Raw genomic sequence first — 144,179 nt, 5'->3', positions numbered from 1 at the left:
ACAGTCATGGAGCCTGCTGTGGGTGGAGTGGCAACAGTCATTGAGCCTGCAGTGGGTGGAGTGGCAACAGTCATGGAGCTTGCTGTGGGTAGAGTGGCAACATTCAGGAAGCCTACTGTGGGTGGAGTGGCAACAGTCATGGAGCCTGCTTGGACAGGAGTGGCAACAGTCATGGGGTGGAGTGGCAACAGTCATGGAGCCTGCTGGGACAGGAGTGGGAACAGTCATGGAGGCTGCTATGGGTGGAGTGGCAACAGTCATGGAGGCTGCTGTGGGTGGAGTGGCAACAGTCATGAAGCCGCTGTGGGTGGAATAGCAACAGTCATGTAGCTTGCTGTGGGTGGAGTGGCAACATTCAGGAAGCCTGCTGTGAGTGGAGTGGCAACATCATGAAGCCTGCTGTGAGTGGAGTGGCAACATCATGGAGCCTGCTGTGGGTGGAGTGGCAACAGTCATGGACCCTGCTGTGGGTGGAGTAACAACACTCTTAGAGCTTGCTGTGGGTAGAGTGGCAACATTCAGGAAGCCTACTGTGGGTGGAGTGGCAACAGTCACGGAGCCTGCTAGGATAGGAGTGGCAACAGTCATGGGGTGGAGTGGCAACTGTCATGGAGCCTGCTGGGACAGGAGTGGCAACAGTCATGGAGGCTGCTATGGGAGGAGTGGCAACAGTCATGGAGGCTGCTGTGGGTGGAGTGGCAACAGTCATGAAGCTGCTGTGGGTGGATTAGCAACAGTCATGGACCCTGCTGTGGGTGGAGTGGCAACATTCAGGAAGCCTGCTGTGGGTGGAGTGGCAACAGTCCTGGAGCCTGCTGTCGGTGGAGTGGCAACAGTCCTGGAGCCTGCTGTGGGTGGAGTGGCAACATTCAGGAAGCCTGCTGTGGGAGGAGTGGCAACAGTCATGGAGCCTGCTGTGGGTGGAGTGGCAACAGTCATGAAACCTGCAGTGGGTGGAGTAACAACACTCTTAGAGCTTGCTGTGGGTAGAGTGGCAACATTCAGGAAGCCTACTGTGGGTGGAGTGGCAACAGTCACGGAGCCTGCTAGGACAGGACTGGCAACAGTCATGGGGTGGAGTGGCAACTGTCATGGAGCCTGCTGGGATAGGAGTGGCAACAGTCATGGAGGCTGCTATGGGTGGAGTGGCAACAGTCATGAAGCTGCTGTGGGTGGAGTAGAAACAGTCATGGACCCTTCTGTGGGTGGAGTGGCAACATTCAGGAAGCTTGTTGTAGGTGGAGTGGCAACAGTCATGGAGCCTGCTGTGGGTGGAGTGGCAACAGTCATGAAACCTGCTGTGGGTGGAGTAACAACAGTCATAGAGCTTGCTGTGGGTAGAGTGGCAACATTCAGGAAGCCTACTGTGGGTGGAGTGGCAACAGTCATGGAGCCTACTAGGACAGGAGTGGCAACAGTCATGGGGTGGAGTGGCAACTGTCATGGAGCCTGCTGTGACTGGAGTGGCAACAGTCATGGAGGCTGCTATGGGTGGATTGGCAACAGTCATGGAGGCTGCTGTGGGTGGAGTGGCAACAGTCATGAAGCTGCTGTGGGTGGAGTAGCAACAGTCATGGAGCCTGCTGTGGGTGGAGTGGAAACAGTCATGAAACCTGCAGTGGGTGGAGTAACAACACTCTTAGAGCTTGCTGTGGGTAGAGTGGCAACATTCAGGAAGCCTACAGTGGGTGGAGTGGCAACAGTCATGGACCCTGCTGTGAGTGGAGAGGCAACATCATGGAGCCTGCTGTGGGTAGAGTGGCAACAGTCATGGAGCCTGCTGTGAGTGGAGTGGCAACATCATGGAGCCTGCTGTGGGTTGAGTGGCAACAGTTAGGGACCCTGCTGTGAGTGGAGTGGCAACAGTCATGGAGCCTGCTAGAGTGGCAACAGTCATTGAGCCTGTGGGTGGAGTGGCAACAGTCATGGAGCCTGCTGTGGGTGGAGTGGCAACAGTCATGGAGCCTGCTGTGGGTGGAGTGGCAACAGTCATGGACCCTGCTGTAGGTGGAGTGGCAACATCATGAAGCCTGCTGTGGGTGGAGTGGCAACAGTCATGGAGCCTGCTGTGGGTGGAGTGGCAACAGTCATGGAGCCTGCTGTGGGTGGAGTGGCAACATCATGGAGCCTGCTGTGGGTGGAGTGGCAACAGTCATGGACCCTGCTGTGAGTGGAATGGCAACAGTCATGGACCCTGCTGTGGGTGGAGTGGCAACAGTCATGGACCCTGCTGTGGGTGGAGTGGCAACATCATGGAGCCTGCTGTTGGTGGAGTGGCAACAGTCATGGAGCCTGCTGTGGGTGGAGTGGCAACAGTCATGGACCCTGCTGTGGGTGGAGTGGCAACAGTCATGGACCCTGCTGTGGGTGGAGTGGCAACATCATGGAGCCTGCTGTGGGTGGAGTGGCAACATCATGAAGCCTGCTGTGGGTGGAGTGGCAACAGTCATGGACCCTGCTGTGAGTGGAGTGGCAACAGTCATGGACCCTGCTGTGGGTGGAGTGGCAACAGTCACAGAGCCTGCTGTGGGTGGAGTGGCAACAGTCACAGAGCCTGCTGTGGGTGGTAAAGCTGGTAAACTAGGAAAAGTTCTGGAACCTGCTGTTAGTGGATCAGCAGCAACAGTTTTGAAATCTTCTTTGGATGAAGCAGCAGCTAAAAATATAAATTTAGAAAACACAATACATATCAGTAAGAAAAACTGTAATGAGGGTTCCATAATACAAAGAGTTGATTCTTGTAGCTGAACACAAGACAACTTTAAATTTTTTTAAGCTAGTTCTAGGTTTTTAATCATTTACTTAAACAAGAGGCCCATGGGCCACACCGCTCACCTGAGTAACTTTAGCCATGCTGTTCATTACCAGACTTCCCCCCTTGTAATACCTATTGTGGCCCCGCCCTACCCCCGGGGGCCATGATTTGAACAATTTAGAATCTACACTACCCCAGGATGCTTCCACATAAGTTTCAGTTTTTCTGGTCCAGTGGTTCTTGAGAAGATTTTTAAAGATTTTTCCTATATATTTCAATGTTTCCCTATTGTGGCCCCGCCCTACCCCCCGGGTCATGATTTGAACAATTTAGAATCTACACTACCCCAGGATGCTTCCACATAAGTTTCAGCTTTTCTGGCCCAGTGGTTCTTGAGAAGAAGATTTTTAAAGATTATTCCTATATATTTCAATGTAAAACTTGTATTCCCTATTGTGGCCCCGCCCTACCCCCGGGGGTCAGGATTTGAACAATTTAGAATCTACCCTACCCCAGGATGCTTCCACATAAGTTTCAGCTTTTCTGGCTCAGTGGTTCTTGAGAAGAAGATTTTTAAAGATTGTTCCTATATATTTCAATGTAAAACTTGGATTCCCTATTGTGGCCCCGCCCTACCCCCGGGGGTCATGATTTCAACAATTTAAAATCTACACTATCCCAGGATGCTTCTACATAAGTTTCAGCTATTCTGGTCCAGTGGTTCTTGAGAAGAAAATTTTTAAAGATTATTCCTATATATTTCAATGTAAAACTTGTATTTCCTATTGTGGCCCCGCCCTACCCCCGGGGGTCAGGATTTGAACAATTTAGAATCTACCCTACCCCAGGATGCTTCCACATAAGTTTCAGCTTTTCTGGCTCAGTGGTTCTTGAGAAGAAGATTTTTAAAGATTGTTCCTATATATTTCAATGTAAAACTTGGATTCCCTATTGTGGCCCCGCCCTACCCCCGGGGGTCATGATTTCAACAATTTAAAATCTACACTATCCCAGGATGCTTCTACATAAGTTTCAGCTATTCTGGTCCAGTGGTTCTTGAGAAGGAGATTTTTAAAGATTTTTCTTATATATTTCGATGTAAAACTTGGATTCCTTATTGTGGCCCCGCCCTACCCCTGGGGGTCATGATTTGAATAATTTAGAATCTACACTTCCCCAGGATGCTTCCACTTAAGTTTCAGCTTTTCTGGCCCAGTGGTTCCTTAGAAGAAGATTTTTAATGACCCTACCCTATTTTTGTCTTTTCTTGATTATCTTCCCTTGTAAGGGGACTTGGCCCTTTATTTTAACAATTTAAACTCCCCTTTACCAAAGGATACTTTGTACCAAGTTTGGTTAAAATTGCCCAGTGGTTCTTGAGAAGAAATTGAAAATGTGAAAAGTTTACAGACGGACGGACAGCTAGACGGACGACGGACAACAGGTGATCAGAAAAGCTCACTTGAGCTTTCAGCTCAGGCGAGCTAAAAATAGAGAAACCTAAGGTTTGAATGCATATTATAGGTATCTTAATTGCTAGAATTTTTATGTGTGCATTTGGAGGGAATTGGTGGCCTTGTATATTTTATTGATATATATGACACTTAAGTGTCACTACTACTGTTTATGGGATATGGACTAGAAATATGAAACTTAAGTCAAAAGGATTTCCTCAGAAAAGCTGGGTGGTTTCATAGGATGAATTGTAGCTTGAAAACGAGGTGGTTGAGCCATTATCTCTTGCTGTTCAGTGGTATGTACAGGTGTTAATCTGCATTTTGTGTGGTGGCTTAGGGCATTAGCACGGGTCTGGAAGCAGTTGCGGATCTGGCGAAATAGTGAAAATAGGCTAAATTTTCATGAAATTTTGAGATTGTCCCTGTGCCATCATATGGGCTTATTGTGTAAGTTGTACATGTTTTATTCTTAAAAGCTTCAAATTCCTCAAGGGACTAGACCATACTATTGTTACATGTAGAGAGAATTTAAAATTTTCCAATGCACATTTTACAAGCAGCTCGATATTAAGGAAAACGTCAGCCAAACATTTTGATTGTCAAAAAAACTGTCCTCTGCCACCTAAATTAAACAAATCTCTGGATGAAGACTTCTTGATTCATACACCATCCATATGCCAGATGTGCGGGATCAGTATTGGACACAAGAGATATATTGCATGTGAATTTAAATATATTTTCCAGAATATGTACATGCATGAGGTTAAAGCAAATAAGCAATTAAATTGATAAATATACTCTATAGAGCAAAATAAATTTCAGCTATGCATGCATGTCCAATCACATCCACTAGGATTAGATTTGTGCACACTTACCAATAAATATCTTACAGCACCTAATTAAGAATTCAATTTAGTTATATATATTGCTTTATTTTCAAAATTCACGGTTCAAAGTATATACAGGGTGTTTCAGGTGATTCAGAAAACTTACCGGTATAATAAACAATCTATTGCATGATCGTGAGGGAAACATGAAGATTTATTCAGCCAAGAAACATCATATTCCCCTCGGGCGAAACCCTCGGGTAACATGATTTTTCGAACTAGTATTTTATTTTTGTTACTTTGGTAGGAAATTCCCAAAATGATGATGAGAAATTGTACATTTTCTTCAAAATAAGGTTGTTTTCCCCAACTTGCTTTAAAAAGATAGCTAGGATTTTGATTTTAGGGTGCAAGGATGCTAAACATAGAAAAAAAAACTTGGATCCAATGGCCTAATATGCAAGTGTCTTACTTTTTATGATTAACAAAAAAGTTTTAAAAGCCTGCTATTTATCTGTTATAAGATTGAGTGTGCAAGAGTTTCGAGTGATTACTATGAAACAGCAGTATAGTACACTTATAAGGTGCTATTAATTAAAACTCAAAATTAAAACAAGAGGCCCAAGGGCCACTTCGCTCACCTGAGCACTGTGGCTAGGAAAAAAGGAAAAATCAGTTTAGTATTGAAAAGCTTAAATGCATAAGTGGTCCCAACCTACCCCTAAAAAGGGAGTGGGGAGGGGGGGGTCATGATTTGAATAAACTTGAATCTTCACTATCTGAGGATGCTTCCGTATAAATATGACAAACCGTGGCTTTGCTGTTCTTGAGATTTTTAAAGATTTTTCCTATATATTCTTATGTAAAACTTTGATCGTTCATTGTGGCCCCACCCTATCCCTGGGGGTCATGATTTGAACAAATTTGAATCTACACCACCTGAGGATGCTTCCACATAAATATGACCAATCATAGCTTTGTTGTTCTTGAGAAGAAGATTTTTGATGATTTTTCCTATGTACACCTACGTTAAACATTGATCGTCCATTTTGGCCCCACCCTACCCCTGGGGGTCATGATTTGAACAAACTTGAATCTACACCACCTGAGGATGCTTCCACATAAATATGACCAATCATAGCTTTGTTGTTCTTGAGAAGAAGATTTTTGATGATTTTTCCTATGTACACCTACATTAAACATTGATCGTCCATTTTGGCCCCACCCTACCCCTGGGGGTCATAATTTGAATAAACTTGAATCTTCACTATCTGAGGATGCTTCCGTATAAATATGACAAACCGTGGCTTTGCTGTTCTTGAGATTTTTAAAGATTTTTCCTATATATTCCTATGTAAAACTTTGATCATCCAATGTGGCCCCACCCTAACCCCTGGGGTCATGATTTGTACAAACTTGAATCTACACCACCTGAGGATGCTTCCAAATAAATATGACCAATCATAGCTTTGCTGTTCTTGAGAAGATGATTTTTGAAGATTTTTCCTATGTACACCTACGTTAAACATTGATTGTCCATTTGGCCCCACCCTACCCCTGAGGGTCCTGATTTGAACAAACTTGAATCTACACCACCTGAGGATGCTTCCATATAAATATGACCAATCATAGCTTTGCTGTTCTTGAGAAGATGATTTTTGAAGATTTTTCCTATGTACACCTACGTTAAACTTTGATTGTCCATTGTGGCCCCACCCTACCCCCGGGGGTCATGATTTGTACAAACTTGAATCTACACCACCTGAGGATGCTTCCATATAAATGTGACCAATCATAGCTTTGCTGTTCTTGAGAAGATGATTTTTGAAGATTTTTCCTATGTACACCTACGTTAAACTTTGATCGTCCATTGTGGCTCCACCCTATCCCCGGGGGTCATAATTTGAACAAGAGGCCCAAGGGCCTTAACGGTCACCTGAGTATAATACAACAATTTAGAAGTTAAATACACTGATAGATGAAGCATTGTTGCCCTAGCCCCCCCCCCCCCCCCCCCCCTCAAGAACCCCAAAAACTGAGGCCATATATTTAAAAATTTTGGAAGAGGCATCCTTGTCTATCATAATCATGCACTTAGTTTGTTTAAATAATCTCCAGTAGCAGAGAAGTTTTTCAAAGAATCAATGCATTTTCACTATATAATCAATAGAGCCCCGCCCTAACACCAGAACCCCTGACCCTGGGGCCATGAAATTCACAATTTTTGAAAAGGCATCCTTATGCGTTTAAATAGTCTCCAGTAGCAGAGAAGAAGATTTTCAAAGAATCAATGCATTTTCACTATATAATCAATACAGCCCCACCCTAACACCAGAACCCCTGACCCTGGGGCCATGAAATTCACAATTTTTGAAAAGGCATCCTTATGCATCATAACCATGCACTTAGTTTGTTTAAATAATACCCAGGAGCAGAGAAGAAGATTTTAAAAAAATTAAAGCATTTTTACTATATAATCAATAGAGCCCCGCCCTAACACCAGAACCCCTGACCCAGGGGCCATGGCTTTCACAATTCTGGAAGAGGCCCACCTCCTCATCATAACTACGTACTTAGTTACTTTATTAAATACCCAGGAGCAAAGAAGAAGATTTTCGAAGAATTAATGCATTTTCACTATATAATTTATAGAGCCCTGCCCTAACACCAGAACCCCTGACCCTGGGGCCATGAATTTCACAATTTTGGAAGAGGCACTCTTGCTCATCATAACTATGTACTTAGTTCCTTTATTTAATACCCAGGAGCAGAGAAGAAGATTTTCAAAGTATTAATGCATTTTCACTATATAATCAAAACAGCCCCGCCCTAACACCAGAACCCCTGACCCTGGGGCCATGAATTTCACAATTTTGGAAGAGACAGTCTTGCTCATCATAACTATGTACTTAGTTCCTTTATTTAATACCCAGGAGCAGAGAAGAAGATTTTCAAAGAATTAATGCACTTTCACTATATGATCTATATAGCCCCACCCTGGGGCCAGAACCCCTGACCCTGGGGCCATGAATTTCACAATTTTGGAAGAGGCACTCTTGCTCATCATAACTATGTACTTAGTTCCTTTATTTAATACCCAGGAGCAGAGAAGAAGATTTTCAAAGAATTAATGCATTTTCACTATATAATCAATACAGCCCCGCCCTAACACCAGAACCCCTGACCCTGGGGCCATGAATTTCACAATTTTGGAAGAGACAGTCTTGCTCATCATAACTATGTACTTAGTAACTTTATTTAATACCCAGGAGCAGAGAAGAAGATTTTCAAAGAATTTATGCACTTTCACTATATGATCTATATAGCTCCACCCTGGGGCCAGAACCCCTAACCCTGGGGCCATGAATTTCACAATTTTGGTAGAGGGACCAATGCTTATTACAATGATGCCAACAGTTTGACTGCTTCATGTCCGGGAGTAAAGAAGAAGATTTTTAAAGATTGCATTATTTTTGGTGGTTTTAGCCCCACCCCTCAGGCCCCGGGGGGGCAGGGACCATGAAATTCACAATTTTTGTTCCCCTTCACCCATAGATGCTATATACCAAATTTGGTTGAAATTGGTTGAGCGGTTCTAGAGAAGAAGTTAAAAATGTTCAAAAGTTAATGCACGACGGACGACGCACGACGACGGACAAAAACAGATAGCAATAGGTCACCTGAGTGACTCAGGTGACCTAACAAATTTGAATCTACACTACCTGACAATAATTCCACATGAGTTTCATCTTTCCTGGCCCACTGGTTCTTGAGAAGAAGATTTTTCAATAATGCCATTAATTTTTTGCTATTTCATAATTATCTCCCCTTGGAGGAGGGCTTGGCCCTTCATTTGAACAAACTTGAAACCCCTTCACCCAAGGATGCTTTGTGCCAAGTTTGATTGAAATTGGCCCAGTAGTTCTGGAGAAGAAGATGAAAATGTGAAAAGTTTACGACAACAACGACGCCGACGACGACAGACAATGGACAAATTTTGATCAGAAAAGCTCACTTGAGCCTTCGGCTCAGGTGAGCTAAAAAGGTACATTTTATGTTTTGAAAAATGTACAAGTTTATCATTTTTAAATGTTATGATTTGAAAAGTAGATTCAGAATGTGCTTAATGATTAAAATAATGCCAAATAATTTAATAATTTATTTCTAGGGATATATATCAAAATATAAATGTAACCTAGATTTTTATAAAATGCTGTGAAAAGGGGAATAACTCTTGCATATCTTGCATTGCAAGAATAACGATTTCATAATTATATCTTTAAATTAAATTGTACTTAAGTTTTTTATGCATATCATTTAAGAGTGATTTCCATTTTTTTCTTTTTTTTTCATTTTCTTTAAATATTTAGTTCTCTTTGTTTTATTATTCATTCAAGTTCTAAAGCATTAGGCCAAAAAAATATATACTCTTGTTTCCGGTCGCCCGACCGACCCTACATTTTACCCTCCGACCCTGAAAGTTTTTTTTCCGTTTTTTGTGTTATTTTCCGGAAATATCAAAGTCGACCGACAAAATTTTATGTTTTAGCAAATGAGTATCGTAAACGTTTGAATATAACACTCGTCAGACCTGTTAAATAAGTGCATGATAAACGTTGACCATGTAACATGGCGAGATCTGCAAGCGTGCTGACCATGATGATGATGTAGTGTTTATTCTAAAGCAAACTAGCATGGCACAGCGCCATGCCCTTTTTTTCTCGGGGCCATGCCTTTTTTCCAGCGCCGTGCCCTTTTTCCTCACCAAAATTACATAAATATGCCCAACATTGACGAGATTCTTGTCAACTCAGATTGACAAGCTGCTCTGTTTATTCAGTGCATGCTGATATTTAATGCATACAAAGGTGTGAACCCTGGACAGGAAGTCGCTTCTCACTTGAATGCACAAAGCCACCTGGCCAAGTAACATGCCTCAGGCTGTTAGGGTGTAGGAGAAAACGTGAGAAAACATCATTTGAATGCATTGATTATGCAAGAATTGGCCCAATGTAAAAGATTAACTTGTAAATTATTAAATAATTTATATCAGTATCGTATTTTTAGAACTGAAAGTAGAAAAAAAATGTAGTTGATGAATAAAATAAATAAAACAAGACAGTTGATTTTATCTGAATAAAGTGAACAGTCAATTTGCATTGTCCAAAAAAAAAAAAAAGAGAATTATTTGGCTAAGAAACAAATAAGTATAAAAATTAGTTTCAGGCCCTCTACAATTATTTTCCAAGTGACCCCCCCTTAGAAAAGTATTTTAATTTGTTATTTACCTAATAATTAAACACAAATATTAACACAATCCAAGTAGAAAAAATCCATACCTCCAAACTATAATAAATTCTTGGGCATGTGATAGTTAGATTCATACCTATTACATTTTTTAACATATCCTTACTAAGGTCTTGATTTAAAAAAAATGAATGTAAATGCATATTTTTATTTTTTGTTTCAATAATTGTCCTGTCATTTGGCTGGTAGTTTTGTTATTCTTTTGAACTTGAAATGAAATAAACACAAGATTTATGAATTTATCTTTTAATTACATGTACTTGTAGTATATAAAATAAATATTACAGTATTAATTGAATAATAACTAAAATATATAAAGTAAATGTTTATAATTTCAAAGACTGGTGACAACTGATTACACTGAACAGTGACCAAGTCAGCGGCTTATATATAGCCAGTAAATAATCGAATATGGCGAACAAATTCCTTTTTCAAATCGTGTTCAGCTTTAACAAACTTGCTTTGTACATCGGGAATATATGGCTTTCTTTTTATAACGTGTGTATTCATCAATTTCAAAATAAAATTTTTTTGTAAAATAAAATTTTTTTTTTCCTACCTACCTACCCTATTTTTTTGGTCAGGGGACAGGAAACAGGGATATATATTTTTTTGGCCTTACTCAGTAACTCACATTGTTGTAGTTCACTGATCAATACTAAAACTGGCTGCTCATGTGATGACCAAAAAAGAGTGTTTTGATGGTACTCCATAAGCAATCTTGATAATAAAATGTGTGACAATCAAAGACATTTACCTGTTGAGGATCTCTCTAGCTCCAGCACATGCTGCAAAAGAGCCTAATCACTCATTTGGGTTGGTATTGCTAAAACAATGTTTTCACATAATCAGTATCTATTATGGTACAACAATTACTAGAATAAAATACAATTATGAGCTGTTTGTAGGGATATATAAAAAATTATCAGATCTGATTGGGGTACATTGCAAAAATTTTAAACTCATTTCGCTACTTCTCTTCAGAATTTCAGGTGATTATTACCGCTACATTTTATCAACACTAAATGGTCCTTAATAATTTTATTATACCAAAGATTATCTAAATTTAATAACTTAAGGTATTAAACATTAGTCCACCACCTTTATGTTCTACTACCCATTGCTTTATTTCATACTAAAGAGTAATGTCCACAAATTTGTTTACTGATCCAGCATATGTAATTATTAATTATACCAAAATTATTTCAAATATGAAATTTAATTGTAGTCCAAAAGAAGATGACACAGTTGCATCCGAGGAGGGTATCACAAATTGTCTCCATGCAAATGACATGCTTTAAACCAACAGGAATGACTGTATCATTCTGATGAATAATAATAAATGTGAAAAATACTATAATGCTTCTGAAATCTTTTTTATGAATACAAGGAATTAAACAAATTAATACACATTTACTAATCGTAATATACTTACAAGGTTTTACACGTGTTGGAGACGTTATCCTCCAACCCCCAAAACCCTTGGTGGTGTATGCCGGCTTAGGGCAAGAGATTTCATTGCTGAAACTGTTGCACTTGAAGATCTTGTGGAAGGTGTAAGAGTGGACAGCAGAGGCTGGGAAGCTGGTTGGGTAGATTGTTTCATTTGCACAGCTTCTCTTCCCTCAGCAAACTGCAAAACATACTTCCTGAACTTTTCTTTATTTATGGATTGCGCATCTTTGGGTGGAGCTTTAGATTCCTTGGATGCTGCAGCCTCACTATCCATTTTCATTAAAAGCCAACCAGCATATCCAAGGGCATTCTCTAATACCCACTTAAAAGTATGTCCTCGGAATTTACCAAACTGAAGTTCATGTTCCCCTAGCACATCAACTTCAATGTTTACATCTCCTTTCTGCTGACGGACAGTGCAGATGGCCATGGCTCTCACCTGGTGAACCCCAATATCCCCTCCTCCGATTACTGCGTTCAACATTCAGAGCATTTCAGGAATCCGTCATATCTAATTTTCCCACTAGCTCCTTTCCTGAATTTTGGTGGCTCCATTCTAAAATAATCAAATTTGTTTTTTAAATGAACTTCATGTATCTATAATTATAAATTAATAAATTTTGCAAATAAACTCCGAAACGGGTGCACCAGAGTTCTTACTTACTCCTCTAAGGATACACACGATACAAGATGATGTCTGTAAACTATATTTAGATTTCACTTGCATTGTAAGTATCGTACATTAAATTAAAAGACTACTTTTATTTTCTATAAGCAGCCATGAAATAGCAAAAACGTGAGTACGGTGGCGTTTCCGGTTGGCGGATCTAAGTTACTGGCAATTTTTAATGAAACTGACAACAAGCAATCGTCTATTTATTTCATTAAACGTCATTACTGAATTATTCAATCAAAACTTGATTTAAATGATATAAAAGAAATAAGTTGTGATAACCGATTAAAAAGGAAAATGTGCAAATTATTTTCGTCTTTCACTGATCGTAATATTGACGGAAGCTTCTAGAACATCATATAGCATCGAGCCCGATGTTAAAAAGAAAAACAAGGCAATTATAGCTGCTTTAACATAAAAAAGCTTTTGTGTGAATGGTCTTTGAAATAATAGTAAATCATTGATAACACTGCAAGTTGTGAATATATTTACATATTACTATTACATATATGTAGTAGGTTTTCCTAATAAATTTATCGGTAAAATTTGTATATATATTCCTCATTGAGAGCATCGTGGCAATGAACCCGAAGTACAATTTGTACTTCGTAATAAACTTGCTTACATGAAAAGAGAATATTAATGAACAAGGCATTATTCAAATACAATTATGCTGTAAAATTTTGTGCTTTAATCAATACATTTTAGTTTTTTCTGAATACAGTCTTTTGTATCAAATACTCAGCCTATTCCAGTGGCGGATCCAGGAATCTTGAAAGGGGGGGGGGGAGCCAGTTTGGGGTTGGGGTAGGGGCCCACAAACACACCAAAATATTGATTTATTAAATTTTATGTATATTTTGGACACAAAACAGGAGGGGGTGGGCTGGGCCCTCTCTAAATTCGCCATAATTGTATTCATAAGGCATTATATAAAAGCTAATTTTTACACAGGTACTTGGGCCTTGGATTATAAATATGTATGTACCTTATTGATATGTAAAAAAAACAAGAGGCCTATGGGCCACAACGCTCACCTGAGTCAATATGGCCCTGCTGTTCTTTGTCAGCAGATTTCTTCTTCTATATATTCATACGTAAAGCTTTGATCAATTGTTCTAGGCATAACCTATCACCAGTTGCTTTTTTTTTGAATGAAATTGTATCTATATTTTATGAGGATGCTTCTATATTCATATAACTAATCATGGTTTTGCTGTTCTTGAAACGGAATTTTAAAAGTGTCTGCCATCCTACCCTGGGGGGTAGGAAGGGAGGGGGGGTTCAAGATTTGAACAAACTTGAATCTACACTACCTAAGGATGCTTCCATATCAATATGACTAATCAGGGCTTTGTTGTTCTTGAGAAGAAGATTTTTTAAGATATTTCTTATATATATTCTTTTGTTAAACTTTGATCCCCGATTATGGCCCCACCCTACTACTGGAGGATGCCTTGAACAAACTTGAATCTACAATACTTGGGGATGCTTCAATATCAAAATGACTAATCACGGCTTTCCTGTTCTTGAAAAGATTTTAAAAGATTTTTCCTATTTATTCCTATGTAAAACTTTGATCCCCCATTGTGGCTCCAGTCTACCCCCAGGGGTCTTGATTTCGACAAATTTGAATCTATATTACCTAAGGATGATTCCATATCAATATGACTAATTGTGGCTTTGTTGTTCTTGAGAAGAAAATTTTTACAGAAATTTTCCTATATATTCCTATGTAAAACTTTGATCCCCCATTGTGGCCCCACCCTACCCCCGGGGGTCATGATTTGAACTTGAATCTACATTACCTGAGGATGATTCCATATTAAAATGACTAATTGTGGCTTTGTTGTTCTTGAGAAGAAGATTTTTAAAGAATTTTCCTATATATTCCTATGTAAAACTTTGATCCCCCATTGTGGCCTCACCCTACCCCCGGGGGTCATGATTTGAACAAATTTAAATCTACACTACCTGAGGATGATTTCATATCAATATGATTAATTGTGGCTTTGTTGTTCTTGAGAAGAAGATTTTTAGAGAATTTTCCTATATATTCCTATGTAAAACTTTGATCCCCCATTGTGGCCTCACCCTACCCCCGGGGGTCATGATTTGAACAAACTTAAATCTACACTACCTGAGGATGATTTCATATCAATATGACTAATTGTGGCTTTGTTGTTCTTGAGAAGAAGATTTTTAAAGAATTTTCCTATATATTCCTATGTAAAACTTTGATCCCCCATTGTGGCCCCACCCTACCCCCGGGGGTCATGATTTGGACAAACTTGAATCTACACTACCTGAGGATGATTTCATATCAATATGACTAATTGTGGCTTTGTTGTTCTTGAGAAGAAGATTTTTAAAGAATTTTCCTATATATTCCTAAGTAAAACTTTGATCCCCCATTGTGGCCCCACCCTACCCCCGGGGGTCATGATTTGAACAAACTTGAATCTACACTACCTGAGGATGATTTCATATCAATATGACTAATTGTGGCTTTGTTGTTCTTGAGAAGAAGATTTTTAAAGAATTTTCCTATATATTCCTATGTAAAACTTTGATCCCCCATTGTGGCCCCACCCGACCCCCGGGGGTCATGATTTGAACAAACTTAAATCTACACTACCTGAGGATGATTTCATATCAATATGACTAATTGTGGCTTTGTTGTTCTTGAGAAGAAGATTTTTAAAGATTTTTCCTATGTATTCCTATGTAAAACTTTGATCCCCCATAGTGGCCCCACCCTACCCCTGGGGGTCATGATTTGAACAAACTTGAATCTACACTATGTAATGAAGGTTTCCATAAGTTTCAACTTTTCTGGCCCAATGGTTCTTGAGAAGAAGATTTTTAAAAGAAGACACCAAATTTTCACTTATTCTTAATTATCTCCCCTTGGAAGAGGGCATGGCCCTTCATTTGAACAAACTTGAACCCCCTTCACCCAAGGATGCTTTGTGGCAAGTTTGGTTGAAAATGGCCCAGTGGTTCTGGAGAATAAGTCGAAAATGTGAAAAGTTTACAGACGGATGGACAGACGGACAGACGGACTACGGACAAAATGTGATCAGAAAAGCTCACTTGAGCTTTCAGCTCAGGTGAGCTAAAAAAAAGAGGTATTAGGTACAGTTTTTACATATCAATAAGGTACATACATGTTTATAAACTAAGACCCAAGCACCTGTGAATTTTTACCAAAAAAATCTATTTCTCAGTAAAATGTGCATATTCACTGCTTTTATTCTTGACGGAAATGAATAAGAGAATCTGAAGTACAATATCCGTAACATAGTATATACAATATCCATAACATAGTATATAACAGGTTTCACAATAAACGTCAATTAATGATATTGTTATTTAAGTTTTACAAGGGGGGGTTGGGGGGGGGGGGGGGTTTAGAGACATACTTCTACTTCATGCGGGATTTTGAACAAAGTATTTCTTCCTGCTATAAGCCTGTAAGAAACTACAATATATATATATATATTATTAGATTTTTTCTGTCGGTAGTGGTATAAATTCAATTCCCCGCGCTTGCACGGAATTTCATCTAGTGTTATTTATAAGATTTAAAATATAAACCAGAACTGTCCAAAAGGGACAAATACCCTCTGCTAAGTTTTTTAGAAAAGGTGCAAAATAATAATATTTTATGGATCTAAGAGGGGTTCACAATTTCCTGAATCATTTAAGTGAAAATTGCTCATTATATTTTTTAATGAATGAAACTATGATGAGGTCAATAAAACCTTAATACAAAAGATATGGACTGGACAAAAATTATGAACTCTTTCTGTCAGTGACCTTGAACTTGCACAATTGACTTTATGTCAAGGTCATGACACACACTCAGGTCATAAGTAATCTTTGTGTAAAATGGGACCTCACCAAGTTTATCCATAAGAAAGATTTGGACCGGACACAAATTATGAACCTTTTCTTTCAGTGATCTTAAACTTGCCCAAATGACCTTGGATCAAAGTCATGTCACACCCTCAGGTCATGAACAATCTTTTGTGTGAAAAAGTAGATTCTAATGTTCCTCTGTAATAAAGATATGGACCGGACGTGTTTGCACAGACAGACGGACAAGGTGATTCCTATCCATTCCCAAAAGTTTGTTTGCGGGGGGGGGGGGGGGGGGGTAGTAGTAAATACACCGATTCTGCACTGTGCGATACGGGTGACGTCACAATACTCTTTAAAGATGGTAAATGTTAAAAAGAACAGAAAGCATGAGAAGCATTTGTTCTTTTATATATATATATATATATATATATATATATATATATATATATATCTTCAATTATATATTTTTCTCATAGAAATATCTATTCTTTAGCAAAATCAAGGTATTAAATGCTTAAAATATATCTAATATGACATATCGAAGATAGATCACTAGAGAAAATGACAGAATTCAAAGATTTCGACCAGAATAATCACTTTCAGGACTCCTGATTCTGGGTTTTTTTTTCCGATACTGGGTGTCAAAACCAAGGTGCACGCGGACGCTAAACATAGAAAAAACTTGGAATGGCCTAATTGACCATGCAAAGTAATTTGAAACTTTTTTTTGTTGTCACAAATTTTAATGTGTCTATCAAGATGAAATATGACTGTGCTTTTTCCTATAATTTATTTGAATAAAAAAATATTGGAGGCAAAACTTTGAAAAATTGATTTTTGTGTTAGACGTAATTACAGTTCAAAAAGGTTATACATGTACTAAATGCTCCATAGCGCCAAAAGAAGCGCACACCCTCATTATTGTTTTGATTTTTAATCGAGCTATTTGTGTAGATTCTAAAAATATACATGATAAAAAATTCTAATTACTTTTGATTGCAGGATCCAACCTCCTTAAGCATTGCATGCAAATGCAGGTGCATGCACGTGCATGATGACCATATCATCTTGTCTACACTTTTAATATGTTTCTATATTCTGAGTTTGAAAGCATTTCATCAGAAAGTATAAAAGTTGCAGGTATATCAGGTACAGGTAATTTCAGTATCTCGAACACTGATATGTCAAATACCACAGATATCTCGAAGTGAATCAATGGTCCCGGCTGTTTTTACTATATTTATGATTTTAAAAAACCCCGGTATCTTGAACACGGAAATCTGGAATACCTCATTTATCTCGAAGTAGATTTACGGTCTCATAAGCTATAAATACATGCGTTATCTTGAAGTCCAATTAATTTCTCGCTCCGCTGAATTCACACCTTAGGCCAACATTTTTTAATACAAGAGGCCCATGGGCCACATCGCTCACCTGAGCACATTGGCTAGGCAAAAGCACAAATCAGTTCAGTATTGAAAAGATTATGGGGGAGGGGAGGGGGGGGGGGCTTGGGCTTGAATTTTAAACTACCTGATGATGCTTCCATGTCAGTATAAGAAATGGCTTTGTAATGGCTTTGTTGTACTTGAGAAGAACTTGAAAGTTTTCCCATATATTCCTTTGTAAAAATTTGATCCCCCTCCTGTGGCTCCTCCCTATCCCAGAGGTCATCATTTTAACAAACTTGAATCTACACTACCTGATGATGCTTCCATATCAATATGACTAAACATAGCTTTGCAGTTCTTCAGAAGAAATATTTTTCCTATATGTTCTAATGTAAAATTTTTTAATCCCCCATTGGGCCCCACCCTACCCCCCGGGGTCATCATTTGAACAAAATTGAATTTACACTATCTGAGGATGCTTCCATATCAAAATGACTAAACATAATTTTCAGTTCTTGAGAAGAAGATATTTTCATATATGTTTTTATGTAAAATTTTCGATCCCCCATTGTGGCCCATCCCTATCCCCAGGGGTATTCATTTAAAAAACTTGAATCTACACTACCTGAGGATGCTTCCATATCAGAATGACTAATCATGGCTTTGCTGTTCTTCATCAGAATATATTTTCCTATATATTTCTATTTAAGAATTTGATCCTCCATTGTGGCCCCACCCTACCCCAGGGGGTTATGATTTGAACAAACTTGAATTTACACTACCTGAGGATACTTCCACATAAATATGATCAATCAGGGCTTTGCCATTCTTGAGAAGAAGATTTTTAAAATATTTCCTATATATTTCGATGTAAAACTTTGATCCTCCATTGTGGCCCCGCCCTACCCCTGGGGGTCATGATTTGAATAAATTTGAATCTACACTACCTGAGGATGCTTCTATATAAATATGACCAATCAGGGCTTTGCTGTTCTTGAGAAGAAGATTTTTAAAGATTTTTCCTATATATTCCTATGTAAAACTTTGATCCTCCATTGTGGCCCTGCCCTTCCCCCAAGGGTCATGATTTGAAAAAAACTTAAATCTACACTACCTGAGGATGCATTCATATAAATATGACCAATCAGGGCTTTGCTGTTCTTGAGAAGAAGATTTTTAAAGATTTTTCCTATATATTCCTATGTAAAACTTTGATCCTCCATTGTGGCCCTGCCCTTCCCCCAGGGGTCATGATTTGAAAAAACTTAAATCTACACTACCTGAGGATGCATTCATATAAATATGACCAATCAGGGCTTTGCTGTTCTTGAGAAGAAGATTTTTAAAGAATTTTCCTATATATTCCTATGTAAAACTTTGATCCTCCATTGTGGCCCTGCCCTACCCCCAGGGGTCATGATTTGAACAAACTTGAATCTACACTACCTGAGGATGCTTCCACATAAATATGACTAATCAGGGCTTTGCTGTTCTTGAGTAGAAGATTTTTAAAGATTTTTCCTATATATTTCTTTGTAAAATAAAACTTTGATCCTCCATTGTGGCCCCACCCTACCCCCGGGGGTCATGATTTGAACAAAATTGAATCTACACTACCTGAGGATGTTTCCACATAAGTTTCATCTTTCCTGGCCCAGTGGTTCTTGAGAAGAAGATTTTTAAATGATGCCATTATTTTTTCACTAATTCCTAATTATCTCCCCTTGAAAGAGGGTGTGGCCCCTCATTTGAACAAACTTGAATTTCTCTTTACCCAAGGATGCTTCATGGCAAGATTGGTTGAATTTGGCCCAGTGGTTCTGGAGAAGAAGCCAAAAATGTGAAAAGTTTACAGACGGACGGACAGACAGACGGACGACGGACAAAATGTGATCAAAAACGCTCACTTTAGCTTTCAGCTCAGGTGAGCTAAAAACTTTAGGGTCGGGTGCAAAAAAATAGGGTCGGTCGGGTAGCAGGAAACAAGACTATTATTTTTTTTGGCCTTAATTATCACTACAGGGATTCATCAGCCTATTTTGGGAAATGCCATTTTTGGGGAATTGGGAAAAAATTATCGGCTATTTGATGAAATTGGGAAAAATGAAAAATCTTGCTTACATCATGTATTCAAATGTAATTCAATGTAATTCATTTAACATTTCAGCATGAATTCTAATTTGGGCAATCAAACAGACAAATTAATGATCCAACTTCATCATACAAGATCAATTATCAGAATAATACTCTTAAATAACACTAAATATGACTTCAATGAGTATAAAGTATTTATACAACTTAGGTAGTACATGTGTGTATGAGATTCCAATTTAGGTCATTAGAATTTATCTGTTACTGGAGATTTATAAACCTCCTGCAAAAAAAATTATACTTAGTTCCATTTTAATATGTAAAAATGCATTGAAAATATATTTTTCTATCTAAAATAATGCCTAAAGTTCTTACCATTCCCTCATAGATCAATTGAGTAGGTGGAAATAACTTAATACATCTACATAATAACACAATATCACCATTTTCAGAAAAACGGAGGAAATTCGGATTAAAAGTCGGCGATGTTTTACAGTGTTTTTTTTAAACGTGTTATGGCTGTAGCTTTGCTAAATGAGTTAATTAGAGGAAAATTACAGTCAATCTGACAAATTTACTTAGTGTTTATTAAATATAAAAGCATTGTTTAGCAATTGGGAAAAAATACTGCCAAATTGGGAAAAATTTAATGTATTTTCAATTGGGAATGGGGCCGAATTTTGGCCCCTGAGAGGGTACTGATAAATCCCTGCACTATCTCCCCTTGAATCAGGGGGTGGCCCTTCATTTGAACAAACTTGAATGCTTTGTGGTAAGTTTGTTTGAAATTGGCCCAGAGGTTCTGGAGAAGAAGTTGAAAATGTGAAAAGTTTACAGACGGATCGACACACGGACAGCTAGACAGACAGACAGACTACAGACAAAATGTGATCAGAAAAGCTAACTTGAGCTTTCAGCTCAGGTGAGCTAAAAATGCCATAATTTTTCATTTCTGATCTTTTCTGCACAGCAGTTTTTTTTTTTTTTTACAGGATTACATTTTAATAAAACAAAAAGATTGTGATTCACTTTAACACAAGGTACACCATATGTATTACATATTTGTTTTTTAACCTGTATAGATTGACTTCACAGCCTTTAGTTAGTAAATTTTACATACTGACCTCTATAAAAATTGACAATTTAAAATATATTACAATTTATCATATATAAATTTAAATTGAAAAATGTTTAATTTTTATATGACAAAAACATCGTTCATTTACATCTATCTGCTATGTATATCTTAATTATAATCTATGTGTTGGAAAAATGACGATGTAACAATATTGCAGATAAGGCCATCTATAAAAAAAAAAAAAATGTGTGGTTGCCCTCTCCCGACGGACTGGCCAAAAATGAAGAAACTCAAAACTTTTTAAAACATCCATTAAGCAATATCTATAACCCAGCAGACCCATATTTTACCCATAGACCCAACTACTTTTTATACCAAATTCAGAACCGCACTTTGGTTCACTTTTGCAAATTTCTCATAATGCAGTATAATAAGGCTTATAAAGTTTATTTTAAAATATTAAACATCATTATTGAATATTCCCAACTCGTCCCAGGTCGTCATTTGGGCGAGCCAGACTGAAAATCAGGTTGTCCAAAATCATTCTGGGATGGAAATAACGAGGTGACGAGCGTGAATGTCGAACCCTGCAATGCTCACTAGTTATAACCCCACTAATATGAATATATATGTGAATAAATCGGTAGGGACAGATGCATGGATAAACAGGAAGTTGACATCCGATTCATATAAAAATGATTTCCACCATATGGCATGCCAAAACAAAGACTGTTTTAAAATTCAAGCATCTGCAATGAGTAGTTGCTGAGAAAACTGCAAAAAAAAATTTGTTATGGACAGACACAGAGACCGACACACAAGGATAAAACAGTAAACCCAATCTCCTTGGGAACAGGGGTATAAAATACAGTGGTAAACATTGAAAGTGATGTATAACACATGATTAAAACAATCTCCCATGATTTGTAGTTGGATATTATCCAACTCGTGTGTTTTTCTCCCCTTGCCAAGGCTCAGGGGTAAAAAACACACAACTCATTGGATAAAAAATCATATCCAACCACAAATCATGGGAGATCCTATAAATATGTATTGCTACTTAATTGTCATATAGAATACAGTTATAGCTGCATGTTGAAGTAGTCTTCATTATTTACCATACATGTATTGAAAAATAATACATTATGAAATTCATTATTCCTTCATAAGGTCTTTCTTTTATTTTTCAGTAATAATCTTATTAATAAGGGATGGTGTTAACCCATATTAAAATTAAATCAATTTCACTGTCAATTAGTAGTCTGAGTGCAAGGTTTAGAGCAATACTGTTTGTTAGATAAGCCTTATTACTGTAACATTGACCACTAGAAATAATGAGAAATTTTATGTTTATGGTTATTGAGTAAAGAGGTGCGGATACAGGAATTTTTTGCAAGGGGGTCCATCCCAGTCAAAAAAAAACAACCTGGAAATTTCTTGACACACAAAAAAAAGTTTTTTTAAAAAATCCTTTCCAAAACGTGATAAACCTATTTCTGGGGAGGGGGGATCGCTCACTTCTAAAGCTTCATATCTATGACTTTTCATACCAACTTAACACGGGTCACAGTTTTTTAGGGGGAGGGGGTCTGTGTTTTCTGGGAAGGGGGTCCAAGGTAACTTTTAGTTGGTTTAGTATATATACATTTAATAGCTGCAAATTCCAGGGGGGAGGGGGGGTCCAGACCCCCTCCCCTTCTAGATCTGTGCATGAATGGTTTCATTCATGTTGTCTTACATTGTTTTAAGAGAATGAAAGTGAAATTAACAAAGGATGGACAGAATATATGCCTTATTTAGCAAAGAAACAAAAGTTTTTTCATATACGTTTCCCTATCAAGTTTATCTACACCACGCAGTATATTCACTTAGACTGGCTTGCCTGTCTGACTTTCGAACGATAGCTAGACACGCAATACCAGTCTATATATTCACTAGGCTAGGGGCCCCGGGGAGTTGGGACATGGGGATCTAGAAACTTGGGCGGTCTGTGCATTAAATTAGGATCGTTCAGTCACTTCTTGAAGTTTTAGTTAAGAGAATATGATCCTAAATTCGCTGTCAAGGAATTTTCGTTACGTCTATCTAAATTGCCATTTATTTCTTTTTGTTTCACAACTTTGATGAAGAAACTTATTTACTAATTTTCTGATGATCATATTTAATAACTAATGATGTTTTAATGATTGTCAAGCGAATAATCAAACTTGTAATGATTGTTTTTGATGCAATTCTGTGGACAATCTCTGTGACATTTTTTCATATGGTCCGAAGAAATGAAGGAATAGCAGCAGTAAATAAAATCATTCCACCTAATTTTCTTGATTCGTTTATTGTACACAAATTTTTTTATTAAATTTACTGGGTTTGTTTAAAAGAATATTGAATACTTTTAAAATTAAACAATGGTTAAATTTTATGCTTGGGGATGTAACATGTCGTGTCAATTTTGTTACGTCTCGCGCACAGCCGCTTTCAGATACAACAGAAGGAAACTTCGATCGATATGTTCTATTTATAGCAATTAGAGTGTCGTAAAAGATTTACGAACTATGGCTGTGTTCAAATTTTGAAAGTATTATTTCAAAAATAATCATCATAATTTTATATGTATTTTCGTGTCAAAATGTTACGTCTGTATACACATGTCATACATCAAATACTCGGGTGACCAGAGGACGACATCCTGTTTGTATGACATTTTCTGGTCTCTACTTTCATTTTTGGTGAGACCCGTGCACGTGTTGGATCAGTTCCAAGAAAACGATGACAGGAGACACGAGTAGTAGGTAGGTCATTTACATGTTACGTCTCTCATTTTTTGGGACCTCATCTTTTTCAGCGATTTAAGGATGTATTTTGAAAAATATAAATGCCAGATTTGCGTGTTTGCAAAGAAATAAGAATTAATTTTGTAATAAACTGTAAATATTGAACTGTGCTACACTAATCTAAGAATTATGCTTATATATTTTCACACTATGCTTGGACTGATTGTGTCAACAGTTACATCACGCCCCCCATTTAAGTATTACCTAAATCTTTTAATTTAAAAATGTTCATTTACATGTGATTAAATTTCAACTGATTGAGCTTAATTTAATTGTATCAAGTTATAACCATTGTAAACTCTATTTTAGAAAATTTTAGAAAATATCTGAAAATTTATAAAAGATGTAACTTTGACGAGATTATTAAGCCACAACACAATGTTTCATCGTTACATCACTATTTATGAATGTGCAAATTTTTTTTTGTTGATTTGCTTCTGACAAAAATACCTAATTGTTGTTTTAAGAAGTGCAAAACACACAATAAACTTGAGTGAAATAGTGTGTTTTATACATTGTTCTGCCATGTTTAAACTTCATTACAAGATGTAACATAGGACACCAGTTCTTGTGTCCAAGTTAAATTTGTGAAAATATCATGAGATCAATGTTACATCACTATCAAAGTATGAGTATAGATCTTAATATCCTTTTCAAACTACCTTTTCACCATTTTTTCTTTTCTTTTCAGGTCATAGAATGGCCACAGATCTCTTCTGTGACTCTTAACTCGGATAAGATCAAGATTGATCTCTTGACAGAAGATAAAATGACGTTTGTGTAGAAAGGGGCATATACAATACAATGTATATTATTTAAATAAAACTGAAAATTTGTTCAATTGTTTACTTATTTATTAAGTTAAAATTTTCTTAAAGTTTCCTGTGATCTGATTCAAAGTAAAAACTTAACAGTGAAGTATATTAAAAAAAAAAAAAGTTTGCCAGAAGGCTTCAGTGTCCAGTGTTACATCTCTATATGTTGAAATGAGATATATAATTTTCTTCCTTTGCCATATGATTATGCAAACTTGACCAAAAAATGCCAGAATGTAAGTGCAAATCCTTTAATAAAAAATTTGTTCAATTAATTTTAATTCTGGAGGAAATTTTCATTTCTGTGTGCTGAAGTTTGTGTCCTGTTACGTCTGAAACAGAAGGTGATCTTTTTATGCATTAGTCTTTAGATTTGAGTGTAAATGAGAACAATGGACAGAAATTTTGTATACAAAGGAACAAAAATGAGTGTCACAAGTAAGATATAATGCAGTTGTAATTAATTAATTTGAATTAAATTTGAAGTGTCTCCGTTACATCACTCAATACTAATGAATTAAATTTTAATTGTATTTTAATTGTTTCAAGTGCAACTATCTCGGCCTTCCTAGGTGACTTGGTCCTGATACTAATCTTCAATTTGAAACAATTTTTAGAGTGATATCTTTAGTCTGAAATATTGGACACAAAGCTTTGTGTGATGTAACAAAAATTCCTTGACAGTGAATTTAAGATCATATCTCATACAAAACCTTTTGGGGGTACTATGTCTAACAGTGCTGAACGGAAATTTCTTTAGTATTCTATAATATTTTGCTATAAAAAGACCGTGGGAATAAATTCACTGATGGGCGCTAGGCCTAGTTTTCATACACACTTGTAAAAGTTAACATAATTTTAATTACTTTCAAGCGGATTGCATTGGATACTACTAATAAATTAAACAGTAAGCCATATTTGTTTAAATAAACCTAGATATTATCTACTTCGATACAAAAATTGATAGTTTTAACGAACAATAAATCGTGGGAATTTTCCCGATTTCCTTCTTGTGGCAATATGCACACAAACTCGAAGGTCACTTTTTGCACGTATAAAATAAGTAGGCCTAATGCATTCTCGTGGCTCTTACCTATTTAACTCTCTTTCTTTCCGCTATGTAATAAACTTTTTACCATGTTTACTGGCAATAATAAGTTGTGTCTGGTGAAATGCGACATGCAGCCGACAGCTCGCTTGCTGAAAATGAGGTCACTGACGTCAGAGAGTTTATGCTAATCAAGGAAGAATCTTGGAAGAAGGCTACACTCTGATTGGTTGATTCTTGGAAGGACTTTAGCAGCTGGTCGAGGAAACTATTTTCTGTGACGTCAAAATAAATTTACATGCTAAATGAGGCACCAACGTGACTGAAAAATCGACCAATCGGGTAAATGAGTTGCATTATGGGTTACTACAAAAAATACTACGTGTACGTTTCAAAAAGGCCAGTTTTCCAAATCGCTCTCGGAAAGACATGATGCATTTATCCAAGCATTTTACACACTTAATACAATATGTACATCATTATCTACGAATTCCATGCTCACATTTACATACAAATGTTTTACAACGGTAAAATCTGGGTTTTCTACACTCCGTTGTAGACAATTGCCTGACAGTTTCCCCGTGCTGTATGTACTATCAGTGAATATATATGAATTTCACGTGACTATTTCCTGGTCTAAAACAATTTTTTGATATTCATGAAAGAAATATTGAAAATGATGTACATTTCTATGCTCATAATTTACAAAATTTGCTTTGTGAAGCCTTATATCAACTTGAAATACATCGGAGTAAACCATTGTTCAAAGAGACGTAGACTATTGTGTATATATACAGATAAAGCATTGAGTGTGTTTTTTCACGTGATATATATGAACTGCAACATAGTTTTAGACAGCAGTATAAACTGATAAAGTGCGCAATTATTATTTTACTACTCAATATCATCAAAATATTTTTATGTACACGCAAACGTCAAAGCGTTTGTACGGTATTTGAGGCAACTATTAATCATCGAAAACAACTCAAATATCAAATGTGAGCATGGAACAGTGTCTTTGGAATATAATCTTTCAATTTCAGCCTTATAAAGTAAAAAAGAAGCAGTACGGTTTTTCCAGTGACCAAGTAAATATGATGCTGTAAACCGACGAAAACCACATGTCGCTATTGAATCGTAAACACGTAGTAGACCGTCATGCTTTGCGACTCATTCAATTGATTGGAGAATGGGTTTGACGAAAACATCGTCACGTGTGGAAAAGTGCCTTCCATAAACTGATAAAAGGCAGTGTACCCGACCTATTAAACATTGCTTGGAATGTAGCGCTACCGTGAACGGCAAGATTGCATTGAAGTCAATGGAAAGAAGTAAAATTTTTGAAAATAAAAAAATAAATACTAAGAATATCAATGATGAAGTGGAAAGATGTATTTGATCATTAGGAATAGAAAAACAATTGAAAACTATATTTTCACCAGATAGATTTTTTAGAATTGATTTTTATTGAGTAAAATTAAAGGGGATACATGTATCTCTTCAAGGACAAGGTCAAAAATTAGGACACGTTTCTTTCTTGAATACTGATACTAAGACATGAAAATTATCAATCTCCTATGCAGAGTTGTCGTTCGTTCCTCTCTCAGACGTGAATGTACATGTATGAGCCGATGGTAGAGCGTGGAAAATTATGTCTAAATATACTGAGTATTCAGCCCATACACATTTCTGTTATGCATTCAATTCCATTGAATCTGAGGCTTATATGGGTCGGATACTTTAACCGTCTGCAAAGATGGACAAAAAGATACATGTACCACATTAAACCATTTTTGAACGATAAACTTGGGGGAGGGGGGGGGATTGAGAATTATCAATTTAGCTCTCAGTACTAGTATTAAGTGAAATACCAGGGGCGAAGTAGACAAAGTGTCTGGCTGTCAACCGCTCTAAGCACTGGGCTGGTCCTGATCTTTGACTGTCAGCTCTGTATTCCCCAACGAGTTCCTGGCACACTCGAGTCGACTCATTTTCCTCTGCAAACCTCGATGTTGATGGTATATGATGTAGCTATTCACTGCATAAGTTTTGATGAAAGTGTTGAAAATTGTCGTTACGTATTTACAAATATGCTCTAAATTAAAAAGAAAAAACCCTCTTAAATGCATTAATATGTATACATTTAAATTTTTCATTAGAATAGTTGATGTGACGCGGTTGTAGAAAGAACTGGCCATTACAACTCTTGCATGCACGGATTTAGAGGGGGGTCGGACCCCCTTTCCCGAGTTTCAAGAATCATTAGATTTAAATGAAATATATGGAGATAACGTACAGTATTCAAGCTCAAAAGTCCATTATACAATACAAAATAGGAGCAGAGCAAACACGGACCTCCAAACATCAGAGGTGGGATCAGGTGCCATAGAGGAGTAAGCATCCCCTGCCGACCGGTCACACCCGCCGTGTGCTCCTTGTCATGATCGGGAAATAACGGAAAAATCCGTCGACAATTCAGTGTGTAAATAATGGCCTAACAATTAGTATGAAAAACGTCAGTCAGCATTTGACTCAATGAAAAATTGTATTTGCTGACAAGGTCATTGTATCGACCATAGAACTTACGAAATGATGACTTTAAATGAGACAGCTGATATTCTTGTTTCATCAACTTATTTGTCAATAATTTACCTCGTTTTAGAAATTGTACATACGTAGAGCATGCTCTTGCGTATCGAATCAACTGAGAGATATATACTCCGTATGCAGGTGATGAAGGTATATTGCTGCATAAGTAAGGGAAGTTGACGATTGAAAAGTTAAAGTCATCACGTTTATCATAAAGCTTGGTTGTTAGATTACCATTAACGTCTTTTTCAAGTAAAATATCCAAATATGAAACAGATGTTTCAGACTCTGTGGTATCTTTTATCTCAAGTTCACCAGGATATATCGTATCGACATAAGAATGAAAATAGCCATTGTTAATTGACAATACGTCGTCGATATATCTAAATGTCGAGTTGAACGCCACAGCAAGTGTTTTCTTCTTTTCACGTACAAGATTTTGGACAAATTCTGCTTCATATGAATACAAAAAAAGGTCTGCTAATAACGGGGCGCAATTGGTACCCATAGAAATTCCAATAGATTGTTGGAAGGCCTGGTCTCCAAATGTAGAGTAATTAAAAAATAGCCTTGGACCCCTCCACCTTTTGCAGGAAACACAAACCCCGCGTAAAATAGTATGGAGAGTCATGTTTAAGAAGAAAACTGACTTAGGAAAATGATTTGTTTTGCTCTTACCCCCACATCATGAAATAAGTTTTCGAGGTTTGAGCAAGATCTTTTGTGAGGGGCGGGGGCTTGTCAAACATTTTTCTGAAAATGCATGCAAATTTAGTGATTAATTAACTGTTTGAAATGCTTAAATTGATTACAAATTGAGTAATACTTTACATGATTTGTATCTTAATTTAGATGTAATCGTAAATATCCTTATAACTGAATAAAAGTAATAATTATACCAAAAAAATGGAACTCTTCAGTATGCAGTGTTTAGAAGGTCATTAATTATAAGTAAAAGAGATAGCTAAATTTTAAAGAAGGCTGGATTTCTTTTACAAATAAAATACTTTACTAATAATCATTAACAATATTTATTCGTTACTTCTACCTAGAAATATGGTAACCCTGGAAGTTCCAGAAGGGGGAGGGGAGGGGGGGGGTTGGAGTCGGTGCTCACACTATAATTAATCTAGGCCCGAAGGAGCCAAGAACCATAGGGCTGTTCTCTCCCATAATTTTGCCACATTAAAAAATATATATATTATAATTTAAACAGGCTAATTTCAGTTGTGCTCTCTCAATGATCTTGTCAGTGCATGTTATATACGTTAAAAACCAAAGCAAATATATGGCTGTACCCCCTAGCCTCAAGAAAAAAAGTTAATGCGTTGTCTAGAATTTCTGCAAAGCTTTTCCAACCCCATCCCCTGCTTTATATACTTGCTTCCTTTGGGCCTAAATCTTATAGAATAAATTGCAGTTTCTGTACCGACCCTAAAATTATTAAGATGAAAATGTATTCGACATCATTTTAGAAATTACCTCTCATGCAGATATTATCTTTTAATTCCAATTAAAAGACAGAAAATCATATTTCTTTACTTTTTTTAGCTTCGGTAATTTTCGTAAATTTTCGACTTCCGAGTCTACCGGTAACTGTTCATGTTTTTCACGCACGAGCGCCTTTGCAAGCAGACCTGTAAAAATAGCTTCAACTCTACAGGGAATGTTCGATTCTAAACGCTTGAGATTAAGTGTTAGGGTTTTTTTTTTCATGTCCACGAAAGTTGTAAGTTTTAATTCAAATGGAGATGCTCATTGACTGGTCAACATAAAATCAGCTATAAAGGTGAGTATTTTACAATGTAGATTCAGTTTATTAAACTTTGTAATTCAATGAAAACATTATATCAGGTGTGTGCATGCTTTTCTTGTCTTGACTTGGCGTTACCATTATGAATGCAATAACATATTATATCTGTATACGTACTTATTTATGTTACATTGTTTATATATACGTATCGATATATATACTTTTTGTATCTATGGATTCAAAATTTGATTAAAAAAAAAAATACTCACGTCTTTCTACCTATGTAGCTATTAATAGCTACCTAGGTATTTAAACCTACCCAAAGTAGCTATTTTTACCTACGTTTTGCATTACTTGCATTTTGTGGCCAAACGGCCGAACGGCGCAACATGGTGAGTACAGTCACACTGATAATGAATACGACAAAATTTTGGCCAAAGAATGATTACTTTGTAAATCAACAATTTTGCATTAATTACTATGCGAAATTGTTAATTTATGAAGTAATCTTTTTTGGCCAAAATTGTGTGGTATTCATCATCAGTGTGACTGTATCAAGAAAGGTGGCACTCACCATGCATGCTGCGCCGTTCGGCCGTTTGGCCACAAAATGCAAGTAATGCAAAAAGTAGGTAAAAATAGCTACTTTGGGTGGGTTTAAATACCTACGTAGCTATTAATAGCTACGAAGGTAGAAATTGTCTTTGGACTGGACCTGTTACTTTTTGCCTTGCAATCATGCTTTATATGTTAACAAAGGTAAGAGGAGATAGAATTTGCTATAGATACCGAAAGGTATAGGTAAATTAAGAAAAACCCACCGCGACAGAGCACTCTTCTAGTTAAAAAAAAGAAAAAGAAAAAAGGAATATATAAGCCCCCCCCCCCCCCCATTATGCTAACCCACCGACAGTTTCTGTGTCAATGAAGGAAAATTGACGATTGATTCATGTTTTTATGAACATTGATTAAGTGTACATTAATTAATACTTCTGAAGGCAAATGGTTATTGACAAAACTTGCACCCCTATTGTAAAGGTCTCTTTATTTTGAAGTCAAAAAATTGAATTACAGTGTGACTGAATCTAAGAATTATTTTTAGAGCTTTGTGTGTGTATGTGGGGGGGGGGGGGGGTTGTCCACCTAATTCCTAGGTGGAGATTGGTTGGGGGCGCATTGATGATATATAACAAAGATAGGAAATAGGGTATACTAAAATGTTTTCTGACATAGAAATAACATGATTAATTAAACAGTGATTACATTAATATTTTTTCAAAGTAACTCACTTTTAGGAATCTTTTTTTTACCTACGAAAATGCGCTCGATTGGCTTTCGTACAATACATATAACTATAACTGTATAAGTTAAATTTGCAAATTAGTCAATAATTGGAGGGGAAAAAAGTGTACACCTAGACGTCCCCACCCTTTAAACGTTTTCATTCATCAACTATAAGCAGTAAAATACAGTTTCAAATGTACATGTAGATAATCGTAGGAGATGTTGAATTAATTTGATATTGGAAAACAGTGGAGCTGCATATATATGTAAAAGTAAGGTTAACTATAGGTATATTTACACGAGAATTCGATAGAAAAACTGATATATTTCTCTTAAGTTTATAATGGTTCAGTTTTTAATTGAAAAAACTTTGTGAAGTAACGAAAAAAATTACCTTTGACCCTCTTCAGGAAAACGCATCCCCCTATTTTGTGCATGTTTGTTTTTAATTTTGTTTTATTTGCTTGTGTTTTTTTTTTTCTTTGCTTGTCACATGTGTCAATAAATTCAAGAAATCCGATTCCTATTCCTTTAATTAGTGTACGTGGACCGACCCCTCTCCCCTTTGAATAATTCTTGGATCCTCTTGGATGTAGACATTCTTGTCTACTGTCTGTCTTTACATCTGATATCAAGTAATAAGAGAATATAAAAATATAAAATATAATAAATTCCTGTTTTGAAATTATGCTAACATATCAATGAAGGAAAATTTTTTGGACAAACAAAAAAAATTACATATGTGGAGAAAAAAAGAAATATGCAAAATGTATCTTGGCAAAGATAATTCGCAAGAAATACCTGGGGGATGACTTGTTTGTTTACTTTGTATCCAAATTATTGGTTGATCATGGGGCTAAAAGTAATTTGAGATGTCAAATTGCATCGGGATCGTCATACTGAAACTCCTTTTATTTGGATTTGGCTATGGCGGGAAATGGGGATGAGCAGAAGATCACAGGATGATACATGTGTTTACAGGTGAATCTGTTTTGTACTTTAAGAAGCTCAAGCAAAATGAATTTTTAGCGTTACTACCAGAAGCGCATTTGCGATAGTAAGGTGACGTGCCCAAGGTCCATCACTGTGTGTATCATGTTTGTCTATCTGTAAACAATTTCACAAAATGCCTTTGTCTACTTATTCTTACATTATTCATATTTCATGTGTCCAAAGTCTGTTGGAATGTCTGTTCATCTGTTTGCCTGTAGACAATTTATAAAATGCTCTCTTTATTTATTCTTACATTTTCATTATTTTCATTTTTCTCATTCAAAACTAATCAAAAGTTTGAAAATACAATGTACATAAATCTTTATAGCTGTTAACCCGCCGTTTTCACTTTAACAATAAAAGGTCACAGTTCTTAAGCACTCAATTTCTATGAAATATTGCTATTGAATTTGTGTAATGTATTCGAAAATGAGAAATCCATAAAAAAAAATCTCCAGTTGCGGAGGGCCTTTGCGACTCTCTGTTAAAGATGTTTATCATTTTTAGCTCACCTGAGCTGAAAGATCAAGTGACCTTTTCTGATCACATTTTGTCTGGCATCCATCTGTCCATCTATCTGTCTGTCCGTCTGTTAACTTTTCACATTTTCGACTTCTTCTCAAGAACCACTGGGCCAGTTTTTACCAAACTTGCCACAAAGCATTCTTGGGTGAAGGAGATTCAAGTTTGTTCAAATGAAGGGCCACACCCAGGGTTCAACATTAACGTTAGTCTCAGACTAATACATTTTCATTCTGACTGATAAAATCTGAGGCTAATTAGTCCGAACGGACTAATAAAATTTCTGGAAAAAAATCAATAAATTGCCAATGTTCAATTCTCGACAACTTTCACTAGAAAATGCTGCATGCATTTTTAGCTTTCTAGCTTCTTGACAGGGAGTTAGGTAATTCCAAGTCAATTAAGACTGATTGGTATGAAGTTAAACATTTTAGCGATCATGATTTATTTTTACACAAAGACATTTGGATGTAATGTATAGAGAAAAAAATGAGATCGGGAATACAGTTGTAGTTCCTGATCTCGAGAATTCAATGAATCCTGTTATGAAACTTTCACGTAATTGCTTTGTTTATTTCAAAAAAGTACATTGCAATGTTTTATTTTTAAATTAACTGTTATAAAACATTGATTTTTTTTTTTGGACGGACTCATAAAATCGCGTGCGGACTAGTAAAAGTAAAGAAGCATTAGTCCGGTCGGACTAAAGTCTAAAAATGTTAATGTTGAACCCTGCACACCCTCTTTCAAGGGGTGATAATTAAAGTTGCATAATGAGTCAAAACCATGTGTTTCTTTTAGGATTGAAACGGTTCACCTTGGTATCGATTCACCGCGGTATATTTTCTCGGTTTGATACACGGTGCAAAATCTCTAATTTTCGGTTCAGTTCATTTTTCAGTCGGGATCATTATTCAGTCGGGTTTGGCATAAGGTAAAACACATTACTCAGTATAAATAAGTATAGAAAACGTAAATTTTTGATGATTGATAGTTTGTAAAATAATTTTTGACAGTCAAATAATTCTAATCAATTTCTTCTCATCAATTTGCATATAAAAATTCGTAAATTAAGTGACTAGATTTAGTAAAAGAAAGCATAAAACAAGGGTGAATTTGTTTCCTTCTATCAAAATGTATCGTATCGAAAATAACCGTACCGAGACAAAATTATACAATATGTATCGAACCGTGAAGGAGGTGTATCGTTTCACCCCTAGTTTCTTTTAAAAAAATTGTATCACAAAACAAAAGAATTCTGTGAAATATGAATATAGCGAAGTTTTGACAACTCAACTGCACTGTAAAGCAAGAAAAAAACTGCAAAATATAAGTGCCGGAAAAACAAATGTATCTATCGCTTTGTTTTTATCGTCAATGTGAACAATGTCAAGGTCACGCGTCCTTTATTTTTAGCGTGAAACTAGTAAACAACATTGAATTGGGGCAAGCAGAAATAAGGGTTAAGTTATGATAATCTTTTTAGCTCACCTGAGCCAAAGGCTCAAGTGAGCTTTTCTGATCAAAATTTGTCCGTTGTCTGTCGTCGTCACATTTTCGTCGTCAACTTTTCACATTTTCATCTTCTTTTCAAGAACCACTGGGCCAAATTCAACCGAACTTGCCACAAAGCATTCTTGGGTAAAGGGGATTCAAGTTTGTTCAAATGAAGGGCCACACCCTCTTTCAAGGGGAGATAATTAGGAATTAGTGAAAAAATAATGGCATCATTTAAAAATCTTCTTCTCAAGAACCACTGGGCCAGGAAAGATGAAACTTATGTGGAAACATCCTCAGGTAGTGTAGATTCAATTTTGTTCAAATCATGACCCCCGGGGGTAGGGTTGGGCCACAATGGGGGATCCAAGTTTTACATAGAAATATATAGGAAAATATCTTTAAAAATCTTCTTCTAAGAACAGCAAAGCCATGATTGGTCATATTTTTATGGAAGCATCCTCAGGTAGTGTAGATTCAAGTTTGTTCAAATCATGACCCCGGGGGTAGGGTGGGGCCACAATGGGGGATCCAAGTTTTACATAGAAAGATATAGGAAAATATCTTTAAAAATCTTCTTCTTAAGAACAGCAAAGCCATGATTGGTCATATTTTGTATGGAAGGATCCTCAGGTAGTGTAGATTCAAGTTTGTTCAAATCATGACCCCCGGGGGTAGGGTGGGGCAACAATGGGGGATCCAAGTTTTACATAGAAAGATATAGGAAAATATCTTTAAAGAACAGCAAAGCCATGATTGGTCATATTTTGTATGGAAGCATCCTCAGGTAGTGTAGATTCAAGTTTGTTCAAATCATGACCCCTGGGGGTAGGGTGGGGCCACAATGGGGGATCCAAGTTTTACATAGAAATATATAGGAAAATATCTTTAAAAATCTTCTTAAGAACAGCAAAGCCATGATTGGTCATATTTTTATGGAAGCATCCTCAGGTAGTGTAGATTCAAGTTTGTTCAAATCATGACCCCGGGGGTAGGGTGGGGCCACAATGGGGGATCCAAGTTTTACATAGAAATATATAGGAAAATATCTTTAAAAATCTTCTTCTTAAGAACAGCAAAGCCATGATTGGTCATATTTTTATGGAAGCATCCTCAGGTAGTGTAGATTCAAGTTTGTTCAAATCATGACCCCCGGGGGTAGGGTGGGGCCACAATGGGGGATCCAAGTTTTACATATAAATATATAGGAAAATATCTTTAAAAATCTTCTTCTTAAGAACAGCAAAGCCATGATTGGTCATATTTTTATGGAAGCATCCTCAGGTAGTGCAGATTCAAGTTTGTTCAAATCATGACCCCCGGGGGTAGGGTGGGGCAACAATGGGGGATCCAAGTTTTACATAGAAATATATATATAGGAAAATATCTTTAAAAATCTTCTTCTTAAGAACAGCAAAGCCATGATTGGTCATATTTTTATGGAAGCATCCTCAGGTAGTGTAGATTCAAGTTTGTTCAAATCATGACCCCTGGGGGTAGGGTGGGGCCACAATGGGTGATCAAAGTTTACAGAGGAATATATAGGAAAAAGTCTTTTTCTCAAGAACAGAAAAGCCATGTTTAGTCAAATTGATATGGAGGCATCTTTAGGTAGTGTAGAATGAAATTTGTTCAAATGAGGGCCCCCGGGGGTAGGGTGGGGCCACAATGGGGGATCAAATTTTTACAAATGAATATATGGGGAAAAAATCTGCTGCTCAAGAACAACAAACCATTTTTTATATTGATATGAAAGCATCATCAGGTAGTTTAAAATTCAACACCCCCCTCCTTGTAAACTTTTCAATACTGTACTGATTTTTGCTTTTTTTCCTAGCCAATGTGCTCAGGTGAACGATGTGGCCCATGGGCCTCTTGTTTGAAGATTGTATCAAAGTTCTCAGTCATCCGACATTTATATCTGTGGAATTGAAACCATTGTAAATTCTTCAACTTTTCAGCGCATGCGTACAATAAAAAGGAACAAGTGAAGCAATATTTTTGTGATGGGTTATACAAAGACTTTTTTTACTTTTATTTTTCTCCATTAAATTAGATTTTTTAGGTTCAAGAAACCTGTAATTTTCTGAAACCCAATATCTTCAAGAACTGAACAAAATTTTCATGTGTCCAAAAATTCTACTGTTGTCAATTTTCTCGTTTGTCCGTCACAGTGTCACTTTAAGAAATGGTGAAAATTTGGTGTCATCTTTTGAATATCTTCTTTTCAAGAAAAATTGGGCCAGAAAAGTTGAAACTTACGTGAAACCTCCATTACATAGTGTTAATTTAAATGTTTTCAAATCATGACCCCCCAAAATTTTACATATAGGTAGATATAGGAAAATATATTTAAAAATCTTCTCAAGAACAAAGCCATAATTAGTCATAAAATGAAATGGAGGCATATCCTCAGGTAGTGTAGATTCATGTTTGTTCAAATCATGACCCCCGGAAGTGGGGTGGGGCCATAATGGGGGATCAAAGTTTTACATAGGAATAAACAGGAAAATCTTTAAAAATCTTCTTCTCAAGAACAACAAAGCTACGATAAGACAAACTGATATGAAAGCATCCTAAGGAATTGTAGAATCAAAGTTGATCATATCAAGACCTAGGGGGTAGAATTGGGCACAATTGGGGGCCAATTTTTTACATAGGAATATATAGGAAAATTCCTCTCAAGAACAACAAGGCCATGATAAGTCATATTGATAAGGAAGCTTCCACAAGTATTGTTACGAGATTCAAGTTTGTTCAAATCATGACCATTGGATTGAGATCAGCATGTTTTGTATTCTCCGCTACGTTATGTTGACCCAGTCAGACAACCAAAATGTGCCTCTAATTTGAAGAGTTCCAGTAATGGAATTGAATGTATTATTTGGCTGTGTTAGTAGAATGCAGGTCACATTAGCCCGATCTGACTACATTAAAACTCGTTTATAACAAACACAGATATAGCAAATTTATGGATATTGCGAAGTTTTTTGGAATCCCTGGCAAAATTCTTAACAATTTCATGTAAATTTTTACAGATATAATGTCAGAGCGCTGATATAGCAAACTGGTTTGTATCCCCTAGAGGTTAAAGGTAACAAAATTTTTATCTCAGGGTTCGAAATTCACTATATACAACTCGCAAAATGCGAGTTAGAATTCCCCAATTGCGAGTTAAAAATTAGGTAACTCGCAAAAACTTGCGAGTTGATTTTTTTTTGCATTGAAACTGTAGCAAAATTATATAATATGACAGAACACAATGCCTTTGATTTAAATAAGTAATTTAAATAAAAGTCACACTGTAGTTGTATTTTGTGTATTGTACTGTAGTTACTTTTTCCTTAAGTTACATGTATTTAATTTATATAAATTTAACTTTATATGAAAATTGCGAGTAGTCTTGGTACTCACGATTATTTGCGAGTTGTAATTTTAGGGAGTTTCTAACCCTGTATCTTTTATAGTGAATTTTCAAAGACCTCAATTTTTAAGTCACCTGAGCTGAAAGCTCAAGTGAGCTTTTCTGATCACCCGTTGTCCGTTGTCCATCCGTCCGTCTGTCTGTCTGTAAACTTTTCACATTTTCAACTTCTTCTCAAGAACCACTGGGCCAATTTTAACCAAACTTGGTACAAAGTATCCTTGGGTGAAGGGGAGTTTAAATTGTTTAAATAAAGCACCCAGGAGTAGGGCGGGGCCACAATAGGTATTACAAGGGGGAAATCTTGTAAAGAACAGCATGGCCAAAGTTATTCAGGTGAGCGATGCAGCCCGTGGGCCTCTTGTTAAAATATTGAACTGACACTACTTATGTGAGTATTTGAAATTTGAAATTCAATTCATTCAGTAATATATGAACTCCAAGGTTACTTCTGTATTAAATACTTCCCAAAATACAGTTGGTAGTCATACTTGAGGAAAAAAAATCTATATTTCGAATTCGCAATATATACTGAAGCAAATTCAATATACGAATATAATGAAATATGGATATAGGGAAGTAATTTTGCAGATCCCCAAGACTTTGCTGTAACAGAGTTTTACTGTAGTAGAATTTTCAGCTGTAATAATCCATTTCCATCTATGTATTTTAAATAATTGTCAAAAAATGTCTAAAAAGAATAATTTCCTAGATTTAAAACTTTCGGTTTTCTCAATGAATGATTTTCATATCTTTCTGTCCAAACTTAGTTTGGCTATTTATAATTTGTTGTTTCTGGTTGCCATGTGTAAACGGCTAATGGAAGAAAAAGTAAAGATGGAGATTGTCTTTGACATTAAAAAATGCTTTGAATCAAAATGCACCTGAGTTTCTAATGAATAGGGTTGTGTTAATATATAGAACTACTTTATATCAATATGTATCATTATTCAAGAATGTATCATTTTAACATGTTAGTTTTACAGTCATTAGAAGTTTGAATTTGAAGTGTATTTTGTGAAGACAGTGAGACAAGAACTTTGCATTGTGTTATAAAACAGAGAGGTAGGACGTTATACCGATACTACCATACATACCAATATTTCCTGCTAAGAAATGGTTTACAGTACACACTCTGAAATATAGGTATAAAACGATACACAAACAACTGAAAGTAAAAAATGGCGACTTGTAAACGAAGTGGAAAATGGGTAGTAAATTTTGTCATTGCTAGCCAGACAAGACAAGTGCTGAAAAATCTTTTGGGTGGACACTGTAAAGGAGTTATGGGTTTGGAAACTAGGGATGTCAGGCTTTAGTTGAATGATAGTCTAGTAATTCTTGAAATTTGATTCAATTTTTATACCCTCCGCAAACGAAGTTTAGGGGGGGTATATTGGAATCAGCATGTCCGTCTGTCTGTCCGTCTGTCTGTCCGTCTGTCCGTCTGTCTGTAGACGAGATTTTGTCCTGACCATTTCTTGGAAACTGTTGGAAGGATTTGTCTGAAAATTTGTACACTTATTATTCGTCATATGAAGGTGTGCACCTGGTATCTTCATTATGATTGGGTAATTTTTCTGCATTTTACAGGTGTTTTTTTCATTTTTATTATGTGGTTTTGTCTGGATCTGTTCCCAGAAACTATTGCATAGATTTGTATGAAAATTTGTACACTTATTATTTACCATATGAAGATGTGCACCTGGTATTTTCAACATTATTTGATAATTTTTCTGCATTTTACAGGTGTTTTTTTAAAATTTTTATTGACTTAGTCATTTCGGGTTCATGTCTAAGGTTTGAGACATAGAATCTAGAACATCTGTACAAAAATGTGAACTACAGCTTAAAACTACTCATTAGAACTAAAAAAAAAAACCCACAAAGTATTAAAAACAGTTTTTACATTACACAGCAGATAGTGTAAATCCATTTGTCCCTTGGGAGTAATGAGTGGACATGCATCCAGTTAAAGATTAATTAATGAGTTCAGTGTGGGAAGCTGTTAGGGCATCTCTGATCAGGCAGGTCTTATCTATATCTCCGGGGAATTGGGCAGAAAGAAATAAAGATCTCTGTTGTCTAAGTCTCTTAATTGTTATTTATGTCTGTCAAAATACATAGTTACTAAAACCAGCCTTTTATTTTTAAAATGAGTTTGATATAAAGGTATTAAAATCAATTTGATTTTGTATAATTAATTATGATATTTTTTTTTTTCAACAATCAATTTGCAGAGTGTCATGTCTCACAAAGATGACAGATAGTTGCAAACTATTTTTTCAATGTAATAAAAAACACTGTAATTATTAGTGTTGATATTTTATTAGGCTGCACCTTAGTTTCACTCATTAAAATAAAGTGCCCCACCACAGCATTATACGCCCATCAAATATTGTTAAATTATCATAATCAGTTTAGATTCAATTGGTCGAATGACATCTTAGTGAGACAAGGCAGTCTGCAATTTGTTGTAAAGATATAAAAATTCAAATAAAAAATGTACAAAAATTAATTAGTTTAAATTATATTATACAATATCATATAAGTTTTAATTATTATAAACAATATCAAATTAGTTTTAATTACATCAAATTTATCTTGAAAGTAAGACTAGCCAACAAGAACAATTCAATACAACACAAGCAATTAATTAAGAGACTGATTCCTTTTGCCCATTTCCCAAGAGATGTAGATAACACCTGCTTGATCAGAGATGCTCTACCAGTTATCACCTCACACTAAACTCATTAATTTATCTCTAATTTGACATGCAATTTTCTGCTATCAAAATTTTCCTTGACCAGTGCCTGATCATTACACCCATGGGAGAGGTGGAATTTTTCTTGTTACAGATTGCTGTAAAGAACATAATGAAAAAAATAAGACTAAATAATAAGCCGGACATGAAAAAGCTAACAGACGGACGGAGGGACATGAACGCTATAACATAATACGTCCCGTCTTAAGACGGACATATAAAAAATATAATGAGTAATTAAATTTTCACTGGAAATGTTTAAGGAAATTGTGAACACCTCTCACATCTAGAAAACATTAGTGATTTGGTACTTTCTCTGAAAAACCCAGCGGGGGGTATTTGTCCCTATTGGACAGTTCTAGTTTCATGTATTTTTCTCTCTTTGCTTGTTATAGTCTGCTTGTACATTTTATCCAGATGCTATCACCATTATAGTCAGGGATTTTTTTAGGGTCTCCATTCCCAATGCTGAAAAGTGCAAGTTTTTCCCAAAATCATACCTAAAAATTCCCAATATGAAAATAAGTATTAAGTTGTAAATCATTAAAATAAAATAATGACAAAAAGGTGTTTATGTTCTCTATGTGCGATGTACGAGCCATCCGAGGACTTCTGAGAAGTTATTCGGAATACTATGGATGTTTGCATGCATACTTTTTAAAGCGGGATCGATGTTTAAAAATTAAAGTCGGGAATGTTATCTAAAAAATAAATGTGCATCATGTCGGTCTCTCCAGTTTGCCTAGGACGGTAATTTTCAGGCTGGGTTGAATCGCTCTTATTCTTATAAATTTGTCAAACAATACCGATTAACCACTCATCTGGAACAAACCCACTACCAAATGTTATTTTAAAAAACTTCTTACATAAAGGTAAAAAAGATGACAACGTATAAATATGTTCATTTACAATGTTATCATACCCTGCGGCTTTGCCATTTTTAAGCTTCTGAACTTCAACAGCCGCTATTATTTCATACCACTAAAGCTGGTTTAAGCCAGCTTCATACTATAAAAAATAAGAAAAATGATTAAATATTTGACTTTTGCTTGTTTTTTCCTATTTATTTGTATGAAGATATTTTTCCCAATTTCAACCAAATATCGCTATTTTTCCCAATCTTGACGGCCCCTGGAATCAAGGGGTAAAAAAATCCCTGATAGTTCTGGTGAGTGATGTGGCCAATGGGCCTCTGGTTTTAAACCAAGGTCTTTTAAGGCCTAAATTATTATTTTGGACTTATATACTAGGAATATAATAACTTAAGTGGTAATGTCCCACTGAATTGAAGGGAACTTCTTTTAAAGTTGTGCATGATGTAACTTCCTGGATGATGTGTAGTCTGTCAACACATGAAACTCGTGCAAATTTTAGGATAGGTATGTTAGGGCGTTTTTTTTAAAATCTCAAATTTTTGTCCAAGCATTACTGTAAACCAACTTTTATTTGTGTGCGAGAAATATTCGTTTCACGACCTACTTTAACTCATGAATATTAATCGCTGTGAAACATTTATTGTGTCTTGTATTATGGAGAATGTTTCCTCGGTCACGAAAATGAATCATTGCGGATTGATTTAAAAAAAAGATGACGCGAATAATTGTTGGTTTACAGTAATCTTTATTTTCTCTTTTGTTCTGAAATACTTGTTTTTTTTATTTTTTAATTTAAATTAATTAAAGCTATACATTTACATATAGTAAAACTATTTTCTTGTTTGAGACCAGCTAGTAGAAAGAGTAATGGGTAACTTTTATTTTGACAACAATTCCTCTGATTTATAGAAATAGTCTCCCCTGTTAAAGATCAACCATGGCGTATATACATTGCCGGATGTCATCTGGTCATCAACAGAGAGTTTTGATGCTATATTTCTACCAATTACCTCTGTGACCTTTGTTATGTTTAGCAGACAGGTAAGAAAAACAAGAAATTTTTTTTTAGAATAATTACAATAAAGTAAATAGTAAAACATAGAACATATTTACATGTACAGACTCCCTCGTAAAATGTCACATTTATACGAAATGATTCTAGAACATTTACATACATCCACATTGTCACACCGTTCACGGTAGCTCAGTCGGTAGAGCGCTCGCTCCGTGATCGGAAGGTCGTGAGTTCGAATCTCAGCCGCGACTGACCTAAGTCGATAAAAAATGGGTAGCAACTGTTCCTTCGCCATGCGCTCGGCACTTTGAAGTGAAAGTTGCGGGTCCTTCGGATGAGACCTTAAAAACCGAGGCCCCGTGTCACGACAGATGTTGGCACGATAAAGATCCCTCACTGCTCAATGGCCCTGAGTGCCGAGTAAAGGTCAAAATTTGAAGCCCTTCACCGGTATATGGTGACATCTCTATATAAGTGAAAAATTCTCGAATGGGACGTAAAACAGCATACAATCAATCAATCAATCCACATTGTCACAGTTGAATAGAATCAGAGCATAATAAAACAATTATTACATGATACACATATCACAGAATGAATTTCTTCTTAATTTTGGATCAGCTAGTGATTCACTGTGTCACTAGATTTTTTAGCTCACCTCGACAAAGTCGAGATGAGCTTATGCTATACCCCCGGCGTTGGTGTCGTTGTCGGCATTAGCGTCGGCGTCCTGGTTAAAGTTTTAGGAGCAAGTCCCATTCCCAAGTAACTATAAGACCTATCTGGACCAAACTTGCATGGATGATGCATCTAGGGATGGACACTACCACACTTGCTTCGGATGCTGGATCTGACCTAGATTTTCCAGATGAGTGACCAAGTTAAAGTTTTCGGAGCAGGTCCATTCTGAAGTAACTATAAGCCCTACCTGGACCAAACTTGCATGGATGATGCATCTACGGATGGACACTACCACACTTGCTTGGGATGCTGAATCTGACCTAGATTTTCCAGATGAGTGACCAGGTTAAAGTTTTTGGAGCAGGTCCATTCCCAAGTAGCTATAAGCCCTATCTGGACCAAACTTGCATGGATGATGCATCTTGGAATGGACATTACCACACTTGATTCAGATGCTGGATCTGATTTAGATTTTCCAAATATGAGACCAGATTTAGATTTTGGAGCAGTCTCATTCCCAAGTGACTATAAGCCCTACCTGGACCAAACTTTCATGGATGATGCATCTAGGGATGTACACTAACAAACCTGCTTCGGATGCTGGATCAGACCTAGATTTTCCACATGAGTGAATTTTAGCAATATTTTAACTAAATTAGCATGGATGATGTATCTAGGGATGAACACTTCCAGACTTTCTTTGGATTCTGAATCTGACTTACATTTTCTAGATGAGTGACCAGGGTAATTTTTTTTTGGATTAGCTATATGAAATTATGGCCTGTTATGATTAAACTTGCATAGATGGTGCATTTAAGGATGAAACTTCCAGACTTGCTTTGGATGTTGGAACTGACCAAAATTTTCTTGATTAGTAAACAGGTTAAAGTTTTTTGAGCAGGTCTTTTTCCAAATAACTATAAGTCCTACTTAAACCAAACTTGCATGGATATTGATCTTGGGATGTACCCTAACTAGAAAAAAAATATGATGTGAAATTTGCCTTACTTATAGATAACATTCATTGAGGTGAGCTTCGTAATCTTTGATAACCTATGTTTATTGTAGAGCGGATATCTTTTAAAGGTAAATGAAACAATGTCCTGAGCATTTTGAGTTGTATACGGAAATGAGTACATATGAGCTACTTTAATAAGCCTGAAATTATATTTTGAAATTTTTTATGCAAGATAGCGACTGCAGAGTCTATTAAAATTACTTGATCACTAAAATTAACTTCCAATAAAACGGCTTATCTCCCATTGATTATGATGTCGGTAAGACCCAGTCGCTGTTCAAAGCTGTGCAGTGTACTTACATATATACAAAAGATCATGTCAAGTTACAGCGTAATTTAAGAAATAATCATGACTAGAACCTCGTATAATTATACTATGTTCAATCAAGCTTGTATTTGTTTTTTAAAATCCCATTGCATATATAAAAGATTTTAGAATGTTTTATTAGTGTAATGTTTGTCTCTTCTTCGACAGTCTTCAATCAAGAGAGAGAGAGCAAATGAGAGAAAGAAAAAGAGAACAAAAAGCGAGGGGGGGGGGAGGCGAGCAAGAAAGTGATAGAACCAATTTAATTTAATAAACAGCTGTTGTTAATAATGAAATCATTTATTTACATTACTATACATAGTTTCACTTTCACATACCACGGTTAGTCAAATTTACTTTATACTCATGCGCCACGTGCTATAGTACAATGATAGCATCATGTCTTAATTAAAAATTTAATCAGAAAACTAATCAACAATATTCTTGTCTTAGAATTTTCAATTGTTAATTATTTGACAGCATCAATATTCATGAATCTTGTGATAGCAAAATTAGGATGATGTTGTTATAAACTCTGGTATTCTATTTCTATATCATTTTTACATCAATCCTTGTGATTCATATTGCAGAAAACGTGCATTCGGAGACACCAACATTTTTTCATTAATTCACGTTGTGTACTCTAATACACCCTGTTGATTTTAAAAAGGGAGGGGGAGGGGGGGTCGTGAGCTGGGAAGAATATGTCACAGCTCTATTTTAGAGAATTTTATAGAAGTTTCAGGCCAATATTCATAAATTACGCTTTTCTTTGTGGTTTGGTTTGGTTTTGTATGTTGTTTAATGTCCCTCTCGAGAATTTTTCACTCATATGGAGACGCCTTCTTTGTGGTAAATTATACAATTTAACTTGGAATGAAAAACCATGTTTTCGTTATACACATTAATAACATCATGTATCTATAAGCTCAGTATTCCAGCTGCAACTTATCTCTTAAACTTATTTGTGTATCCTAATGGCACAGACAATTGTATTCATACCCGAGTAACAAAGCACTTCCCGGGTATGGATGTACTTTGGGTTCTACAAAATGAATGTAGGACCAGCTGTTTTTTGCCTTAGTTAAATCTAACAATTTTGCAGAATTTGTTTTCTCAAGAAGTAAATTCATGATTAAGAAAATGACTTGATGTAATTGATACTTTTTAAAGGACTGACATTCAGTGAAATTGTGTTATGTGTATTTTTAGATTATGTAAATTTCTTTACTCTTCAAACTTAGTTTTATAACTCTACAGTGTATGAGGAAAAATTAAAGGAAAAGATACACACTCAGTAAAACAGATGATATCCATTTATTTGTTTTCAGCAAAATAAACACCCAGAAAATAGTCATTTACCCATTCTTACCATTTAATTAACTACATTGATAGACTTTGTTATTGTCCGATTATAATCGTTGATTAGTTAGTTACAGTAACCTGATCATCCATTATGAAATTCTTACCAATTCCCATCACTAGCTCTTATGTATGTTATCAATAAGAAATTATTCCATCAAAGAAATGAAAAACTAGAAATATGTCCATAGGACATGAATGCCCCGCCGAGGGTATATTAGAAATGCAATATTTTAACACAAATTGAGAAAAGTGAGGTCAAGGTCAAAGGAAAGGTCAAGGTGAAAAAATATTGATGCAGTTGAATAGCTTACATCAGTATGTATCAGCATATGAAGTTTGACACTAATTTAAGAAAAGTGAGGTCAAGGTCAAAGGAAAGGTCAAGGTCAAAAATTGTTGATGCAGTTGAAAAGGTTACATCAGTATGTATCAGCATATGAAGTTTGATAAAAATATTATGAATGGTTTCTTTAAAACTGAGCTAAACACTGATTTGAAAAAAGTGAGGTCAAGGTCAAAGGAAAGGTCAAGGTGAAAAAATATTGATGCATTTGAATAGCTCTCATCAGTATGTATCAGCATATGAAGTTTGAGGTCAAAGGAAAGGTCAAGGTCAAAACATGTTGATGCAGTTGAATAGTTCTCATCAGTATGTATCAGCATTTGATGTTTGATAACACTATCTTGAATGGTATCTTTAAAACTGAGCTAAACACTAATTTAAGAAAAGAGAGGTCAAGGTCAAAAAATGTTGATGCAGTTGTATAGCTTATATCAGTATGTATCAACATATGGAGATTGATTACACTATCTTGAATGGTATCTTTAAAACTGAGCTAAACACTAAGTTAAGAAAAGTGAGGTCAAGGTCAAAGGAAAGGTCAAGGTCAAAACATGTTGATGCAGTTGAATAGTTCTCATCAGTATGTATCAGCATTTGAAGTTTGATAACACTACCTTGAATGGTATCTTAAAAACTGAGCTAAACACTAATTTAAGAAAAGTGAGGTCAAGGTCAAAGGAAAGGTCAAGGTCGACCCTAATTTGGGCTAAGATGAAATAAAAATAAAAGTCTCTAATTCAAGTTTTATTTTTATTTCTCCCGCCGATAGTTTATTTATAGTCACTGAAAAAATAAAAGAAATATAAATAAACTTTTCACAAGCCTTTCAAAATGCTATTTGTCATTGGCAGAGGTAAATATATTTATCCAATCACAGTATTCGAAGTGTCACTGCACAGCATAGCGCCAAAATGTCAGAATCGGAGGGTTTCATATATTTTTAAAGTCATTTAAAAAAGTGACATGTCAATGTCATATATTAGAAAAAGTATAATTTTCAGATTAACTTTTAATGAAAGATTGAATGAAATAGACGAAACAGTAATCTTGATCAAATGTCATGCAGAGGGCCATGTGGAAATTAAGGTTCTGTCATGTCAACCGCTTGTTTTGAAAGGTTTTGAGTACGTATTATCTTTGACAGTTGCTTCAATACATTGAAATACGTCTTGAAGATTTTTTTAAACTTAATTTTAAGACAATAGTGTTTTCTCTTACAATTAAGGACAGAACAGAACACTGTAGAACTGATAGAAAGTGGCGTGACTGAGGAAATTCGAGTCACAACTTTCACCCGTTTTAATGACAAATATTGGAATTCAAAATTACTTACGAAAATATATGTTTGATTGATACAAGACATTATTTCCTTTTTTATCATTTTATGGAATTTTGCATGCTATATAACAAATTAATGCACATCAGCTATTAATAACAGCTGATATAGTGTATAATTATGTCTCTTGTTTAGTAAAACAGCATTTTTACCACTAGGGAAAAGTATTGTTGTAAATGATACGCTCTTACAAATATTATTTAAATTCAAGACCTGGCTCCTTTTTTTCATTCAAAAGTTGTGGATTATAGAACCAGTTTCAACCACTAAATTTTTGAATTCTGCAGTAAACAGAATATTGTCATGTGTATTTTACATATGTATACTATGGGAAAGATGTACATATTTTCTACAATTATGTTGAAAGTTAGCATGCTCAGAAAGAAAAATATAAGGATAAAAAGAGATCAAACATACTACAGATTGAGGAAGTTTGAATGTGTTTTCAATAGAGAGATTGGGGTACTTTTTTCCACCTACATATGTATTAATTTGAATTGCATTGCAAAAATATTATACAACTTTTCTTTTTATCATGTCTCACGTGCAATTCTGTGAATTAATTTATTTTAGCTGATCCATTGAATGTCTCACTGTATTTTTGCCATAACTTTGCCAGAGCTAGTCCAAAATCCTCAGATCTTGTAACTTGCTGAATACCGAAAAATAAAAGATTCTAAAAAGTTTATGAGGGGTGTGACATAAGTCCTATAAGTTTTACTGTGGTGACACTATGATACATGTATTTGACGACAGAGAAGACTATAGATTTGTATGTTTGATTTTCATTAATATTAGAAACTGCAAGCTGTTCATACTAGAAATGCACCCCCTGCCCCAAATATCTAAGAGAAAATTAAATTTAAAATAGTTCATTGATACATTAACGTACCAATTTTGTGTTTTGTACACATAAGTTTTTCATATAACCCTTTTTTCCTAACAAATTAAGGTCATAGAAAAAAATTCCATCTTTAATTAAAAATAAAAATTTTCATTGCATTTTTTCATTTTATTTTTATTTTTCTGACCGACTGCTTAAATTTCAAGCTTTTATTTTTATTTTTATTTCGACCCCCCGACTCAAATTTTTGAAAAAAAATTCCCGTAAAACAGAAAATAAAAAAAATGTTGGCCTAACACTACCTTGAATGGTATCTTTAAAACTGAGCTAAACACTAATTTAAGAAAAGTGAGGTCAAGGTCAAAAGAAAGGTCAAGGTCAAAAAAAGTTGATGCAGTTGCATAGCTCTCATCAATATCTATCAGAAGTTTGATAAAAATATCTTGGATAGTTTCTTTGAAACTGAGCTTTGAACAGAGCTAAACGCAAAGTGTGACGGAAGGACAAATTGATTTGTTGATAAAGAATTGGTTTTTACACTGCCTGATATATTTAAAAAAAAATAAAACTAAGAAATCTTTGCTTGATACAGGTACATGCATTTGGGGGGCTAAGACAGAATTCTCTCTCTCTGTGTATAATTTGTTTATATATACGTATGACAGCATATTACTAAAATATCATTTACTGAAATTCAAATATATCACATATAATATGAATGCCTCTTTGTATCCTCTTGTCCACATTCATGACGGGGAGGGGGGGGGGGTGTCAAAAGTAGAAGTCTCGCTGCTAAAAAATCGTTAAAAAAAAAATGTCACATAAAATATAATTGCATGAACATTTTAGAATACCTGTGTATTTATGTAACACAGCCACAGACCTTTGTAAAATATTTTAAATTGTGATTTTTCTATTATTATACGCGCGTCTTTAGACGGGACGTATAATGTTATGGTGTTGACATGTCCGTCTGTCTGTCCGTCTGTCTGTCTGTTAGCTTTTCTCGTGTCCGGCTCATAACTTTAATACTATTAGGCCTAGGATTATCAAACTTTGTCAGCTAATACTTCTTGGGTAGAAGGTGTGTCGCGCACTAAAAGTAGGTCGCTCTGACTTTTGATTAAGATGCTACAGTGAAGGGAACTAATTTTGTTACATAAACCAGCATTAGCATAAGCATTAGTAGCATCAGGATCGAGCTAGCATCAGCATCAGCATTTAAAAAACAGCATTACCAGGATCAGCATCAGCAAGCAAAGGATAAAACCAGCATTGACCTACATAAAATCAGCATTATCCTACTAGCATCAGAAAATCAATGAGTTTTAATTCAGTAAAAAATTAAAAAAAAAAAAGAAAGAATATTGGTTAAAGTATTCACATTATTGATACATAGTGAGATATTATGATCAAATAATTGTAAAAGGCACTTCTATTGCTTTAAACGGCAATGCTGAAATTCATTATCTACTTGCGGTAGCATGATGCTACTTCCGGTAGCATTGACCTAATTATAAAACAGCATCAGGATAAGGATTACTAGCATTAAATCAGCAAGCAAAGGAAGTATTCAAATCAGCAAGCAAAGGAAGCATTCAAATCAGCATCGATGCTGTAACAAAATTAGTTTCCTGCACTGTATGGCCAAATATGGAAAAATCCTGTCCGGCTCATAACTAGAAAATTATTAGACTTAGAATCATCAAACTTGGCCAATTTATGCATCTTAGGTAGAAGGTGTGTCGCGACCTATTTCAAGGTCACTGTGACCTTTAATTTAAGTGAAATTAAAAATAAAACTGTCTTTTTACTATTAGATTATACAGTCCAAAAAAATGCAAGAGTGTTGCAGTATCCTTATTAAAAATATGTTAAATCAAGAAAATACTTATTTTTCCATTAAATACTTTACAGCAATCTATAACAAATGTAATGTTACAAGAGAAATTCCACCTCTCCCATGGGTGTAATTATCAAGCACTGGTCAAGGAGAATTTGATAACAGAAAATTGCATGTCAAATTAGAGAGAAATTAATGTGTTGAGTGTGAGGAGCTAACTGGTAGAACATCTCTGATCAAGCAAGTGTTATCTATATCTCTTGGGAACTGGGTAAAAAGAATCAGCCCTGTTGGATTAAATAGTTGGCTAGCCTAACTTGAATTTGGTGAACAGTAATTAAAACTTCTTTGATATTGTATAATAAATTAATTTGATATTGTATGATAAACTAATTGATATTGTATAATATAATTAAAACTAATTATACTGGGGGGGGGGGGGGGGATTGGAATCAGCATGCCCATTGTCTGTATGAATTGCAGATTAAAACCAGTATGACATTAAATCTAAAAATAATCAAGTATTCAAAAAAATGTTTTAATTATGGTAGATAGTCCCTACAAATCTAAGAGTAATGCAGGAACCTTATTAAAAATATTGCATCAAGATTACACAAGTTTTTTTCTTTTTATAAATGTTTGTAACAAATAAAAAAAAATCTTTGTTTTCAAATTTAATATCAAAATGACATAAATATGCATTTTTATTGCACTACAAAGCAGATAGTATGTATAGATCCATTCATCCATTGGGAGTAATGACTGTACATGCATCCAGTTAAAGATTAATTAATGAGTTCACTGTAGGAAGGCTAGCTGTCTCAATCATTTCTGTTAGAGGATCTCTGATTAAGCAGCTCTTATCTGTATCCTTTGGGAATTGGACAGAAGAACTGCTTGTCAGTTTATAGCCTATGTCATTTGATGGCCAGCCTTTTATTTTGGATATAATTTGATATAGATTAAGTTGTTAAGACTAAATTGATTTTGTTTAATATGATATTTTTAATTAATTTTTTGTAAATATCAACAAATTCAGAGCATCATGTCTCACAAATCTGAAAGGTGGAAGGGGGGGGGGGGGGGGGCTGCAGATGGGCATTTGTCAAGCTTTAACACAAGTTGTGTTACACAACCAGTTGAAGATCTATAATGTTATATATGTTATAATTAATGCCTACACCACAGGAGATGTATAAACAAATATTACGAGGAATGCAAAAATCATTGAAATCCTTGTGTCAAGGTTGACATGATTTTCTTGCACTCTAAACTGTTTATGACAATTGAACAATATTTGACGGGCGTATCATGCTGTGGCGGGGCACTTTATTTTACATGGAATCACCTCCTTATGGAAACACACATATCCTTGTAATTTCTCTACTTTGACTACAGAATTTTGTATTAATATCGCTGTGTAACAGCAATAAATCTTTTGTGACTAAACAGCTTAATTTAAACATAATATATATGTGCAGAAAATAATGTAAGAAACACAATTAATAGGCGTACTTAATGTGCATTTTCTCATGATAATGTGGAAACATTTATTTATTTAATGATTTATTTATTTATTTAATTACTTGTTCTGGAAGTGTTTAGAACCATTTTTAACATAGTATGCTAATGTTGGCACTCCAAAATCAATTTATTTATGAGATGTATTGATGTTTTTGCACCTAACAATAGAATAAAGAAGAATGCATACAATGCAAGGCAAAGATCAGAGACATTCCGAATAAATCGTTTATCTTGCATTCACCGATCATTCACTGTTCATTTTGCGCTCGAATTTTTGGTCCGTTTGCGTTCTGCATTTGCTCACTGTTCACCGACCATTCACCAAATTGCGTTCAGCATTCACACATCGTTCAGCGTTTGTTCAGCGTTCATTCACCGTTCGCTCTGCGTTCATTCACCGTTCGCTCTGCGTTCGCTCACCGTTCAAGTGGGAAAGTAGAACATCTGAGGGACTGTATTGATGAGAGCTATTCAACTGCTTCAACATTTTCTGACCTTGACATTTCCTTTGACCTTGACCTCACTTTTCTTAAATTAGCGTCAAACTTCATATGCTGATACATACTGATATAAAGTATTCAACTGCATCAATTTTTTTTGATCTTGGCCTTTCCTTTGACCTTACTTTTTAGCTCACCTGAGCTGAAAGCTCAAGTGAGCTTTTCTGATCACATTTTGTCTGTAGTCCGTCTGTCTGTCTGTCTGTAGCTGTCCATCCGTCTGTAAACTTTTCACATTTTCGACTTCTTCTCCAGAACAACTGGGCCAATTTCAACCAAACTTGCCACAAAGCATCCTTGGGTGAAGGGGATTCAAGTTTGTTCACGCCCTCTTCCAAGGGGAGATAATTAAGAATTGGTGAAAAGAAACTGGGGGGATAAGCCGAGTCATATGCCTACATAACGATCGATAAAAAATCAATAAATTCATTTTACAAAAATTTCACTTTTTGTTGAATTAGTGTAATGCTTATTACCATTTGCATATAAATTTGACAAAACCTGAATACTGTAACAGCGAAAATGATTCTGATTAACACAACAAAGTGGCATCACCCTCAATTTTCACAGAAACTGACATAAATTGGATGATATAACTACATTTTTTAAATAGAGTGGGTCATCGTACCATTTTTTTGACAACGATTAATGAAAGGCAATGGAAAGATGTTGCTTTTTACACTTGCAAAAATTTGGTATGAAGACCCACTCTACATAAAAAATTAAGTTAACTTACTTAAATTTTCACCGTGGTCTTAAAAAATTCTAAGTCCAAAAACGCTTGCTAAATATAGAGAACTGTAAGCTATTTAAATGGACATGTTAGTGTGTCTCAGTGGTCTAGTGGTCAGCGAGGAGCTCTTTAAAGGGACGTTTATTGAGGAAAGTGTTCGAGTCATGCTCTAATTTTTTGATTTTTTTTTTTTTTTTTTTTTTTTGGTTGTTGATTTTTTTGGTTTTAATTTTGTTTTACTTTATAAAAAATGTCTATAGGAATAACATATTTTTCACTGGAAATAAAATATATACATGAAGTAATGAACTTATTTACAGTAAATTATTTAAAATGCCGGATAAAAATTATAATAGATATTTGAATACTTTTATTCCCGTTTTATTTATTTTACATAAAAGCGCTTCTAGATCACCATTATCATTATATACGATGTTAACATTTTTATAATATCTCCACAATAAGTGTAAACACTCAATATGCAGATTAATTAATAGAAGTCCCTACCCATATTAGACATTTGTGACAGTAAATGAAAGTCAACTGTTTAACTTGTTTAGAATATAAATATCATTTTGAAAACTACGGTAAACATTAAAATGCTTAAGTAAATTCGAACAATTGAGAGATTTTTTCCAATAAATGTTCTTGCATAGCCGAAAAATGGGCATGGGCACATGGCTCGTCTTATCCCCCCAGATTCTTTGGTGTCATCTTTTAAAAATCTTCTTCTCAAGAACCATTGAGCCAGAAAAGTTTATACTGATGTGAAACCTTCATTACATAGTGTAGATTCAAGTTTGTTCAAATCGTGACCCCCGGGGGTAGGGTGGGGCCACAATGGGGGATCAAAGTTATACATAGGAATATATAGGGAAAATCTTTAATAATCTTCTTCTCAAGAACAACAAAGCCACAATTAGTCATATTGATATGGAATCATCCTCAGGTAGTGTAGATTTAAGTTTGTTCAAATCATGATCCCCGGGAGAAGGGTGGGGCCACAATGGGGGATCAAAGTTTTGTATAGGAATATATAGAAAAAAAAATCTTCTTCTCAAGAACATCAGAGTCACAATTAGTCATATTGATATGGAATCATCCTCAGGTAGAGTAGGTTCAAGTTTGTTCAAATCATGACCCCCGGGGGTAGGGTGAGGCCACAATGGGGATCCAAGTTTTACATAGGAATATTTAGGGAAAATCTTAAAAAATCTTCTTCTCAAGAACAACAGAGCCACAATTAGTTATATTGATATGGAATCATCCTCAGGTAGTGTAGATTCAAGTTTGTTCAAATCATGACCCCTGGGGGTAGGGTGGGGCCACAATGAGGGATCAAAGTTTTGTATAGGAATATATAGAAAAAAAAATCTTCTTCTCAAGAACAACAGAGTCACAATTAGTCATATTGATATGGAATCATCCTCAAGTAGTGTAGATTCAATTTTGTTCAAATCATGACCCCCGGGGGTAGGGTGGGGCCACAATGGGGGATCAAAGTTTTACATAGAAATATATAGGGAAAATCTTTAAAAATCTTCTTCTCAAGAACAACAAAGCCACAATTAGTCATATTGATATGGAATCATCTTCAAGTAGTGTAGCTTCAAATTTGTTCAAATCATGACCCCTGGGAGAAGGGTGGGGCCACAATGGGGGATCAAAGTTTAACATAGGAATATATAGGGAAAATCTTTAAAAATCTTCTTCTCAAGAACAAGAAAGCCACAATTAGTCATATTGATATGGAATCTTCCCCAAATATTGTAGATTCAAGCTAGTTTAAGGCATCCTCCAGTGGTAGGGTGGGGCCATAATGGGGGATCAAAGTTTTACAATAGAACATATACAGGAAATATCTTTAAAAATCTTCTTCAATCTCAAGAACAACAAAGCCATGATCAGTCATATTGATATGGAAGCATCCTCAGGTAGTGTACAATCAAGTTTGTTCAAATCATGACCCCCCCCCCCCCCCCAGGGTAGGGTGTTAGACATATTTAAAATTCTGTTTTAAAGAACAGCAAAATCATGATTAGTTATATGAAGATAGAAGCATCCTCAGAAGGTTTATATTCAATTTCATTCAAAACATGGCACCTTGGGGTAGGGTATGCCTAGAACAGGCGATCAAAGCTTTATATATGAATATATAGGAGAAATATAGGAGAAGAAATCTGCTGACGAAGAACAGCAGGGCCATATTGACTCAGGTGAGCGTTGTGGCCCATGGGCCTCTTGTCTCAATTTGTGTTTAACTCAGGTTTTAAAGAAAACATTATATTTTTTTTTATTAAACTTCATATGCTAATATATACTGATGTAACCTTTTCCACTGCATCAACATTTTTTTACCTTTCCTTTGACCTTAACTTCATTTATTTTAAATTAGTGTTTAGCTCAGTTTTAAATAAACCATTCAAAATATTTTTATCAAACTTAAATATGCTGATATGTATTTGTGAGAAGTATTCAACTGCATCAAAAACATTTGACCTTGAACTTTCCTTTGACCTTGACCTCACTTTTCTTAGGTTTGCATTTCGCTTAATTTAAAAGAAACCATTTAAGATATATTTATGTAAGTTTATGCACTTACACATAATTTGGTGAGAATTTATCATCTATATCCAACTTTTTAGATTTCAATTTCAATTTTAAAGAAACTATTCAAGATATTCTCATCAAATTTCATACACTAATACAAATTTACATGTTGCATTACTAATATACCCTCAGCGGGCATTCATGTCCTATGTACATATTTCTAGTTCTTTCTCCATATACAAACTCTCTAGTTCTTCCACCCTTGTCTTTTTTACTTAAACAGGGGACACCAATTCTCTGAATTAGCTTGTCATCCATTAAAGGCAAAAATAAAATCTGGTGCACTAGTATATGAAGAATTTGTTTATATAATAAGTTAAGGGGATTTTTTTTTCAGGTGTGCATGATGCAAGTTCTTGGATTGTGTGTAGTCTATGAAATTCACATTTATTCTAGGGTAAGTATGTTTAATGTCAATTTTTTCTTCAATCTACTTTGTTGTTCGAGCATTAATCTTTATTAGGTCACCTGAGTCACTCAGGTGACCTATTGCTATCCATTCTCATCCGTCGGCGTGCGTCGTGCGTTAACATTTGGAACATTTTTAGCTTCTTCTCTGAAACCGCTTAACCAATTTCAACCAAATTTGGCATATAGCATCTATGGGTGAAGGGGAACAAAAATTGTGAATTTCATGGTCCCTGCCCCCCTGGGGCCTGAGGGGTGGGGCTAAAACCACCAAAATTCATGCAATCTTTAAAAATCTTCTTCTTTACTCCTGGACATCAAGCAGTCAAACTGTTGGCATGATTGTAATAAGCATTGAGCCCTCAACCAAAATTGTGAAATTCATGGCCCCAGGGTCAGGGGTTCTGGCCCCAGGGTGGGGCTATATAGATCATATAGTGAAAGTGCATTATTTCTTTGAAAATCTTCTTCTCTGCTCCTGGGTATCAAATAAGGTAACTAAGTACATAGTTATGAAGAGCAAGACTGCCTCTTCCAAAATTGTGAAATTCATGGCCCCAGGGTCAGGGGTTCTGGTGTTAGGGCGTGGCTCTATTGATTATATAGTGAAAATGCATTAATTCTTTGAAAATCTTCTTCTCTGCTCCTGGGTATTAAATAAAGTAACTAAGTTCATAGTTATGATGAACAAGAGTGCCTCTTCCAAAATTGTGAAATTCATGGCCCCAGGGTCAGAGGTTCTGGCCCCAGGGTGGGGCTATATAGATCATATAGTGGAAGTGCATTATTTCTTTGAAAATCTTCTTCTCTGCTCCTAGGTATTAAATAAGGTAACTAAGTACATAGTTATGATGAGCAAGAGTGCCTTTTCCAAAATTGTGAAATTCATAGCCCCGGGGTTAGGGGTTCTGGTGTAAGGGCCGGGCTCTATTGATTATATAGGGAAAATTCATTAATTCTTTGAAAATCTTCTTCTCTGCTCCTGGGTATTAAATAAAGTAACTAAGTACCTAGTTATGATGAACAAGAGTGCCTCTTCCAAAATTGTGAAATTCATGGCCCCAGGGTCAGTGGTTCTGGCCCCAGGGTGGGGCTATATAGATCATATAGTGAAAATGCATTAATTCTTTGAAAATCTTCTTCTTTGCTCCTGGGTATTAAATAAGGTAACTAAGTACATAGTTATGATGAGCAAGAGTGCCTCTTCCAAAATTGTGAAATTCATGGCCCCGGGGTTAGGGGTTCTGGTGTAAGGGCCGGGCTCTATTGATTATATAGGGAAAATTCATTAATTCTTTGAAAATCTTCTTCTCTGCTCCTGGGTATTAAATAAAGTAACTAAGTACATAGTTATGATGAGCAAGAGAGCCTCTTCCAAAATTGTGAATTTCATGGCCCCAGGGTCAGGGGTTCTGGTGTTACGACGGGGCTCTATTGACTATATAGTGAAAATGCATTAATTCTTTGAAAATCTCCTCCTCTGCTCCTGGGCATTAGGTGATAAACTAAGTACCTAGTTATGATGAGGAGGTGGACCCCTTCCAGAATTGTGAAAGCCATGGCCCCTGGGTCAGGGGTTCTGGTGTTAGGGCGGGGCTCTATTGATTATATAGTGAAAATGCATTAATTCTTTGAAAATCTTCTCCTCTGCTCCCGGGCATTAAGGTGATAAACTAAGTACCTAGTTATGATGAGGAGGTGGACCCCTTCCAGAATTGTGAAAGCCATGGCCCCTGGGTCAGGGGTTCTGGTGTTAGGGCGGGGCTCTATTGATTATATAGTGAAAATGCATTAATTCTTTGAAAATCTTCCTCTCTGCTCCTGGGTATTATTTAAACAAACTAAGTGCATGGTTATGATTCATAAGGATGCCTTTTCAAAAATTGTGAATTTCATGGCCCCAGGGTCAGGGGTTCTGGTGTTAGGGTGGGGCTCTATTGATTATATAGTGAAAATGCATTGATTCTTTGAAAATCTTCTTCTCTGCTACTGGAGATAATTTAAACAAACTAAGTGCATGGTTATGGTACATAAGGATGCCTTTTTAAAAATTGTGTATTTCATGGCCCCAGGGTCAGGGGTTCCGGTGTTAGGGCGGTGCTCTATTGATTTTATAGTGAAAATGCATTGATTCTATGAAAATCTTCTTCTTTGCTACTGGAGATTATTTAAACAAACTAAGTGCATGATTATGATAGGCAAGGATGCCTCTTCCAAAATTTTTAAATACATGGCCTCAGTTTTTGGGGTTCTTGAGGAGGGAGGGGGGAGGGGGGCTCTATTGATTATATAATGAAAATGCATTAATTCTATTAATTAATCATTAACTAATCCTGTCTGCTCCTTAGTGTTGAGCTGATAAATAAATTGCTTAGCTATGATGAAGATGGGAGCTTCGAACAGAATTTTTAAATCTTGTGGTCCTAGGGTCAGGGGTTCTGGCATAACGAGGGGGGGGGGGGGGGCTTTTGATAATATAGTGGAAAAGTGTTAAATCTTTGAAGTCCATAGTTATGAATTTGTAAATTTCTTGACCCTTGGTCTTGGGTTCTGGTGTTAGGGTAAGGCTTTGTTGAATCTGTAGTGAAAATGCATTGTACCTGTGAAATTCTTCTCTTCTTCTGGGCATATCGAAAGCAAACTGAGTAAAAGTTTAAATGATATAAGTAAGCGTATTTCTACCAGATTTTTGAACATCTGGACAATTTGTCTAAGCATTCTGGTCCTGGACAGGGCTCTATTAATTTGTATTCTACTGAGAGAAGTTATTCCCCTTTTCCATTCACCTTTGATAATTAATCACTGTAAATAATGTATTTGAAAGGTTAATAGAATAAGATAATTATGCAAGAATGTTTATCGTATAATTCAAAAAGTACTTTCTTAGTTTTAATAATCAGGCAGACCTGTAAGTAATAGATAAATAAAAATGAGACAAAAATAACTTATGAAAAGTTCTTCAAAGACCATAAGAGAGGTCAATGCTAGAGGTCTTAATATGGGTTTAAAAATAGTACAGAAGCACTAATAGTTTGTTAATAGTCTGCATGGTGATAATGTTAAGTGGGGGACAGATTAGAACTTAAGTTATGAGTTGATACTGAATACTAGACTAATTATTTTGTTTATCCTGATCTTCCTTACTTCTCTTGATTTAGGGCAACAAAGCTTCATCTGTCAGTGTATTTAACTTCTAAATTGTTGTATTATACTCAGGTGACCGTTAAGGCCCTTGGGCCTCTTGTTTTTTTTTTTGTCATTATCTGCTGAAAGTCTCATTACTTCATGAATTTAGTTAAAAGCTTTATTGTAATAAATGATGTAAATATTGCCTTGTGTGAGACCTAAAGTCATTAACAGGATCAGAACTTCCTTGCTGTCCCTGAGAGCAGACAATAATGGAATTGAAAGCAGTTATTTGCCCTACTTTAATAAAGGTAAGGCTACTTGTTCCTGCCAAATGGCCATGGGTTGTAGTTGATAGGTACAGCTTAGGTCCTGCATATTCTATAGATTCGGCTTTGAGGTCATCATTTTCTGTTAAGTGGGTTCGATTAGAGGGTGGTGTTTTTGGTGAGGTTTGGGTTAGAGGGAGGTATTTTAAGTTAGTATTTTTTATTTGATTGGTTAAAGTTCTTTTCATTTGATTGGTTAAGCTTCTTGTCGTCATTTTGTGTTAGGAGAGGGCGGTGGGAGGTTGGTCTATTTAGCTTGTGGGGTCATCATTTTCTGTTAGAAGGTTTGGGTTAGAGGGAGGTATTTTAAGTTAGTCTTTTGTATTTGATTGGTTAAAGTTCTTTTCATTTGATTGGTTAAGCTTCTTGACGTCATTTTGTGTTAGGAGAGGGCGGTGGGAGGTTGGTCTATTTAGCTTGTGGGGTCATCATTTTCTGTTAGAAGGTTTGGGTTAGAGGGAGGTATTTTAAGTTAGTCTTTTGTATTTGATTGGTTAAAGTTCTTTTCATTTGATTGGTTAAGCTTCTTGACGTCATTTTGTGTTAGGAGAGGGCGGTGGGAGGTTGGTCTATTTAGCTTGTGGGGTCATCATTTTCTGTTAGAAGGTTTGGGTTAGAGGGAGGTATTTTAAGTTAGTCTTTTGTATTTGATTGGTTAAAGTTCTTTTCATTTGATTGGTTAAGCTTCTTGACGTCATTTTGTGTTAGGAGAGGGCGGTGGGAGGTTGGTCTATTTAGCTTGTGGGGTCATCATTTTCTGTTAGAAGGTTTGGGTTAGAGGGAGATATTTTAAGTTAGTCTTTTGTATTTGATTGGTTAAAGTTCTTTTCATTTGATTGGTTAAGTTTCTTGACGTCATTTTGTGTTAGGAGAGGGCGGTGGGAGGTTGGTCTATTTAGCTTGTGGGGTCATCATTTTCTGTTAGAAGGTTTGGGTTAGAGGGAGGTATTTTAAGTTAGTCTTTTGTATTTGATTGGTTAAAGTTCTTTTCATTTGATTGGTTAAGCTTCTTGACGTCATTTTGTGTTAGGAGAGGGCGGTGGGAGGTTGGTCTATTTAGCTTGTGGGGTCATCATTTTCTGTTAGAAGGTTTGGGTTAGAGGGAGGTATTTTAAGTTAGTCTTTTGTATTTGATTGGTTAAAGTTCTTTTCATTTGATTGGTTAAGCTTCTTGACGTCATTTTGTGTTAGGAGAGGGCGGTGGGAGGTTGGTCTATTTAGCTTGTGGGGTCATCATTTTCTGTTAGAAGGTTTGGGTTAGAGGGAGGTATTTTAAGTTAGTCTTTTCTATTTGATTGGTTAAAGTTCTTTTCATTTGATTGGTTAAGCTTCTTGACGTCATTTTGTGTTAGGAGAGGGCGGTGGGAGGTTGGTCTATTTAGCTTGTGGGGTCATCATTTTCTGTTAGAAGGTTTGGGTTAGAGGGAGGTATTTTAAGTTAGTCTTTTGTATTTGATTGGTTAAAGTTCTTTTCATTTGATTGGTTAAGCTTCTTGACGTCATTTTGTGTTAGGAGAGGGCGGTGGGAGGTTGGTCTATTTAGCTTGTGGGGTCATCATTTTCTGTTAGAAGGTTTGGGTTAGAGGGAGGTATTTTAAGTTAGTCTTTTCTATTTGATTGGTTAAAGTTCTTTTCATTTGATTGGTTAAGTTTCTTGACGTCATTTTGTGTTAGGAGAGGGCGGTGGGAGGTTGGTCTATTTAGCTTGTGGGGTCATCATTTTCTGTTAGAAGGTTTGGGTTAGAGGGAGGTATTTTAAGTTAGTCTTTTGTATTTGATTGGTTAAAGTTCTTTTCATTTGATTGGTTAAGTTTCTTGACGTCATTTTGTGTTAGGAGAGGGCGGTGGGAGGTTGGTCTATTTAGCTTGTGGGGTCATCATTTTCTGTTAGAAGGTTTGGGTTAGAGGGAGGTATTTTAAGTTAGTCTTTTGTATTTGATTGGTTAAAGTTCTTTTCATTTGATTGGTTAAGTTTCTTGACGTCATTTTGTGTTAGGAGAGGGCGGTGGGAGGTTGGTCTATTTAGCTTGTGGGGTCATCATTTTCTGTTAGAAGGTTTGGGTTAGAGGGAGGTATTTTAAGTTAGTCTTTTGTATTTGATTGGTTAAAGTTCTTTTCATTTGATTGGTTAAGCTTCTTGACGTCATTTTGTGTTAGGAGAGGGCGGTGGGAGGTTGGTCTATTTAGCTTGTGGGGTCATCATTTTCTGTTAGAAGGTTTGGGTTAGAGGGAGGTATTTTAAGTTAGTCTTTTCTATTTGATTGGTTAAAGTTCTTTTCATTTGATTGGTTAAGCTTCTTGACGTCATTTTGTGTTAGGAGAGGGCGGTGGGAGGTTGGTCTATTTAGCTTGTGGGGTCATCATTTTCTGTTAGAAGGTTTGGGTTAGAGGGAGGTATTTTAAGTTAGTCTTTTCTATTTGATTGGTTAAAGTTCTTTTCATTTGATTGGTTAAGCTTCTTGACGTCATTTTGTGTTAGGAGAGGGCGGTGGGAGGTTGGTCTATTTAGCTTGTGGGGTCATCATTTTCTGTTAGAAGGTTTGGGTTAGAGGGAGGTATTTTAAGTTAGTCTTTTGTATTTGATTGGTTAAAGTTCTTTTCATTTGATTGGTTAAGCTTCTTGACATCATTTTGTGTTAGGAGAGGGCGGTGGGAGGTTGGTCTATTTAGCTTGTGGGGTCATCATTTTCTGTTAGAAGGTTTGGGTTAGAGGGAGGTATTTTAAGTTAGTCTTTTGTATTTGATTGGTTAAAGTTCTTTTCATTTGATTGGTTAAGCTTCTTGACGTCATTTTGTGTTAGGAGAGGGCGGTGGGAGGTTGGTCTATTTAGCTTGTGGGGTCATCATTTTCTGTTAGAAGGTTTGGGTTAGAGGGAGGTATTTTAAGTTAGTCTTTTGTATTTGATTGGTTAAAGTTCTTTTCATTTGATTGGTTAAGCTTCTTGACGTCATTTTGTGTTAGGAGAGGACGGTGGGAGGTTGGTCTATTTAGCTTGTGGGGTCATCATTTTCTGTTAGAAGGTTTGGGTTAGAGGGAGGTATTTTAAGTTAATCTCCTTGTATTTGATTGGTTAAGCTCCTTGGGGATCAGGAACTTAGAGAATAGATCCTCAGCCCAATAGGGGCTTGTCGTAAGAGGCGACAGAAGGGTGTAGTTTAAGGGGTAGACTTAGGCTCTGAATTTTCTGAGAGGCTGGACTTTAAGTTGGTGTGTGCTTAAAAAGTACAACCTCCCAGAAAATTCTTCCCTTTAGGTGTTAGGAGGGTTGGGTTAGAAGAGGGTCTTTTTAGTTATTCTGTTTGTATTTGATTGGTTAAAGTTCTTTTCATTTGATTGGTTAAGCTTCTTGACGTCATTTTGTGTTAGGAGAGGGCGGTGGGAGGTTGGTCTATTTAGCTTGTGGGGTCATCATTTTCTGTTAGAAGGTTTGGGTTAGAGGGAGGTATTTTAAGTTAGTCTTTTGTATTTGATTGGTTAAAGTTCTTTTCATTTGATTGGTTAAGCTTCTTGACATCATTTTGTGTTAGGAGAGGGCGGTGGGAGGTTGGTCTATTTAGCTTGTGGGGTCATCATTTTCTGTTAGAAGGTTTGGGTTAGAGGGAGGTATTTTAAGTTAGTCTTTTGTATTTGATTGGTTAAAGTTCTTTTCATTTGATTGGTTAAGCTTCTTGACGTCATTTTGTGTTAGGAGAGGGCGGTGGGAGGTTGGTCTATTTAGCTTGTGGGGTCATCATTTTCTGTTAGAAGGTTTGGGTTAGAGGGAGGTATTTTAAGTTAGTCTTTTGTATTTGATTGGTTAAAGTTCTTTTCATTTGATTGGTTAAGCTTCTTGACGTCATTTTGTGTTAGGAGAGGGCGGTGGGAGGTTGGTCTATTTAGCTTGTGGGGTCATCATTTTCTGTTAGAAGGTTTGGGTTAGAGGGAGGGAGGTATTTTAAGTTAGTCTTTTGTATTTGATTGGTTAAAGTTCTTTTCATTTGATTGGTTTAACTTCTTGACGTCATTTTGTGTTAGGAGAGGGCGGTGGGAGGTTGGTCTATTTAGCTTGTGGGGTCATCATTTTCTGTTAGAAGGTTTGGGTTAGAGGGAGGTATTTTAAGTTAGTCTTTTGTATTTGATTGGTTAAAGTTCTTTTCATTTGATTGGTTAAGCTTCTTGACGTCATTTTGTGTTAGGAGAGGGCGGTGGGAGGTTGGTCTATTTAGCTTGTGGGGTCATCATTTTCTGTTAGAAGGTTTGGGTTAGAGGGAGGTATTTTAAGTTAGTCTTTTGTATTTGATTGGTTAAAGTTCTTTTCATTTGATTGGTTAAGCTTCTTGACATCATTTTGTGTTAGGAGAGGGCGGTGGGAGGTTGGTCTATTTAGCTTGTGGGGTCATCATTTTCTGTTAGAAGGTTTGGGTTAGAGGGAGGTATTTTAAGTTAATCTCCTTGTATTTGATTGGTTAAGCTCCTTGGGGATCAGGAACTTAGAGAATAGATCCTCAGCCCAATAGGGGCTTGTCGTAAGAGGCGACAGAAGGGTGTAGTTTAAGGGGTAGACTTAGGCTCTGAATTTTCTGAGAGGCTGGACTTTAAGTTGGTGTGTGCTTAAAAAGTACAACCTCCCAGAAAATTCTTCCCTTTAGGTGTTAGGAGGGTTTGGTTAGAAGAGGGTCTTTTTAGTTATTCTGTTTGTATTTGATTGGTTAAAGTTCTTTTCATTTGATTGGTTAAGCTTCTTGACGTCATTTTGTGTTAGGAGAGGGCGGTGGGAGGTTGGTCTATTTAGCTTGTGGGGTCATCATTTTCTGTTAGAAGGTTTGGGTTAGAGGGAGGTATTTTAAGTTAGTCTTTTGTATTTGATTGGTTAAAGTTCTTTTCATTTGATTGGTTAAGCTTCTTGACGTCATTTTGTGTTAGGAGAGGGCGGTGGGAGGTTGGTCTATTTAGCTTGTGGGGTCATCATTTTCTGTTAGAAGGTTTGGGTTAGAGGGAGGTATTTTAAGTTAGTCTTTTGTATTTGATTGGTTAAAGTTCTTTTCATTTGATTGGTTAAGCTTCTTGACGTCATTTTGTGTTAGGAGAGGGCGGTGGGAGGTTGGTCTATTTAGCTTGTGGGGTCATCATTTTCTGTTAGAAGGTTTGGGTTAGAGGGAGGTATTTTAAGTTAGTCTTTTGTATTTGATTGGTTAAAGTTCTTTTCATTTGATTGGTTAAGCTTCTTGACGTCATTTTGTGTTAGGAGAGGGCGGTGGGAGGTTGGTCTATTTAGCTTGTGGGGTCATCATTTTCTGTTAGAAGGTTTGGGTTAGAGGGAGGTATTTTAAGTTAGTCTTTTGTATTTGATTGGTTAAAGTTCTTTTCATTTGATTGGTTAAGCTTCTTGACGTCATTTTGTGTTAGGATAGGGCGGTGGGAGGTTGGTCTATTTAGCTTGTGGGGTCATCATTTTCTGTTAGAAGGTTTGGGTTAGAGGGAGGTATTTTAAGTTAGTCTTTTGTATTTGATTGGTTAAAGTTCTTTTCATTTGATTGGTTAAGCTTCTTGACGTCATTTTGTGTTAGGAGAGGGCGGTGGGAGGTTGGTCTATTTAGCTTGTGGGGTCATCATTTTCTGTTAGAAGGTTTGGGTTAGAGGGAGGTATTTTAAGTTAGTCTTTTCTATTTGATTGGTTAAAGTTCTTTTCATTTGATTGGTTAAGCTTCTTGACGTCATTTTGTGTTAGGAGAGGGCGGTGGGAGGTTGGTCTATTTAGCTTGTGGGGTCATCATTTTCTGTTAGAAGGTTTGGGTTAGAGGGAGGTATTTTAAGTTAGTCTTTTCTATTTGATTGGTTAAAGTTCTTTTCATTTGATTGGTTAAGCTTCTTGACGTCATTTTGTGTTAGGAGAGGGCGGTGGGAGGTTGGTCTATTTAGCTTGTGGGGTCATCATTTTCTGTTAGAAGGTTTGGGTTAGAGGGAGGTATTTTAAGTTAGTCTTTTGTATTTGATTGGTTAAAGTTCTTTTCATTTGATTGGTTAAGCTTCTTGACGTCATTTTGTGTTAGGAGAGGGCGGTGGGAGGTTGGTCTATTTAGCTTGTGGGGTCATCATTTTCTGTTAGAAGGTTTGGGTTAGAGGGAGGTATTTTAAGTTAGTCTTTTGTATTTGATTGGTTAAAGTTCTTTTCATTTGATTGGTTAAGCTTCTTGACGTCATTTTGTGTTAGGATAGGGCGGTGGGAGGTTGGTCTATTTAGCTTGTGGGGTCATCATTTTCTGTTAGAAGGTTTGGGTTAGAGGGAGGTATTTTAAGTTAGTCTTTTGTATTTGATTGGTTAAAGTTCTTTTCATTTGATTGGTTAAGCTTCTTGACGTCATTTTGTGTTAGGAGAGGGCGGTGGGAGGTTGGTCTATTTAGCTTGTGGGGTCATCATTTTCTGTTAGAAGGTTTGGGTTAGAGGGAGGTATTTTAAGTTAGTCTTTTCTATTTGATTGGTTAAAGTTCTTTTCATTTGATTGGTTAAGCTTCTTGACGTCATTTTGTGTTAGGAGAGGGCGGTTGGAGGTTGGTCTATTTAGCTTGTGGGGTCATCATTTTCTGTAAGAAGGTTTGGGTTAGAAGGAGGTATTTTAAGTTAGTCTTTTCTATTTGATTGGTTAAAGTTCTTTTCATTTGATTGGTTAAGCTTCTTGACGTCATTTTGTGTTAGGAGAGGGCGGTGGGAGGTTGGTCTATTTAGCTTGTGGGGTCATCATTTTCTGTTAGAAGGTTTGGGTTAGAGGGAGGTATTTTAAGTTAATCTCCTTGTATTTGATTGGTTAAAGTTCTTTTCATTTGATTGGTTAAGCTTCTTGACGTCATTTTGTGTTAGGAGAGGGCGGTGGGAGGTTGGTCTATTTAGCTTGTGGGGTCATCATTTTCTGTTAGAAGGTTTGGGTTAGAGGGAGGTATTTTAAGTTAGTCTTTTGTATTTGATTGGTTAAAGTTCTTTTCATTTGATTGGTTAAGCTTCTTGACGTCATTTTGTGTTAGGAGAGGGCGGTGGGAGGTTGGTCTATTTAGCTTGTGGGGTCATCATTTTCTGTTAGAAGGTTTGGGTTAGAGGGAGGTATTTTAAGTTAATCTCCTTGTATTTGATTGGTTAAGCTCCTTGGGGATCAGGAACTTAGAGAATAGATCCTCAGCCCAATAGGGGCTTGTCGTAAGAGGCGACAGAAGGGTGTAGTTTAAGGGGTAGACTTAGGCTCTGAATTTTCTGAGAGGCTGGACTTTAAGTTGGTGTGTGCTTAAAAAGTACAACCTCCCAGAAAATTCTTCCCTTTAGGTGTTAGGAGGGTTGGGTTAGAAGAGGGTCTTTTTAGTTATTCTGTTTGTATTTGATTGGTTAAAGTTCTTTTCATTTGATTGGTTAAGCTTCTTGACGTCATTTTGTGTTAGGAGAGGGCGGTGGGAGGTTGGTCTATTTAGCTTGTGGGGTCATCATTTTCTGTTAGAAGGTTTGGGTTAGAGGGAGGTATTTTAAGTTAGTCTTTTGTATTTGATTGGTTAAAGTTCTTTTCATTTGATTGGTTAAGCTTCTTGACGTCATTTTGTGTTAGGAGAGGGCGGTGGGAGGTTGGTCTATTTAGCTTGTGGGGTCATCATTTTCTGTTAGAAGGTTTGGGTTAGAGGGAGGTATTTTAAGTTAGTCTTTTGTATTTGATTGGTTAAAGTTCTTTTCATTTGATTGGTTAAGCTTCTTGACGTCATTTTGTGTTAGGAGAGGGCGGTGGGAGGTTGGTCTATTTAGCTTGTGGGGTCATCATTTTCTGTTAGAAGGTTTGGGTTAGAGGGAGGTATTTTAAGTTAGTCTTTTGTATTTGATTGGTTAAAGTTCTTTTCATTTGATTGGTTAAGCTTCTTGACGTCATTTTGTGTTAGGAGAGGGCGGTGGGAGGTTGGTCTATTTAGCTTGTGGGGTCATCATTTTCTGTTAGAAGGTTTGGGTTAGAGGGAGGTATTTTAAGTTAGTCTTTTGTATTTGATTGGTTAAAGTTCTTTTCATTTGATTGGTTAAGCTTCTTGACGTCATTTTGTGTTAGGAGAGGGCGGTGGGAGGTTGGTCTATTTAGCTTGTGGGGTCATCATTTTCTGTTAGAAGGTTTGGGTTAGAGGGAGGTATTTTAAGTTAGTCTTTTGTATTTGATTGGTTAAAGTTCTTTTCATTTGATTGGTTAAGCTTCTTGACGTCATTTTGTGTTAGGAGAGGGCGGTGGGAGGTTGGTCTATTTAGCTTGTGGGGTCATCATTTTCTGTTAGAAGGTTTGGGTTAGAGGGAGGTATTTTAAGTTAGTCTTTTGTATTTGATTGGTTAAAGTTCTTTTCATTTGATTGGTTAAGCTTCTTGACGTCATTTTGTGTTAGGATAGGGCGGTGGGAGGTTGGTCTATTTAGCTTGTGGGGTCATCATTTTCTGTTAGAAGGTTTGGGTTAGAGGGAGGTATTTTAAGTTAGTCTTTTGTATTTGATTGGTTAAAGTTCTTTTCATTTGATTGGTTAAGCTTCTTGACGTCATTTTGTGTTAGGAGAGGGCGGTGGGAGGTTGGTCTATTTAGCTTGTGGGGTCATCATTTTCTGTTAGAAGGTTTGGGTTAGAGGGAGGTATTTTAAGTTAGTCTTTTCTATTTGATTGGTTAAAGTTCTTTTCATTTGATTGGTTAAGCTTCTTGACGTCATTTTGTGTTAGGAGAGGGCGGTGGGAGGTTGGTCTATTTAGCTTGTGGGGTCATCATTTTCTGTTAGAAGGTTTGGGTTAGAGGGAGGTATTTTAAGTTAGTCTTTTCTATTTGATTGGTTAAAGTTCTTTTCATTTGATTGGTTAAGCTTCTTGACGTCATTTTGTGTTAGGAGAGGGCGGTGGGAGGTTGGTCTATTTAGCTTGTGGGGTCATCATTTTCTGTTAGAAGGTTTGGGTTAGAGGGAGGTATTTTAAGTTAGTCTTTTGTATTTGATTGGTTAAAGTTCTTTTCATTTGATTGGTTAAGCTTCTTGACGTCATTTTGTGTTAGGAGAGGGCGGTGGGAGGTTGGTCTATTTAGCTTGTGGGGTCATCATTTTCTGTTAGAAGGTTTGGGTTAGAGGGAGGTATTTTAAGTTAGTCTTTTGTATTTGATTGGTTAAAGTTCTTTTCATTTGATTGGTTAAGCTTCTTGACGTCATTTTGTGTTAGGATAGGGCGGTGGGAGGTTGGTCTATTTAGCTTGTGGGGTCATCATTTTCTGTTAGAAGGTTTGGGTTAGAGGGAGGTATTTTAAGTTAGTCTTTTGTATTTGATTGGTTAAAGTTCTTTTCATTTGATTGGTTAAGCTTCTTGACGTCATTTTGTGTTAGGAGAGGGCGGTGGGAGGTTGGTCTATTTAGCTTGTGGGGTCATCATTTTCTGTTAGAAGGTTTGGGTTAGAGGGAGGTATTTTAAGTTAGTCTTTTCTATTTGATTGGTTAAAGTTCTTTTCATTTGATTGGTTAAGCTTCTTGACGTCATTTTGTGTTAGGAGAGGGCGGTTGGAGGTTGGTCTATTTAGCTTGTGGGGTCATCATTTTCTGTAAGAAGGTTTGGGTTAGAAGGAGGTATTTTAAGTTAGTCTTTTCTATTTGATTGGTTAAAGTTCTTTTCATTTGATTGGTTAAGCTTCTTGACGTCATTTTGTGTTAGGAGAGGGCGGTGGGAGGTTGGTCTATTTAGCTTGTGGGGTCATCATTTTCTGTTAGAAGGTTTGGGTTAGAGGGAGGTATTTTAAGTTAATCTCCTTGTATTTGATTGGTTAAAGTTCTTTTCATTTGATTGGTTAAGCTTCTTGACGTCATTTTGTGTTAGGAGAGGGCGGTGGGAGGTTGGTCTATTTAGCTTGTGGGGTCATCATTTTCTGTTAGAAGGTTTGGGTTAGAGGGAGGTATTTTAAGTTAGTCTTTTGTATTTGATTGGTTAAAGTTCTTTTCATTTGATTGGTTAAGCTTCTTGACGTCATTTTGTGTTAGGAGAGGGCGGTGGGAGGTTGGTCTATTTAGCTTGTGGGGTCATCATTTTCTGTTAGAAGGTTTGGGTTAGAGGGAGGTATTTTAAGTTAATCTCCTTGTATTTGATTGGTTAAGCTCCTTGGGGATCAGGAACTTAGAGAATAGATCCTCAGCCCAATAGGGGCTTGTCGTAAGAGGCGACAGAAGGGTGTAGTTTAAGGGGTAGACTTAGGCTCTGAATTTTCTGAGAGGCTGGACTTTAAGTTGGTGTGTGCTTAAAAAGTACAACCTCCCAGAAAATTCTTCCCTTTAGGTGTTAGGAGGGTTGGGTTAGAAGAGGGTCTTTTTAGTTATTCTGTTTGTATTTGATTGGTTAAAGTTCTTTTCATTTGATTGGTTAAGCTTCTTGACGTCATTTTGTGTTAGGAGAGGGCGGTGGGAGGTTGGTCTATTTAGCTTGTGGGGTCATCATTTTCTGTTAGAAGGTTTGGGTTAGAGGGAGGTATTTTAAGTTAGTCTTTTGTATTTGATTGGTTAAAGTTCTTTTCATTTGATTGGTTAAGCTTCTTGACGTCATTTTGTGTTAGGAGAGGGCGGTGGGAGGTTGGTCTATTTAGCTTGTGGGGTCATCATTTTCTGTTAGAAGGTTTGGGTTAGAGGGAGGTATTTTAAGTTAGTCTTTTGTATTTGATTGGTTAAAGTTCTTTTCATTTGATTGGTTAAGCTTCTTGACGTCATTTTGTGTTAGGAGAGGGCGGTGGGAGGTTGGTCTATTTAACTTGTGGGGTCATCATTTTCTGTTAGAAGGTTTGGGTTAGAGGGAGGTATTTTAAGTTAGTCTTTTCTATTTGATTGGTTAAAGTTCTTTTCATTTGATTGGTTAAGTTTCTTGACGTCATTTTGTGTTAGGAGAGGGCGGTGGGAGGTTGGTCTATTTAGCTTGTGGGGTCATCATTTTCTGTTAGAAGGTTTGGGTTAGAGGGAGGTATTTTAAGTTAGTCTTTTGTATTTGATTGGTTAAAGTTCTTTTCATTTGATTGGTTAAGCTTCTTGACGTCATTTTGTGTTAGGAGAGGGTGGTGGGAGGTTGGTCTATTTAGCTTGTGGGGTCATCATTTTCTGTTAGAAGGTTTGGGTTAGAGGGAGGTATTTTAAGTTAGTCTTTTGTATTTGATTGGTTAAAGTTCTTTTCATTTGATTGGTTAAGTTTCTTGACGTCATTTTGTGTTAGGAGAGGGCGGTGGGAGGTTGGTCTATTTAGCTTGTGGGGTCATCATTTTCTGTTAGAAGGTTTGGGTTAGAGGGAGGTATTTTAAGTTAGTCTTTTGTATTTGATTGGTTAAAGTTCTTTTCATTTGATTGGTTAAGCTTCTTGACGTCATTTTGTGTTAGGAGAGGGCGGTGGGAGGTTGGTCTATTTAGCTTGTGGGGTCATCATTTTCTGTTAGAAGGTTTGGGTTAGAGGGAGGTATTTTAAGTTAGTCTTTTCTATTTGATTGGTTAAAGTTCTTTTCATTTGATTGGTTAAGCTTCTTGACGTCATTTTGTGTTAGGAGAGGGCGGTGGGAGGTTGGTCTATTTAGCTTGTGGGGTCATCATTTTCTGTTAGAAGGTTTGGGTTAGAGGGAGGTATTTTAAGTTAGTCTTTTGTATTTGATTGGTTAAAGTTCTTTTCATTTGATTGGTTAAGCTTCTTGACGTCATTTTGTGTTAGGAGAGGGCGGTGGGAGGTTGGTCTATTTAGCTTGTGGGGTCATCATTTTCTGTTAGAAGGTTTGGGTTAGAGGGAGGTATTTTAAGTTAGTCTTTTCTATTTGATTGGTTAAAGTTCTTTTCATTTGATTGGTTAAGCTTCTTGACGTCATTTTGTGTTAGGAGAGGGCGGTGGGAGGTTGGTCTATTTAGCTTGTGGGGTCATCATTTTCTGTTAGAAGGTTTGGGTTAGAGGGAGGTATTTTAAGTTAATCTCCTTGTATTTGATTGGTTAAAGTTCTTTTCATTTGATTGGTTAAGCTTCTTGACGTCATTTTGTGTTAGGAGAGGGCGGTGGGAGGTTGGTCTATTTAGCTTGTGGGGTCATCATTTTCTGTTAGAAGGTTTGGGTTAGAGGGAGGTATTTTAAGTTAATCTCCTTGTATTTGATTGGTTAAGCTCCTTGGGGATCAGGAACTTAGAGAATAGATCCTCAGCCCAATAGGGGCTTGTCGTAAGAGGCGACAGAAGGGTGTAGTTTAAGGGGTAGACTTAGGCTCTGAATTTTCTGAGAGGCTGGACTTTAAGTTGGTGTGTGCTTAAAAAGTACAACCTCCCAGAAAATTCTTCCCTTTAGGTGTTAGGAGGGTTGGGTTAGAAGAGGGTCTTTTTAGTTATTCTGTTTGTATTTGATTGGTTAAAGTTCTTTTCATTTGATTGGTTAAGCTTCTTGACGTCATTTTGTGTTAGGAGAGGGCGGTGGGAGGTTGGTCTATTTAGCTTGTGGGGTCATCATTTTCTGTTAGAAGGTTTGGGTTAGAGGGAGGTATTTTAAGTTAGTCTTTTGTATTTGATTGGTTAAAGTTCTTTTCATTTGATTGGTTAAGCTTCTTGACGTCATTTTGTGTTAGGAGAGGGTGGTGGGAGGTTGGTCTATTTAGCTTGTGGGGTCATCATTTTCTGTTAGAAGGTTTGGGTTAGAGGGAGGTATTTTAAGTTAGTCTTTTGTATTTGATTGGTTAAAGTTCTTTTCATTTGATTGGTTAAGTTTCTTGACGTCATTTTGTGTTAGGAGAGGGCGGTGGGAGGTTGGTCTATTTAGCTTGTGGGGTCATCATTTTCTGTTAGAAGGTTTGGGTTAGAGGGAGGTATTTTAAGTTAGTCTTTTCTATTTGATTGGTTAAAGTTCTTTTCATTTGATTGGTTAAGCTTCTTGACGTCATTTTGTGTTAGGAGAGGGCGGTGGGAGGTTGGTCTATTTAGCTTGTGGGGTCATCATTTTCTGTTAGAAGGTTTGGGTTAGAGGGAGGTATTTTAAGTTAGTCTTTTCTATTTGATTGGTTAAAGTTCTTTTCATTTGATTGGTTAAGCTTCTTGACGTCATTTTGTGTTAGGAGAGGGCGGTGGGAGGTTGGTCTATTTAGCTTGTGGGGTCATCATTTTCTGTTAGAAGGTTTGGGTTAGAGGGAGGTATTTTAAGTTAGTCTTTTGTATTTGATTGGTTAAAGTTCTTTTCATTTGATTGGTTAAGCTTCTTGACGTCATTTTGTGTTAGGAGAGGGCGGTGGGAGGTTGGTCTATTTAGCTTGTGGGGTCATCATTTTCTGTTAGAAGGTTTGGGTTAGAGGGAGGTATTTTAAGTTAGTCTTTTCTATTTGATTGGTTAAAGTTCTTTTCATTTGATTGGTTAAGCTTCTTGACGTCATTTTGTGTTAGGAGAGGGCGGTGGGAGGTTGGTCTATTTAGCTTGTGGGGTCATCATTTTCTGTTAGAAGGTTTGGGTTAGAGGGAGGTATTTTAAGTTAATCTCCTTGTATTTGATTGGTTAAAGTTCTTTTCATTTGATTGGTTAAGCTTCTTGACGTCATTTTGTGTTAGGAGAGGGCGGTGGGAGGTTGGTCTATTTAGCTTGTGGGGTCATCATTTTCTGTTAGAAGGTTTGGGTTAGAGGGAGGTATTTTAAGTTAATCTCCTTGTATTTGATTGGTTAAGCTCCTTGGGGATCAGGAACTTAGAGAATAGATCCTCAGCCCAATAGGGGCTTGTCGTAAGAGGCGACAGAAGGGTGTAGTTTAAGGGGTAGACTTAGGCTCTGAATTTTCTGAGAGGCTGGACTTTAAGTTGGTGTGTGCTTAAAAAGTACAACCTCCCAGAAAATTCTTCCCTTTAGGTGTTAGGAGGGTTGGGTTAGAAGAGGGTCTTTTTAGTTATTCTGTTTGTATTTGATTGGTTAAAGTTCTTTTCATTTGATTGGTTAAGCTTCTTGACGTCATTTTGTGTTAGGAGAGGGCGGTGGGAGGTTGGTCTATTTAGCTTGTGGGGTCATCATTTTCTGTTAGAAGGTTTGGGTTAGAGGGAGGTATTTTAAGTTAGTCTTTTGTATTTGATTGGTTAAAGTTCTTTTCATTTGATTGGTTAAGCTTCTTGACGTCATTTTGTGTTAGGAGAGGGCGGTGGGAGGTTGGTCTATTTAGCTTGTGGGGTCATCATTTTCTGTTAGAAGGTTTGGGTTAGAGGGAGGTATTTTAAGTTAGTCTTTTGTATTTGATTGGTTAAAGTTCTTTTCATTTGATTGGTTAAGCTTCTTGACGTCATTTTGTGTTAGGAGAGGGCGGTGGGAGGTTGGTCTATTTAGCTTGTGGGGTCATCATTTTCTGTTAGAAGGTTTGGGTTAGAGGGAGGTATTTTAAGTTAGTCTTTTGTATTTGATTGGTTAAAGTTCTTTTCATTTGATTGGTTAAGCTTCTTGACGTCATTTTGTGTTAGGAGAGGGCGGTGGGAGGTTGGTCTATTTAGCTTGTGGGGTCATCATTTTCTGTTAGAAGGTTTGGGTTAGAGGGAGGTATTTTAAGTTAGTCTTTTGTATTTGATTGGTTAAAGTTCTTTTCATTTGATTGGTTAAGCTTCTTGACGTCATTTTGTGTTAGGAGAGGGCGGTGGGAGGTTGGTCTATTTAGCTTGTGGGGTCATCATTTTCTGTTAGAAGGTTTGGGTTAGAGGGAGGTATTTTAAGTTAGTCTTTTGTATTTGATTGGTTAAAGTTCTTTTCATTTGATTGGTTAAGCTTCTTGACGTCATTTTGTGTTAGGAGAGGGCGGTGGGAGGTTGGTCTATTTAGCTTGTGGGGTCATCATTTTCTGTTAGAAGGTTTGGGTTAGAGGGAGGTATTTTAAGTTAGTCTTTTGTATTTGATTGGTTAAAGTTCTTTTCATTTGATTGGTTAAGCTTCTTGACGTCATTTTGTGTTAGGAGAGGGCGGTGGGAGGTTGGTCTATTTAGCTTGTGGGGTCATCATTTTCTGTTAGAAGGTTTGGGTTAGAGGGAGGTATTTTAAGTTAGTCTTTTGTATTTGATTGGTTAAAGTTCTTTTCATTTGATTGGTTAAGCTTCTTGACGTCATTTTGTGTTAGGAGAGGGCGGTGGGAGGTTGGTCTATTTAGCTTGTGGGGTCATCATTTTCTGTTAGAAGGTTTGGGTTAGAGGGAGGTATTTTAAGTTAGTCTTTTCTATTTGATTGGTTAAAGTTCTTTTCATTTGATTGGTTAAGCTTCTTGACGTCATTTTGTGTTAGGAGAGGGCGGTGGGAGGTTGGTCTATTTAGCTTGTGGGGTCATCATTTTCTGTTAGAAGGTTTGGGTTAGAGGGAGGTATTTTAAGTTAGTCTTTTGTATTTGATTGGTTAAAGTTCTTTTCATTTGATTGGTTAAGCTTCTTGACGTCATTTTGTGTTAGGAGAGGGCGGTGGGAGGTTGGTCTATTTAGCTTGTGGGGTCATCATTTTCTGTTAGAAGGTTTGGGTTAGAGGGAGGTATTTTAAGTTAGTCTTTTGTATTTGATTGGTTAAAGTTCTTTTCATTTGATTGGTTAAGCTTCTTGACGTCATTTTGTGTTAGGAGAGGGCGGTGGGAGGTTGGTCTATTTAGCTTGTGGGGTCATCATTTTCTGTTAGAAGGTTTGGGTTAGAGGGAGGTATTTTAAGTTAATCTCCTTGTATTTGATTGGTTAAAGTTCTTTTCATTTGATTGGTTAAGCTTCTTGACGTCATTTTGTGTTAGGAGAGGGCGGTGGGAGGTTGGTCTATTTAGCTTGTGGGGTCATCATTTTCTGTTAGAAGGTTTGGGTTAGAGGGAGGTATTTTAAGTTAATCTCCTTGTATTTGATTGGTTAAGCTCCTTGGGGATCAGGAACTTAGAGAATAGATCCTCAGCCCAATAGGGGCTTGTCGTAAGAGGCGACAGAAGGGTGTAGTTTAAGGGGTAGACTTAGGCTCTGAATTTTCTGAGAGGCTGGACTTTAAGTTGGTGTGTGCTTAAAAAGTACAACCTCCCAGAAAATTCTTCCCTTTAGGTGTTAGGAGGGTTGGGTTAGAAGAGGGTCTTTTTAGTTATTCTGTTTGTATTTGATTGGTTAAAGTTCTTTTCATTTGATTGGTTAAGCTTCTTGACGTCATTTTGTGTTAGGAGAGGGCGGTGGGAGGTTGGTCTATTTAGCTTGTGGGGTCATCATTTTCTGTTAGAAGGTTTGGGTTAGAGGGAGGTATTTTAAGTTAGTCTTTTGTATTTGATTGGTTAAAGTTCTTTTCATTTGATTGGTTAAGCTTCTTGACGTCATTTTGTGTTAGGAGAGGGCGGTGGGAGGTTGGTCTATTTAGCTTGTGGGGTCATCATTTTCTGTTAGAAGGTTTGGGTTAGAGGGAGGTATTTTAAGTTAGTCTTTTGTATTTGATTGGTTAAAGTTCTTTTCATTTGATTGGTTAAGTTTCTTGACGTCATTTTGTGTTAGGAGAGGGCGGTGGGAGGTTGGTCTATTTAGCTTGTGGGGTCATCATTTTCTGTTAGAAGGTTTGGGTTAGAGGGAGGTATTTTAAGTTAGTCTTTTCTATTTGATTGGTTAAAGTTCTTTTCATTTGATTGGTTAAGTTTCTTGACGTCATTTTGTGTTAGGAGAGGGCGGTGGGAGGTTGGTCTATTTAGCTTGTGGGGTCATCATTTTCTGTTAGAAGGTTTGGGTTAGAGGGAGGTATTTTAAGTTAGTCTTTTGTATTTGATTGGTTAAAGTTCTTTTCATTTGATTGGTTAAGCTTCTTGACGTCATTTTGTGTTAGGAGAGGGCGGTGGGAGGTTGGTCTATTTAGCTTGTGGGGTCATCATTTTCTGTTAGAAGGTTTGGGTTAGAGGGAGGTATTTTAAGTTAGTCTTTTCTATTTGATTGGTTAAAGTTCTTTTCATTTGATTGGTTAAGCTTCTTGACGTCATTTTGTGTTAGGAGAGGGCGGTGGGAGGTTGGTCTATTTAGCTTGTGGGGTCATCATTTTCTGTTAGAAGGTTTGGGTTAGAGGGAGGTATTTTAAGTTAGTCTTTTCTATTTGATTGGTTAAAGTTCTTTTCATTTGATTGGTTAAGCTTCTTGACGTCATTTTATGTTAGGAGAGGGCGGTGGGAGGTTGGTCTATTTAGCTTTGGGGTCATCATTTTCTGTTAGAAGGTTTGGGTTAGAGGGAGGTATTTTAAGTTAGTCTTTTCTATTTGATTGGTTAAAGTTCTTTTCATTTGATTGGTTAAGCTTCTTGACGTCATTTTGTGTTAGGAGAGGGCGGTGGGAGGTTGGTCTATTTAGCTTGTGGGGTCATCATTTTCTGTTAGAAGGTTTGGGTTAGAGGGAGGTATTTTAAGTTAGTCTTTTCTATTTGATTGGTTAAAGTTCTTTTCATTTGATTGGTTAAGCTTCTTGACGTCATTTTGTGTTAGGAGAGGGCGGTGGGAGGTTGGTCTATTTAGCTTGTGGGGTCATCATTTTCTGTTAGAAGGTTTGGGTTAGAGGGAGGTATTTTAAGTTAGTCTTTTCTATTTGATTGGTTAAAGTTCTTTTCATTTGATTGGTTAAGCTTCTTGACGTCATTTTGTGTTAGGAGAGGGCGGTGGGAGGTTGGTCTATTTAGCTTGTGGGGTCATCATTTTCTGTTAGAAGGTTTGGGTTAGAGGGAGGTATTTTAAGTTAATCTCCTTGTATTTGATTGGTTAAGCTCCTTGGGGATCAGGAACTTAGAGAATAGATCCTCAGCCCAATAGGGGCTTGTCGTAAGAGGCGACAGAAGGGTGTAGTTTAAGGGGTAGACTTAGGCTCTGAATTTTCTGAGAGGCTGGACTTTAAGTTGGTGTGTGCTTAAAAAGTACAACCTCCCAGAAAATTCTTCCCTTTAGGTGTTAGGAGGGTTGGGTTAGAAGAGGGTCTTTTTAGTTATTCTGTTTGTATTTGATTGTTTAAAGTTCTTTTCATTTGATTGGTTAAGCTTCTTGACGTCATTTTGTGTTAGGAGAGGGCGGTGGGAGGTTGGTCTATTTAGCTTGTGGGGTCATCATTTTCTGTTAGAAGGTTTGGGTTAGAGGGAGGTATTTTAAGTTAGTCTTTTGTATTTGGTTGGTTAAAGTTCTTTTCATTTGATTGGTTAAGCTTCTTGACGTCATTTTGTGTTAGGAGAGGGCGGTGGGAGGTTGGTCTATTTAGCTTGTGGGGTCATCATTTTCTGTTAGAAGGTTTGGGTTAGAGGGAGGTATTTTAAGTTAGTCTTTTCTATTTGATTGGTTAAAGTTCTTTTCATTTGATTGGTTAAGCTTCTTGACGTCATTTTGTGTTAGGAGAGGGCGGTGGGAGGTTGGTCTATTTAGCTTGTGGGGTCATCATTTTCTGTTAGAAGGTTTGGGTTAGAGGGAGGTATTTTAAGTTAGTCTTTTCTATTTGGTTGGTTAAAGTTCTTTTCATTTGATTGGTTAAGCTTCTTGACGTCATTTTGTGTTAGGAGAGGGCGGTGGGAGGTTGGTCTATTTAGCTTGTGGGGTCATCATTTTCTGTTAGAAGGTTTGGGTTAGAGGGAGGTATTTTAAGTTAGTCTTTTGTATTTGATTGGTTAAAGTTCTTTTCATTTGATTGGTTAAGCTTCTTGACGTCATTTTGTGTTAGGAGAGGGCGGTGGGAGGTTGGTCTATTTAGCTTGTGGGGTCATCATTTTCTGTTAGAAGGTTTGGGTTAGAGGGAGGTATTTTAAGTTAATCTCCTTGTATTTGATTGGTTAAGCTCCTTGGGGATCAGGAACTTAGAGAATAGATCCTCAGCCCAATAGGGGCTTGTCGTAAGAGGCGACAGAAGGGTGTAGTTTAAGGGGTAGACTTAGGCTCTGAATTTTCTGAGAGGCTGGACTTTAAGTTGGTGTGTGCTTAAAAAGTACAACCTCCCAGAAAATTCTTCCCTTTAGGTGTTAGGAGGGTTGGGTTAGAAGAGGGTCTTTTTAGTTATTCTGTTTGTATTTGATTGGTTAAAGTTCTTTTCATTTGATTGGTTAAGCTTCTTGACGTCATTTTGTGTTAGGAGAGGGCGGTGGGAGGTTGGTCTATTTAGCTTGTGGGGTCATCATTTTCTGTTAGAAGGTTTGGGTTAGAGGGAGGTATTTTAAGTTAGTCTTTTGTATTTGATTGGTTAAAGTTCTTTTCATTTGATTGGTTAAGCTTCTTGACGTCATTTTGTGTTAGGAGAGGGCGGTGGGAGGTTGGTCTATTTAGCTTGTGGGGTCATCATTTTCTGTTAGAAGGTTTGGGTTAGAGGGAGGTATTTTAAGTTAGTCTTTTCTATTTGATTGGTTAAAGTTCTTTTCATTTGATTGGTTAAGCTTCTTGACGTCATTTTGTGTTAGGAGAGGGCGGTGGGAGGTTGGTCTATTTAGCTTGTGGGGTCATCATTTTCTGTTAGAAGGTTTGGGTTAGAGGGAGGTATTTTAAGTTAGTCTTTTGTATTTGGTTGGTTAAAGTTCTTTTCATTTGATTGGTTAAGCTTCTTGACGTCATTTTGTGTTAGGAGAGGGCGGTGGGAGGTTGGTCTATTTAGCTTGTGGGGTCATCATTTTCTGTTAGAAGGTTTGGGTTAGAGGGAGGTATTTTAAGTTAGTCTTTTGTATTTGATTGGTTAAAGTTCTTTTCATTTGATTGGTTAAGCTTCTTGACGTCATTTTGTGTTAGGAGAGGGCGGTGGGAGGTTGGTCTATTTAGCTTGTGGGGTCATCATTTTCTGTTAGAAGGTTTGGGTTAGAGGGAGGTATTTTAAGTTAGTCTTTTGTATTTGATTGGTTAAAGTTCTTTTCATTTGATTGGTTAAGCTTCTTGACGTCATTTTGTGTTAGGAGAGGGCGGTGGGAGGTTGGTCTATTTAGCTTGTGGGGTCATCATTTTCTGTTAGAAGGTTTGGGTTAGAGGGAGGTATTTTAAGTTAGTCTTTTCTATTTGATTGGTTAAAGTTCTTTTCATTTGATTGGTTAAGCTTCTTGACGTCATTTTGTGTTAGGAGAGGGCGGTGGGAGGTTGGTCTATTTAGCTTGTGGGGTCATCATTTTCTGTTAGAAGGTTTGGGTTAGAGGGAGGTATTTTAAGTTAGTCTTTTGTATTTGATTGGTTAAAGTTCTTTTCATTTGATTGGTTAAGCTTCTTGACGTCATTTTGTGTTAGGAGAGGGCGGTGGGAGGTTGGTCTATTTAGCTTGTGGGGTCATCATTTTCTGTTAGAAGGTTTGGGTTAGAGGGAGGTATTTTAAGTTAATCTCCTTGTATTTGATTGGTTAAGCTCCTTGGGGATCAGGAACTTAGAGAATAGATCCTCAGCCCAATAGGGGCTTGTCGTAAGAGGCGACAGAAGGGTGTAGTTTAAGGGGTAGACTTAGGCTCTGAATTTTCTGAGAGGCTGGACTTTAAGTTGGTGTGTGCTTAAAAAGTACAACCTCCCAGAAAATTCTTCCCTTTAGGTGTTAGGAGGGTTGGGTTAGAAGAGGGTCTTTTTAGTTATTCTGTTTGAATTTGATTGGTTAAAGTTCTTTTCATTTGATTGGTTAAGCTTCTTGACGTCATTTTGTGTTAGGAGAGGGCGGTGGGAGGTTGGTCTATTTAGCTTGTGGGGTCATCATTTTCTGTTAGAAGGTTTGGGTTAGAGGGAGGTATTTTAAGTTAGTCTTTTGTATTTGATTGGTTAAAGTTCTTTTCATTTGATTGGTTAAGCTTCTTGACGTCATTTTGTGTTAGGAGAGGGCGGTGGGAGGTTGGTCTATTTAGCTTGTGGGGTCATCATTTTCTGTTAGAAGGTTTGGGTTAGAGGGAGGTATTTTAAGTTAGTCTTTTCTATTTGGTTGGTTAAAGTTCTTTTCATTTGATTGGTTAAGCTTCTTGACGTCATTTTGTGTTAGGAGAGGGCGGTGGGAGGTTGGTCTATTTAGCTTGTGGGGTCATCATTTTCTGTTAGAAGGTTTGGGTTAGAGGGAGGTATTTTAAGTTAGTCTTTTCTATTTGATTGGTTAAAGTTCTTTTCATTTGATTGGTTAAGCTTCTTGACGTCATTTTGTGTTAGGAGAGGGCGGTGGGAGGTTGGTCTATTTAGCTTGTGGGGTCATCATTTTCTGTTAGAAGGTTTGGGTTAGAGGGAGGTATTTTAAGTTAGTCTTTTCTATTTGATTGGTTAAAGTTCTTTTCATTTGATTGGTTAAGCTTCTTGACGTCATTTTGTGTTAGGAGAGGGCGGTGGGAGGTTGGTCTATTTAGCTTGTGGGGTCATCATTTTCTGTTAGAAGGTTTGGGTTAGAGGGAGGTATTTTAAGTTAGTCTTTTCTATTTGATTGGTTAAAGTTCTTTTCATTTGATTGGTTAAGCTTCTTGACGTCATTTTATGTTAGGAGAGGGCGGTGGGAGGTTGGTCTATTTAGCTTGTGGGGTCATCATTTTCTGTTAGAAGGTTTGGGTTAGAGGGAGGTATTTTAAGTTAGTCTTTTGTATTTGATTGGTTAAAGTTCTTTTCATTTGATTGGTTAAGCTTCTTGACGTCATTTTGTGTTAGGAGAGGGCGGTGGGAGGTTGGTCTATTTAGCTTGTGGGGTCATCATTTTCTGTTAGAAGGTTTGGGTTAGAGGGAGGTATTTTAAGTTAGTCTTTTGTATTTGATTGGTTAAAGTTCTTTTCATTTGATTGGTTAAGCTTCTTGACGTCATTTTGTGTTAGGAGAGGGCGGTGGGAGGTTGGTCTATTTAGCTTGTGGGGTCATCATTTTCTGTTAGAAGGTTTGGGTTAGAGGGAGGTATTTTAAGTTAATCTCCTTGTATTTGATTGGTTAAGCTCCTTGGGGATCAGGAACTTAGAGAATAGATCCTCAGCCCAATAGGGGCTTGTCGTAAGAGGCGACAGAAGGATGTAGTTTAAGGGGTAGACTTAGGCTCTGAATTTTCTGAGAGGCTGGACTTTAAGTTGGTGTGTGCTTAAAAAGTACAACCTCCCAGAAAATTCTTCCCTTTAGGTGTTAGGAGGGTTGGGTTAGAAGAGGGTCTTTTTAGTTATTCTGTTTGAATTTGATTGGTTAAAGTTCTTTTCATTTGATTGGTTAAGCTTCTTGACGTCATTTTGTGTTAGGAGAGGGCGGTGGGAGGTTGGTCTATTTAGCTTGTGGGGTCATCATTTTCTGTTAGAAGGTTTGGGTTAGAGGGAGGTATTTTAAGTTAGTCTTTTCTATTTGATTGGTTAAAGTTCTTTTCATTTGATTGGTTAAGCTTCTTGACGTCATTTTGTGTTAGGAGAGGGCGGTGGGAGGTTGGTCTATTTAGCTTGTGGGGTCATCATTTTCTGTTAGAAGGTTTGGGTTAGAGGGAGGTATTTTAAGTTAATCTCCTTGTATTTGATTGGTTAAGCTCCTTGGGGATCAGGAACTTAGAGAATAGATCCTCAGCCCAATAGGGGCTTGTCGTAAGAGGCGACAGAAGGATGTAGTTTAAGGGGTAGACTTAGGCTCTGAATTTTCTGAGAGGCTGGACTTTAAGTTGGTGTGTGCTTAAAAAGTACAACCTCCCAGAAAATTCTTCCCTTTAGGTGTTAGGAGGGTTGGGTTAGAAGAGGGTCTTTTTAGTTATTCTGTTTGAATTTGATTGGTTAAAGTTCTTTTCATTTGATTGGTTAAGCTTCTTGACGTCATTTTGTGTTAGGAGAGGGCGGTGGGAGGTTGGTCTATTTAGCTTGTGGGGTCATCATTTTCTGTTAGAAGGTTTGGGTTAGAGGGAGGTATTTTAAGTTAGTCTTTTCTATTTGATTGGTTAAAGTTCTTTTCATTTGATTGGTTAAGCTTCTTGACGTCATTTTGTGTTAGGAGAGGGCGGTGGGAGGTTGGTCTATTTAGCTTGTGGGGTCATCATTTTCTGTTAGAAGGTTTGGGTTAGAGGGAGGTATTTTAAGTTAGTCTTTTCTATTTGGTTGGTTAAAGTTCTTTTCATTTGATTGGTTAAGCTTCTTGACGTCATTTTGTGTTAGGAGAGGGCGGTGGGAGGTTGGTCTATTTAGCTTGTGGGGTCATCATTTTCTGTTAGAAGGTTTGGGTTAGAGGGAGGTATTTTAAGTTAGTCTTTTGTATTTGATTGGTTAAAGTTCTTTTCATTTGATTGGTTAAGCTTCTTGACGTCATTTTGTGTTAGGAGAGGGCGGTGGGAGGTTGGTCTATTTAGCTTGTGGGGTCATCATTTTCTGTTAGAAGGTTTGGGTTAGAGGGAGGTATTTTAAGTTAATCTCCTTGTATTTGATTGGTTAAGCTCCTTGGGGATCAGGAACTTAGAGAATAGATCCTCAGCCCAATAGGGGCTTGTCGTAAGAGGCGACAGAAGGGTGTAGTTTAAGGGGTAGACTTAGGCTCTGAATTTTCTGAGAGGCTGGACTTTAAGTTGGTGTGTGCTTAAAAAGTACAACCTCCCAGAAAATTCTTCCCTTTAGGTGTTAGAAGGGTTGGGTTAGAAGAGGGTCTTTTTAGTTATTCTGTTTGTATTTGATTGGTTAAAGTTCTTTTCATTTGATTGGTTAAGCTTCTTGACGTCATTTTGTGTTAGGAGAGGGCGGTGGGAGGTTGGTCTATTTAGCTTGTGGGGTCATCATTTTCTGTTAGAAGGTTTGGGTTAGAGGGAGGTATTTTAAGTTAGTCTTTTCTATTTGATTGGTTAAAGTTCTTTTCATTTGATTGGTTAAGCTTCTTGACGTCATTTTGTGTTAGGAGAGGGCGGTGGGAGGTTGGTCTATTTAGCTTGTGGGGTCATCATTTTCTGTTAGAAGGTTTGGGTTAGAGGGAGGTATTTTAAGTTAATCTCCTTGTATTTGATTGGTTAAGCTCCTTGGGGATCAGGAACTTAGAGAATAGATCCTCAGCCCAATAGGGGCTTGTCGTAAGAGGCGACAGAAGGGTGTAGTTTAAGGGGTAGACTTAGGCTCTGAATTTTCTGAGAGGCTGGACTTTAAGTTGGTGTGTGCTTAAAAAGTACAACCTCCCAGAAAATTCTTCCCTTTAGGTGTTAGGAGGGTTGGGTTAGAAGAGGGTCTTTTTAGTTATTCTGTTTGTATTTGATTGGTTAAAGTTCTTTTCATTTGATTGGTTAAGCTTCTTGACGTCATTTTGTGTTAGGAGAGGGCGGTGGGAGGTTGGTCTATTTAGCTTGTGGGGTCATCATTTTCTGTTAGAAGGTTTGGGTTAGAGGGAGGTATTTTAAGTTAGTCTTTTGTATTTGATTGGTTAAAGTTCTTTTCATTTGATTGGTTAAGCTTCTTGACGTCATTTTGTGTTAGGAGAGGGCGGTGGGAGGTTGGTCTATTTAGCTTGTGGGGTCATCATTTTCTGTTAGAAGGTTTGGGTTAGAGGGAGGTATTTTAAGTTAGTCTTTTCTATTTGATTGGTTAAAGTTCTTTTCATTTGATTGGTTAAGTTTCTTGACGTCATTTTGTGTTAGGAGAGGGCGGTGGGAGGTTGGTCTATTTAGCTTGTGGGGTCATCATTTTCTGTTAGAAGGTTTGGGTTAGAGGGAGGTATTTTAAGTTAGTCTTTTCTATTTGATTGGTTAAAGTTCTTTTCATTTGATTGGTTAAGCTTCTTGACGTCATTTTGTGTTAGGAGAGGGCGGTGGGAGGTTGGTCTATTTAGCTTGTGGGGTCATCATTTTCTGTTAGAAGGTTTGGGTTAGAGGGAGGTATTTTAAGTTAGTCTTTTGTATTTGATTGGTTAAAGTTCTTTTCATTTGATTGGTTAAGCTTCTTGACGTCATTTTGTGTTAGGAGAGGGCGGTGGGAGGTTGGTCTATTTAGCTTGTGGGGTCATCATTTTCTGTTAGAAGGTTTGGGTTAGAGGGAGGTATTTTAAGTTAGTCTTTTGTATTTGATTGGTTAAAGTTCTTTTCATTTGATTGGTTAAGCTTCTTGACGTCATTTTGTGTTAGGAGAGGGCGGTGGGAGGTTGGTCTATTTAGCTTGTGGGGTCATCATTTTCTGTTAGAAGGTTTGGGTTAGAGGGAGGTATTTTAAGTTAGTCTTTTCTATTTGATTGGTTAAAGTTCTTTTCATTTGATTGGTTAAGCTTCTTGACGTCATTTTATGTTAGGAGAGGGCGGTGGGAGGTTGGTCTATTTAGCTTGTGGGGTCATCATTTTCTGTTAGAAGGTTTGGGTTAGAGGGAGGTATTTTAAGTTAGTCTTTTGTATTTGATTGGTTAAAGTTCTTTTCATTTGATTGGTTAAGCTTCTTGACGTCATTTTGTGTTAGGAGAGGGCGGTGGGAGGTTGGTCTATTTAGCTTGTGGGGTCATCATTTTCTGTTAGAAGGTTTGGGTTAGAGGGAGGTATTTTAAGTTAGTCTTTTGTATTTGATTGGTTAAAGTTCTTTTCATTTGATTGGTTAAGCTTCTTGACGTCATTTTGTGTTAGGAGAGGGCGGTGGGAGGTTGGTCTATTTAGCTTGTGGGGTCATCATTTTCTGTTAGAAGGTTTGGGTTAGAGGGAGGTATTTTAAGTTAGTCTTTTCTATTTGATTGGTTAAAGTTCTTTTCATTTGATTGGTTAAGCTTCTTGACGTCATTTTGTGTTAGGAGAGGGCGGTGGGAGGTTGGTCTATTTAGCTTGTGGGGTCATCATTTTCTGTTAGAAGGTTTGGGTTAGAGGGAGGTATTTTAAGTTAATCTCCTTGTATTTGATTGGTTAAGCTCCTTGGGGATCAGGAACTTAGAGAATAGATCCTCAGCCCAATAGGGGCTTGTCGTAAGAGGCGACAGAAGGGTGTAGTTTAAGGGGTAGACTTAGGCTCTGAATTTTCTGAGAGGCTGGACTTTAAGTTGGTGTGTGCTTAAAAAGTACAACCTCCCAGAAAATTCTTCCCTTTAGGTGTTAGGAGGGTTGGGTTAGAAGAGGGTCTTTTTAGTTATTCTGTTTGTATTTGATTGGTTAAAGTTCTTTTCATTTGATTGGTTAAGCTTCTTGACGTCATTTTGTGTTAGGAGAGGGCGGTGGGAGGTTGGTCTATTTAGCTTGTGGGGTCATCATTTTCTGTTAGAAGGTTTGGGTTAGAGGGAGGTATTTTAAGTTAGTCTTTTGTATTTGATTGGTTAAAGTTCTTTTCATTTGATTGGTTAAGCTTCTTGACGTCATTTTGTGTTAGGAGAGGGCGGTGGGAGGTTGGTCTATTTAGCTTGTGGGGTCATCATTTTCTGTTAGAAGGTTTGGGTTAGAGGGAGGTATTTTAAGTTAGTCTTTTGTATTTGATTGGTTAAAGTTCTTTTCATTTGATTGGTTAAGCTTCTTGACGTCATTTTGTGTTAGGAGAGGGCGGTGGGAGGTTGGTCTATTTAGCTTGTGGGGTCATCATTTTCTGTTAGAAGGTTTGGGTTAGAGGGAGGTATTTTAAGTTAGTCTTTTGTATTTGATTGGTTAAAGTTCTTTTCATTTGATTGGTTAAGCTTCTTGACGTCATTTTGTGTTAGGAGAGGGCGGTGGGAGGTTGGTCTATTTAGCTTGTGGGGTCATCATTTTCTGTTAGAAGGTTTGGGTTAGAGGGAGGTATTTTAAGTTAGTCTTTTGTATTTGATTGGTTAAAGTTCTTTTCATTTGATTGGTTAAGCTTCTTGACGTCATTTTGTGTTAGGAGAGGGCGGTGGGAGGTTGGTCTATTTAGCTTGTGGGGTCATCATTTTCTGTTAGAAGGTTTGGGTTAGAGGGAGGTATTTTAAGTTAGTCTTTTGTATTTGATTGGTTAAAGTTCTTTTCATTTGATTGGTTAAGCTTCTTGACGTCATTTTGTGTTAGGAGAGGGCGGTGGGAGGTTGGTCTATTTAGCTTGTGGGGTCATCATTTTCTGTTAGAAGGTTTGGGTTAGAGGGAGGTATTTTAAGTTAGTCTTTTGTATTTGATTGGTTAAAGTTCTTTTCATTTGATTGGTTAAGCTTCTTGACGTCATTTTGTGTTAGGAGAGGGCGGTGGGAGGTTGGTCTATTTAGCTTGTGGGGTCATCATTTTCTGTTAGAAGGTTTGGGTTAGAGGGAGGTATTTTAAGTTAGTCTTTTGTATTTGATTGGTTAAAGTTCTTTTCATTTGATTGGTTAAGCTTCTTGACGTCATTTTGTGTTAGGAGAGGGCGGTGGGAGGTTGGTCTATTTAGCTTGTGGGGTCATCATTTTCTGTTAGAAGGTTTGGGTTAGAGGGAGGTATTTTAAGTTAGTCTTTTGTATTTGATTGGTTAAAGTTCTTTTCATTTGATTGGTTAAGCTTCTTGACGTCATTTTGTGTTAGGAGAGGGCGGTGGGAGGTTGGTCTATTTAGCTTGTGGGGTCATCATTTTCTGTTAGAAGGTTTGGGTTAGAGGGAGGTATTTTAAGTTAGTCTTTTCTATTTGGTTGGTTAAAGTTCTTTTCATTTGATTGGGTCATCATTTTCTGTTAGAAGGTTTGGGTTAGAGGGAGGTATTTTAAGTTAGTCTTTTGTATTTGATTGGTTAAAGTTCTTTTCATTTGTTTGGGTTAGAGGGAGGTATTTTAAGTTAGTCTTTTGTATTTGATTGGTTAAAGTTCTTTTCATTTGATTGGTTAAGCTTCTTGACGTCATTTTGTGTTAGGAGAGGGCGGTGGGAGGTTGGTCTATTTAGCTTGTGGGGTCATCATTTTCTGTTAGAAGGTTTGGGTTAGAGGGAGGTATTTTAAGTTAATCTCCTTGTATTTGATTGGTTAAGCTCCTTGGGGATCAGGAACTTAGAGAATAGATCCTCAGCCCAATAGGGGCTTGTCGTAAGAGGCGACAGAAGGGTGTAGTTTAAGGGGTAGACTTAGGCTCTGAATTTTCTGAGAGGCTGGACTTTAAGTTGGTGTGTGCTTAAAAAGTACAACCTCCCAGAAAATTCTTCCCTTTAGGTGTTAGGAGGGTTGGGTTAGAAGAGGGTCTTTTTAGTTATTCTGTTTGAATTTGATTGGTTAAAGTTCTTTTCATTTGATTGGTTAAGCTTCTTGACGTCATTTTGTGTTAGGAGAGGGCGGTGGGAGGTTGGTCTATTTAGCTTGTGGGGTCATCATTTTCTGTTAGAAGGTTTGGGTTAGAGGGAGGTATTTTAAGTTAGTCTTTTCTATTTGATTGGTTAAAGTTCTTTTCATTTGATTGGTTAAGCTTCTTGACGTCATTTTGTGTTAGGAGAGGGCGGTGGGAGGTTGGTCTATTTAGCTTGTGGGGTCATCATTTTCTGTTAGAAGGTTTGGGTTAGAGGGAGGTATTTTAAGTTAGTCTTTTCTATTTGATTGGTTAAAGTTCTTTTCATTTGATTGGTTAAGCTTCTTGACGTCATTTTGTGTTAGGAGAGGGCGGTGGGAGGTTGGTCTATTTAGCTTGTGGGGTCATCATTTTCTGTTAGAAGGTTTGGGTTAGAGGGAGGTATTTTAAGTTAGTCTTTTCTATTTGGTTGGTTAAAGTTCTTTTCATTTGATTGGTTAAGCTTCTTGACGTCATTTTGTGTTAGGAGAGGGCGGTGGGAGGTTGGTCTATTTAGCTTGTGGGGTCATCATTTTCTGTTAGAAGGTTTGGGTTAGAGGGAGGTATTTTAAGTTAGTCTTTTCTATTTGATTGGTTAAAGTTCTTTTCATTTGATTGGTTAAGCTTCTTGACGTCATTTTGTGTTAGGAGAGGGCGGTGGGAGGTTGGTCTATTTAGCTTGTGGGGTCATCATTTTCTGTTAGAAGGTTTGGGTTAGAGGGAGGTATTTTAAGTTAGTCTTTTCTATTTGATTGGTTAAAGTTCTTTTCATTTGATTGGTTAAGCTTCTTGACGTCATTTTGTGTTAGGAGAGGGCGGTGGGAGGTTGGTCTATTTAGCTTGTGGGGTCATCATTTTCTGTTAGAAGGTTTGGGTTAGAGGGAGGTATTTTAAGTTAGTCTTTTCTATTTGGTTGGTTAAAGTTCTTTTCATTTGATTGGTTAAGCTTCTTGACGTCATTTTGTGTTAGGAGAGGGCGGTGGGAGGTTGGTCTATTTAGCTTGTGGGGTCATCATTTTCTGTTAGAAGGTTTGGGTTAGAGGGAGGTATTTTAAGTTAGTCTTTTCTATTTGATTGGTTAAAGTTCTTTTCATTTGATTGGTTAAGCTTCTTGACGTCATTTTGTGTTAGGAGAGGGCGGTGGGAGGTTGGTCTATTTAGCTTGTGGGGTCATCATTTTCTGTTAGAAGGTTTGGGTTAGAGGGAGGTATTTTAAGTTAATCTCCTTGTATTTGATTGGTTAAGCTCCTTGGGGATCAGGAACTTAGAGAATAGATCCTCAGCCCAATAGGGGCTTGTCGTAAGAGGCGACAGAAGGATGTAGTTTAAGGGGTAGACTTAGGCTCTGAATTTTCTGAGAGGCTGGACTTTAAGTTGGTGTGTGCTTAAAAAGTACAACCTCCCAGAAAATTCTTCCCTTTAGGTGTTAGGAGGGTTGGGTTAGAAGAGGGTCTTTTTAGTTATTCTGTTTGAATTTGATTGGTTAAAGTTCTTTTCATTTGATTGGTTAAGCTTCTTGACGTCATTTTGTGTTAGGAGAGGGCGGTGGGAGGTTGGTCTATTTAGCTTGTGGGGTCATCATTTTCTGTTAGAAGGTTTGGGTTAGAGGGAGGTATTTTAAGTTAGTCTTTTCTATTTGATTGGTTAAAGTTCTTTTCATTTGATTGGTTAAGCTTCTTGACGTCATTTTGTGTTAGGAGAGGGCGGTGGGAGGTTGGTCTATTTAGCTTGTGGGGTCATCATTTTCTGTTAGAAGGTTTGGGTTAGAGGGAGGTATTTTAAGTTAATCTCCTTGTATTTGATTGGTTAAGCTCCTTGGGGATCAGGAACTTAGAGAATAGATCCTCAGCCCAATAGGGGCTTGTCGTAAGAGGCGACAGAAGGGTGTAGTTTAAGGGGTAGACTTAGGCTCTGAATTTTCTGAGAGGCTGGACTTTAAGTTGGTGTGTGCGTAAAAAGTACAACCTCCCAGAAAATTCTTCCCTTTAGGTGTTAGGAGGGTTGGGTTAGAAGAGGGTCTTTTTAGTTATTCTGTTTGTATTTGATTGGTTAAAGTTCTTTTCATTTGATTGGTTAAGCTTCTTGACGTCATTTTGTGTTAGGAGAGGGCGGTGGGAGGTTGGTCTATTTAGCTTGTGGGGTCATCATTTTCTGTTAGAAGGTTTGGGTTAGAGGGAGGTATTTTAAGTTAGTCTTTTCTATTTGATTGGTTAAAGTTCTTTTCATTTGATTGGTTAAGCTTCTTGACGTCATTTTGTGTTAGGAGAGGGCGGTGGGAGGTTGGTCTATTTAGCTTGTGGGGTCATCATTTTCTGTTAGAAGGTTTGGGTTAGAGGGAGGTATTTTAAGTTAGTCTTTTCTATTTGGTTGGTTAAAGTTCTTTTCATTTGATTGGTTAAGCTTCTTGACGTCATTTTGTGTTAGGAGAGGGCGGTGGGAGGTTGGTCTATTTAGCTTGTGGGGTCATCATTTTCTGTTAGAAGGTTTGGGTTAGAGGGAGGTATTTTAAGTTAGTCTTTTGTATTTGATTGGTTAAAGTTCTTTTCATTTGATTGGTTAAGCTTCTTGACGTCATTTTGTGTTAGGAGAGGGCGGTGGGAGGTTGGTCTATTTAGCTTGTGGGGTCATCATTTTCTGTTAGAAGGTTTGGGTTAGAGGGAGGTATTTTAAGTTAATCTCCTTGTATTTGATTGGTTAAGCTCCTTGGGGATCAGGAACTTAGAGAATAGATCCTCAGCCCAATAGGGGCTTGTCGTAAGAGGCGACAGAAGGGTGTAGTTTAAGGGGTAGACTTAGGCTCTGAATTTTCTGAGAGGCTGGACTTTAAGTTGGTGTGTGCTTAAAAAGTACAACCTCCCAGAAAATTCTTCCCTTTAGGTGTTAGAAGGGTTGGGTTAGAAGAGGGTCTTTTTAGTTATTCTGTTTGTATTTGATTGGTTAAAGTTCTTTTCATTTGATTGGTTAAGCTTCTTGACGTCATTTTGTGTTAGGAGAGGGCGGTGGGAGGTTGGTCTATTTAGCTTGTGGGGTCATCATTTTCTGTTAGAAGGTTTGGGTTAGAGGGAGGTATTTTAAGTTAGTCTTTTGTATTTGATTGGTTAAAGTTCTTTTCATTTGATTGGTTAAGCTTCTTGACGTCATTTTGTGTTAGGAGAGGGCGGTGGGAGGTTGGTCTATTTAGCTTGTGGGGTCATCATTTTCTGTTAGAAGGTTTGGGTTAGAGGGAGGTATTTTAAGTTAATCTCCTTGTATTTGATTGGTTAAGCTCCTTGGGGATCAGGAACTTAGAGAATAGATCCTCAGCCCAATAGGGGCTTGTCGTAAGAGGCGACAGAAGGGTGTAGTTTAAGGGGTAGACTTAGGCTCTGAATTTTCTGAGAGGCTGGACTTTAAGTTGGTGTGTGCTTAAAAAGTACAACCTCCCAGAAAATTCTTCCCTTTAGGTGTTAGGAGGGTTGGGTTAGAAGAGGGTCTTTTTAGTTATTCTGTTTGTATTTGATTGGTTAAAGTTCTTTTCATTTGATTGGTTAAGCTTCTTGACGTCATTTTGTGTTAGGAGAGGGCGGTGGGAGGTTGGTCTATTTAGCTTGTGGGGTCATCATTTTCTGTTAGAAGGTTTGGGTTAGAGGGAGGTATTTTAAGTTAGTCTTTTGTATTTGATTGGTTAAAGTTCTTTTCATTTGATTGGTTAAGCTTCTTGACGTCATTTTGTGTTAGGAGAGGGCGGTGGGAGGTTGGTCTATTTAGCTTGTGGGGTCATCATTTTCTGTTAGAAGGTTTGGGTTAGAGGGAGGTATTTTAAGTTAGTCTTTTCTATTTGATTGGTTAAAGTTCTTTTCATTTGATTGGTTAAGTTTCTTGACGTCATTTTGTGTTAGGAGAGGGCGGTGGGAGGTTGGTCTATTTAGCTTGTGGGGTCATCATTTTCTGTTAGAAGGTTTGGGTTAGAGGGAGGTATTTTAAGTTAGTCTTTTCTATTTGATTGGTTAAAGTTCTTTTCATTTGATTGGTTAAGCTTCTTGACGTCATTTTGTGTTAGGAGAGGGCGGTGGGAGGTTGGTCTATTTAGCTTGTGGGGTCATCATTTTCTGTTAGAAGGTTTGGGTTAGAGGGAGGTATTTTAAGTTAGTCTTTTGTATTTGATTGGTTAAAGTTCTTTTCATTTGATTGGTTAAGCTTCTTGACGTCATTTTGTGTTAGGAGAGGGCGGTGGGAGGTTGGTCTATTTAGCTTGTGGAGTCATCATTTTCTGTTAGAAGGTTTGGGTTAGAGGGAGGTATTTTAAGTTAGTCTTTTGTATTTGATTGGTTAAAGTTCTTTTCATTTGATTGGTTAAGCTTCTTGACGTCATTTTGTGTTAGGAGAGGGCGGTGGGAGGTTGGTCTATTTAGCTTGTGGGGTCATCATTTTCTGTTAGAAGGTTTGGGTTAGAGGGAGGTATTTTAAGTTAGTCTTTTGTATTTGATTGGTTAAAGTTCTTTTCATTTGATTGGTTAAGCTTCTTGACGTCATTTTATGTTAGGAGAGGGCGGTGGGAGGTTGGTCTATTTAGCTTGTGGGGTCATCATTTTCTGTTAGAAGGTTTGGGTTAGAGGGAGGTATTTTAAGTTAGTCTTTTGTATTTGATTGGTTAAAGTTCTTTTCATTTGATTGGTTAAGCTTCTTGACGTCATTTTGTGTTAGGAGAGGGCGGTGGGAGGTTGGTCTATTTAGCTTGTGGGGTCATCATTTTCTGTTAGAAGGTTTGGGTTAGAGGGAGGTATTTTAAGTTAGTCTTTTGTATTTGATTGGTTAAAGTTCTTTTCATTTGATTGGTTAAGCTTCTTGACGTCATTTTGTGTTAGGAGAGGGCGGTGGGAGGTTGGTCTATTTAGCTTGTGGGGTCATCATTTTCTGTTAGAAGGTTTGGGTTAGAGGGAGGTATTTTAAGTTAGTCTTTTGTATTTGATTGGTTAAAGTTCTTTTCATTTGATTGGTTAAGCTTCTTGACGTCATTTTGTGTTAGGAGAGGGCGGTGGGAGGTTGGTCTATTTAGCTTGTGGGGTCATCATTTTCTGTTAGAAGGTTTGGGTTAGAGGGAGGTATTTTAAGTTAATCTCCTTGTATTTGATTGGTTAAGCTCCTTGGGGATCAGGAACTTAGAGAATAGATCCTCAGCCCAATAGGGGCTTGTCGTAAGAGGCGACAGAAGGGTGTAGTTTAAGGGGTAGACTTAGGCTCTGAATTTTCTGAGAGGCTGGACTTTAAGTTGGTGTGTGCTTAAAAAGTACAACCTCCCAGAAAATTCTTCCCTTTAGGTGTTAGGAGGGTTGGGTTAGAAGAGGGTCTTTTTAGTTATTCTGTTTGTATTTGATTGGTTAAAGTTCTTTTCATTTGATTGGTTAAGCTTCTTGACGTCATTTTGTGTTAGGAGAGGGCGGTGGGAGGTTGGTCTATTTAGCTTGTGGGGTCATCATTTTCTGTTAGAAGGTTTGGGTTAGAGGGAGGTATTTTAAGTTAGTCTTTTCTATTTGATTGGTTAAAGTTCTTTTCATTTGATTGGTTAAGCTTCTTGACGTCATTTTGTGTTAGGAGAGGGCGGTGGGAGGTTGGTCTATTTAGCTTGTGGGGTCATCATTTTCTGTTAGAAGGTTTGGGTTAGAGGGAGGTATTTTAAGTTAGTCTTTTGTATTTGATTGGTTAAAGTTCTTTTCATTTGATTGGTTAAGCTTCTTGACGTCATTTTGTGTTAGGAGAGGGCGGTGGGAGGTTGGTCTATTTAGCTTGTGGGGTCATCATTTTCTGTTAGAAGGTTTGGGTTAGAGGGAGGTATTTTAAGTTAGTCTTTTGTATTTGATTGGTTAAAGTTCTTTTCATTTGATTGGTTAAGCTTCTTGACGTCATTTTGTGTTAGGAGAGGGCGGTGGGAGGTTGGTCTATTTAGCTTGTGGGGTCATCATTTTCTGTTAGAAGGTTTGGGTTAGAGGGAGGTATTTTAAGTTAATCTCCTTGTATTTGATTGGTTAAGCTCCTTGGGGATCAGGAACTTAGAGAATAGATCCTCAGCCCAATAGGGGCTTGTCGTAAGAGGCGACAGAAGGGTGTAGTTTAAGGGGTAGACTTAGGCTCTGAATTTTCTGAGAGGCTGGACTTTAAGTTGGTGTGTGCTTAAAAAGTACAACCTCCCAGAAAATTCTTCCCTTTAGGTGTTAGGAGGGTTGGGTTAGAAGAGGGTCTTTTTAGTTATTCTGTTTGTATTTGATTGGTTAAAGTTCTTTTCATTTGATTGGTTAAGCTTCTTGACGTCATTTTGTGTTAGGAGAGGGCGGTGGGAGGTTGGTCTATTTAGCTTGTGGGGTCATCATTTTCTGTTAGAAGGTTTGGGTTAGAGGGAGGTATTTTAAGTTAGTCTTTTCTATTTGATTGGTTAAAGTTCTTTTCATTTGATTGGTTAAGCTTCTTGACGTCATTTTGTGTTAGGAGAGGGCGGTGGGAGGTTGGTCTATTTAGCTTGTGGGGTCATCATTTTCTGTTAGAAGGTTTGGGTTAGAGGGAGGTATTTTAAGTTAGTCTTTTCTATTTGATTGGTTAAAGTTCTTTTCATTTGATTGGTTAAGCTTCTTGACGTCATTTTGTGTTAGGAGAGGGCGGTGGGAGGTTGGTCTATTTAGCTTGTGGGGTCATCATTTTCTGTTAGAAGGTTTGGGTTAGAGGGAGGTATTTTAAGTTAGTCTTTTGTATTTGATTGGTTAAAGTTCTTTTCATTTGATTGGTTAAGCTTCTTGACGTCATTTTGTGTTAGGAGAGGGCGGTGGGAGGTTGGTCTATTTAGCTTGTGGGGTCATCATTTTCTGTTAGAAGGTTTGGGTTAGAGGGAGGTATTTTAAGTTAGTCTTTTGTATTTGATTGGTTAAAGTTCTTTTCATTTGATTGGTTAAGCTTCTTGACGTCATTTTGTGTTAGGAGAGGGCGGTGGGAGGTTGGTCTATTTAGCTTGTGGGGTCATCATTTTCTGTTAGAAGGTTTGGGTTAGAGGGAGGTATTTTAAGTTAGTCTTTTGTATTTGATTGGTTAAAGTTCTTTTCATTTGATTGGTTAAGCTTCTTGACGTCATTTTGTGTTAGGAGAGGGCGGTGGGAGTCTGGTCTATTTAGCTTGTGGGGTCATCATTTTCTGTTAGAAGGTTTGGGTTAGAGGGAGGTATTTTAAGTTAGTCTTTTCTATTTGATTGGTTAAAGTTCTTTTCATTTGATTGGTTAAGCTTCTTGACGTCATTTTGTGTTAGGAGAGGGCGGTGGGAGGTTGGTCTATTTAGCTTGTGGGGTCATCATTTTCTGTTAGAAGGTTTGGGTTAGAGGGAGGTATTTTAAGTTAATCTCCTTGTATTTGATTGGTTAAGCTCCTTGGGGATCAGGAACTTAGAGAATAGATCCTCAGCCCAATAGGGGCTTGTCGTAAGAGGCGACAGAAGGGTGTAGTTTAAGGGGTAGACTTAGGCTCTGAATTTTCTGAGAGGCTGGACTTTAAGTTGGTGTGTGCTTAAAAAGTACAACCTCCCAGAAAATTCTTCCCTTTAGGTGTTAGGAGGGTTGGGTTAGAAGAGGGTCTTTTTAGTTATTCTGTTTGTATTTGATTGGTTAAAGTTCTTTTCATTTGATTGGTTAAGCTTCTTGACGTCATTTTGTGTTAGGAGAGGGCGGTGGGAGGTTGGTCTATTTAGCTTGTGGGGTCATCATTTTCTGTTAGAAGGTTTGGGTTAGAGGGAGGTATTTTAAGTTAGTCTTTTCTATTTGATTGGTTAAAGTTCTTTTCATTTGATTGGTTAAGCTTCTTGACGTCATTTTGTGTTAGGAGAGGGCGGTGGGAGGTTGGTCTATTTAGCTTGTGGGGTCATCATTTTCTGTTAGAAGGTTTGGGTTAGAGGGAGGTATTTTAAGTTAGTCTTTTCTATTTGATTGGTTAAAGTTCTTTTCATTTGATTGGTTAAGCTTCTTGACGTCATTTTGTGTTAGGAGAGGGCGGTGGGAGGTTGGTCTATTTAGCTTGTGGGGTCATCATTTTCTGTTAGAAGGTTTGGGTTAGAGGGAGGTATTTTAAGCTAGTCTTTTCTATTTGGTTGGTTAAAGTTCTTTTCATTTGATTGGTTAAGCTTCTTGACGTCATTTTGTGTTAGGAGAGGGCGGTGGGAGGTTGGTCTATTTAGCTTGTGGGGTCATCATTTTCTGTTAGAAGGTTTGGGTTAGAGGGAGGTATTTTAAGTTAGTCTTTTCTATTTGATTGGTTAAAGTTCTTTTCATTTGATTGGTTAAGCTTCTTGACGTCATTTTGTGTTAGGAGAGGGCGGTGGGAGGTTGGTCTATTTAGCTTGTGGGGTCATCATTTTCTGTTAGAAGGTTTGGGTTAGAGGGAGGTATTTTAAGTTAATCTCCTTGTATTTGATTGGTTAAGCTCCTTGGGGATCAGGAACTTAGAGAATAGATCCTCAGCCCAATAGGGGCTTGTCGTAAGAGGCGACAGAAGGGTGTAGTTTAAGGGGTAGACTTAGGCTCTGAATTTTCTGAGAGGCTGGACTTTAAGTTGGTGTGTGCTTAAAAAGTACAACCTCCCAGAAAATTCTTCCCTTTAGGTGTTAGGAGGGTTGGGTTAGAAGAGGGTCTTTTTAGTTATTCTGTTTGTATTTGATTGGTTAAAGTTCTTTTCATTTGATTGGTTAAGCTTCTTGACGTCATTTTGTGTTAGGAGAGGGCGGTGGGAGGTTGGTCTATTTAGCTTGTGGGGTCATCATTTTCTGTTAGAAGGTTTGGGTTAGAGGGAGGTATTTTAAGTTAGTCTTTTGTATTTGATTGGTTAAAGTTCTTTTCATTTGATTGGTTAAGCTTCTTGACGTCATTTTGTGTTAGGAGAGGGCGGTGGGAGGTTGGTCTATTTAGCTTGTGGGGTCATCATTTTCTGTTAGAAGGTTTGGGTTAGAGGGAGGTATTTTAAGTTATTCTGTTTGTATTTGATTGGTTAAAGTTCTTTTCATTTGATTGGTTAAGCTTCTTGACGTCATTTTGTGTTAGGAGAGGGCGGTGGGAGGTTGGTCTATTTAGCTTGTGGGGTCATCATTTTCTGTTAGAAGGTTTGGGTTAGAGGGAGGTATTTTAAGTTAGTCTTTTGTATTTGATTGGTTAAAGTTCTTTTCATTTGATTGGTTAAGCTTCTTGACGTCATTTTGTGTTAGGAGAGGGCGGTGGGAGGTTGGTCTATTTAGCTTGTGGGGTCATCATTTTCTGTTAGAAGGTTTGGGTTAGAGGGAGGTATTTTAAGTTAGTCTTTTGTATTTGATTGGTTAAAGTTCTTTTCATTTGATTGGTTAAGCTTCTTGACGTCATTTTGTGTTAGGAGAGGGCGGTGGGAGGTTGGTCTATTTAGCTTGTGGGGTCATCATTTTCTGTTAGAAGGTTTGGGTTAGAGGGAGGTATTTTAAGTTAGTCTTTTCTATTTGATTGGTTAAAGTTCTTTTCATTTGATTGGTTAAGCTTCTTGACGTCATTTTGTGTTAGGAGAGGGCGGTGGGAGGTTGGTCTATTTAGCTTGTGGGGTCATCATTTTCTGTTAGAAGGTTTGGGTTAGAGGGAGGTATTTTAAGTTAGTCTTTTGTATTTGATTGGTTAAAGTTCTTTTCATTTGATTGGTTAAGCTTCTTGACGTCATTTTGTGTTAGGAGAGGGCGGTGGGAGGTTGGTCTATTTAGCTTGTGGGGTCATCATTTTCTGTTAGAAGGTTTGGGTTAGAGGGAGGTATTTTAAGTTAGTCTTTTCTATTTGATTGGTTAAAGTTCTTTTCATTTGATTGGTTAAGCTTCTTGACGTCATTTTGTGTTAGGAGAGGGCGGTGGGAGGTTGGTCTATTTAGCTTGTGGGGTCATCATTTTCTGTTAGAAGGTTTGGGTTAGAGGGAGGTATTTTAAGTTAATCTCCTTGTATTTGATTGGTTAAGCTCCTTGGGGATCAGGAACTTAGAGAATAGATCCTCAGCCCAATAGGGGCTTGTCGTAAGAGGCGACAGAAGGGTGTAGTTTAAGGGGTAGACTTAGGCTCTGAATTTTCTGAGAGGCTGGACTTTAAGTTGGTGTGTGCTTAAAAAGTACAACCTCCCAGAAAATTCTTCCCTTTAGGTGTTAGGAGGGTTGGGTTAGAAGAGGGTCTTTTTAGTTATTCTGTTTGTATTTGATTGGTTAAAGTTCTTTTCATTTGATTGGTTAAGCTTCTTGACGTCATTTTGTGTTAGGAGAGGGCGGTGGGAGGTTGGTCTATTTAGCTTGTGGGGTCATCATTTTCTGTTAGAAGGTTTGGGTTAGAGGGAGGTATTTTAAGTTAGTCTTTTCTATTTGATTGGTTAAAGTTCTTTTCATTTGATTGGTTAAGCTTCTTGACGTCATTTTGTGTTAGGAGAGGGCGGTGGGAGGTTGGTCTATTTAGCTTGTGGGGTCATCATTTTCTGTTAGAAGGTTTGGGTTAGAGGGAGGTATTTTAAGTTAGTCTTTTCTATTTGATTGGTTAAAGTTCTTTTCATTTGATTGGTTAAGCTTCTTGACGTCATTTTGTGTTAGGAGAGGGCGGTGGGAGGTTGGTCTATTTAGCTTGTGGGGTCATCATTTTCTGTTAGAAGGTTTGGGTTAGAGGGAGGTATTTTAAGTTAGTCTTTTCTATTTGGTTGGTTAAAGTTCTTTTCATTTGATTGGTTAAGCTTCTTGACGTCATTTTGTGTTAGGAGAGGGCGGTGGGAGGTTGGTCTATTTAGCTTGTGGGGTCATCATTTTCTGTTAGAAGGTTTGGGTTAGAGGGAGGTATTTTAAGTTAGTCTTTTGTATTTGATTGGTTAAAGTTCTTTTCATTTGATTGGTTAAGCTTCTTGACGTCATTTTGTGTTAGGAGAGGGCGGTGGGAGGTTGGTCTATTTAGCTTGTGGGGTCATCATTTTCTGTTAGAAGGTTTGGGTTAGAGGGAGGTATTTTAAGTTAATCTCCTTGTATTTGATTGGTTAAGCTCCTTGGGGATCAGGAACTTAGAGAATAGATCCTCAGCCCAATAGGGGCTTGTCGTAAGAGGCGACAGAAGGGTGTAGTTTAAGGGGTAGACTTAGGCTCTGAATTTTCTGAGAGGCTGGACTTTAAGTTGGTGTGTGCTTAAAAAGTACAACCTCCCAGAAAATTCTTCCCTTTAGGTGTTAGGAGGGTTGGGTTAGAAGAGGGTCTTTTTAGTTATTCTGTTTGTATTTGATTGGTTAAAGTTCTTTTCATTTGATTGGTTAAGCTTCTTGACGTCATTTTGTGTTAGGAGAGGGCGGTGGGAGGTTGGTCTATTTAGCTTGTGGGGTCATCATTTTCTGTTAGAAGGTTTGGGTTAGAGGGAGGTATTTTAAGTTAGTCTTTTGTATTTGATTGGTTAAAGTTCTTTTCATTTGATTGGTTAAGCTTCTTGACGTCATTTTGTGTTAGGAGAGGGCGGTGGGAGGTTGGTCTATTTAGCTTGTGGGGTCATCATTTTCTGTTAGAAGGTTTGGGTTAGAGGGAGGTATTTTAAGTTATTCTGTTTGTATTTGATTGGTTAAAGTTCTTTTCATTTGATTGGTTAAGCTTCTTGACGTCATTTTGTGTTAGGAGAGGGCGGTGGGAGGTTGGTCTATTTAGCTTGTGGGGTCATCATTTTCTGTTAGAAGGTTTGGGTTAGAGGGAGGTATTTTAAGTTAGTCTTTTGTATTTGATTGGTTAAAGTTCTTTTCATTTGATTGGTTAAGCTTCTTGACGTCATTTTGTGTTAGGAGAGGGCGGTGGGAGGTTGGTCTATTTAGCTTGTGGGGTCATCATTTTCTGTTAGAAGGTTTGGGTTAGAGGGAGGTATTTTAAGTTAGTCTTTTGTATTTGATTGGTTAAAGTTCTTTTCATTTGATTGGTTAAGCTTCTTGACGTCATTTTGTGTTAGGAGAGGGCGGTGGGAGGTTGGTCTATTTAGCTTGTGGGGTCATCATTTTCTGTTAGAAGGTTTGGGTTAGAGGGAGGTATTTTAAGTTAATCTCCTTGTATTTGATTGGTTAAGCTCCTTGGGGATCAGGAACTTAGAGAATAGATCCTCAGCCCAATAGGGGCTTGTCGTAAGAGGCGACAGAAGGGTGTAGTTTAAGGGGTAGACTTAGGCTCTGAATTTTCTGAGAGGCTGGACTTTAAGTTGGTGTGTGCTTAAAAAGTACAACCTCCCAGAAAATTCTTCCCTTTAGGTGTTAGGAGGGTTGGGTTAGAAGAGGGTCTTTTTAGTTATTCTGTTTGTATTTGATTGGTTAAAGTTCTTTTCATTTGATTGGTTAAGCTTCTTGACGTCATTTTGTGTTAGGAGAGGGCGGTGGGAGGTTGGTCTATTTAGCTTGTGGGGTCATCATTTTCTGTTAGAAGGTTTGGGTTAGAGGGAGGTATTTTAAGTTAGTCTTTTGTATTTGATTGGTTAAAGTTCTTTTCATTTGATTGGTTAAGCTTCTTGACGTCATTTTGTGTTAGGAGAGGGCGGTGGGAGGTTGGTCTATTTAGCTTGTGGGGTCATCATTTTCTGTTAGAAGGTTTGGGTTAGAGGGAGGTATTTTAAGTTAGTCTTTTCTATTTGATTGGTTAAAGTTCTTTTCATTTGATTGGTTAAGCTTCTTGACGTCATTTTATGTTAGGAGAGGGCGGTGGGAGGTTGGTCTATTTAGCTTGTGGGGTCATCATTTTCTGTTAGAAGGTTTGGGTTAGAGGGAGGTATTTTAAGTTAGTCTTTTGTATTTGATTGGTTAAAGTTCTTTTCATTTGATTGGTTAAGCTTCTTGACGTCATTTTGTGTTAGGAGAGGGCGGTGGGAGGTTGGTCTATTTAGCTTGTGGGGTCATCATTTTCTGTTAGAAGGTTTGGGTTAGAGGGAGGTATTTTAAGTTAGTCTTTTCTATTTGATTGGTTAAAGTTCTTTTCATTTGATTGGTTAAGCTTCTTGACGTCATTTTGTGTTAGGAGAGGGCGGTGGGAGGTTGGTCTATTTAGCTTGTGGGGTCATCATTTTCTGTTAGAAGGTTTGGGTTAGAGGGAGGTATTTTAAGTTAGTCTTTTCTATTTGATTGGTTAAAGTTCTTTTCATTTGATTGGTTAAGCTTCTTGACGTCATTTTGTGTTAGGAGAGGGCGGTGGGAGGTTGGTCTATTTAGCTTGTGGGGTCATCATTTTCTGTTAGAAGGTTTGGGTTAGAGGGAGGTATTTTAAGTTAATCTCCTTGTATTTGATTGGTTAAGCTCCTTGGGGATCAGGAACTTAGAGAATAGATCCTCAGCCCAATAGGGGCTTGTCGTAAGAGGCGACAGAAGGGTGTAGTTTAAGGGGTAGACTTAGGCTCTGAATTTTCTGAGAGGCTGGACTTTAAGTTGGTGTGTGCTTAAAAAGTACAACCTCCCAGAAAATTCTTCCCTTTAGGTGTTAGGAGGGTTGGGTTAGAAGAGGGTCTTTTTAGTTATTCTGTTTGTATTTGATTGGTTAAAGTTCTTTTCATTTGATTGGTTAAGCTTCTTGACGTCATTTTGTGTTAGGAGAGGGCGGTGGGAGGTTGGTCTATTTAGCTTGTGGGGTCATCATTTTCTGTTAGAAGGTTTGGGTTAGAGGGAGGTATTTTAAGTTAGTCTTTTCTATTTGATTGGTTAAAGTTCTTTTCATTTGATTGGTTAAGCTTCTTGACGTCATTTTGTGTTAGGAGAGGGCGGTGGGAGGTTGGTCTATTTAGCTTGTGGGGTCATCATTTTCTGTTAGAAGGTTTGGGTTAGAGGGAGGTATTTTAAGTTAGTCTTTTGTATTTGATTGGTTAAAGTTCTTTTCATTTGATTGGTTAAGCTTCTTGACGTCATTTTGTGTTAGGAGAGGGCGGTGGGAGGTTGGTCTATTTAGCTTGTGGGGTCATCATTTTCTGTTAGAAGGTTTGGGTTAGAGGGAGGTATTTTAAGTTAGTCTTTTCTATTTGGTTGGTTAAAGTTCTTTTCATTTGATTGGTTAAGCTTCTTGACGTCATTTTGTGTTAGGAGAGGGCGGTGGGAGGTTGGTCTATTTAGCTTGTGGGGTCATCATTTTCTGTTAGAAGGTTTGGGTTAGAGGGAGGTATTTTAAGTTAGTCTTTTCTATTTGATTGGTTAAAGTTCTTTTCATTTGATTGGTTAAGCTTCTTGACGTCATTTTATGTTAGGAGAGGGCGGTGGGAGGTTGGTCTATTTAGCTTGTGGGGTCATCATTTTCTGTTAGAAGGTTTGGGTTAGAGGGAGGTATTTTAAGTTAATCTCCTTGTATTTGATTGGTTAAGCTCCTTGGGGATCAGGAACTTAGAGAATAGATCCTCAGCCCAATAGGGGCTTGTCGTAAGAGGCGACAGAAGGGTGTAGTTTAAGGGGTAGACTTAGGCTCTGAATTTTCTGAGAGGCTGGACTTTAAGTTGGTGTGTGCTTAAAAAGTACAACCTCCCAGAAAATTCTTCCCTTTAGGTGTTAGGAGGGTTGGGTTAGAAGAGGGTCTTTTTAGTTATTCTGTTTGTATTTGATTGGTTAAAGTTCTTTTCATTTGATTGGTTAAGCTTCTTGACGTCATTTTGTGTTAGGAGAGGGCGGTGGGAGGTTGGTCTATTTAGCTTGTGGGGTCATCATTTTCTGTTAGAAGGTTTGGGTTAGAGGGAGGTATTTTAAGTTAGTCTTTTCTATTTGATTGGTTAAAGTTCTTTTCATTTGATTGGTTAAGCTTCTTGACGTCATTTTGTGTTAGGAGAGGGCGGTGGGAGGTTGGTCTATTTAGCTTGTGGGGTCATCATTTTCTGTTAGAAGGTTTGGGTTAGAGGGAGGTATTTTAAGTTAGTCTTTTCTATTTGATTGGTTAAAGTTCTTTTCATTTGATTGGTTAAGCTTCTTGACGTCATTTTGTGTTAGGAGAGGGCGGTGGGAGGTTGGTCTATTTAGCTTGTGGGGTCATCATTTTCTGTTAGAAGGTTTGGGTTAGAGGGAGGTATTTTAAGTTAGTCTTTTCTATTTGATTGGTTAAAGTTCTTTTCATTTGATTGGTTAAGTTTCTTGACGTCATTTTGTGTTAGGAGAGGGCGGTGGGAGGTTGGTCTATTTAGCTTGTGGGGTCATCATTTTCTGTTAGAAGGTTTGGGTTAGAGGGAGGTATTTTAAGTTAGTCTTTTCTATTTGATTGGTTAAAGTTCTTTTCATTTGATTGGTTAAGTTTCTTGACGTCATTTTGTGTTAGGAGAGGGCGGTGGGAGGTTGGTCTATTTAGCTTGTGGGGTCATCATTTTCTGTTAGAAGGTTTGGGTTAGAGGGAGGTATTTTAAGTTAGTCTTTTGTATTTGATTGGTTAAAGTTCTTTTCATTTGATTGGTTAAGTTTCTTGACGTCATTTTGTGTTAGGAGAGGGCGGTGGGAGGTTGGTCTATTTAGCTTGTGGGGTCATCATTTTCTGTTAGAAGGTTTGGGTTAGAGGGAGGTATTTTAAGTTAGTCTTTTGTATTTGATTGGTTAAAGTTCTTTTCATTTGATTGGTTAAGCTTCTTGACGTCATTTTGTGTTAGGAGAGGGCGGTGGGAGGTTGGTCTATTTAGCTTGTGGGGTCATCATTTTCTGTTAGAAGGTTTGGGTTAGAGGGAGGTATTTTAAGTTAGTCTTTTGTATTTGATTGGTTAAAGTTCTTTTCATTTGATTGGTTAAGCTTCTTGACGTCATTTTGTGTTAGGAGAGGGCGGTGGGAGGTTGGTCTATTTAGCTTGTGGGGTCATCATTTTCTGTTAGAAGGTTTGGGTTAGAGGGAGGTATTTTAAGTTAGTCTTTTCTATTTGATTGGTTAAAGTTCTTTTCATTTGATTGGTTAAGCTTCTTGACGTCATTTTATGTTAGGAGAGGGCGGTGGGAGGTTGGTCTATTTAGCTTGTGGGGTCATCATTTTCTGTTAGAAGGTTTGGGTTAGAGGGAGGTATTTTAAGTTAGTCTTTTGTATTTGATTGGTTAAAGTTCTTTTCATTTGATTGGTTAAGCTTCTTGACGTCATTTTGTGTTAGGAGAGGGCGGTGGGAGGTTGGTCTATTTAGCTTGTGGGGTCATCATTTTCTGTTAGAAGGTTTGGGTTAGAGGGAGGTATTTTAAGTTAGTCTTTTGTATTTGATTGGTTAAAGTTCTTTTCATTTGATTGGTTAAGCTTCTTGACGTCATTTTGTGTTAGGAGAGGGCGGTGGGAGGTTGGTCTATTTAGCTTGTGGGGTCATCATTTTCTGTTAGAAGGTTTGGGTTAGAGGGAGGTATTTTAAGTTAGTCTTTTCTATTTGATTGGTTAAAGTTCTTTTCATTTGATTGGTTAAGCTTCTTGACGTCATTTTGTGTTAGGAGAGGGCGGTGGGAGGTTGGTCTATTTAGCTTGTGGGGTCATCATTTTCTGTTAGAAGGTTTGGGTTAGAGGGAGGTATTTTAAGTTAATCTCCTTGTATTTGATTGGTTAAGCTCCTTGGGGATCAGGAACTTAGAGAATAGATCCTCAGCCCAATAGGGGCTTGTCGTAAGAGGCGACAGAAGGGTGTAGTTTAAGGGGTAGACTTAGGCTCTGAATTTTCTGAGAGGCTGGACTTTAAGTTGGTGTGTGCTTAAAAAGTACAACCTCCCAGAAAATTCTTCCCTTTAGGTGTTAGGAGGGTTGGGTTAGAAGAGGGTCTTTTTAGTTATTCTGTTTGTATTTGATTGGTTAAAGTTCTTTTCATTTGATTGGTTAAGCTTCTTGACGTCATTTTGTGTTAGGAGAGGGCGGTGGGAGGTTGGTCTATTTAGCTTGTGGGGTCATCATTTTCTGTTAGAAGGTTTGGGTTAGAGGGAGGTATTTTAAGTTAGTCTTTTCTATTTGATTGGTTAAAGTTCTTTTCATTTGATTGGTTAAGCTTCTTGACGTCATTTTATGTTAGGAGAGGGCGGTGGGAGGTTGGTCTATTTAGCTTGTGGGGTCATCATTTTCTGTTAGAAGGTTTGGGTTAGAGGGAGGTATTTTAAGTTAGTCTTTTCTATTTGATTGGTTAAAGTTCTTTTCATTTGATTGGTTAAGCTTCTTGACGTCATTTTGTGTTAGGAGAGGGCGGTGGGAGGTTGGTCTATTTAGCTTGTGGGGTCATCATTTTCTGTTAGAAGGTTTGGGTTAGAGGGAGGTATTTTAAGTTAGTCTTTTGTATTTGATTGGTTAAAGTTCTTTTCATTTGATTGGTTAAGCTTCTTGACGTCATTTTGTGTTAGGAGAGGGCGGTGGGAGGTTGGTCTATTTAGCTTGTGGGGTCATCATTTTCTGTTAGAAGGTTTGGGTTAGAGGGAGGTATTTTAAGTTAGTCTTTTCTATTTGATTGGTTAAAGTTCTTTTCATTTGATTGGTTAAGCTTCTTGACGTCATTTTGTGTTAGGAGAGGGCGGTGGGAGGTTGGTCTATTTAGCTTGTGGGGTCATCATTTTCTGTTAGAAGGTTTGGGTTAGAGGGAGGTATTTTAAGTTAATCTCCTTGTATTTGATTGGTTAAGCTCCTTGGGGATCAGGAACTTAGAGAATAGATCCTCAGCCCAATAGGGGCTTGTCGTAAGAGGCGACAGAAGGGTGTAGTTTAAGGGGTAGACTTAGGCTCTGAATTTTCTGAGAGGCTGGACTTTAAGTTGGTGTGTGCTTAAAAAGTACAACCTCCCAGAAAATTCTTCCCTTTAGGTGTTAGGAGGGTTGGGTTAGAAGAGGGTCTTTTTAGTTATTCTGTTTGTATTTGATTGGTTAAAGTTCTTTTCATTTGATTGGTTAAGCTTCTTGACGTCATTTTGTGTTAGGAGAGGGCGGTGGGAGGTTGGTCTATTTAGCTTGTGGGGTCATCATTTTCTGTTAGAAGGTTTGGGTTAGAGGGAGGTATTTTAAGTTAGTCTTTTCTATTTGATTGGTTAAAGTTCTTTTCATTTGATTGGTTAAGCTTCTTGACGTCATTTTGTGTTAGGAGAGGGCGGTGGGAGGTTGGTCTATTTAGCTTGTGGGGTCATCATTTTCTGTTAGAAGGTTTGGGTTAGAGGGAGGTATTTTAAGTTAGTCTTTTCTATTTGATTGGTTAAAGTTCTTTTCATTTGATTGGTTAAGCTTCTTGACGTCATTTTGTGTTAGGAGAGGGCGGTGGGAGGTTGGTCTATTTAGCTTGTGGGGTCATCATTTTCTGTTAGAAGGTTTGGGTTAGAGGGAGGTATTTTAAGTTAGTCTTTTCTATTTGATTGGTTAAAGTTCTTTTCATTTGATTGGTTAAGTTTCTTGACGTCATTTTGTGTTAGGAGAGGGCGGTGGGAGGTTGGTCTATTTAGCTTGTGGGGTCATCATTTTCTGTTAGAAGGTTTGGGTTAGAGGGAGGTATTTTAAGTTAGTCTTTTGTATTTGATTGGTTAAAGTTCTTTTCATTTGATTGGTTAAGTTTCTTGACGTCATTTTGTGTTAGGAGAGGGCGGTGGGAGGTTGGTCTATTTAGCTTGTGGGGTCATCATTTTCTGTTAGAAGGTTTGGGTTAGAGGGAGGTATTTTAAGTTAGTCTTTTGTATTTGATTGGTTAAAGTTCTTTTCATTTGATTGGTTAAGCTTCTTGACGTCATTTTGTGTTAGGAGAGGGCGGTGGGAGGTTGGTCTATTTAGCTTGTGGGGTCATCATTTTCTGTTAGAAGGTTTGGGTTAGAGGGAGGTATTTTAAGTTAGTCTTTTGTATTTGATTGGTTAAAGTTCTTTTCATTTGATTGGTTAAGCTTCTTGACGTCATTTTGTGTTAGGAGAGGGCGGTGGGAGGTTGGTCTATTTAGCTTGTGGGGTCATCATTTTCTGTTAGAAGGTTTGGGTTAGAGGGAGGTATTTTAAGTTAGTCTTTTCTATTTGATTGGTTAAAGTTCTTTTCATTTGATTGGTTAAGCTTCTTGACGTCATTTTATGTTAGGAGAGGGCGGTGGGAGGTTGGTCTATTTAGCTTGTGGGGTCATCATTTTCTGTTAGAAGGTTTGGGTTAGAGGGAGGTATTTTAAGTTAGTCTTTTCTATTTGATTGGTTAAAGTTCTTTTCATTTGATTGGTTAAGCTTCTTGACGTCATTTTGTGTTAGGAGAGGGCGGTGGGAGGTTGGTCTATTTAGCTTGTGGGGTCATCATTTTCTGTTAGAAGGTTTGGGTTAGAGGGAGGTATTTTAAGTTAGTCTTTTCTATTTGATTGGTTAAAGTTCTTTTCATTTGATTGGTTAAGCTTCTTGACGTCATTTTGTGTTAGGAGAGGGCGGTGGGAGGTTGGTCTATTTAGCTTGTGGGGTCATCATTTTCTGTTAGAAGGTTTGGGTTAGAGGGAGGTATTTTAAGTTAGTCTTTTCTATTTGATTGGTTAAAGTTCTTTTCATTTGATTGGTTAAGCTTCTTGACGTCATTTTGTGTTAGGAGAGGGCGGTGGGAGGTTGGTCTATTTAGCTTGTGGGGTCATCATTTTCTGTTAGAAGGTTTGGGTTAGAGGGAGGTATTTTAAGTTAATCTCCTTGTATTTGATTGGTTAAAGTTCTTTTCATTTGATTGGTTAAGCTTCTTGACGTCATTTTGTGTTAGGAGAGGGCGGTGGGAGGTTGGTCTATTTAGCTTGTGGGGTCATCATTTTCTGTTAGAAGGTTTGGGTTAGAGGGAGGTATTTTAAGTTAATCTCCTTGTATTTGATTGGTTAAGCTCCTTGGGGATCAGGAACTTAGAGAATAGATCCTCAGCCCAATAGGGGCTTGTCGTAAGAGGCGACAGAAGGGTGTAGTTTAAGGGGTAGACTTAGGCTCTGAATTTTCTGAGAGGCTGGACTTTAAGTTGGTGTGTGCTTAAAAAGTACAACCTCCCAGAAAATTCTTCCCTTTAGGTGTTAGGAGGGTTGGGTTAGAAGAGGGTCTTTTTAGTTATTCTGTTTGTATTTGATTGGTTAAAGTTCTTTTCATTTGATTGGTTAAGCTTCTTGACGTCATTTTGTGTTAGGAGAGGGCGGTGGGAGGTTGGTCTATTTAGCTTGTGGGGTCATCATTTTCTGTTAGAAGGTTTGGGTTAGAGGGAGGTATTTTAAGTTAGTCTTTTCTATTTGATTGGTTAAAGTTCTTTTCATTTGATTGGTTAAGTTTCTTGACGTCATTTTGTGTTAGGAGAGGGCGGTGGGAGGTTGGTCTATTTAGCTTGTGGGGTCATCATTTTCTGTTAGAAGGTTTGGGTTAGAGGGAGGTATTTTAAGTTAGTCTTTTCTATTTGATTGGTTAAAGTTCTTTTCATTTGATTGGTTAAGTTTCTTGACGTCATTTTGTGTTAGGAGAGGGCGGTGGGAGGTTGGTCTATTTAGCTTGTGGGGTCATCATTTTCTGTTAGAAGGTTTGGGTTAGAGGGAGGTATTTTAAGTTAGTCTTTTGTATTTGATTGGTTAAAGTTCTTTTCATTTGATTGGTTAAGCTTCTTGACGTCATTTTGTGTTAGGAGAGGGCGGTGGGAGGTTGGTCTATTTAGCTTGTGGGGTCATCATTTTCTGTTAGAAGGTTTGGGTTAGAGGGAGGTATTTTAAGTTAGTCTTTTGTATTTGATTGGTTAAAGTTCTTTTCATTTGATTGGTTAAGCTTCTTGACGTCATTTTATGTTAGGAGAGGGCGGTGGGAGGTTGGTCTATTTAGCTTGTGGGGTCATCATTTTCTGTTAGAAGGTTTGGGTTAGAGGGAGGTATTTTAAGTTAGTCTTTTCTATTTGATTGGTTAAAGTTCTTTTCATTTGATTGGTTAAGCTTCTTGACGTCATTTTGTGTTAGGAGAGGGCGGTGGGAGGTTGGTCTATTTAGCTTGTGGGGTCATCATTTTCTGTTAGAAGGTTTGGGTTAGAGGGAGGTATTTTAAGTTAGTCTTTTCTATTTGATTGGTTAAAGTTCTTTTCATTTGATTGGTTAAGCTTCTTGACGTCATTTTGTGTTAGGAGAGGGCGGTGGGAGGTTGGTCTATTTAGCTTGTGGGGTCATCATTTTCTGTTAGAAGGTTTGGGTTAGAGGGAGGTATTTTAAGTTAGTCTTTTCTATTTGATTGGTTAAAGTTCTTTTCATTTGATTGGTTAAGCTTCTTGACGTCATTTTGTGTTAGGAGAGGGCGGTGGGAGGTTGGTCTATTTAGCTTGTGGGGTCATCATTTTCTGTTAGAAGGTTTGGGTTAGAGGGAGGTATTTTAAGTTAATCTCCTTGTATTTGATTGGTTAAGCTCCTTGGGGATCAGGAACCTAGAGAATAGATCCTCAGCCCAATAGGGGCTTGTCGTAAGAGGCGACAGAAGGGTGTAGTTTAAGGGGTAGACTTAGGCTCTGAATTTTCTGAGAGGCTGGACTTTAAGTTGGTGTGTGCTTAAAAAGTACAACCTCCCAGAAAATTCTTCCCTTTAGGTGTTAGGAGGGTTGGGTTAGAAGAGGGTCTTTTTAGTTATTCTGTTTGTATTTGATTGGTTAAAGTTCTTTTCATTTGATTGGTTAAGCTTCTTGACGTCATTTTGTGTTAGGAGAGGGCGGTGGGAGGTTGGTCTATTTAGCTTGTGGGGTCATCATTTTCTGTTAGAAGGTTTGGGTTAGAGGGAGGTATTTTAAGTTAGTCTTTTCTATTTGATTGGTTAAAGTTCTTTTCATTTGATTGGTTAAGCTTCTTGACGTCATTTTGTGTTAGGAGAGGGCGGTGGGAGGTTGGTCTATTTAGCTTGTGGGGTCATCATTTTCTGTTAGAAGGTTTGGGTTAGAGGGAGGTATTTTAAGTTAGTCTTTTCTATTTGATTGGTTAAAGTTCTTTTCATTTGATTGGTTAAGCTTCTTGACGTCATTTTGTGTTAGGAGAGGGCGGTGGGAGGTTGGTCTATTTAGCTTGTGGGGTCATCATTTTCTGTTAGAAGGTTTGGGTTAGAGGGAGGTATTTTAAGTTAATCTCCTTGTATTTGATTGGTTAAAGTTCTTTTCATTTGATTGGTTAAGCTTCTTGACGTCATTTTGTGTTAGGAGAGGGCGGTGGGAGGTTGGTCTATTTAGCTTGTGGGGTCATCATTTTCTGTTAGAAGGTTTGGGTTAGAGGGAGGTATTTTAAGTTAGTCTTTTCTATTTGATTGGTTAAAGTTCTTTTCATTTGATTGGTTAAGCTTCTTGACGTCATTTTGTGTTAGGAGAGGGCGGTGGGAGGTTGGTCTATTGTGGGGTCACCATTTTGTGTTAGGAGGATTGGGTTAGAGGGTTGTCTTTTAAGTTTGCCCCTTTGTATTAAATAGGTTTAGCCCCTTGGGTTTCAAGGGTTTAGAGAATAGATCCTCAGCCCATTAGGTTCGTGATGTAAGAGGCAACAGAAGGGTGTAGTTTTTGTTCTTAAATGGTAGACTTAAGGCCTAAATTATTAAGGGTTTGTTACACTTCTCCTTCTTTCTATGCTTTTTGCATAGGAGGGGTAATATACACTTTCCTTCTTCTGTCCGGAACCTTAGTTGTAAGAATACAATAATATTGATAACAAAAAATCACTTTTTGTGACATTGATTTCCACATTCTGTGGTTAAAAAAACAAAATTAAAATCCAAAATGTAATTTAAATGCTTTTGAAATTTTTAATGGTCATTTTTAACATTTTTTGGAAGTATTGTATTAAAAGAGAATTAATTGCAACTTTAATATGAATCTTTCACACAATAAGTCTTATTTCTTTATGGTAATTTGGTAAAAATGCATTACCATTACATTAGGCCTGGCTCTTACTGTTCATATGAAACACTGCCAGCTGATTTCTTTCAGAAAAGAAGAATTCAGCATACAATAGATTCTTTTACCAATGTGCCCCCTGGAAAAGGCTACTGGACACAAATATTAGCATTAACATATGTGTACTTTAATTTAGGACAAGTGAGTCAGGTAAGTCAGCACCACTTTTAAACAAACTTATGACAGGTCTAATTAAAAGATTGAGTGATCACTTGATCTTTTTGTTTCACTTTTTAGTCCAAGTGATGATCTGATTGCAATTTTGTCATTTATACAACTACCCTTTTGATATACTTATCATATACTGAGAAACTGATTTGTTTAAACAAAGAGCCATAAACATTTCCAAGGGGAGATAATTCAGAAATGATGAAAATTGGGTTGCAACATTTTAAATCTCAAGCACCACTGGGCCAGACAGATGAAATGTGAAGGTTTTGTGAGATAGTGTTGATTCAAGTTTGTTCAAATCATGATGATTGGGGGGGGGGGGGCACCATGTGCTTTTAAATATGTTGATTTTTTGGCATGTCTTGTGATATTAATGACTTACATTTGAGGTTTGAGTTTTGCATTCATTGTCCCATCGTTATCAAAGTTATTACTTTTAAAGGCAGAGATTTTTCCTGGGTGGTAAATTCCCGGTTAGGGAGGGGCTTATTTTGTACAGGTGTGAATGCCTTGAGTGCTAGCAGTGTACCTGTGATCATTTGTTTCCTAATACCGTGATTTAATACACAATAAAATACCCAAGAAGTCAAACTTTTGGTTTTTTAAGTTTGGATTCACACTTTATACTTTATACGTTCATACCTGGGAGTTCATCTATAATTTATAAAAATAGAGCTGTTAGCTGCATTTTTTGAAGATAAAGGTACAATGTATATCCTAATTTTTGTCACCATGTCAAAACATCTAAACATGCTCAAAGAAAGAGTTGCTTCTAAAGTCTTATCTAAAATATAAAGCAAAATTACAAGGTAGTCATGATTAGAAACTTTAAATTTAATTACATGACATTTCCACTATACATATATAATGGATATTTTTAGCATATCCCAATTAATGTTTTCTCAATTCAGGTTTGAATACTGAATCGATTATACTGTAAATGTAAATTTATTTTGAAAAAAAAAGTTATTTATACCAAAGTTTGATATATTATCATGAAGAAAATTATAGTTATTTCAAATACTAAAAGTTATTATCAAGCTAAAAATTTCCAATAGTAATCATAGTAATACATCTCCATATGTGGAAAATGTCAAAGGACCAAAGGTCACCATGACTGCCAAACAAAGTGTATAGGGTAAACATGGGGACTAGTAAGTAAATGTCAATCAAGTTTTAGCACCTAATGATGGACCTTAATGCACTTGATTGACAGAGGTACACAGACCAGGTATTTTTGAAGGTCGTGCTTAAAATCTCCGCCTTTAAGACTGTATCTTGGGGCCCTTTCGAGTATTAGATTTGGTTCTGTGTGTCTTACATGTATCTTGTCTGTCCATCATTCATGCAATAAAGATTTAAAGTTTTACACTGGAATATATAGGGAAAATCTTCTTTTCAAGAACAACAAAGCCATGATTAGTCATAATGATATGGAAGCATCTTCAGGAAGTGTAGATTCAAATTGTTAAAATCATGATCCCCAGGGTAGGGTGGGCCATAATGATAAAGTTTTACGTAGGACTACATAGAAAAAATCTTTAAAAATCTTTTCTCAAGAACAACAAAGCTATAATTAGTCTTGGGTGATATGGAAGCATCTTCAGATAGTGTAAGATTTAAATTTGTCCAAATCATGACCCTCAGGGCTATGGTTGGGGCCAAAATGGGGGATCAAAGTTGTACATAAGAATATATTTGAAAAAGTCTTCCAACATCTCAAGAATAACAAAGCCATTAATATTAGTAATCTGCTGATGAAGAACGACAAGGTATATTGACTCAGGTAGCATTGTGCCCCATGGGCCTCTTCTTATAGAATTTCCAATCAGAAAAGTGTTTTAACAATCAGACAACTGATACCAGAAAATAAAAAGAAATATATGCATTAAAGAACAGGTCTGGACGATTTCCAAATATAGAAGTCAAGAACGATAACCGTGAATTGCTATAAATACACAGAATAAAGAAGGTGCAAATCCTTCTGACCAATCAGATAACAGCATTTAGACAAACCCATGAGCAAATAAATAAAACACGTGGTTTTAAAGTTTTCTGCTCAAAAGATTTTTTAAAACAAACTTTTTGTAAACTTCATGCACATTTACGAATGATATAGTATACTTGACAATTCTACCGTGAACAAACCGACTTGAAAGCTTAGAATAAATTCTAAGTGGGATTAAAAATTTGTCACTACGAGGTAGCAATCCCAAAAGTTTAACTTGTGCTAAGAAATTTAATGTAAATACGGCAGATTTTCAGTTTTTAGAACCTGACATGAAAATGTTTTTGTATGGGAATATAACAGTCTTACATGTAATTATTTCCTGAGTGCTTATTACAAAATCGTCCATGCAGTTTCTGGTATGCGAGGTAAGATACGGTGATAAAAAGCATTCATCTACATTCCCTTTTCTCCACGTTTTACACCTTTCCTTATGTCCATTTAAAGTGTATATAACATGGTTTTCGGCACTTATGAAACCCGTGTTATTCTAAAATGACATGTAATCCAAACGATGAATACTCTATATCTATACGCATGGAAACTACGCGTTATTGATGAAAATCGGACGTCAAAGCAAAATTATATTTACCAACGAAGAGTATGTTCTGGTAAATGTTATAATTGTACTTGACAATAGCTTGACAATGTGATCTATTCTTCCGTAAACGATCGCATTGTTACATGCATTAATTTTTTTTTTCTTTTCCAAGATGAAAATGTCAAGTTTGTTCACGGTAAATATGTGGGGAATACCTTATTCTTCCAAACTTTTCATCTTACTTCTAAAGATTTTTTGTCAAAAAAATCTTTCTGATGAAAAAAACAAAAGCACGTGTTCTCTTTTTGTTCCTTTGAAATATGTTTTGGGGTGAGTAAAAATGCTGTTTTCTGATTTGGCGGAGAAATATTTACGTGTATATGATGTATATTTATAGCAACTTTCAGTTATCGATCTTGACTTCCATATTTGGAAATCGTCCAGACCTGAAGAAAGGTAAATGTTTGTACTACACAGTTGATTCAACTCAAAATGAATTATGACTTTTTCTTTTAGAGAGGGATTGTGACATAGTGTAGATTGCTGACACTTGTTGGAAGGATACCTTTCAGTTACCTACAATTCTACCAACTGGAAAAATCAGTACTAATGCCACTTGTGTTACTGGACTATTAGTCGAGGATGGAGTTCTTTATTGAAACAGTTCTCAAGTACTGACTAACAGCTCGACTTCATGAATTTTACAAAACAGTGCTCAAGTATTGACTTTCATCGTAATGGACTCCACAAAACGGTACTCTAGTACAGACTGTATCTCTCCATACCGAACTTCCTTTTTTTTTTTTTTACCTTATTTGATTAAATTTAGCAATTTTTGTGGTAGTACTCATAACTGTAAAAATTTAACTGAATAAAAGATTAACTGTGAAATAAGAAGAATGTTTCTTTTACACACTGCCATTTTCATCTCATCAGCTGTCAAGTAAGCTTTTCTGATCACCCGTGCTTGATGTATGTCTATATGTATATTAGTCCATCTATTACTAGTAACTTTCCACTTTTTAAAAAAACTTTTTCTTGCGAACTACTATCCATGGGTAAAAAGACTTCAATATTTTTCGAAGGAAGGACCATGCCCAATTCAAAGGAGAGATAATCAAGAAAATGCAAAATTGGGGTCATCAAAAATTCCTCGGGAACCTCTGAGCTAGGAGTATACGATATGGCCTACAATAAAAAGCATTTACAAACATCCAAAAATATTTCAATATTTTATGATATTTAGTAAATCTAGCTATAAATAAATACAAGTTATTAGGTCACCTGAGTCACTCAGGTGACCTATTGCTATCTGTTTTCGTCCGTCGTGCGTTAACTTTTGAACATTTTTAGCTTCTTCTCTGAAACCACTGAACCATTTTCAACCAAATTTGGCATATAGCATCTATGGATGAAGGGGAACAAAAATTGTGAATTTCATGGTCTCTGCCCCCCTGGGGCCTGAGGGGTGGGGCTAAAACCACCAAAATTAATGCAATCTTTAAAAATCTTCTTTACTCCTGGACATCAAGCAGTCAAACTGTTGGTATAATTGTAATAAGCATTGAGCCCTCTACCAAAATTGTGAAATTCATGGCCCCAGGGTCAGGGGTTCTGGTGATAGGGTGGGGCTATATAGATCATATAGTGAAAGTGCATTATTTCTTTGAAAATCTTCTTCTCTGCTTCTGGGTATTCAGTAAACTAACTAAGTACATAGTTATAATGAGCAAGAGTGCCTTTTCCAAAATTGTGAATTTCATGGCCCCAGGGTCAGGGGTTCTGGTGTTAGGGCGGGGCTCTATTGATTATATAGTGAAAAATGCATTAATTCTTTGAAAATCTTCTTCTCTGCTTCTGGGTATTAAATAAACTTAGTGCATAGTTATGAAGAGCAAGAGTGCTTCTTCCAAAATTGTGAAATTCATGGCCCCAGGGTCAGGGGTTCTGGTGCTAGGGTGGGGCTAAATAGATCATATAGTGAAAGTGCATTATTTCTATGAAAATCTTCTTATCTGCTCCTGGGTATAAAATAAACTAACTAAGTACATAGTTATGGAGAGCAAGAGTGCCTCTTCCAAAATTGTGAATTTCATGGCCCCTGGGTCAGGGATTCTGGTGTTAGGGTGGGGCTCTATTGATTATATAGTGAAAATGCATTAATTCTTTAAAAATCTTCTTCTCTGCTTCTGGGTATTAAATAGACTTAGTGCATAGTTATGATGAGCAAGAGCACCTCTTCCAAAATTGTAAATTTCATGGCCCCTGGGTCAGGGGTTCTGGTGTTAGGGCAGGGCTCTATTAATTATATAGTGAAAATGCATTAATTCTTTGAAAATCTTCTTCTCTGCTCCTGGGTATTCAATAAACTAAGTACATAGTTATGGAGAGCAAGAGTGCCTCTTCCAAAATTGTGAAATTCATGGCCCCAGGGTCAGGGGTTCTGGTGTTAGGGCGGGGCTCTATTAATCATATAGTGAAAATACATTAATTCACTGAAAATTTTCTCTGCTCCTGGGTATTTTAAAAACTAACTAAAAACTTATTTATGGTGAGCATGGCTGCCTTTTCAGAAATTGTGAATTTCATGGCCCCTGGGTCAGGGGTTCTGGTGTTAGGGTGGGGCTCTATTGATTATACAGTAAAATTGCATTAATACTTTGAAAATCTTCTTCTCTGTTCCTGGGTATTAAATAAACTAACTTAGTGCATAGTTATGAAGAGCAAGAGTGCCTCTTCCAAAATTGTGAATTTAATGGCCCTTTGGTCAGGGGTTCTGGTGTTGGGGCCGGGCTCTATTGATACATATAGTGAAAATGCATTAATTCTTTGAAAATTTTCTTCTCTGCTCCTGGATATTAAATAAACTAAGTACAAAGTTATGATGAGCATGGCTGCCTCCTCAGAAATTATGAATTTCATGGCCCTTGGGTCAGGGGTTCTGGTGTTAGGACAGAGCTCTATTGATTATATAGGGAAAATGCATAAAATCTTTCAAAATCTTCTTCTCTGCACTTGGGTATTTTTCAAACAAAGATAGTGCATGGTTATGATACAGAAAAATGCCTCTTCCAAAATTGTGAAGTCATGGCCCGTGGGTCAGGGGATATGGTGAAGGGGGGGGGGGGGGGGGGCTCTATTGATTATATAGTGAAAATGCATAATTTCTTTCAAAATATTTTTTTGTACTACTGGTTATAAAGCAAAGAAACAAGTGTAAAGTTATGATGTGCAAGGGTGTTTCTTCCAGAATTGTGAGTTCGTGGTCAGATGTTCTGGTGTAAGGATGGGGTTTTATTTATTTAAAAATAAAGTGAAAATGCATTTCTTTGAAAATCTTCTATGCTTCTGGGCATATTCGAGGCAAACAGAGTAAAAGTTTTAATATGCAACATGTGCAAGGGTATTTTTACCAGAATTTTGAACACCTGGACCATTTAGTCAAGTGTTCTGGTCCTGGCCAGGGCTCTATTAACTTGTATTCTGCTGAGCGAAGTTATTCCCCTTTGCCATTCACCTTTGATAATTAATCACTGTAAATAATGTACTTGAAAGGTTAATAGAATAAGAGAATTATGCAAGAATATTTATTGTATAATACAAAAAATACATTCAAAGTTTTAATGATCAGGTAGACTTGGAAATAATAAATGAATAAAAATGAGACAAAAATAACTTATCTTTTTATATGTTCTTCAAAGGCCAAGAGAGGCCACCGTGAGAAGCAATAATATGGGGTTAAAAAATAGACATTTTGTTAATAGTCTGCATGGTAATAGTGATAAATGGGGGACAGAGGGATACTAGACCAATTATTTTGTTGATGCTGATCATACTATTTTTCTTGCTTTTGGGCAACAAAGCTTCATTTATCAGTCTATGGATCCTCTAAATTGTTGTATTGTACTCAGGTGACCGTTAAGGCCCTTGGGCCTCTTGTATCAGTACGTGGCAAAAGTATTCATAATTATCTCGAACAAGGTCAGTGAAAATTGTAGAATTTATATGGGATACATGTATATATATGGAGAACTACTGAGTGAGCAGTAAGAAATATAGATTTGTGTATTTGAACCAACTGAAACCAGAGACATCTTAAAGGGGCAAAGATAGAGATTTGAAGTGATCTCTGCAGAGTTTAACAAATTGAACACACCCGGTAGAACGTAAACTATTTTGTAAACAGGGCAAGGGCTCTGTTATTGTTAATGTTTACGTTTCACCGGGTGTTTTCAATTTGTTGAACTCTGCACACATCACCGAGCACAGACTGACAATACTGGTGAGTTGGTTTTGCTCTCACATTTCCACTCTGAATTTTCTGGAATATATCTTTAATTTTTTTCATTATTACACGACAAAAGAAGACAGCTGTGTTTGGCCTGTGATCTGCGGGAATAAGGCGTACGAAACATTTATAGTTTAAATGTCTACGATTTGGTCGACTGACCACAGAGCTCTAGGCATACTTAACAAAATCACGCGTATTGGAAAATGTTACATTTAGTTTGACATACTTTGTCAAATTTAATATATCAGTCCGCTTATCTTAATTACTTCATGTAAAATTTAGTAACGCTTCACATAAATAATAAACACCTATAGGGTATAGTTAAATGCAATTACAAGTAATAGCTTTTCAAAAAGCTTGCCTGACCAATCAATCAATATCTATGGAACGTATAAGCAAGAGAAATGCTAGAGGTCCGTCAGCAGGAAGCGACATAGTTGCGATACTTCATTACACAAGATGTACAGTTGACTTTCTCTTGAAAATCTCATAACCAAATACTACAGATTAACGAATATCTAAGACATGCCTCTATGTAATCTTTTATTAGTTAACCCACGGGCTGGGATGAAACTCTAAGTGCGCTAGAGTAGATTATAATTTTGGGAAAAAAAGTTAGATGATTCGTTGTAAAGAAATTCATATTACATGTACTCTCTTACTAGAGGGCGCGCTTCTTCATGCACACTCTCTGGTCAGTGATAGATTGATGAGACGGCCTCTTTTTATAGACTGGTCTGTTTTCCGTCGTTCTCGACGACGAAGTAAATTATGAACAGTTTTAACTGCCTTGTCTTGAAGTGTTTGAGACAAAAATGCTTCAATGCTGCTCTAGAATTCAAAGTAGTTGGACTGTACACATTATAGCTAGAGCAAAACAAGATACTAATAACACCCCCCACCCCACCCCCACCCCCCACCAGACGAAACTCACGCGCTGATGGTCTTACCATATACATGTACATGTGTTATAAATGAGTTTAAAATACATCTTTATGTACAGTTTTAAAATTGTTTAGTTTTTCTTTTCAATCGATTTCAGGGCCTTTCTCATAATTATAATAACGTGCTTTTATATGAAATGAAAACTAGAAGAGATCATGATGTCTTCTTCATTTTGCCGATTCTTTGCTTAGAACCTTACGGGAGTTTAGCCCATTCCTCTATGGGTACTGACCTACACTCTTGTCACTCACTATCCTTGTTCATCACAAAGCATGAAATAATATGCTACTGGTAGTACTTTCTAAGCTTTTTAAAAAACCTAACCTTGTAACGTACATTATTAATAAATGTAATATTGAAAGAAAAGGTGGAATACAGACTAAATCAAGAAGGGATGCCCCATTTACTAGGTTGTTTATGATTGGAGTAGTTCACTTATGGGATAAATAGTAAGAATAATCAGCAAATTACTTTAGTGTTGCCTGCCCATATACAACGTGTTCTTTTAAAAATGAGATAAAGGATGTATTCACTATTACAAAAGAATTGACCTATAGGAGAGAACAATTTCCCGGAAAAAGTGACATTTAAAGATCAATCTTTATTTGTTGTTTTCTATCGTATATATGTCTAAATTTTTCAAATTTGTATTTTACAACTAAAATTTATTATTTTCAACTTTACAATAAACCTCCAAAGTTGGCCGAAACACCATTTTGTCCGTTAAAGCGTTGATTTTTGCATGAATTTTGGCCTAGAAGTCCTTCGGGGCAGGCCTGCCCCTAAATAAAATTGTGACATTTTGATAGGTTGGGATGTAAGGAATAATTTAAGATAGGATTTTTTTAGGGGCACCCCTGCCCTAGAGTCAAAATTCACAAAAAAACCTACACAAAATAAGGAAACCTGATTTTTACAATCTGTTTCAAATTTATACGAGTTAATCTTATAGTCAGAATAGCTCAGTTGATATATGCGCTGACTATTATATCGTAAATATTATCTTTTTAAAGTCGGGGGTTCGAATCCACCTGGTGCCACACTTTTATAGTTTTAAATTTTTGCCTTTTCAAAGACTTTTTAAAATTTTTTAGAGGCTTGTTTATTTTCCTTCAATTATCTATCCGTTTCAGAGATACCTTCATAGATTTTTATGAACGAACCTGGGGACTTTGAACTCGATTTGGTGTTTCAGCTGAATATAGTGGAAAGTCATTCATTATTTGCATAGGCACAAAATGCAATATTGCATGGATTTAATTAAAAGTACATGTAGTAACAAAAACATTTTGTTAGCAACTACTATTTTCTGAGCAAAAAGACATTTAAGCAAATTTCATTCAATAAATTTGTTGTACCGAAATTTATTCAAATTTAGCTATTCTGCCCCCCCCCCCCCCCAAATACAATGAAGTTGATGCCATAAAATGTCGTTTTTCCGAGAGTATTACTATAACTGCAGAAGAAATATTTGAGACACACCATTATTTCAATACTTAAAAGGAAATTAAAGAAATACCACTAAACTTTGAGCAAACATGGGTTTTTTTTTTAATTTAAATATCGAAGCGAAAGATTTGTCTTACGACTTGTCTTAAGATTTTTTGTCATCTCCCTCGGGAGATGACACATTAAGTTCGTTTTCCGGAAGTGAAGTCCTAGTGTAAGCTGCCATTGCATCGATAAGCTGGTGGTCTGGCAAATGACCTGACGATGGCACGATTTCTAATTATAGAGATGTAAACAAAATTGAGCGTTCTGCCTTATTATTACAAAATGGTCCATCTTAAAGTAAAACTACACAGGGTTCATTAGGATAATAGAGGTTAGACTGCTGGGGTGGTGGTCTTCAAAATACACATAAACATTGTATCTAGGTTATTGCGTAAAAAGTTTTCCTATTTCCCTTGGACCATCAAAGAGTGGAATGATAGTCTCGGCGAATACACCTGACACCTTTAGGTCTCAGGTGATCATCTGCTAACCATAAGTAAGAAATATTATTAATATTAACCTTTTAAAGTTTTAATTTTTGGTCATATCATGCGCACCAAATTTGCCATAATAATCAGCTTGTTGATTGTGGGCAATACTTGGCAGAAGCAGAAACGATGGTCAGCGCGCGGGGATCAAAATACACAAAACATGGCATATTGAATGTATCAGCCAAGGCGTGGATCCAAGATTTACTGACGAATGAAAACAGTGAAAACATTCACGTTAAATGCATATATACAATGGCAAAAACTTAACTTTTATATGTACTTACTGCCGTATATGAAAAATAAAACAGAACTTATTAAAAAAAATAAATTTCGAAGAAAAGAAATTTTACCTAAAAGCACAATTTAAGCAGAAACATAAATTAATGTCTCTGATTTAAGTAGCTCAGTGCTGCAGGCATTGGAATAAAAATAGTAAAGAATCATTATGTGTATTTTCTCGGATGTCTTCACTATTCTTTTTTTCTTTAAAATTACTCCTGCGGAAAAGTTTTAGGAAAAACACAATTTTCTTGACCTGGCTCAGGTTTTTTAAAGATTAATAAATAAAGCAACTTATCAATTTAATTCTTTATGCAATTCTAATTTGCATTTTTTTGTTAATGGAAAAAAGTTAAAAAAAAAAAATCACTCCTCGTATTCTTGAAATAAAGCCAAAATTATAAAATGTGTGTCTCGTGAAACAGCGTATAAAATCGATGTTGGTAGATTGAGGTTCTTTTCAGTGTGCCAATGCTTAATTTTAAATGGTAACTTTTCAATTTTATAACCTTTCTATGCATGCTATTTTCCCACAAGCGTATACGTGTACATGTACTTATATTATATAAACATAATATAGCGTTAACACATGAATCTGCATATTGGCAGCAGAAGGATATGATGCAGGAGTGTCTCAATGTTTTCCTTGATATTCCCAGTGGCTCGATAGCCAAGTCACTTCAGAGGATACGTTTAAAATAAGGAAAATCTTTGGAAATTATAATTGAGGTTCGGATTAATTTAAGTTAGCGCTTTAAAACTGCTTTGCTGTTGTAGTAGGCGACTACAAACTAAAGTCAAAAGAAACGCTAAGGTTTTATCCATCTTCATACGGAACAATTGTTTTATATCTAATTTTTACGAATATTTCTCAGTGGTTAGATTTTTTTTTACAGACATTGTACAAAAAATATTCAAAATCAGGCGCGTAGCCAGAATAGAAATGATGTGTACGCAGAGAACGGCAGGGGTTGGGTGCGGGGGGTCTTGAGCCCCCCCCCCCCCCCCAGTGTTTAAGGGCTCTGGCCAGGCACGTAATTATGTTTTTGCCAGCCAGGAAAAAAATACAACTTTAAAATTTTGAATTGCAAGGACGAAAAAGTAAGATTGTCAAAATTCGAAATCCTATTTCTTGTGTATGTGTGTTTGTTAAGGGGGGGGGGGGGGTCCATCTTTCACAAACCAAACTTTTATTAATACATTACCAAATTACCATGATTTAACAATGGTACAAAAAACAGTGGGGGTCCACCCTGTCAATGTACATTTTCAATAGTAAAATGTTAGGTATTGGGAATAAGTTGGGGGAGGCTCCCCTGATACTACGTGCCTGCTGGTGAGGGCCCAGAAGCTCCGAAGTTTTACCAAATAATTAATTCATTTTCTTGAAATATAAAAATCATGCCATTTATTTTTTGTTTAGGAAATAAAAGACATAGTAATATTTATTGTTTTAACGAAAATTAATATTCCATGGAAACTTATTGTACATATAATTGAGGCTAAAAATTTAACCGATATATTAATTGGTATCATATAATCATTCTTAACGTTTAAAAACACGTATACAAAATTTTAATTATGAACAAAAAAATATCGTATTGTAAATCATACTAGTAGATCATAGCATTCAATAATGTGGCTGAAATTTAATTTTTCAAAGATCTTTTTAAAAAATGTCAATGTATGATAGAACAATGACAAAATAATGAATGATTTATTTGGATTTGTCAGTTATTAAATAAAAGATTTCAATTTTATCATACAGCCATGATAATTTAAAATTTAAATCGACACAGTATGACACAGAATAATTTGAAACACGAATATGTGTTGGATGGTACTGAGATTTTTTTTCTCCGAATAATTCTCTCTTTATTTCTTTTCTTTTTTTCTGAAAATGATGTGTACGCACTTGCGTATTTGCGTATAGGCAGCTACGCGCCTGAAAATGAATAAAGCATATTTACAACAAGTAAAATAATATAGGCATGTAGCAACAGGAGGGTCGTCCCCCTTCCATGTTTTTCCCAAACATTAAAAATATTCATTCAAAGGCGCGTCCTTGCCCCATCTTCCATCTTTTGTTGCAGTATGGTACGTCAAATCATCCCATGGGAATGTACTATAATATAAAATATGTTTGTTGGAAAAGTTTTAATCCTCCCTTTCAAGAAATGAAAATGTGGAGTTTGGACAGCCCCTTTTTCCCCTTGTCAAAGATTGTTCAGATAAGTCGTCGATTTTTTTCTCCCCCCCCCCTTTTTTTCAAAAGCGATACTACTGCATGTAATAGCTGAAAAAATAATGTAACATTCCACTGTTTATTCTGTGACATTCATGAAGCCAAAGAGATGACATTTATGGCTTTCTGGAAAGCCAAACTTGTTATATTTAAGATAGTTTTGTGAAACGGCAGGGGCATATCTTATGATCGTCATAAGTCACATCTTAAGATGATCGTAAGATCTATCTTAGAACAAATCTTACGATAGTTTTGTGAAACCCGGCCCAGCTTATTATTATGATCTTTGGTCTCTGTGTGTTAAAAAAGAGACGAGAGAAAACTTGTGGCTTGTTCCTATAGTTTCAAATTCTGTTTTGTCAATCGTAAAAAGTCATGTAACAGATGTAGCCCTTTCATTCGGTCAATCCATAGATATATCGACTTCACTGAGAAGCATATCGACCTTGCACTTCATGCTTGGTCGGAAAGGGCTATATTTATATGCGAATATTAACTTGTACCGCTGTTGAAGGGACGTAACCTGCATTATAATTGTTAATTGGTAAATGGCAACAGGAAGCGTTCAGTACTCACTACTTCCTCATGCGCGGATCTAGAAGGGGGAGGGGTCCGGACCTCCCTCTTGAATTTGCAGAGTCATTAAAAGTATATACTGTATACTGAAGCAAATAAAAAAATGACTTTAGACCCCCCCCCCCCCTAAAAACATGGACCCACCATCACCACCACAAAATAGGTGTTTTTCACATTTGGGAAATGGAATTATAACTTTTTTTTGTTTTGCTTGTCAACAAATTTTCTGGGTTTAATACGTTTGGGAATGGAATCCTTCGATCAGTTAATCAAAGACAAACACAACCTCTTTGGGAAAAGATAATAAATTATCATAATGATGAAATTGAAATCATTTAGACCCTAAATTGTGTTTTATCCTAAGGAGGGTGTTGCAGAAACTCGTAATTATTCCCTATATCGAGAAGGACATTTAAATACCCACGACGCATGAAGTTATCTCTAAATACAGATAATGCTTCGCACATGTAGATGACTTTATACGGCGGGTATGTCCAGCTTGTTATAATAAAGCATTTCACATTTTACGTTTATTTCATGCAAAGTTTTTCCTATCTTGTTGATTTATCCGACTTTAAATAAAAATTATCCTATCCTATAGACTGGCGACCTGATAGTAAACTTTTTTCACTTCTATGGTCACTGTCGCCATATTGCACGAGAAAAATTAGAACGATAAAATGCACGATTAATGGCAAGTGCATCTCGCATATTTTGAAAGATGTGCTGTAGACAGCATGCGTTAATATTTTTTAATATGTATATAAAAATGTGTCCAATAATCACGCTGTTGTTGCAATATCCAAAAAATTCCATTTAGTCATTTCAATTTAGTTGTTTCAAGTCAAATCTGAGCATCTAATTAACAGAACAATAATGAAACGAAACGAGTATGAAAAAATTAAATTATTTAAAATGATAGTACTTTATTTTTTAAGACATTGTCACTAAATGTATGTCTTATTGATTTAGATCACAATATCAAGGAAAACAATTTAATTCTCCATGCAAAAAATATTACTCATCAACTTTACGACATATCTCCCTCTCTCTTTCTCTCTCAAGAGAGATGTTACATTGTACTTCCATTATTTAAGAAAAAAAAATATGTATATACCAGCCATTCCAGGATTCGAACCCATTCCCAGGTAAAAGAAGCTGTGCAAAGAGCTCACACGCTTTACCACTAGACCAGCTCCAGCACTGAAATATCATGTGCTATTTTATGTGCACATTTTCCATTTCCGATGGATAATAATTTTTATTCGATTTTTGTGATTTTCAAAAATATGCGTCTTTGAAAAAAAAAATCGGAAATGGCAGTTTTGAAGAAAAACCCTGTCTTTTTATGCGTATTCAAATTCATTCTTTCAAGGAGGCAATTTTTCAGAACAATGGGGATTCCCTAAATATTTGAAAAACAGAAAACTTGACTTATTTTGCTAAGTGGCTAATTTACACTTCATTTAATGGCAAATCGGTAGTCGATATGCAGTTTCTAAATATTGTTCTACATTGTGCTGTATATACATGTACCGTTGTATCTGAAAAAAAATTAAGACCGTTTTCTGTTACTTGAAATTTTTCTTTTAAATTGCTACAACTTTAGGGAAAATAACAAAAGAACTGCAACACCCTCTTTATGGAGATATAATAATACACGTATATGGCTTTAGTCGCATGGGGTAAAAAGCAACTATATAACTCTGATGAGGTCGTAGAAATAAAACGAATTTTATTGAATGCGGATGATTCGAATAACACTTAAAACTGATGTAACATTTAGCATGCGGCTAAAAAAAAAACGACAATTGTACAATTTGATTAGAAACTTCTAAGGAGTTAGTTGGCTTGTTTTCGGGTTATTTCTCTCCTTAGGAAGCAGACATGCAGTGAGATGAACAACATTCAAGGTTGTTTGTACAACAGGATTATGCACAGGACTATTCTTACGCGCTTTCAATTCCGCACCAAGTATGCCAAGTTGACCTTCTGTATTTTGCAGTACAAAGGTTAATTCAGTTATTTGGTCATGTTTGGTACTCGGTACATGTAACTCTCTCTCTCTCTCTCTCTCTCTCTCTCGTATCCTCTTTAAAGTAATAAAATAGACTTTAACGAATACACAAAGATTTGACTCCAGGGGAAAACTGTGCGGGGGCGAAAGGGATTGTTTTAATGCTGCTTTTTTGCACGCATCGTCTCATGCCACGGTCTGCATATATATACATGTAGCTCTCTCCAGAATGTGAGAGGATCGTACATTTTGGCCATGGTTTCCGACGATGCATTCCACGGAAAACTCCTTAGCATAGACCAAATCTAGTGTTATTTAAAAGCATAGTGGTGACAATGCTGCAGATGTCATTTCTCTTATAAATATAAAAAAAACTTGTGTCACACCGGGAGCTAGGAGGAGTGTACTAAATGCATGCTTTACGAAGAAAGTAGCAGACCCCCCCCCCCCCTCCATGACCGATCACTAAATTTTACGTTTGATCATGTACAACTTTATCCTCTGCAAAAATCTCCATTCTGCTGATTGCTTATGGACCCTCAAAATTCACTTCTGGTATAATGCACTATTATCTGCATAGCGGAAACAAATATAGGCCAGGTTTTAATTATGTCTTCATTTAAGCAAAATTGTCATTTATAACCAAGCAGGAGTAAACACACTGTTTTTTTTTTAAATTCAAAAAATGACTCCTTCTTTTCCTAAGCACAGGTACACTTATTTATCATGGAGAATATAATGACTGACTGACGGTCAAAAACTTTCCTTCTGATACAGGTCCTGTACTATGATAAAGGTTAGTGGATTCTGGAATTGCTTTAATAAGGAAACTGTAAGGACGGAGTGAAGATGATTGCTCTGTCAGCTTGCTTTCCACTGCAAGGGGAAGGCTATGTCTAAGAAAGTCACATTTTCAGCAGATAAGGGGGGGGGGGGTCCTTTTAAAATGATATGTACATGTATTATTTACTTAATGCAGTGTTTCTTCAGCAAAATCTTATTGACCTGGTTCCTGTGTTAAGTGTAGTGGTGGCTGGAGAGGATGATTTCTTTATAAAGTTCTTCGAGCCATTTGTGTGAGGACAATAGAAAGATACAATCGAACCTGCTCCTCCAAACAAGAAATAAATTCCGGAACATAATAATTATCATTGAAAAAGTACTATTATTTTAGACGAACAGCTTGACTTAATTTATATATGAAAAATACATTGATTGGCCATTCTCTCTTTATCTCTCTCTCTCTCTCTCTTTGGGAAATGGCGGGGGTCGTGTGATATAAAAATCCGAGTTTCCTCTGAAAGTGTTCAATTATCCATCATTAATTAGCGCATTAAAACTTATGAAAAAAACATACAAGCAAACAATATGATTTGAATAATGTACAACCTTTTTTTTTGGGGGGGGGGGCATAAAAGCCTCTAGTATTGGGAGAAATTGAGTTTTTGGCTGAGATTTTTTAATTAAAGATCATAAAAAGGCACAATTAAAGTGACCAAAAAAATAAATAAAAAAGCTTAAAAAAAAGAATAATTAAATAATTTTTTTTTAAAAAGACATAAAACAAAATGATATCTCTCGTCTGGGCTCTCATTTTTTAAGGAGGGTAGTGTTATATAAACCTGATTTTTTTCTGAATTGCTAAAAAGCGCACAATACCGAAGTAATTAATAAAAAAAAAAAACCCCACATACGTATAATGCCATATGAAGTGGGAGTTTATTTTCCAGGGGTCGTGTTTTATGCCCTCTTCACATATTTGTATTGTTTATACACACTGTTCGTTGTCTTCAACTTTTTCATTTCAGCTTCTCTGGTCCAGTAGTTCTTAGAAAAAATATTTTCAAAGGTTTTTCCTTCATTTTTCAGTGTATAAATTTGAGTCCCACCTTTCTTCCAGGAGTCATGATGTGAATAATTTAGAATCTACACTACATAAGGGAGTTTCTACCTAAGTTTCACCTTTTCTGGTCCAGTGGTTCCTGAGAGGAAGATTTTTAAAGATTTTCCCATGTATTTCAATGTAAAACTTTGATTCCCTATTGTGACCCCACCCTACCCCCGGGGGTCATGATGTAAACAATTTAGAATTTACGCTACCTCAGGAAGCTTCTTGTGAAGAGGATTTTTCCTATATATTTCGATGCAAAAATTTGATTCACTATTGTGGCCCACCTTACTCCCGGGAGCCATGATGTAAACAATTTATTAGAATCTACATTACCTCAGGAAGCTTCCACATAAGATTCAGTTTTTCTGGCCCAGTGGTTTTTGAGAAGACTTTTTAATGACCCCACCCTATTTTTGCCTTTTCTTGATTATCTCCCCTTCGAAGGGGGCTTGACTCTTTATTTTAAGATTTATTTCTTATCTCCTTTACCCAGGCGTGCTAGGCACCAAAATTGATTAAAATTGGCCAAAGAATTCTCGAGAAGATAAAAATGTGAAAAGTTTAAAGACGGACGGACGAACGACGGGTGATCAGAAAAAGCTCACTTGAGCTTTAAGCTCATTTGAGCTAAAAAGTTGAATCTTTACAACTTGGGAATGTTTGCAAATTAATTAATTTAAAATATATAACTTTTTCCATGAATTTGTAATTGAAAAATTGCTACTTTTAGAAGTTTTCTTTCCAAAAATTGGGGTACAATTCCAGGACCTTGTGCAAGCTTCCGAAGGATGGCATTTCCCATATAACCTCGAATGGGAAATCACTTGAACTGCTAATATTGGGATGTTTAGTTGTATATATATATATATATATATATATATATATATATATATATATATATATATATATATATCACACTGAGAGGAAATTTTTATTTAGGCCCAACCAAAGGCCCCTAGGCATTCGATGTTGATTACTGACTCAAGCAATTAAAGAGGTATAGTGCCCTTTCTCAGTATTTCACCTTCCCATGTTTAACTTGAATGGAAGTACCTGTTACTATAAATAGATTTACTTGGTGCATTGGTTTACGAAACCAAATTTATAAAATAATTATGGGGAATAACATCAGTGTGTATATCATTTAAAAGATTGACCCTTAAACTTATGATGAAATATATGGAGATAACGAACAGTATTCAAGCTCAAAGGTCCATTAAACAATACAAAATAGGAGCAGAGCAAACACGGACCTCCAAAATATCAGAGGTGGGATCAGGTGCCATGGAGGAGTGAGCATCCCCTGCCGACCGGTCACACCCGCCATGTGCTCCTTGTCATGATCGGGAAACAACGGAAAAATCTGTCGACAATTCAGTGTGTAAATAATGATCTGATTCGGACTATGAATTCACGAGAAACACTTTCTTGAGAAAAAATCTTGAGAAAAAATATTCTTTTATTTAAAAAATAATGTGGTATTCTTGGGGATCGAACTCTAAGCAATAAAAATCCCGTGTATCACATTCCTTTGACACTAACACGCTATACAATTCATAATGAATAGTGGCATTTAAAACATGTGTCTGATATGACCCTCGATTAAATGGTCACCAAGTATTTCTCGGAAATACCGGTATACGAATGGTGTGTCATAAAAGTATATTTTTATGGTATAGTGGGTCTTTGCTCCATGTTTTTGCCAAACAAAAAAAGTATATTTTAACGCATATTTCTACCGATAAACTTTCAACAACAAAAAAAATAGAGCGAAAACCTTCTCATATTATAATATGAGAAAATGATCCTTTCTGCAATGTTTGTTGTGTGTATGCTATTTTATACACAAATAATTTCAATCATTTTGAGATTTTTGCAAATTGTTTAGATTATACATTAAGTACACTTAAATGATATATAAAATATCAAAGAAAATTTTGTTAAAATTGAGATTTAATTTTTCACCTACGTATTTGTCACACCATACTAAGGCATTTCGATCACATAATTCGCCCATCTTCTTTTTCGTTGCATTGGAAGAAATACATATTTTCCAAAGAAAAATGCGATGCTTTAAGTCACTTAACGACCCTTACATCTACCAAACTATTAAAGTTTCTCGTAAATGCTATAAAAGAGAAATGGGTCTTTTCAAAAAGTTTGAGGAACAAACTAAAATTTCAGTGTTTTGAGAAGGAATTTTTCCTCTTATACATTTCTTAGTTAGATCAAGCCACTGAAACGTAGATCTACTTCACTTGCAAGAAGACGGAAATATCCACTTCTGTTTAAGAACATACGCAACGTAGTTTGAACTTTATTGTCTTTTTTCCCTGGAGTTGAAGAGTTCCATTATTTAAAGAAACTATGTGCTACATTTTAATGTCAACATATATTCTGTTGTACTCTTCTTCTTAAACAAGTTTGGATAAACAAAACATCTAGAATATATGTTTAGTAATTTTCGTATATTTTTTCTTTGAATTATACAAGAATTTTCATCAATTGATATCTTTTTAAAACCCATGGTAATGCATGCTGATTTTTTGTCTATGAACATCTGATGGCACTATAATCTGAAATTAAGATTATCTTGAAAAATTATCAGTAGGTATGTCCTTAATCAAAGATTTAAAACCAAATGTTGGGATCAACGAAGCGATGTAAGAACAAATACAGTAAAAACTATTTTTGTCGCCGCTGTCGTCATTGGCTAAGTCTTGTATTAAGAAATAGAGCAGTGCTCTATACGTAAGTCATACTTGTAAGACTTGAAAAAACGTGTATTAAGGGTATACAAACAGTAAGGCTAGAACTTAAGTTTCATGACTTATAATGCAAGCGTTACAATGTGTACCGACCCTTAGATAGCTTATTACGAGAGGAAGAATACAAAATAGAAGACTATCCTTTCAGTTGATGAACCCCCTCTCATGAATAAAGAAACAAAAAAAATATTTCGTAACGTAGGCCATTTCCACATCTGCGAAAAGTCGTTCAATGACAAAACCAAAAAAGTACGCTATCATTACCATATTGGGATCGAGGGCCAAGATTCTCCAGAATATAGAAATTTTCGAGTTGCAGCCTGCAACTCTTGTAATTTCAATTTTCAAGAACCAAAACTTTATTCCCGTTATTTTTCACAACTTAACTCGCGAGGGTTTGATGGGCATCTTCTCTGTCAGGGGATAGGAAGAACTTAGAGATAAGAAATTAAAGTTATCGCCCAATACATGGAGCGTTACGTGAGCTTTTTTATTGGAGATTTACGTTTCATTGATTCATTCCAGTTTATGACCAGCTCTTTGGGAACGACTTCGTCAAGAATTAAACCTGTGAAGGACCTTCACATTTCAAAATTTAAAGGTGAAGAGACTCTGCGCGAAAAAAAAACGTGTACTGTTACGATTACATCGACAATTATGATCGATTTAAGGAAAAGAATTTACCACCCAAAGAAGCGTTTTACAATCGTCTTAAAAAGGAGCGTATTATATGTGCTCACTGACGTTCTCTTATTAGCCGACATCTCCGAGACATTACCTTAGATTATATTACAAGCTTGATGCCTGCCAGTATGTTACATCCCCAGGACTTGTTTGGGATGCTGCTTTGAAAATGACAGGGATTTCACTAGATCTTATTACAGATCCTCTCAGGTATAATTTATTTTGAACTAGGGCTACGCGGTGGAGTGTCCATGATTAGCAAAAAATTTAGCGAGGCTAATCATTCAGATTTTGAATGAAAATTATGACCCTTCCAAACCTATCAAATTTCTCATTTACTTGGACGCCAGTAATTTGTACGGGGGTGTCATGCGTTTCCCCTCCCCATCGGCTTTATGCGCTGGTTGGATGAGAGTGAAAGGGATCATTCTGATGTCACACAAGTCTTTACAGACAGTCGGATAGGATATACTTCAGAGGTTGATTTAGAGTATCCATCCGTCTTGCAGTATTATCACAACTGTTACCCTCTGGCCCCTGAACACAAACTCGTACAAGACGAGGAACTTTCCCGTGGGAGGAACTACACGCCAGAGACGGGCTCACAATGCGAGGACATGGAAAGACATCTGAACTAATTCCCACTTTAGAAAATAAGAAACATTACGTCCTACATTATCGAAACTTGCAACTTTATTTATCATTAGGGAAGAAAGTTACTGAAATACACCAAATTTTAGAGTATCGCCAAGAACCCTGGCTGAAAACCTACATCGATTTCAATTCCAGCAAAAGAAGAAATACCAAAAACGACTTTGAAAAATATTTCTTCAAATTAATGAACAATGCCGTATTTGGTAAAACTATGTAGAAGTTAAGAAATCGTGTAGATATCAAGATGCAGAAAGAAAACTGAAGAAATTATGTGCCAAACCATCCTTCGATCGTTTTATAATATTCAATGATAATCTAGTGGGAGTAAAAACAAAAAAGTTAAGCTCTTCTTGAACAAACCCGTCTACAATGGACTACAATGGACAGACCATACTGGATTTGTCTAAGCTAGTCATGTCTTTTTCATGTCTAATTTCCATTACAACTACATGAAAAGAATGTACGGAGATCAGATTCGGTTATCATTCACGGACAAGTTTGATATACCAGGAGGGGATCCAGGAATTTTTTCCAGAGGGGGGGGGGGTCCACCCCAGTCAAAAAAAATTCTTACCCAAAAATTTCTTGACAAGCAAAAAACAAACAAAAAAAAAACAAAACAAAACAAAAACGAAATAGAAATTCCAGATTTAGAAGGAGACATAGCCAGACACAGAGACCTCTTCGACATATCTAACTATCCACTCAACCATTCACTTCATGAAAACACGAACAAAAAAGTGCATGGCGTTAAGAATGAAACGGCGGGTAATTTGACATTTACATTTAACTCGTTTGTTTTTTTCCCCTAAGTATTCAGATTTCTTACTTTATTTTTTCGAGGTGGTCCGGTGTTGTAGAGTAGGATTTTCCCCATAGTCAGCTTTTCCCCCCGGAATCTGTACTCTAGATTAGTATACCCCCGGGGAAATTTCACACTAAAGCCAAGTTTCCCCCTCTTTTTCTTTCTCAGAGTAGGATTTCCCTTCTTTAACATTGCCAATTCCGACTCAAGAATTCTTGAATGTAGCATGAAATCTTAAAATAAAGAGTTCTAATCATTGGGTCTCAACCCAAAATTTTAACTCATTGGAAATTGTAAATAAGTCACTTAAAAATCTAAGACTTCATATCCTGATTGCTTACTGTTTGACCTCTTATATGCAAATTTGATCTGTGACATTAGGTCGCGAGGTCTTGCAAGTGTATTGGAAAGGCCGGAGAAGTTCCGATTGCGCCTTGATCTGTCTGCTTACTTTCACTTTTTGAACATTTAATTTTTCTTTTATTTAAGAAATAAACAACAATGTTAAAAAGTTCTCTGGGAAATGAACTTGGTTGGTCACGTGATCAAATCCTGTGAAGCCCGAAGGGCTTCTCAGAAGATTTGATCACGTACCAACCAAGTTCATTTCCCAGTGAACTTTTTAACATTGTTGTTTATTACTTTTATTTACATTTGAGACGAATATTCTGAATAGGACTGCATTTATTACACGAACGGCCCGCCGTATTGCTATGTTGTGACGCGCAATGACCTAGAAGTTGTTTGGTCTTGAGAGTTCGCCTCGCTCCAACATTTGAATACTTACATTGATGTTTAGCAGTCCAGTTCAGGAAATATCTGTTCATAATGAAAAAACAATGATCGCTACTGGGAATTATCTTACTATTATTGTACGAGTTCTTTATATATAAAGTCAAAAGCGGTGCTATCGTCTTCAGTTTACATACCTTCAAAGGAATTTCGGGTTAAAGAGGTAAGCGTGATTTTAGGCTAATTAGAAACATTCTTCACACCGAAGAAAGATCTAACGATCATTTGTTGAACGAAAAAAAAATATATGTGTCAATAATTTTATCTTTTTCATCGCTTTGACGGTTCAGAAGTTCCGAAACCAGTGTCACTGTGACAGAAATATGTAGACAAGATATCGTCTCGCTGTGTGGTTCGGTCACGCCATGACCTCTGACCCCCTAATAAGTTCATACAGAATTGAACATATTTTCTCTTCTATAGGTTCATCTAAGAAAAATATTTGCAAATGTAAATAATAGGAATAACACGTCACGGATAAGGTGCAATTGTAATGGTCAGTGACGTATTTGAACGGGGGCTAGAGCAGCAACAACAAGTATGGTGTTGTCACGTGATTGTGTGCTACAAGCAGAGGATACATATGTATCTACATAATATATAGGCTCAGTGTCATGTTACATCATCGTTACCATGAATTGGATGCTTGATGATGATGCAGCATTTATTGTTGCTTCTCACTTATGCCACAACACACAGTGTTGTTACAGAACCATCAACAATCAGCGGCATAAGGCCTGCATCGGGGGACACCTGTCTCGGGCACCCACCTCCCTACCCACCCTGTCCCCTTGAGCTACATATGCATGGTAAATTTATCACATTATTATAAAGTTATTATCGGTCGCAGGAGCGGCCGATCTATTTGTAGTTGTGTTAGAATGTGCACATGGGGAATTGAGGCGTTATTTTTTCATTGCCTCGATGAAATAATTCTTTATTGATAACAAACATAAAAGTCATGAATAAAACTTTTAAAAATTCGCTTTATACTGTATCTTAATGGTTGTTTTTAGGTTTTAAGTTAGTTTCATTTCTAATCAGATATTCGTGATTTTATAAAAAGTTGCTGCATGAACTGCTCCCCAAGATGGGCGTGTATAAGATATAGAAACAAAATGTATTTAGTTTACGGATATGAATTAAACTGCATAACTAATAAATTGTAAAAGTTTTTAGAAGTGAACATTAATTACAGTTGCACAGGACAAAAATCCATGACATCAGCACGTGAAGTTTGTAGGTCCTTTTTTTGGTCAGCATTCAGACATTTTAGACATTTGTATTTGAGTCCAATGATTTCATGATGATACTATATCCTATTTTTATATCCATGAATTTATTAACTTTTTTGATCACACTGAAAATTAAAGTATGAAAAATTGCATAGAAAAAGTAAGGCATTATGGAACAGTTTTCAAAAGAAATGTACCATGCATGGTATATGTATTTTTTTTATTTTGAATTTTTCCTTTGGATTCCTTTTTGCGAAAATTCTTTAAAATGCTAAAATGATATATTTTTGCGGCTGATTTGATGCTTTGCATCAATTTAACTTGTGCCATCTGTGGTTACATACCGGATTATCTTGTAATGCCAGCTCTGTGCCATATATTATGTCCTTCCTGGCATCTCATACTCTGAAAAAGAGTGCTGCCCGTGGTAGATTCAGGACATGCACTCAGATGACCACCTGGACAATCCACTTCCATTCCCTTGCCTCTTACCCATGTGCCTGTTTAGAAGAGTTTGTTTTGCAGAGCATTATAAGGCAAGTATGTATTTTCTGTCAGTATTGGAAATTTGAACGACTAAGGCAGGGGCTCGACTGGCATTCTGTCCAGCCTGGGTCTTGCAGCGGAACATTATTTCTGTTAAAAGAGGCATCTGAATTGAGATGTCAGTGATATCTTTATAAGGGTTGCTTTGGGTCTTGTTGATTTCTTTCACTTTCTGTATCTTAATTTTGATGCATATATTGAATTCTTTGTTTAGGTTTATAATATTTTTGCTTATTTTTAACAGGAGCTTCTGGAGAGAGGCCTTAGTGGGAGGTGGAATGAACATCTAGGCAGCCCATGAATTCTTTAGCTGTCTTTGCCCCTAATGAAGTGCCCTAAAGGGCATATGCCAGGGCCATGTTTGGTGCTGATGCTTTGTGACCAGGACCCACTTGGATAGAGCATACTTGGGTGAGTTGAAGTCATGCAGTGTGTATTTCCATGAAATTCTCACTTTTGTTGAGTGCAGCACAGTGATGTTCAGAGGTACATGTGGTAGACTGATGGAGTTGTATTGTTTGATTAATCGTCTCCATCATCTTCTCTTTATTCACAAATATATATCTTTTTAAATTAGAAATTCATTCAAATGCTTCTTTTCTAGGTTTAAATTTCAATCATTTGGGTAATTAGATAGTGCTCTTTGAGAGTATATAGGCTGAACTGTTAATGGTTATCAAAAGAATGGGTTTTTTTAAATTCAAATTCATTCTAAAACAAAGGAAATGTGAGCTGGCATCTGCTATTTCTTTAAATTGCATCTTTTAAGAGGTGAAATTTTTTGCACATACTTAATCAGCAGGATGATCCAGAGAAGAATCAATTGATTTATCAGAGTAATTTTTAGCTCACCTGAGCCGAAGGCTCAAGTGAGCTTTTCTGATCACATTTTGTCTGTAGTCCGTCTGTCTGTCCGTCTGTAAACTTTTCACATTTTCGACTTCTTCCAGAACCACATGGCCAATTTCAACCAAACTAGCCACAAAGCATCCTTTGATGAAGGGGATTCACGTTAATTTATTCAAATGAAGGGCCATGCCTCTTTCAAGGGGAGATAATTCAGAAATAGTGAAAATTTGAAATATTTAAAAATCTTCTCAAGAACCACTGGTCCCAAAAAATTGAAACTTATATGACAGCTTATTCAAATCCCCCCCCCCCCCCCCCCCCCCCCCCCGGGTAGGTTGGGACCACAATGGGGATTGATGTTTTATATAGGAGTATTTAAGAAAAAAAAAATTAAAAATCTTCTGTGTAAGAACAGGAAGGCCAGAATTATTCATATTAATATGGAAGAATCCTCAGGGGTGTAGATTCAAATTTGTTCAAATGTTGACTCCCCAGGATAGGGTGGGGCCACATTGAGGGATCAAAGTTTTACATGTATAGGAGTTAATAGGAAAAAATCTTTATAAATCTTCTGCTCAACAACAGCAGAGCCATGGTTAGTCATATTAATATGGAAGCATTCTCAGGTAGTGTAGATTCAAGGTAGTGTAGATTCACATTTGTTCAAATAATGACCCCTGGGGTAGAGTGGGACCAGAATGGGGGATCAAACTTTTACAAAACAATTAGGAAAAAATCTTTAAAAAATCTTCTGCTACATGTAAAGAATGGCAAAGCCGTAGTCATATTGATATTGAAGCATCCTTATTTAATGTAGATTAAGGTTTGTTTGTTCAAATGATGACCCCCAGGGGTAGGGGTAGGGTAGGGCCATAATGGGGGATCAAAGTTTTGCGTAGGAATAATTTGGAAAAAATCTTCTGCTCAAGAACAGCAGGTCCAAGGTTAGTCATATTAATATGGAAGCATCCTCAGGTAGTGTAGATTCAAGTTTGTTTAAATTATGACCCCCGGGCATAGGAAGGAGCCACAATTGGGAATCAAATTTTTACAAAGGGACATATATGGAAAAAAACAAATTTTCGAGGCAACTTTCTCAGCAACTATACTCATCACAGATGCTTGAAATTTTAGCGCACTCTTAGTTTAGGCATGCCATATGGTGGGATTCATTTTTGTTCGAATCCGATGTCATGTTTCTGTTTATCTGTGCATCTGTCTGTACAAAATTTCCGACACAGTTTTTTCAGCAACTACTCAGTGCAGATGATTGAAATTTTAGCACATCCTTTGTTAGGCATGTCATATGGTGGGATTCATTTTTAGCTCATCTGAGCTGGAAGCTCAAGTGAGCTTTTCTGATCACATTTTGTCTGTAGTCCGTCTGTCTGTCTGTCTGTCCGCCTGTCTGTAAACTTTTCACATTTTGGACTTCTTCTCCAGAACCACTGGGCCAATTTCAACCAAACTTGCCACAAAGCATCCTTGGGTAAAGGGGGTTCAAGTTTGTTCAAATGAAGGGCCACTCCCTCTTCAAAGGGGAGATAATTACGAATAAGTGAAAAATCAATAGCATCTTTTAAAAATCTTCTTCTCAAGAACCACAGGGCCAGGAACCCTAACCCTAACCCTGAAACTCATGTGGAAACATCTTCAGGTAGTGTAGATTCAAGTTTGTTCAAATCATGACCCCTGGGGGTATGGCAGGGCCACAATGGATAATCAAAGTTTTACGTAGGAAAATTTTTTAAAAATCTTCTTCTCAGGAACAGCAAAGCCCTGATTGGTCATATTGATATGGAAGCATCCTCAGGTAGTGTAGATTCTATTTTGTTCAAATCATGACCCCCAGATGTAGGGTGGGGCCACAGTGGAGGATCATAGTCTTAAATAGAAATATGTACAAAAATATCTTCTTCTGGAGAACTGCAAAGCCAGGGTTCGACACTAACTTTTTAAGGCTTTAGTCCAGCCGGACTAGTGCTTCATTCCTTTACTAGCCCGCACGCGATTTTATTAGTCCGTCCAAAAAAAAAAAAGAAAAGAAAATCAATGTTTTTTAACATTAATTTAACATGACAATTAATATATGTATTATTTTTTGATATAAACAAAGTATTTATGTGAAATATATTATTCCACAGATTCATTGAAATCTCGCAATCAGCAAGTACGATCGTATTCCCGATCTCATTTTTTTTTTATCTTTACATAACATCCAAAACGTCCAACATCTTTCTTAAAAGTGTCATACTAAATCATGATTGCTAAAACCTTATACTTCATATTGATCAGTCGAAAAATTAAGCTGAATTGACCCGGCATTGTGTAATTACCTGCCAAAAGCTAGAAATCTAAAAATACACTCGGGATTTTCCAGTAAAAGTTGTCGAGAATCGGACATCGGTAATTTATTCATATTGTTTTTCAGAAATTTTCATTGGTCCGTTCGGACTAATTAGCCACATATTTTATTAGTCCGAATGAAAATGTATTAGTCTGAGACTAACGGACTAACGTTAGTGTCGAACCCTGAAAGCCATGATTAATCATTTTGATATGGAAGCATCCTCAGGTAGTGTAGATTCAATTTTGTTCAAATGATGACCCCCAGGGGTAGGGTGGGGCCTTAATCTTGGATTGAAAGTTTTACATAAGAACATATAGAAAACAAGATGTCCCCGTATGGCAGCTTATGGCGAAGGTTAAAGTTTCTCAAATGCAAGTCAAAATCCAGGCCAAAAGATAAAAAATGTTTAATTCGAAAGCCCTAACTGCAACTGTTCAAAAGTTATGGTGAAGGTTAAAGTTTTTTAAAAGTAAGTAAAACATCAAGGTCAAGGTCAAAATTGTTGGTATCCAAAGGAAGGTCTTGTCACAAGGATTACATATGTAAAGTATGAAAGCCCTAGCACCAACCATTCAGAAGTTATGGCCAAGGTTAAAGTTTATCGAAAGTAGGTCAAACTCCTATGTCAAGGTCAAAGGGTCAGAGTGGTTGGTATCCAAAGAAAGGTGATGTCACAAGGATTACATATGTGAAGTATTGAAGCCCTAGCATCAACCATTCAAAAGTTATGGCCAAGGTTAAAGTTTTTCAAACGTAGGTCAAACTCCTAGGTCAAGGTCAAAAGGTCAAAGTGGTTGGTATCCAAACAAAGGTCTTGTCACAAGAATTACATATGTGAAGTATGAAAGCCTTAGCTCTAACCATTCAAAAGTTATGGCCAAGGTTAAAGTTTTTCAAAAGTAGGTCAAACTCCTAGGTCAAGGTCAAAGGGTCAAAGAGGTTGATATCCAGAGGAAGGTCTTGTCACAAGGAATACATATGTGAAATATGAAAGCCTTAGCTCTAACCGTTCAAAAGTTATGGCCAAGGTTAAAGTTTTTCAATAGTAGGTCAAACTCCAAGGTCAATGTCAAAAGGTCAAAGTTGTGGGTTGTTGGTATCCAAAGAAAGGCCTTGTCACAAAGAATACATATGTGAAGTTTGAAACCCCAAGCACCAACTGTTCAGAAGTTATGGCCAAGGTTAAAGTCTCATAAAATTTTACAAAAGTGGGTCAAACTCCAAGGTCAAGTTCAAAAGGTCAAATATGATGGTACCCAAAGAAAGGTCTTGTCACAAGGAATACACATTTGAAATATGAAAGTCATAGCTCCAACCAATTGAAAGTTATGGGCAAGGTTAAAGTTGACAACAGAGAGACAGACAAACAGATAAACAGACAAACAGATAAACAAACAAACAGATAAACAGACAAACAGACAGACAGGACAAAAACAATATACCCTGGAATCTTTTGATCCGGGGGCATAAAAATTCTTCTCAAGAACAGAAAAGCTATGTTCAGTCATATTGATATAGAAGCATCCTCAGGTAGTGTAGATTCAAGTTTGTTCAAATGATGACCCCTGGGATAGGGAGGAGCCACACTGGGGGATCAAATTTTTACAAAGGAATATATAGCAAAAATTTTGTTAAAAATCTTCTCAAGTACAACAAAGCCATTTGTTATATTGACATGGAAGCATCATCAAGTAGTGTAAAATTCCAGCCGCCCCCCCCCCCTCCCCCCCCCCTTCTTTGTAATATTTTCAATACTGAACTGATTTGTGCTTTTGCCTAGCCAATGTGCTCAGGGGAGTGTTGTGGCCCCTGGGCCTCTTGTTGTTTGAATCAGATGATAACTTCCTGTTTATCTGTGCATCTGTTCGTACCAAATTTCCGTCACAGTTTTCTCAGCAACTACTCAGCGCAGATGCTTGAAATTTTAGCACAATCTTTGTTTAGGCATGCCATATGGTGGGATTCATTTTGTATGAATTCAGTGTCAACATGAGAGGGTATATTCTAGGGCTGTATCAGTATTTCAATATATATCGATATTTAAGGATGTATCGTATCAAAACAATAACTTCCATTACGTATTGGACAGGCAGATTTTCTGATAAATCTGTGAAAAAGTTGGGAATTTCAATCACCAAAGGTTATATTTTCACTGTTTTGAATTAAAATTGATCAATAATGATATAATCATTAAGCAGATAGCACATCTTAGATAAATATTACAAAATACATAGACAACTTTATTTTAACATGTTGATTTCACAGTCATTAAAAGTTTGAATTTGAAATGTAATTTGTAATGACAGTGAGACAAGAACTTTGAAATGGATTATAAAACAATAAGTTTTTTTTTTAAATTCATGCATTAAATGATTTATAAGACTTTTTAGATAGACTTGTTAAAGAATCCAATATATTGGATATCACATAAAATATTGTATCGTATCGATTTTTTTTCGCTCAATACACAGCCCTAGTATATTATATTCACATCAGAGCAGGGGTTTTACTAATGAGCATTCGCTCACAGACTTCTTGTTTTTAGCTTACCTGAGCTGAAAGCTCAAGTGAGCTTTTCTGATCACCCGCTGTCCATCGTCCGTCCGTCCGTCTATACACTTTTCACATTTTCAACTTCTTCTCAAGCACCACTGGGCCAATTTTAACCAAACTTGATACAAAGCATCCTTGGATGAAGGGGAGTGTAAATTGTTAAAATGAAGGGCCAAGTTTCCTTCAAGGGGGAGATAATCAAGAAAAGACAAAAATTGGGTAGGGTCATTAAAAATTTTCTCAAGAACCACAGGGCCAGGGCTGAAACTTATGTGGAAGCATCCTAAGGTAGTGTAGATTCTAAATTGTTCAAGTCATGACCCTAGGGGGTAGGGTGGGGCCACAATAGGGAATCCAAGTTTTACATTGAAATATGTAGTAAAAATCTTTTAAAAATCTTCTCAAGAACCACTGGGCCAGAAAAGCTGAAACTTATGTGGAAGCATCCTGGGGTAGTGTAGATTCTAAAATGTTCAAACCGTCACCCCTGGGGGTAGAGTGGGGCCACAATAGGGAATCCAAGTTTTACATTAAAACATGTAGTAAAAATCTTCTCAAGAACCACTGGGCCAGAAAAGCTGAAACTTATGTGGAAGCATCCTGAGATAGTGTAGATTCTAAATTGTTCAAATCATGATCCCCGGGGGTAGGGCGGTGCGACAATAGGGAATCCAAGTTTTACATTGAAATATGTAGTAAAAATCTTTAAAAATCTTCTTCTCAAGAACCACTGGGCCAGAAAAGCTGAAACTTATGTGGAAGCATCCTGGGGTAGTGTAGATTCTAATGCCCTGTTCACATGGAGAGTTTAATTCTAATTAAACGTAAGTTACTCCGAATTAAATTTGATCCGCGTTCACATGGAGAATTTAATGCGAATTAGTTTAATTTGAATTAGTTTACTGCACGTTAAATTACTTCGCATTAGCTAAGCGAAGCTAATTTGAATTAAATTTTGAAGCATGCATAAGGCAGAATTAAGTCACAGGCCACATGTCGATGGTGAAATATGGGTACTTGTGCTATTTTTGAGTGGAAGACAAAGGAAAATTATGTTAATCACTAAATTATGTCAAATGTATGTACCTGCTCTGCACAATATGACATGATTTGTAAATGACATCATAAAAGCCTCACTGAATAGCCTTGTTGTAGAAATAAAATTATAATTCGCATTAGTTTACTTCACATTAGCTGTCGTGTGAACGCAATTTAATTCGCATTAGATTAATTCGCATCATTTTACTTTGCATTAATTTACTGTGAATTAAACTCTCTGTGTGAACAGGGCATAAATTGTTCAAATCATGACCCCAGGGGTAGGGTGGGGCCACAATAGGGAATCCAAGTTTTACATTGAAATGTGCAGAAAAAAATCTTTAAAAATCTTCTTCTCAAGAACCACTGGGCCAGAAAGGTTGAAAGTTACTTGTAAGCATCCTGGGGTAGTTTAGATTCTAATTGTTCAAATAGATCGGGGCCACAATAAGTACTACAAGGGGGGGGGGGGGGATCAGGTGAAAAACGGCAAGGCCAGAGTTACTCAGGTGAGCGTTGTGGCCCATGGGCCTTTTGTTTTTCATTTTACTTTAATATTTTATTTTACTTAATTATTTGTCATTCAAAATTGGCAAACGTACATTTATTGTTCATGGGGATGAGACTGGATGCAACAAACTTAAGTCCTGTGTCACAGTAGGTGCTGGCACACAAAAAGTCCCTTCACTGCTCAATGGCCTTGAGTGCTGAGTCTACATGTAAGTCTAAATTTTCAGCCCTCAACCAGCAATGGTGATGTCTCTACATTGTATTTGAGTACAAAATATTCAAGAGGGAGATGTTAAACAAAAAACAAACATTTATTGTTCAAAATTATTTCAAGGAAACAGATTAATATAAGTTGCAGCATCAATTTGTTTCTGAATCTTAAGTGTATACAGATTATTGAGTGTATAATGTATGTTGACTTATCCAAATGAAATGAAGTTCAAATCAACTCTTGCTAACATAATTATTATTTAGTGAACCCTTTCAGGGGTTGAAATTTTCCTGGAAATCCCACTAGCCCAGGGGCTACTAATTAGTAAAAAAATTACTAGCCCAAACCTCAAACTAACTAGCTCGACAATTTTTCTATGCAAAATGAAAATGTAACAAGTTAAAGTTTCACACATTTTGGTGACAGAAACAAATTAAACTATTTCTCAGTCAAAAGAAACCAGTCTACATAGAAAAGAGAAAGTGAACTGACGAGAAATTTTTTTCCCGTTCTGCTAGTGCAATGGACTATCATTACATTTAAATTAGCTACTGCAGGGCTCTCACACCACTTTTTGGGAATGGGGCCAGGCTGTAAAGATTGGGAAAATAAAGACCTTTTGAGAAATTTTGGGATAACCATTATATGTACTTTAAAATCATATATATTGGGTTTCCTGTCTTTGCTATCAACTAAATTTGTTTTACAAAACAGAGGAATATGAATAGCAAGTTAAGTTATTATATTTCCAGCTATATTTTCTTTTATTAATTTTTGGGAGAAATGACTACTGGGAAAATTAACACATTAATTGGGAAAAAAGTACCTTTTTTGAATTGGGAGTGGGGCCCTTGAACGGCCCCAATTATAGACAAATGAGAGCCCTGGCTAGCCTGAGTCTTAAAACGACTAGCCTGCTAAAATGACTAGGACTACCATATATTTCAACCCCTGACCCTCTGCACATCAGAGAGTGTTTCTGTGTAATGCATGAGCTCCCATGTAACACTTCACTATTGCAAACATATGGAAAAAAGACAGCTTGTTTTAAAATAATTTATCTGCATCTCTAGCATGTACTGCCTGATCTTGATTTATCTCAGCTGTACATCTATCAAGGGCAAAGTTATGCACAAATTTGTTTTTTTTTTCTGCCTTAGGTCTTTTTGGCATGACCTCTAACAGTTTTGGTCTTTTTAATAACCTCACCTGAGCTGAGGCTAGGTGAGCAATGAGGCCCATGAGCCTCTTGTTGACTTTCTGATGGACTCTGACAAATGTTGAGTGTCAAAATAATGAATTGGTTTACTTTGCAGCAGACCATCCTCATAGAAGAAATCTGCAGCTTGACTAGCAGAGCTGTCCAGATCAGTGGTTACATCCCTTTCTTCAAGGGAGTTCTGCCATCCCCTCCCTAACCCAGGTGAACTCATCCCCAGTAGTATGCTGCACTGGTAGATTTGCCCCACACACCCCAGGACTGCAGTGCTTGTCAGCAGTGCCTTCATCCAGTAAGTGGCTATGTTTAGAGCAAACTTTATTTTCAGTAACCAGTTTATTAATTTGATGTTTGGTTGTGATATTCTCAGCAAATGAGTACACAGTCTGTGTCACTGGCTGGAATGGTGTTTTACCCACCTCTGAGTACAAGGGTTATTATTCATGCCAACACACCGTACAGGGATGTCGTGGGGGAGTCACTTCCCCTAAGGGTGTTGACATCTACCAGCTGGTGACATTCAGCCTCATTAAGGGTTTCTATTGTGAGCATGATTTTATTTGATGTTTTTTGTAGGGACTGCAAGAAAGAAGGGCAGTGTTAGTAGAAGGAAGAATTTTCCTCACCCTACCATTACCTAAAGGGGGTTGCCCAGTGACTAAGTCCAACTTAAAGACCATGGTGTAGAGTGTGTATCTTTCCTACCCAGGGATTTGGTCTCTACATCCTCATAATAATTGTACTGCCTTGATACAAACAAATAATATTCACGCAGAGGAGTCCCATTCTGCTCAGGTAACTGCATCTGTCATTAGATGCCAGGTCCCTCACAAGGAGTCCATCACAGCCAGGTCACTGCATGATGCTGGTGCAGTGAGACAACTTCATTTCACATCTCGGCTGTTTTTCCACAATGTAGAAGTCTGTGGGAATTTTGTTTAGCAAGCTTAGGTAAAGTCATAATGGTTCATTTGCATAGAACAATCAACGCAGCTAAAAGAGCATA

General features: G+C 37.0%; 2 long non-coding RNA genes across 2 annotated transcripts; both read left to right on the top strand.

Annotated features, from left to right (window-relative positions):
* The first annotated feature begins 23,553 nt into the window (after window positions 1–23,553).
* Window positions 23,554–24,568, top strand: LOC133193840 (uncharacterized). Its single transcript, XR_009722019.1, has 2 exons — window positions 23,554–23,690; window positions 24,424–24,568. It is a non-coding gene; the product is annotated as an uncharacterized LOC133193840 (long non-coding RNA).
* A 5,319-nt stretch (window positions 24,569–29,887) lies between these two features.
* Window positions 29,888–113,621, top strand: LOC133194202 (uncharacterized). Its single transcript, XR_009722054.1, has 5 exons — window positions 29,888–29,973; window positions 55,753–55,812; window positions 59,184–59,260; window positions 110,044–110,160; window positions 113,247–113,621. It is a non-coding gene; the product is annotated as an uncharacterized LOC133194202 (long non-coding RNA).
* Window positions 113,622–144,179: the final 30,558 nt, after the last annotated feature.

Source organism: Saccostrea echinata, unplaced genomic scaffold (assembly GCF_033153115.1).
Source record: "Saccostrea echinata isolate AGI-Se365-2 ecotype Australia unplaced genomic scaffold, CSIRO_AGI_Sech_v1 ptg000028l, whole genome shotgun sequence".
In the NCBI taxonomy this organism is placed as follows: Eukaryota; Metazoa; Mollusca; class Bivalvia; order Ostreida; family Ostreidae; genus Saccostrea; species Saccostrea echinata.
This window is presented reverse-complemented; position numbering and strand designations above follow the sequence as displayed.